At 38.8% G+C, this 143,552-nt stretch overlaps 3 protein-coding genes across 4 annotated transcripts in view; all 3 read right to left on the reverse strand.

Moving 5' to 3' along the window:
• Positions 1-60,343: 60,343 nt before the first annotated feature.
• On the reverse strand, positions 60,344-97,331 carry GRK7 (G protein-coupled receptor kinase 7). Its single transcript, XM_001364762.4, has 4 exons — positions 96,010-97,331; positions 94,693-95,130; positions 68,977-69,251; positions 60,344-61,502 (listed from the first exon to the last, which is right to left on the reverse strand). The coding sequence occupies exons 1-4, from the start codon at positions 96,616-96,618 to the stop codon at positions 61,163-61,165; spliced, it is 1,662 nt and encodes a 553-aa protein (XP_001364799.1). The 5' UTR covers positions 96,619-97,331; the 3' UTR covers positions 60,344-61,162.
• Positions 97,332-110,504: 13,173 nt separating this feature from the next.
• On the reverse strand, positions 110,505-121,474 carry RNF7 (ring finger protein 7). Of its 2 annotated transcripts, none has more exons than XM_007502109.3 (3): positions 120,710-121,096; positions 114,888-114,935; positions 110,505-111,988 (listed from the first exon to the last, which is right to left on the reverse strand). In XM_007502109.3, exons 1-3 carry the CDS (start codon positions 120,875-120,877, stop codon positions 111,932-111,934), a joined length of 273 nt encoding a protein of 90 aa, XP_007502171.1. In that variant the 5' UTR covers positions 120,878-121,096; the 3' UTR covers positions 110,505-111,931. The 2 variants fall into 2 exon arrangements, with proteins under 2 accessions (XP_007502171.1, XP_001364870.1); XM_001364833.5 differs by having other exon boundaries at positions 110,959-111,988; positions 120,703-121,474.
• A 12,044-nt stretch (positions 121,475-133,518) lies between these two features.
• LINC02618 (long intergenic non-protein coding RNA 2618) overlaps positions 133,519-143,552 on the reverse strand; it is a 42,724-nt gene continuing 32,690 nt past the window's right edge. The window contains exons 7-8 of the mRNA XM_056808485.1: positions 142,946-143,052; positions 133,519-133,640 (exon numbers count right to left, since the gene is read on the reverse strand). Coding sequence (XP_056664463.1) covers positions 133,519-133,640; positions 142,946-143,052 — 229 coding nt within the window. The remainder of the gene's footprint in view (positions 133,641-142,945; positions 143,053-143,552) is intronic.

Genomic DNA, 143,552 nt, shown 5'->3' on the forward strand with positions numbered 1-143,552 from the left:
ATCAAGATAATATTCATCTAGGGAAGGAAACAGAAACCAGAGACTGAGGGGATTTCCTTTTATCTTTCAACTCTGGACATTGATCCAACTTCACTTTCTCTGGGGCAGCTCTGCCTGGGAGAGGAAGTGGTGCTCCTATTTATCTGTTCCCTCCCTCTCTTAGACCTGTCAAGCTTTGGTTACTGATCCCCCACTAGTACAATGCTCTGTCAGTGTGGGGGTACTGTGGATAGATGCTAGATCTGGAGAATAAAGTCAGCTGGGAAACAAACACTTATTGAGCACCTACGTACCTGTATTGTGCTAAGAACTTTACAAATATCATCTCATTTAATCCTTGAACATGTCTGAGATTTTTCAGCAGAGGAAATGGAAACATGTGAAGCTGAAGTGTGAGGCAGTATTTGAACTCAGTTCTTTCTGACTCCAGATCTATCTGCTCTGCCACTTGACTACCTGAATTGAAATCTTATCTCAGACACTCATCATGTGACCTGGGAAAGTCACATAACCTCTCTCTCAGCTTCAGTTTCCTCATCCATAAAATGAGGATGTTTGTAAAGTACTTTGCAAACTGGGTAGCACCGTATAAATGCACATTATTGTTATTGTTCTTATTATTATTGTATCTTATTATTATTATCATTATTATTATTATTACTCTTTAGTAGTGAGAAAAAGAACATGAACATATTTAGCAAAATAAACATAGCAAAATATAGCTGTGATATAGGAAGAGGGAGATAGACTCAAGGGAAAGGTCTGACCAAAAAAATCATGAGAAATTTAAGGGTCGTGTTTATCTTAAGAAGTCAACTTTCCCGGGGATAGCACCTGAGTTGGTCCAGGGAAGAAAGAAAGAGACTTCAACAAAGGTGAATTTGTGTGTATGTAGAATGGAGTCCATTTCAGACACAATGGCCTCAGCAAAGTCATGAAAATGGGAAATGATGAACCAAAAATATGACATAATTCTGTTTGTCCAGATCATATGCTATTAATGAAGGAGAGCAGTACAGAATAAGGAAGGAGGAATAATTAGAAGCGAAGAGCCTTAGATGCCAAGAGCATAGTCAACAGACACTGGGAAGTCATTAAGGATTTTGTAAAGTAAAGGAGTGATGAGACCGGAAGGACAATACTTGAGGAAGATGGTGCCACAGGAAGAAGGATGAATTGATGAGACACCAGCAGTAGGAAGATGAATTTGAAAATTATTACACTAGTCTGAGGAAAACCTGATCATGAACAGTTTGAGTGGAAGTTGAGAAGGGGATACAGATGTGCAGCTGCTATGAAGGTAGGATCCGCAGGACTCAGCAAATGATTGGAGGAAGAGGAAAGATTTAAAACGATTTCTGAGGTCTTCAGCCTATTTGAAGCATGATAATAATAGCCAGTTATTTAAACAGGCTTTTCTGGTTTACAAAGTACTTCTTAGACATTGTCATCCTTGATCCTCACAATGACCCTTTAGATAAGTACTACAGGTATGAGTATTTTCATTCTGAAGATGAAGAAACTGAATCTCAGAGAGGAGAAGCCCGTGGTCACATTGCTAGGAGCAGAGGCAGTATTCAAAGTGATTCCCCACCTAGCACTGGAGGGATAGAGGGGCTGTGGTGCCATCAGCAGAATGGGAGGGGCGTTTGGAAGTAGAAGATGAATAATTCTGTTTTGGACATGTATGTCATAATGGGAGTTGTGGGTTTGGAACTTGGGGGAGAGAGGTTAACTCTTGAGTCTGATCATTACATTTATGAATTATTAAATAGCCAGAGAATATAATCAAGACCTTGATGGAGAATTCCAGGACTGCTTCACTGGAAAGAACACATTCTGAATGAGAAAATTTATTTAGGATAAAAGAACAACTGAGATGCTTTTGAAGTGTGTGTGTGTGTGTGTGTGTGTGTGTGTGTGTGTGTGTGTGTGTGTGTGTGATAGCATTGTTTATAATGCAATCTGAAAGTCTCAGTTGAAATTGCTGGGTATTACTATTTTTTGAATGGAGTGTTTCTGATAAGACTTTTGCATCATATTAAAAACAAAACTTATTTTGTTTAATAATTATTTCAATTTTTGTTTTTCCTTTTCTAGGGAAAAAGAAATTATCTGAAATTCAGTTAATTTACAATTATAGGATATTCTCTCTGTCTCTTACAGTATTAACTTTGGACATCAATAATGTTTCCTAATTATAGGTACAAATAAAGTAAAGATGAAGGGTGGATCAGAAATAATAATAACAATTCACATTTTTATATTACTTTAAGATTTAACAGATTATTTCCCTCCCAACAATCCTGGAAGGCAGGGAGAAAATGAGAAGGGAGTCAATTTAAAAGGAATTTGTTGACAAGCCTGTCTGTGGAAAAGAGATGATAAAACACATCTCCTTCCCTTCTTTTCAGAGGTAGGGGGGCCAGTGGGACAGAATATTGCATAGTATCAGACTTGTTAAAGAGATTCTTTTCCTTTAAAAAAATTCTTTGTTACAGGAGAGCAGCAGAAGGAAGAGGGATGTATTTAGAAATAAAATGGATGTAAAAACAATGGGTATCAATAGAAATTATAAAGAAGAAGAGATAAAAATAAGTTTTTGTTGAATAAATGTTAAATGAAAATGGAGAAAGGAAAAATCATTCCCACTAGACTGTAAGCCCTATGAACTGAGGGATCGTGTCTTTTTTCCTTTGTAACTCCCAACTCTCTGTTTATAGTAGGTTCTAATAAATATTTGTTGAATGAGCAAATTGAGTGAATAAATGCCACCAGACCAAAAATTTCCAAGACTCTGCAAAAGTAAAAGAAATTTATATAGTCTTTATTTTTAAAAAAAATTAGAAAGTCTGTTCCTATTAGCTTTAAGGTGGCTAGAATACATATCCAGAGCTAAGGAAAGCTGAATACAATCTGACAATATGGCGCACTACTGAATTGGAATCTCTCTATAAGTGAAATGTCCTTTGACATGGAGGAAATCCAATCAAGGCTTTGTGTCCCCATTTTGGCAGACTGCCCTAATTCCTCAGGCCATATTTCAAGGGGCATGCCTGCAACAGCTGCACCAGCCAGTGGGTAGGAGGGGTTCTCTTTTGAAGCTCAATACCAGAGGAGTAATCTCCTATTTCAGTTTCCAAGTTTAGTAATCACATTTCTAATTTCCAGAAGACTTCTTGGGATAAAATATTGGAGAAAAGACAGTTGAGAACCAAAGGAAAGATCTGTTGATTCTAACCTGAATTTGAAGTACACACTCTGTCCCCTGCCTCTGATGGATATGTTATAGGAGGATTAATTAGCTGATGGCCTTCCATTAGGGACTTGAAACAACTTGGAGACAGGCCAATATTTAAATGAAAGGTCTTTTGAATGATAAAATTAATCAAATTAGTGGGACAGAAAATCAAAGATAAACCTTGACCACTTCACAGTAGCATATAGAGGCTAGCTTGACCTCGTGTTGGCTTCCCTATTTACTCCATAAAGGTTTTATTGGAGTAAGTCTGTCAGATTGAGAGAGATTCCATTTATTTTTTGTTAAGGAGCTTTTTGGTGCTCTGCCTCTAAATCCCACTACCTCTCCTAGGCTCAGCCCCATCCTAGACTCAGGGATTTGGACTGGCCCTAGATCCTGGACAAAAGGGATGTTGAGCGACTCAGCCCTGAATTCCACGTGTTACTGCTGGTGAGCACTCTTATCTTTTTCCATTTTCCAGTCATTGGATTTACGCTTCTTCTACCAAGTTTTCCTGAGTGAGGTTATCATTCCCAGCCTCGTGAACCTGCCCCCCAGGACAGAAGCCGCGCAATCCTAGAACATTTCAGTCATGTTTCCCATGAATGTGAGGCTCTGACGATAAAGAATAAAGCAACACCAGTCCAGCCCTCAATGGACTTCCATTCTACTGGAGGTGGTGGTGAGGCATACCTCGTGTGCATAAGTAAGCCTTTCAGAGTAATTTCAAGAAGGAGAAAGTGTTGATTACTACAGTGATCAGGAGTTAGGACCTGTGGTCTAGGGGAACAGGACTCCTCCTACACATGAGGGGACCATTTGTTCAGAGACAGAACGGTGGGACCTTCCTGGTGCTTGCCGGGTTGGCCCTCTGCCGATGACCTGCCTCAGCTCCATTTGAAGGTACAGCCCAGGTTCTAAATGAAGGTGGAGCCTTTAGCAAACGATACCGTCCTCCCACTCTTCTTGAACACCCAGGAATAATCTTCAAGTGCAAGTCGTGCCCTCGGCCCATGTTCCCCCATGCCTGTGACCAGTCCCCTGGCCCTTGTCCAAACTCTGTCTGCCCACACTCCAAGTCATGGCTTTCCCCAGTATGGTCTTTCCTCCTGTCGTCCGAGTCTCGATGGGGACATGGGGTGAGGGCAGATTAGGTTTCCCAGTTGAGTTTAAAAATAAAAAAGTGCTATGTGCCAGGCCAACTCGTGTACCTCCACATGTTCTAGTATTTAGGTTGTGAAACGACATCAGGAGGGGATCTGTGTGCCGTCCTTCAAACATGGTACCAATCTGTAGTATCTGCACCGAGACATGTTCATCTGTTTCCTCTTATCTGAGAGTGCTTCTTTCTTCCCTGGGTTGCTGATCGGTAGTGCTAAAGAAGCCCTTAAAATTGGCTTTTCTCATGGGGCTGGTCAAAATGGCGGGTCCCTCCACCATGTGGCTTGACTGATAGGCTGGAAGCATCTAGGAAATGGAAAGTTTCTGCTCTTGCAGAAAGTCCAGGGAAATGGCTCTTGTGAAGAAGGGACCTGCCATTTGCATGTCTCTTGGCATCAACCCCTTGGGCCTATCTTGCCACTAGCCTGGCTTCATAATTATAATGATCAAACTTGCCCACTGAAATAATGTACCTCCCTCCTTTTCTTATAGAGTTTTGATAAAAAGGGTCTGAAATGGGGCAGCTGGGTAGCTCAGTGGATTGAGAGCCGGGTCTAGAAACAGGAGGTCCTGGGTTCAAATCTGACCTCAGACACTTCCCAGCTGTGTGACCCGGGGCAAGTCATTTAACCCCCATTGTCTATCCCTTACCACTCTTCTGCCTTGGAGCCAATATACAATATTGATTCTAAGACAGAAGTTAAGGGTTTTTTAAAAAAAGGGTGGGAAACATGATATATGCTCTTAGACTACCATGTCCTAATTTTTTACTAAACAGTGTTCTTTCTCTTTCTTTTAAAACCTTTGGTAATAGGGTGGTTTGCTGGATTGGAGAGGACCAGGAGATAGGTTTGGAAATGAAAGTGATGCAAAAACAAAACATGCTCAATAAAAAAAAAATAACCCTTAAAAAAGAACTATTTTCTCAAACCAGTTAACTTTGCTAAATCTATTCAACCTTGGGAGAGGGGATATGGGTCAATGTTAGCTCTTATGTGTTGTGTCTTATAAACCTCATTCAATAGCCTGGGTTTTTGGTAGAACAATAGCCTGGCTAGTAACGACTTGCTCTTGCCTTGACCTCTTTGCCTTGTATTCTCCCCAATTCCTGTCAGACTCAGTCTGGCTTATGGTTGTCCTTCTATTATCTCCCATGATTTCCATTATCCAAACTCCTCTAGTCTCACTGGCTGCTTTCCACAGTGAACATGAATTTGGTTTATCCTAGAATTCCTTCCTTTGATTTCTGATACAGAAGTTCCATTGGACCCTTGCATGTTGCCAGGTGATTCCCTATCCCCAGAGTAACTCCAGATCATCCCTCCACACTATATATTCTCCAGGATTCCTCCTAAAAACTTACGGCACGACTGTTGGACCCCCAGCTGTATTAGGGTTATTTCTGACTCTTGGTCAAGAAGGTTGCCAAGTTTCATCAACAAGTGACTATCACTTATAATCTGACTAATGTGAACTCTCTGCTTTTCTCCTATTAACCAAAGATCAACACAGACCAAAAGGGAATCGTTTTGTCTAGGAACACAGAGATGGGTTCATACAGTGCAACAAAGAACGGAATCATAGTGATATGGCCAAAACACTCTCTGGTTTACCTGGTCCTTCCAGTGTATCAACTGTGGAACTCAATAAAAAATTTGGCCACTTAAGTAGAAGCAAGTGGTCAGAGCATATCCTCAATAATTGGGGGTACCTGTCATTGGACACAAATAATTAATATTTCTCCAATTATATAAATGTGACTTTATTTGTATAAAAAGTGACTTATAAGTATGTTCATTTAGTTCCTGAGTTTCTTTTGGCAGAATTTCTTTGTCAATTGTTCTAAATAATTCATTTAATATTGGAATTAGATGATCTTTAAATGTTTGGTAGAATTCACTTATAAATCCATTTAATCCTGATGCTTTTTTCTTAGGAAGTTCACTGATGGCCTGTTCAATTTCTTTTTCTAAAATACATTTACTTAGATATTCTATTTTTTCCTCTGTTAGTCTAGATGATTTATGTTCTTGTAAGTATTCTTCCACTTCACTTAAATTGTTAAATTTGTTGATATATAATTGGGTAAAATAACTGCTAATAATTACTTTGATTTCATCATCATTTGTGGTAAATTCACCTTTTCATTTTTAATGTTTTTTATTTTGAAATCATATTATCCAATGGGTTATCTATTTTGATTTTTTCATAATGCTAAACTCTTAATATTATTTACTAAATCAGTGGTTTTCTTACACTTAGTTTTGTTAATCTCATTTTCAGTTTTTAGGATTTACAATTCAGTATTTAATCGGGGATTTAATTTTTTTTCTAGTTTTTTAAATTGCATACCCAATTCATTGATTTATTCTTTATCTTATTGACTTAGGCATTTAGAGATATAAATTTTCCTTCAAAAACTGTTTTAAATATAGCATAGGTTTTGGTATGTCATCTCATTTTTATTTTCTTTAACAACATTATTTATTATTTCTATAATTTGTTCTTTAACTTATGTATTATTTAAGATTAAGTTATATAGTATCCAATTAATTTTTATTCTATGTTTCCATAGTCCCTTATTAAGTAGAATTTTTATTGCATCATTATCTGGTAATAATATATTTAATATTTCTGCTTTTCTTCATTTAACTATAAAGTTTTTTGTGTCTTAATATGTGGTCAGTTTTTGCAAAGGTACCATGTACCACTGAGAAAAGTGTATATTCCTTGCTATTCCTGTTCAGTACTTTCCAGATATACTATCCACATTTCAATCATATTTAGCTTATCTAAGATTTTATCTCCTTCCCTTGTCTCCTCCCCTTACCTTCCTAGTTTTTAATCTATTCACTTTTCTAAGGGCCCTTCCCTTATCTCTTGTCTTATCTTCTTATTTATTAAAATGCTTTGAAAGTTACAGTCAGGATAACACAAGACTTGGTAACTTCTATGTTATAAAAAAACCCCAAGGGGCACAAAATACAGTATTTCAAAGAACAAAGGAGCTAGGTTTACAATCAAGTCACTAAGTCTTGTGTTATGGTGATTATAGCTCCAAAATATTTAAGTTGTTTCTTTCTAGTTGCTTGTTGTATTTCCTCCTTAACCTGGGAGTGACAAAACTTAGCTATAATGTTCCTGGGAGTTTTCCTGTGGGGTTTCCTACAAGTGGTGATCAATGAATTGCTTTAAATTCTACCTTATATTTTAGTACTAAAACCTCAGGACAATTTTCTTTAACAATTTCTTGAAGTATTGTGACTAAACTATTTTTTTAAATGATAAATTTCAGGTAGCTCTTATATTATCTCTCCTTGATATGTTTCCCAGGTCAGTTGCTTTTGTAATAGTATCTTTCATATTCTTTTCTATTTTTTCATTTTTCATTTAGTTTTACTATTTCTTGTGATCTTGAAAAGTTGTCAGCTTCCCCTTACCCAATTCTTAGTTTTAAAGAATTATTTTCTTCATTTAGTTTTTGGATATCTTCTCCCAACCCCCTCCTTCCCCAACTTTTTTCTTGTTTCTTTTCTTGCATTGTTTTTATTTCTTTCTAATTTTTCTTCAACTTTTCTCATTTGGTTATAAAAGTATTTTCAGAGCTCTTCCAATAAGTTTTTTTGGTCTTGTTTCCATTTTTCTTTGAAGCTTTAGAAGTGAGTGTTTTAATTTCACCATCTTCTGAATTTGAACCTTGATCATCTCTATTTCAAAAGTAGCTATCTATGGTTGGGTTCTTTCTCATTTTTATTTTTATTTTTTATTTTTAGTGGTGTATTTCTTAATTGTTAACTTTATGCTAGTATTTGATTCTTCTCCCTCTATGTTAAGAGGAGAGAACAGTCTCTGAGAGAGACTAGCTGAAGAGAGAGTGGGGGAGAGGCAAGAAGAAAAACTGAGAATTCTAGGAGAGAATCAGAAGTTTGAAGATCCAACTGGCAACTTCACTTCTAGCTGGGAGCCAGAGGAGGGAGGTAGATTCCCTGAAGCTGGGAAGGAGCCTATTTCTTTGGAGATCTACTGTCCCTTCTGAACCCCTGAATAGCTCCAATAAAACTCTTGCTAACAGCAGTCTAAAGTCCTCAGTGGGATTGTGGATTGGGACTTTTGAAAGGAGCCATCCACCAACCCTTTCCCTAGTATTTCTCTCTGTCTCTCTTTCTCTGTCCCTGGACTTACATTTTCAAATTTTAGTTAGCTTGAGAGTAGGGACTAAAAGGCAGTTGGCAAGAAAGAGGGGTCAAGGCTGAGAAGTCTTGAACCCCCAGACTTTGGAGGCCAACCCATTAGAGGGGACAATCTATAGGGCTTCTCTGTTTACCCACTTTCCTACCTGACATCCTTGCTATCCCCTTCCTGCTTAAACCCCAATAAATTATCTAACATTTAAGATTTAGGTTTGGGCCAGTCTCTAAACAACATAGTTAAGGGGACTGAGGATTTGGGGAGGTTCACACCTCTCTCCAAAAGATGGTTGACTTCTAGATCTCAGTGATTTAAAATTATCTGAACAAAGAAACTGACATCTTTTCTTGGCAGTTGAGTAGTCCTAAGACCCTGAAAGGGGCTGACAGTTAATGTCCCTGTGGGGGAAGCAGAGGCATAAGAAATCATCTTGCCTCTCAAGGATAGACTGGACCTCAGGAGCCCTGGGCTCCTCTGAGGGAGGCATCTTGCCATCTCACTGAGGCATTCCCTCTCTAGTTTCCTGTCCTCCGTCTCCCAGAAAACATCTCTGGGGAGACCTACTCCTTTTTCAAGGGGACAGGACCTGCCTTATCTCCCCCGAGAAGGAAGGGAGGAGAAGAACAAATACAATCCTTTCATTCTCTCTCACCCCTATTCCCTCTTTCTTCCTATCATCACCATCTCTGCTCCAAATCCCTATATTACACCCTGTATGTGGGATAATGTCTCAGGGTTCATTGTATTTGCTGTGATTGTTATCTGCTGAGCTCTTTGGGGTGTCTTTGACTTCTTGGTTCTCCTAATTTCTATATTACAGAGTCCCCAGCAATGCTATCACCTTCAATGCTATTATTCCTTGTAGTCTCTCCAGAGGTTGCAAGGTTTGTCTTCTGCTTCTGAGTTGCCACCATGAACTCTGCTCTCCAATTTGGAATTCGTGCCCAGAGTTATATAACTATGTATATCCTTAGACACAGCAAGGTCTGTTTTCCCCAAGGAGACTAGGGAAAAAAGAAAAAGACCCTATATGTTCCAAAATATTTATAGCAGCTCTTTGGGATGGCACAGAATTGGAAACTGAGGGGATGCCCACCAGTTGGGGAATGGCCAAATTGTGGTACTGAGCCATAAGAAGTGATGAGCAGGCCAATTAAAACAAACTTGGAAAGACCTACACAGCATAATGAACAATGAAATGAGTAGAACTAAGAGAACATTAGATGTCACTAACCAATTAATCCTGGAAGAATAAACCAGATTGTGAACTGAAAGGTGAAAATATGTTCATCTGATCCGCTCCATGATATGGAGATGGTAGGGAGGGACTAGGACATATGGATGGGACTTATTATGTAGATGAGAAGAAAAATGTCAAACCTATAAGAGATTTATTATTTCATTTATATGCAATCTTCTTTTCCTTCCTACATGAAAATGCTTATTGTATATGGAATAAAAAAGTTAAATTAAGAATGAAAAAAGGAACTCCGCTTCTCATGGTTCTTGTCTCTTATCAACTTCACTCACTCATGTGTGTGTTCTCTTCTGCAGCCAAAGCTTGCAATGGTGTTTGGTCAATGCTTAGTGGCCCTGCAATCCTCTCCCAGACAGCTGCTCAACTCCAATAGAGTCATTTGGTTGAAGATTCTAAAACTCCAGGCTCCGCCATCTAGTTAGGTGGTTGTCAGATGACTGTCTGTAGCCTTCCCAGCTTCTTCGCAAGTTGCCCTACCTTGGATAATTGTTTCTCCCAATTCTTAACTCATCTGGCCACTTTGAACCTCATTAAGAGGCACTATTTTCATTATCTGTGGACAGATTTGGAGAATGATGTCATTTTCTGTCCTATTCCACCATCTTCCCAAGTTATACCATCTTTCCAATCTTCTTGCCATTGGGTCCCCTCCAAGCACTAGACAATGCAGCCTTGCTGTCCTTGCTCTTCTCCCAATATGGTGCTCAAAATACCATGGAGGTGACTTTGGATGGCCTTCTCCCATCTTTGGAACTGGTTTCCTTGATTCTGCCTCTTAGCTTCTTTGGCTTTCTTCAAGGCTCGGCTCGCTTGCCTCTTTCTACAAAAGGCCTTTCCTGGTCCACCGAGACTCTAAAGCTCTCCTTTCTAAGATTATTTTTCACCAAATCTATATGTAAACCTAATTATTTACACCTGATATTCCCTGACTAGGATGTAAGCTCCTTGGGAAAGGGCTAGTATTTGCTTTTCTTTGTAGGGGTACCTGGGTGATGCAATGGCTGTGCAGCAAAGAAGACCTGAGTTCAAATGTAGCCCCAGACACTAGTTGTGTGAACTTGAGTAAGTCACTTAACCACTATCTGCCTCAGTTTCTTCATTTGCAAAATGGGGATAATAGCAGCACCTACCTCCCAGGGGTTGTTGTAAGTATCAAATGAAGTCATCCATGTAAAGCAGTTAGCACAGCCCCTGGCACATAGGAGGTGTTATTAACTATTATTATCATTATTATATTATTATTATTATTTCCCTGGCACATATTAAGTGCTTGTCGATTAATTGATCAGTTAACGATCACATGAGATAATATATGTAAAGTCTTTATATATATTAAAGTTCTTTAAATGCCAGCTATTATTATTATTGTTACCTCATGGGAGCTGTATGAACCTGATCTTCTTCCCATTCCTGAATGGGTAGGTGGGAGAAGTAGAGTGTCTGAGGGATGGGGGAGTAAGCAAGCCTTGTTAGATAGAACACAATGATTCCAGTGGGGTGACATGCTTAGATGCTCCAGTAAGGTTATTGCTTTGTTCAAAATATAGAGCATTTGTAAATTGCAGACTATTAAAGTGTTTATGTGTGTATTTTATTAAGACTTGTGATTCAGCTTTGTCTTAAAGAAATTTTGTCTTTGTATACCCAGAACCTAAATTTCCCAAATTTATTTACTTATTCGGTGCCATACCAATCAAAGTACCAAAAATTATTTCATAGAGCTAGGAAAAATAATAACAAAATTCATCTGAAAGCACAAACCGTTAAGCATATGAAGGAAATCAATGAAAACAAAATGAAAGAAGGAGACCTTGGCCAGCCATACCAGATCTCAAACTGTAATATAATGCAACAATCATCAAAATAATCTGGTACTAGCTAAGAAATAGAATAGTGAATCAATGGAATAGGTTAAGAAGTCAACACACAGTAGTAAATGACCTAAACATCCTAGTATTTGGTGAACCCAAACACCCAAGCTTTTGGGAGAAGAACTCATTATTTGACAAAAACTGCTAAGAAAAATGGAAAATAGTATGGCAGGAGCTAGGAATAGATCAACATCTCGCACCATACAACCAAGATAAATTCAAAATAGATATAAATGATCAAGAAATAAAGGGTGATACCATAAACAAATTAGGGGAACACAGTATAGTTTACCTGTCAGACTTATGAATAAGGGAAGAATTTATGGCCAAAGAAAACGCAGAGAACAATACAAGAAATAACTTGGATAACATTAAATTTGAAAAGTTTTGTACAAACAAAAGCAATGTAACTAAGAGAAAAAACAAACTGGGAAAATGTTTTTATAACAAGCTGCTCTGACAAAGGCTTCATTTCTCAAATATATAGATAACTGAGTGAAATGTATAAGAATATAAAGTATTCAATGGTCAAAAGATGTGAACAGGGAGTTCTCAGATGAATAAATAAAAACTATCTATAGTCATTTGAAAAAATGCTCCAAATAACTCTTGGATAGTGAAATGCGAATTTAGACAATTCTAAGGTATTATCTCATACCTGTCAGATTAGCTAATGTGCCAAAAAAAACCGACAAATGTTGGAGGGAATGTAGGACAATTGGGACGCTAATCCACTGTTGGTGGAGTTGTGAACTGATACCACCATTCTGGAGAGCAATTTGTAACAGCACCCAAATGGCCATAAAAGTGTGTTTTATCCTTTGACCCAGCAATGCCACTACTGGATTGTATTCCAAAGAAATCATAGAAAAAGGAAAAGGACCTATTTGCACAAAAATATTTGCAGCAGCTCTTTTTTGTAGTGGAAGAGTTGGAAACTGAGGGGGTGTCCACCAATTAGGGGATGGATGAACAAACTGTGGTATATGGTTGTAAAAGAAAATGATTGTGCCATAGGCAAAGATAAACAGAATGAGTTCAGGAAAAACCTGGAAAGACATATCAATGAATACAGAAAGTAGAACCAAATGAACATTGAATATGGTAACAGAAATAGGGAACCATGATCAACTACAAAGGACTAAACGATTATCAGCAATGCAAGGATCCAAGACAACCCCAACAGACTCAGGATGAAAAATACTATCCACAGCCATAGGAGGAATTGTCAAGGGTCTGAATGCAAATCGAAAAATCATTTTTCAATTTATTTCCTTCATTAGTATTTTCTTGTATATGCGATATAGGTCTTCTTTCATGATATGGAGAATATGGAAACATGTAATTCCTCAGTATAACCTCTATCAGATTATTTATCCTGTGGAGGAGGGGGAAGGAGAGGAAAGGAGGGAGAGAATTTGGATCACAAAATGCTAACAAAAAGAGTGCTGAAAATTATTTCTCCATGTAATTGAAAAAAAGAAAATAAAAAAAAGAAAACAAAAGGGACTACGTACCACAGTCCAAGCAAAGAAGGATGGATTGACACTTGGTATGTCTGAACCTGTGGCACAGGGAATTCTGCAGATGGAACCTTCCTCTTCTCCATCTCTTTCTATAGAAACTCTTCAAGATTTGGCTCCCATGCTTCCTTCTCCATAAAGTCTTCACTTATTCCCCATAAGGAAATAATCTTAATGTGAGATATCAGTTATTATAAGGATCTTTGGGGGCAGCATGGTAGACAGTGTGTGGGATGCAGAGATCAGAGTTTGATTCTTATCTCAGATTCTTACCAGCTATGTATGTGGGACCTGGGTAAGTCTTGTAACATTCCATGCCTCAGTTTCCCTATTTGTAAAATATGAAAAATGAGGATAATAATAGCACCTATTTCACGAGATTGTTGGGTGGATCAAATTAAACAGCATGTAAGGGGTTTTACAAATATTTTATGTGAACTACTTTCTATTTCATTGCAATGAGAACTCCTTCCAGCAAGTCCTGGGAAATGCCTTTGCCAATGCCAGATCATGTTCATAATTCTAGTAAAGAGTTGTCTGAGTCTACTAGCATTTAAAAACTCATTTAAATGAGCAGGATGCTTTTAGAAAAATCTAGAAAGCCTTACATGAACTGATGCAAAGTGAATTGAGCAGAACCAGGACATTGTGTATAGTAACAGCAATAATGCAGAATGATCAGCTATAAATGCCTTAGCCCTACTCAAGAATACAAAAAAGGCCTTATGATGAAAAATGCTATCCTTTGCCAGAGAATGGACTGATAGAGTCTGAATGCAGATAGAAGCTTACTATTTTTTCATCGGTTTTCTCTCACAACATGATTAATATGGAAATATTTCACATGACTATACATACATAACCTATATCAAACTGTCTGGCTTCTAAAAAGGGGAGGAAAGAAGGGAGAGAATTTGGAAGTTAAAATGTTAAAAAACAAATGTGTAAATTTATTTTTACATGTAACTGAAAAAATAAAATATTTAATGAAAAAAAAGTTCATTTATAATCACAGAGTATCAGAGGCAAGACTTGAGCCAAGATCTCCTTGACTCAAATTCTAGAATTCTCTCCAGTCTGCCATAACACTATTATATTTTATCTTTTTTTCCCCTGACCTCACATAACACTTTTTTCTAATCACTCTTTAAAAAAAAAATCCTTATCTTCTGTCTTAGTATCATTTCTAAGACAGAAGAGGGGCAAGGGCCAGGCAATCAGGGTTAACTGATTTGCTCAGGGTCACATAGCTAGAAGTGTCTCAGGCCACATTTGAACCCAGGACCTCCCTTCTCCAGGCTTGGCTCTCTGTCCACTGTGTTTCCTAGCTACTCTTGCTATAATCATTTTATGAATTTATTTTCTATTAGAGTCAGGTGAAGTCCATGGACCCTTTTTAAAACTTATTTATTTTTAATTTTTTTCTTTTTTCTTTTCTTGTAGAACACACCTCCCTATTGTAAGTCAGAGCATGCACCTAATCCAAACCCCAAAATAAAACCAAAGATACACTGATATGAAAGATGACTCCAGCAGTTCTTTCTCTGGACATGGAGAGCATTCCCGATCATAAGTCCTTTAGAATGGTCCCAGATTATTGCACTGTAAAAATTGCACGGAACTTTTTTTAAACACAAACTAAGGACCCCAATTACATTGAGGAATGGAAATGTTTTTTTAAAAATCAAGCTCACCTTTTTGTCCTTTTTTTGTGCTTCATTATAAGGATTGACTCTTTGGGGGGAGAAGAAAAGAAACTATTGGGAAACGCAGATCATCTTAAAATAAAACATACACCTAAAAACTTTAAAAAACAAACAAAGCAAAAAAAAAAACTGTTCCGACTCCTCAGCTCAGGGAGGGGGGAGGGAAAGAACATGAATCATGGAACCATGGGAAAATATTCTAAATCAATGATTTAAAAAAAAAAGAATACAATTTATATACAACTAAAAAACAAACTCCTGTATTAAAGAACTGTCTAGAAAACGGAGGCGTTCCATGGATGTACGCAGGGTTACGTAGGCACCAGGCAGGATTTGAAGCTGCGCTCCAAGACCAGCTCGATCTCAGACATTGTCTATTTATTTCTTTGTTCAGCTCTGCCTTTTCTAGAGTGCTGACGGAGACACGGAGCGGATCTGGGGGAGCCCCTGCTGCGCTGAAGCTCTATTTCAGCATGGCTAAGCCCTGCTTTTGCCCTATCTTCTCCACGGTGGGAGGGTGAGAGGCTGGGCTGGGTAGGACATCATAACACGTAAAGAGCGGCTTCTGAAAGCGTCTGCAGTGAAGAGGTATTAGGGCAACGCAAAGTGGATCTCGGTGACCGCAAGGAAGCTGCCCAGAGCCCACTCCACAATCATTATGGCCATCTATGCGGGAGAAAAAGCAAAAAGCCTTTTTCTTACCCCACTGTATGGGGCTCTTTATTCCCTGGGCACTTCTCGGGAAAGATAACGGGAAGTCCGAGGGTCACGTGGAGTCACTTTTCTTTTTCCATGAGCGTTCAAGTCCCTATTAGGACAACAGGGGAAAACCATCGACTTCCGTTTCGCAATTCGGTCGAATGCAAAGTGCCGGAGGGAGACCACACCCTCCTGCGGGACTTCCTCTTTCTCTGGCTAAGGATAAATAAACTCTGTGTGGGAGCGGAGCACTCCGTCTCCGGGGCAGTCCTCCAGCCAGCCCTTCCCTGGCTGCCAGTGCCTTGGGTGAAGGGTCTGTTTCCTAACACAATGGCCGAGTTCATGCCTTGCTTCCCTCCCGTGTGAGACCTGATTTGGTTTCAGTTCCTTCAAAGGGAGGGAGTTCAACACATCAGCGCCCCGAGATGCCAAATTTTGTTTTGGTTTATTTATCAAAAGGCTTAAAAAAAAAATAATAAAATAAGGGGCAGAGCTAGGTGGCTCTGGAGACTGAGAGACAAGCCTAGAGATGGGAGGTCCTGGGTTCAAATTTGACCTCAGACTCTGCCTGGCTGTGTGACCCTGGACAAATCACTTTACCCCATTGCCTAGCCCTTACTGCTATTTCGTCCTAGATGTGATACTTAGTATTGATTCTAAGACAAGGTAAGGTGGTTGGTTTTTGTTTTTTAAGAGCTAAGTGTTGAGTATTAAAAGAAAGGCAATGACAGTTCCGGTCCTAAGGAGCTCACAAGCTAATGGGAGAGACAACAGGAAAACAACCGTCTACAATAATATACGTAGGGTAAAATGGAAGTAATATTGGAGGGAAGGCACTGACATTGAGATACTGGAAAAGGCTTCTTTAGGAGCGGGATTCTAGCGGAGACTTCAAGGACGTCAGAGAAGCCGGGAAATTGAGATGAGGAGGTGGAGAATCCCGGATGAGAGATGACCCATGAAAATGCACTACTGGAAGATTGGGGGTGGGATGAGGTGGGGGTGGGGGAAGAGCCAAGATGGTGGCGTAGCAGCCTGGAAAGCTGGAACCACTCCGAGAATCCTCTCAAACCAAGCTTAAAATGGTACCTCAAGAGTCCCAGAACCAACAAGGCATCCGAATTAAGTCATTCTCTGATAGAAAACGACTTGAAATAGAGGCAGAGAGCAAGAACCGAGGAAATGGAAACCCCAAGTGTAGACGGTCATCTCAAGGAGGAAAGGGAGGAGAAACGAGGGAATGGATTCAATGAGTGTTGTTCCAGGAAGGAGGTTGTCCTGTGAATCCTTCTGCTGTACACCGCAGTTTCCTCCTTAGTCGTTTTTTTTCACTAAGACTATTCGATTGAAAGAATTTTAAGCCTGAAAGGGACCTCGGGGATCCCCTCATCTATGGTGGAATGCCTAATTGTCTTACTTGAGATGGCATTTCAGGACCCGTTTTTGCTAGATGCTTGTGTCCTAGCTCATGTTAATTCAACTAAATGGGAATAAAAACAGCTGGCTTTATATGACAATTTAAGGCTTACTTTACAGCCATTATCTCATTTTTTTCCTCATTCAGCCACTACAGGTTTAAGAGTTTAAAATGTTGTTGTTGTTCTGTCTCTTCATGTAATCACCCACCATATTTGTCACGTCAGAGGGTGTCATATTCTACTACTCACATAAAAGCTTGCATGGCCCTTGGTCTCAAGGCACCTGAACAGCCCTTTGTCAATCTTAAAACACAATTAAATGAGTTATTGTTATTCATTACTAGAGATGAGGAAACAGAGGTCCAGGGAAGTGGAGGAACTTGCCTCAAGCTCAAGCCTTCTACTTCTACTCTACATTTTCCCATCAGAAGAGAGACTTTTGTAAAAAGGGGAAGAACTAAGCCCTTTGTGAAATGACAGTATTTTCCCTTTGAAGTTATACGTTAGTTTGCCCATCGGTGTACTTTTTGGGAAATGATTTCACATTGTACAATAAAGTCACCTGAACTATGGAGGTAGGACAACTTAGTGGAGACAGACAGAGCCAACCCTGGAGTCAGAAAGACTTACATTCAGATCCCACTTCAGACACTTACCGGCTGTGTGACTCTGAAAAAGTCACTTTGCCTCCATTTCCTCATCTGTAAAATGGGAACAACAATAGCACCAACTAATGAGGTTGCTAAGTGAGAGAACATCCGTGAGAAGTGGAACCCCAATGAAGAAGGAGGGCTTTCCAAGTGTGGAATTTGTAAACCTTGAAATATTATCATTTATTCAATCAATCAACCAAAAGGTATTTATTGTGAGTTTACTACGTGCCAGAAAAAGTGAAAACATTCTTGGTCCTCAAGAAGTCTACATTTTAATGAGGGAGACAACATTTATAAGTCAGAACATACAAAGGAAATATAGAATAGATGGAAAGTAACCTTTGAACAAGTGTTCTTAACTTTTTTGTGAGTCCCAAACCCTTTTAGCAATCTGATGGAGGTCCAAGATTAACCCTTCAGCCCTGGCTCTGATGGCCTCATATCCCAACTCAGCCCCAGAGGCTCCTTATACCTCTAGGATCAAACATAAAGTCCCCTGGCATTCAAGTCTCTTTATAGCCTGGTCCCTTCCGACCGTCCCAGTCTTCTTACAATCTTCTGCCTTAACCCATTTTATGACCTAGTCATGCTGTCCTGCTTGTTGTTCCTTACACATAATTCCCTAATTCTCTTCCTTTGGCTTCTGCCCTGGCCATTCTCCATGCCCAAAGCGCTCTCCCTTCTATCTTTCAACTCTTAGAATCCCTGGTTTCCTTTAAGATCCAGCTTTGCCAACTTTCCAATTGGCCCAAGACCAATCTTATGGTTTGTGGTTACATTAATCAAATATTTATTGAGGGTCTACTCTAATAATAGCTCGGATTCATGCAATCTTTCCGTTTCGTACAACTCTTTCATTACCACCACCTGTGGGAGTTGCAAATATGATTATTTCCATGTTTAGAGATAAAGAAACTAAAATTCAGAGACAATTACCCAGAGTTGAGCTTGAAGAACTGCATTTGTCTTCTGAGTTAGAATGCAGCACTTTTCCACAGTGCCGTGCCTATCCAACTAAGTTGGCTCCTTCTCAAATTCTCCACTCATCAAAGGTTTTCACAATTAAGTATAAAATAATCCGAGCCTTCATTTGGGGCAAAATCATTTTGACTGGGGTGAGGGGAGTGGCGCAGAAGACTACTACTAACTAACTAACTACTCTAATTTTTTTTTTTTTTGCAAAATGTTGTGATGGTTTCTTCATGATATTTCAAATAAAATTGGATCTGAAGATCCTCCAGCATAAAGATTCCATTGAAATCCCTTTTGATTAAATTTCTGAAGTCTTCTATTTCTTAAAATTCAGGGTAATAACTTGAAGAAATTGGTTATGCTTGTACCATGACAGTCCTTAAAAGGTTTGGGATATGGAGGAATGCAGAGATGTGATGGCCATGAAGTCATGAAGCTCATAGGTTGGCATTGTGCCTAGCATGCCCCCTCGCTCTTCCTCTTATTCTCAGGCTCCATGTATGCCCATGTCTAAGACTCTGAGGACTGCTCTTCTAACATCCTAACTTCCGTGGCAACCTAAGCATCCTTGCAAAGCCCAAGCCCTGTCATATTCTGATGATGCTAAGAGCACAGAGGAGAAAAAGCAAGGGTTGAGTTATTTTCCTGTTGGATACTGGTGCATTAGATAATTTAGGGTGTCCTCGTATGTAGAATACACGGAGAAGCCTTTGCTTTGCTTATTTATATCTCTTCCTTATTTATATTTTATTATTATATCTTATTTATAGCTCTTCCTCAGGATTCGAGTGGTATACCCGAGGGGCCAGTGGAAGCTCTTCTCTATTGCTATTGGCTCAAGCCCCCATTCAGTCATCTTCTTTATAAAATCAGTTATTTGTATCCAGTGTCATTTAGCAGTTATCATCAGTTAATTTCTACAAAGGGATATTTACTGAAAAGGCATTCTTTCAAATCAGGATTCCACATTATCTTTCTTATGTCACCTCAGTCCATAGGGAGAGTGGATTCAGCCTTAAAAAATTTCCCATGAAGCATTTGCCCCATCAATTTCACTTTGGAAAAAGGCATAGCAGATGAATGAAGTTGCTTCCTGGCTTACAGAAGAAACCAGTCATCCACTGTTAAGTCTAGCAAGTCACTCTGGGTTTCTTTGTTCTTCACCAGGCTTGGTTGCCTGAAACTTTTGATATGGATCCCAATTCCTGGATCCTTGTTTTCTTGATCCTTAGATGCTCCCAGGTCACAGTCTGGTATGTTCCCTCTCCAGTACTCCTTCACCTAAAGCATGAAAAAATAGATGTGGGGAGCAGCTAGGTGACTCAGTAGATTGAGAGCCAGATCTAGAGACAGGAAGTTCTGGGTTCAAATCAGACCTCAGACAATTCTTAGCTATGTGACCTGGGCAAGTCACTTAACCCTCATTGCCTAGCCCTTACCACTCTTCTGCCTTGGGATCAATACACAATATTGATTCTAAGGTGGAAGATGAGGATTAAAAAACATAAAAAAAGATGGAAAGAGATGGAAGTATCGCCAGGCGCTCATGGCTTCATGCCAGTTGGACTAAGAGTAGGGGGGAAAGGATGGGAGAAAGCATAGGCTGCTGGTCTGTGCCCCACTTGGAAGCTTACAGCAGTTACTGTCTTCTCATTTCAATGTAGTCCCCAAGGAGAAAGATGAAGTTGCCTTCATGGGTATCTTCTCTTGGCCCTCTCAGTTCCCACTCAGTAGCCAACCAAAAGGAACAGAGTATATGGACCCAAAAAAGGATGCTCAGAAGGGCTGGGCTCCCACTGCTCAGCCCCCTGTTCCCAAATATATACCAAATAAAGTTATAGCTATGCAAATTTAGAATATATAAAGTATTATGGGGAAGAGTGTAAACTATATCCATATAAGCTATTATACAGGATATCCCAACACTTTTTGGGATGCCCTTAGGGGAAAGGAGAAGGAAGAAGGACAGAGACAGAGACAGAAAGAGACAGGGTCAGGCATCAAAGTTTCTAATAATACCAGATGCAGGAATGTGTTAAATTTAGTGTGCACTTATATTCTGACCTAGCATTTCCTCAGTGGAGGCAACTCCTAGCTTAAAACCTTCTTTCTCTGAGACAGATCAACAATTTGTGTAGAATTTATAGTTTCAGGGAGCAGGCTAAGACATTGCAAAGCCATGACTTACTTAAGTCATTCAGTCAGGATGTCAGAGGCAGAAACCAAAGCCAAGATTTCCTATTTCAGGTGAGTCCTCCTATCCATTTAGTCCTACTACTTTTCCAATTGAAAATATTAACATCACTTAAAATAAAATACCAAAGAAGCCTGGTTGTTTAGAGGGTCCTTTTTTGTAATGTGACCCCTTCAAAAACCTTGTTGCTGTGTTTGAGGACCCCTTTTTAGTGGCAATCAATGTCTCAGATTGAGTAAAAGTAAAACTAGCATCTCAGATGTTTCATGCTGTTGGAATTAATAATATTACCAGTATTTATTCAGTTCTTTACACATACAACCATATTTCACCCTCTGTGAGACAGGAAGCACAAGGGTGATCAACCCCATTTTAAAGATGGTAAAAGTAGGACCTAGAAAGGATAAATACCTTATTCAAGGTCACACGACTATTAGTGTTTCAGTGAGAATCTGAACCAAGGTCTTTGGGCTCTTAATCCAGGGCATTTTCCACTAAAATTCCCCAAACTACCACTTTAAGGACCTTAAGATCCTGTGCCCAAGTGACTCTTCACTTTGGTTTATCTGGGCAAGCTTCTCATCTCCATTAACAAAGACAATTGGAAATTCACTTCATTGTTGTTGTTTTTTTAATTTGGGGTTACATTTTGAGTTTCAGGTTGTCTCTCTTCCTCCCAACCCCATTAGAGATGGCCAACATTTGCTATGTGGAATCATACAATACATAATTGCACATATCAGTTCTTTCTCTGGAGATGGAGAGGACTTCATAAGTCCTTCATTGTTGGTTTTTTCTTCATGGCTCCATGGACCATAGTAATCCAGGGGGTTTTCTTAGCAAGGATACTGGAGTGGTTTGCCATTTCCTTCTCCAGGGGATCCTTTTGTCAGGCAATCAGAAGTTAAATAACTTGCCCAATGTCATACAGCTAAGAAGTGTCTGAGACTGGATTCAAACTCAAGAGGAGTTCTAAAAATTAAGGATTTGATTAAATGTATGTTGAATGAATTGTCATTTATGTAAAAAAATGGAAAATTATAATTTCCCTTGGAATTCTTTTCAAGATGTCTAAATAGCAGCAGGATAATTCACATCCTAGAAGAAGAAAGACAAATAGAGAATCTATATCCCTCTAAAGAAAAACATTTCATAAGGTTATGGCTCCTTCATAAGTCCTTTGCAGTGGAGAATAATGATCATATTCAGAATAGTTTAATCACTTGCAGTTACTCTTTTAATATGACTGTTGCTGTATACAACATTCTCTTGGTTCTGCTTGTTTCACTCTATATTATTTCATGCAAGTCTTTCCATGTTTTTCTAGAACCATCCTGCTCATCATTTCTTATAGAACAGTAGTATCCCATCACAATCATATGCCACAAATTACTCAGCCAATTGATGAACATCCCCTCAATTTCCAGTTTTTTTTTGCCACTACAGAGATGCTAAACGCATTTTAGTATATATACATATGTATATATTTTGTATGTACATATATATTCTTTCCCTTTTTCTCTGATCATCTTGGGAAGCAAATATATAGTTTTATAACTCTTTGGGCATAATTCCAGATTGCTTGTCAGAAGAGTCAGATCAGTTCACAATTCCACCAACAGTGTATTAGTATCCCAGTTTTTCCACATCTCTTCCAGCATTTATTTTCCCCTTCTCTCATTTTAGTAAATCTGATTTAGTGTGCATTTCTCTAATCAGAGCATTTTTTTCATATGACTATATATAGCTTTGATTTCTTCCTCTAAAACTTTCTGTTCATATCCTTTGACCATTCATCATTTGGAGAATTACTCCATTATTTTTAACCTCAGTAAACTTTAATGGGAAAGAAACCAATCTGTGTTAGTTTATAACACAGTTAAGTTTAAAATATGAAGTTAAATCTCTTAATGTATGCTGATTTTCCATTTGTGATTGTTTCTATTACAATGGAATTTCCTGCATAAACTATTCTTTGTTGTAGCAAAGTTCTTTCAAAAGAACAAGTTGTGTTTCCTTCTGTGCAGAATTATGTGATTGTTTCCTTCATGATAGTTCAAACGGCATTAGAATAGATTGAGAAATGTATCGCCATTAAAGCCTATTTGTTTTGTAGATTACAGACAAGGCCAGGTCTAATCTTTTGCCTTCAGGAATTTGAGGGCCACCAGGAAGGATCTTTGTCAGAGTGGCCATTGCCTGAAAATTCACCATTACTTATTCATAGGATTATAACTGGAAGGGTCCTCAGGGGCCATCACATCCGCCATTTTACAGAGGAGGGAAATGAAACCTAAGGAGTTAAGTGATTTGCATCTCTGGCAAGTGCTAGAGGTAGGATTTTAACCCTGATCCTTTGACTCTAGAAACAAGACTCCTTCCACAGTATTAAATTCTTTTGGAGTGAGCATTGCTTATAGGGTCTGTATGGCTGAGTCTCCTCAACCAATCTCAATATACTTCCTATGGGACATTATTTCATTTCATCCAATGGCTGGAAGCATCCAACTCCTTTCCCAGTTTACCAGGATGTAAAAGGGAACAAGCATTTATTTATTTTTAAATTTTTACTTAAAAAATATTATTCCATGTTTACATGATTCATTTTCTTTCCCTCCCCTCTCCTAGAGCCAATAAGCAATTCTACTGGGATGCACAAATGTTATCCCTTGATACTGTAGAGCTGAAAGAAAACTATCTCACTCTGATTTCTCAAAAACTGTATTAGAAAAAAACACCAATTTCCCTAGCCTGAAATTGACTACCCCACCGAAACCCCAAATTTTGTTAAAGTCAAAGGTCCCTCCTTGGCGAGGGATTGGTCCTTATATACCAATCCTGTACCCAGGAGAAAGGGGAAGGGACCCCTGGGGCATGCTGGGGGATACAGTCCACCCCCCCCCACACACACAATATTTGAAAACCCACAATACCCATTACCATATTATTCATTTTTGCTATAGAGCGAGCTTTTAAAGCCTAAACCCCAAATCTTATACCCATATATAGGAACAAGAATTTATTAAGTGCCTGCTATGTTAGTCACCGTGCTAAGCACTTTACAAAATTATCTCACTGGACCTTCCCAACAGCCCTGTAAAGTAGATGTTATTATTACCTTATTTTACAGTTGAGGAAACTGAGGCAGATAAAGGTTAAGTTACTTTCCCAGGGCCACACGGGAAATATCTGAAGCAGGATTGGTGCTCAGACCCAGAACTTAATTCACTGCACCACAGTGATGGCTTCTTGAAGGTGGGCTTTGACATGAGTTTTCAAGGAGGCTACAAAAATCAGAGAGGAGAAGAGAGAGCAAACAAGGTGTGGGAGACAACCAGTGACAAGTCATGGAGTTGGAAATTAAATGTGGTGTTCAAGAAATAGCCAGGAAGCCAGAGTCACTGTAGCATAAAATATATAGAAGGGAGTCAGGTTTAAGAGGAAAGGAAAGGTAGGAAGGGGCAATTATAAAGAGCTTAAAACAATACCAGGAGATTCTTTATTTTATCCTGGAGGCACTAGGGACCCAGTGTACTTCCCTGAAAGGAGGCTAGAATATAGAAAGTCACTTTATTGGCAGAATGGAGATTGGAGTGGGGAGAGACCTGAGGCAGGCAGACCCCTTGGAGTTCACCAAATGAGACCACTTTATTTCCAAAGACCTCAATATAGAATTCAACTTACTCCCAAAGTCTGTGAGATTCTCTAGTGGTTTTTTTTTTCCTCCATTGTCATCCCACCCCTGATAAAAAAGGGTACCCTGAGCCAGACTTGCCATCTGTTCAGTCTCAACACAGAGATGCTAGAAGTGGCTGGTTCCAGAGTTCTCTGGCTCTTTTCAAATAGTCATTTTTATTGAGTAGAACACAGACTTAGATGAAAGTGGCATTAAATTATAAAGATTCTGTCTGACAACATATCCTGACTTTGAAATCAAATGATGAAGATAGAAAGGAATTAAAGTATAAGGACTTTTCTCTTTCATGAATATAGATCACTTGCAAATGTGGAATATTGGCTGGACATTAATTTTTTAATATATAAATAGCAATTCTACTGGAAAGCATCAGTTAGAACGGATAACAGGAATCTAGGGTAATAAGAAAAACAAGGTTCTTTCCCCTCTCCTGGTTTTTAGGGAAGACCTTTGCTGGAAACAAAAAGATTGGTTCTATTTATTTAGAATATACATTCCTCCAGATACTACAAATCCATCACAAAACATTTATCTTCTGGGCTCAGGCAAATGTGCTATGCACAGAGGGAGATCAGAGCCTTCAGAAAAGACAAAGTTTCAGCCCTTATTTATGAAGCTTAAATTCTGGAATGAAAATGTGATACAGAAATGGATAACTAGACTACAAAATCATCCATAAGTGAGTTAAAGATAGTTTAAGTCAACAAACAGATTTAAATGCCTACTGAGTGCCAAGCGTCCTGCCAGGCACTGGAAATACAAAGACAAAAATGAAACAATTCCTGCTTTCCAGGAAGTTATAATCTATTAGTTTGGGGGGGCAGCGATGGTAGAAGGGGATACCCATATATATATACACAGGCTCTTAAATATAAAGCACTACCTGGAGGGGGAAAATACTAGGTAGGTAGGGAAAAGTCTAGTGAATGACTTGAAGGTTTACTTTACTTTTCTACCTTAGAGGCAGTTAGGTGGTGGATGGAAAACTTCACCTGGAGTCAGGAAAATGTGAGTTCAAATCTTGCCCCAGACGTTTACTTGCTGGGTTGCTCTAGGCAAGTCACTTAACCTCTATTTGCTTCCATTTCCTCGTCTGTAAAATGGAGATAATAATGGCACTGCTTCCCAGGATGGTCATGAGGATCAAATGAAAATGAAAAAATAATTGTGAAACACTTAGCACACCTAAGGAATGATGAACGGGATGCCTTCAGAAAGAGCCGGAAAGACCTTCATGAACTGATGCAGAGTGAAATCTGCAGAACCAGGAAAACATTGTACACAGGAACTGAAATACTGTTAATCGATCAAATGATCCAGGACAGTTCTGAGGGACTTATGGCAAAGAAGGCTCTCCACCTCCAGAGAAAGAACTATTGAAGTCAGGATGCAAAAAAATGCACACAATTTTTCAATTATTTATTTGGATTTATGTTTGGGGTTTTGGTTTTATAAGATTACTCACAAAAATAAACAATATGGACACGTGTTTTGCATAATATATGCATAACCCAGATCAGATCTCGGGCCAGCACCAGGATAGGGAAAGGAAGGAAGGGAGAGAGATAAGCTGGATCATATAACTTAGGAATACTTGGGTGGATGTTTTTAGCATGTAATTGCTAAAAATATAGAAATATAAATAAAAACAAATAAATAAATAAATGAAATATATAAAGGGAACCCCTCCCTCCCCAGGTTGTGAATTTCCTGCTCGTCTGAACCAGTCCATTAGCTTGACTGGAATGCTCCAAACAGAGAGACTTTGATTGGTTCCTGAGAAGGAACCTGAGAAGTGACATGGAGAAAAAGGACTATAAAAAATGAGACTGGAGAGGAGGAGGGGGCTTCTCTGGAGATCTTTGGCTGGAGGTCTTTCTGGGATTCGGCATTGGTGGCTCCAGCAGAAGACACTCTTGTGGGCTGGTAAGATTAGGGTGTAGGTTAGGAAATATTTTTTTTTATTATTTAAAAAAATTTTAACATTATTTTATTTGGTCATTTCCAAACATTATTCATTGGAGACAAAGATCATTTTCTTTTCCTTCCTCCCCCCCCCCCACCTCTCCCATAGCCGACACGCCATTCCACTGGGTATCACATGTGTTCTTGATTCAAACCCATTTCCATGTTGTTGGTATTTGCATTAGAGTGTTCACTTAGAGGAAAATATTTTTTTATTTCTTTCCCTCCTTATTTCTTTCTTAGACTATATTTATATTAAAATTATATTGTTAAAAGCTACTATCATCCTTGTTACTTAAGGGTTAATTATTTTATAAATGGCAAGCACAATAATCTCATTTTTAAACTAATATATTTCTAAATCAATTTCTAAATATTACATATGGCATATTAATTTTCAATATTACATATAAAAACAAATAGTACAGTACCTAGCATAGAGTCAGAACTATATAACTGTTAGCTGTCATGACTGACAATGGCACAAAATAGCATAATTATGAAAAAGGTTATTCTTGTTCAGTTCTTTTGGGGGTAGGGCGGGGAGGGTCCAGAGAGGACTGGATTTAGGATTTTATTTTTTAACCTTTACCTTCTATCTGAGAATCAGTACTAAGTATTGATTCCAAGGCAGAAGAGTGGTAAAGGCTAGGCAATGGGGGTTAAGTGACTTGTCTAGGGCCACAGATGGGAAGAATTTGAAACCAGTTTTGAACCCAGGACTAAGTCTCCAGGCGTGGCACTGTCCACTGAGCGACCTCACTCTCTCTGGACTTGGAATTTAGTGGCATTAAGGAACCCTGCGTAGAAATCCTCTTCATAGAATCAAACAGTAATTATCCATAACTTAGTCAATAAGCATTTATTAAGTGCACAATAATGATGTATATAATTTAATAAAGAAATACTAATCTAACTTCATCAATTAAACCAGTTATGAAATTAGTATAATGAATAAATTTAGATTTGTATTTGTTTAGGTTAGCAAATTAATAAAGTATGCATATATCTATATCTATATCTTTCCACATTGAGACTTTCTTCATCATGATCAGGAAGATCTGAGTTCAAATCACATCTCAGATACTTACTAGCTCTGGATGAATCTGGGCAAGTCACTCAACTCTGTCTCAGTTTTCTCATCTGCAAAATGAGTTGGAAAAGGAAATGGCAAATCATTGTACTCTCTTGGACAAGAAAACTCCAAATGAGATCACGAAGACTTGGATGTGACTGAATATAATGAACCATAACACACACAAGCAAAAATAAAAGTAGCCCCTGCCCTCAAGGAGCTTACCTTCTAATGGGGGAAGAGAACCCCTAGAGGGGAGCCGAACAGGAAGGTGGGGGGAAGGTGACCGAGGCCCTGAAAAGAACCGGCTCATTTGAGGGACATGCAAAAGCCCAGTGTGGGAAGTCTCCAAGAAGCACCAGGGAACGTGATGCAAGTAAATTTCAGGTAAAAATAGCTCTTGAATCTATAGCATTTGAAAGATAATATATATCTGCCTACCTCAACCCCACTCCTAAGACTCTGGAATCATACCAATTGGGGGGGGGGGCTCCTAGAGGCTGACCCCAGAAGGGTCCTCTTTTTTGCCCCTCTTTGCCAAAGTCCACCTGGAATTTCTCCAGGAAAATAATTTCTATCAATTCTTTTAGGAGTGGAGAGCTAGGAAGAGAGAAATTCTCCTTCTCTTGGAACCAGAGGGAGAAGTAGCTGGTTCTCCGACAGGCAATCATCAAGAGGAAACACCTCTCTGAAGTGTAATCGGTGTGGCGCCAATGGTCACTCCATGGAGCGCTGATGCTTCTTAGATGCCTCCAGACAAAGGGTAATTCCTTGAAATCTCAAATTGATTGTGGAACTCATTAAATTGATCAGGCACTCGCCTGTACGACCCTTCCCTTAAAATAACCAAACGGCTCACATTTATAGAGCACTTTCCTCACAATACTTTAAGGTATAAATAATGTAAATATCATTTGTATTTTATGAATGATGAAATAAAAAAGGTTCAGCCAGAGAATTTTAAATGATTCACCCTGAATCCTGTGGTTAGTAAATGTCAGAGCGTGGAAGAGGCATGAAGAGAGAGAGGACTTGTAAGTCAGGTCATGCAAGAAACAAGGCTGGGGACCTGTCTGTCAATCAAGACGAAGATTCCAAAGGGAATGTTCCCAGGAGCAGGCAGTTGAAGCTGGCCAGGGGGAGGAACAGATTCACTCTCTCTCTGGGGTTGACTGATCAAGAAAGGAGAGAGAAACCTCTGCTCTGGGTTTTTACTGACCAAGGGAGGCAAGCCTGGCTGGAAGGGGAAGAAGCTGAACTGATCCTATTAGCTTCTGTTCCAGGCTGAAGGAACCTTGAGGGGGGACTTCTGAAATTAGGCTGAGAGACCTTGGTGGCTTTATGAATTGAAAGAAGAAAAGAAGACTTAACAGTTATCTTCCACCTCTCTCTGTGACTTCCCAAACCCTCATAATCCTCATTTTAGATGAGGAAAACCCTCATCCCTCTCACCTCAGTTTCCTTTTCCTGTTATCCCAATAAACTCCTTATCTAAAAAAAGAAAGGAAGGAGTTTTTCCTCATAAATATCATAATCCACTCAGGGGGGAGGGGGGAAGCTACAAGCTTCAGAAGATACTGGGAGGGAGAGGTGGAAGAAGGGAGGGAGTGAAGGGAGGAGGAGGTTAGGAAATATATTGATCCATTAGCCATCAGTAGAGATCAGTAGGCAAACCCCAGAGCATTCCCCTGTGGCAGTATCTCTCTATCTCTCAGTATCTCTCAAAGTACATCTATCTCCATTTTAAATAGGTAACCCTCAGGTGTCCCATACTAGTAGCACTCTAGCTGCCAGAGTATCCAGTCACCATCAGTAATAGTCACACAGATTATCCATTCTATTACAAGAGGCAGTATTTGAACTCAAGTCTTTCCTTTTGTTTTGAAATTTTTAATATTTGGTTTCAAATTCTCTCTCCTCTCTCCCATCCACTGAGAAAGCAAGAAAAACAAAGCCCATTTCAAATACATATATTCATGCAAAACAAATTTCTACCCAATTCCACCTTCCTTCCTCCCCCCCCCCCAAAAAAAAAGAAAGTAAAGAACAAAGGCTTGAATCTGTACTCTGAGTTGATCATTTCTCTCTCTGGAGGTAGATAGGCTGTTTTATCACGAGTCCTCTGGTATTATGGTTGATCATTGTATCAATCAGAGTCCCCCAAATTGTCAGAGTTAATTATCCTAACAACATTATTATTGTATAAATTATTCTCTTGGCTCTGCTCATTTCATTCTTCATCAGTTCATGCAAATCTTCTCAGGCTTTTCTAAAACCATCCCCTTCATCATTTCTTATAGCACAATAGTATTCCAGCACATTCATGCACCTTAACTTGTTTGGCCATTCTCCTCATTTCCTCCTCATTTCCAATTCTTTGCTACAAAGGAAAGAGCTACTATGAATCTTTTTTTTTTTTGTATCTGAAGAACCTCAGATACAGATACAGAAACAGAATAAATCTTTCTTATTCTGTCTAGCACTCTTTTCACCACATGGAATGATCCTGGATTTTAGGTGTCTAGAATCCTGGAGATCCAAAATACTGCAATTGGCTTCAAAGGTTTTACCATTTTAGCAAAGTCATATACTTATTTATAGCCTATTAATGTGTCTGGTTTGGCCCAAACCCAGGATTATGAAGGCCACTATCTTAGCTTGGGTTACACATCTGGTATGTTCATTTTTCTTTTGCATGGAAGGTATGGTATCCCTAGAACTTAGCACAGTGCCAGGTTAAGCACATAATAAATACTGGCTGACTGACTGACTGATAACTTTCCATCTGCCTATCCTTAGGGGATTTACTGATGACTGGGGATCTTCTATATCCCAGGAGGAGAGACCAGAAGCTCTTAGAAGACACTGGCCAGGTGATTAAAACTATGCCTTCCAGATCTAGCTCTTCCCTGAATCTAGGCCCAGGGAGGGAGAAAGGAGAAAAAGTCATTTTAAATTGGCAACCATTCAGGAACTTTATTTCCATCCTCTGTTCCTTCAAATGGGATGCTATTTGAAGGGAAAGAATTCATTGGGCAATTTTCTCTTTTTTAAAAATTTATTTTTTATCTAGCTTTAACAGACATTAAATTCAATGGGCATTTCCATTCATATTCATAGGAGAACAAAACAAGAGCACTATACATGAAATAACAAATCTCTATTATGTATAGCTTGCATCTCTTTTTAAATATATAATAAATCAAAACTGTCACTTTCAAAGCTGACCTGCTTCTTTCTGTTTCCTTCTGGCCTTCCTTCTGTTCTACTCTCTGCATTTTTAAAGATGCTCCAGTGAGTCTCAGTGGGCAACTTCCTTTTTTCTTTTTCTTAAAAAATTAAACATAATAAGGATGCTGCTTCAGCTTGGCCTCTTTCTTCATTCTCACCATACACACTACCATTACAACCTCCTTCCTTCCTTCCTTCCTTCCTTCCTTCCTTCCTTCCTTCCTTCCTTCCTTCCTTCCTTCCTTCCTTCCTTCCTTCCTTCCTTCCTTTCTCTCTCTCTCTGAAGGAAAAACATAAATAATGCCTAATTTCACAATTGTATGATAGACTATCCTCTGAGGTCAGGAACCAGCTATTGTAGAAAGCTGGCTCAAGAAGATGTTTAAGGATGCCTTTGGGGAGTGAGACCCAAAAGGATGACTTCCTTTAAGAGAATTTACTCCTGTTCTTTTTATTCTTCTCTATTATAGATTCCCCATCAAATAATATTTGTAAAGGACTAAGGCTGGTGCCTGACACATAGTAGGTGCTTAATAAATGCTTATTCCCTTCTCTGCTCTTTCCTTCACCCACATTTCACCAGAATGTTTCATCAGTCTGCTGTCTAGAGCTGGAACAAATCCTTTCAGTTTCTCTTTCCATTTAACATAGAATGCTCCTTGCCATGAGAAACCATCTGTGATAACACTTTGGTACCACATGGACAGACAAGAGTTGAGGAGGAGGAGTTCCGTAGAGTTGCAGAACCAATAAATGGAGTAATATGCTTCCTAGCAACCACGGCCACCACCACCACAAAGAGCAAAGAGAGCCCTTGAGATAATTAATGGTGAGTCATAGAAAGCCTTTTGGTTTAAAAGGAAAAGATAAGATGTGAGTGAAAAGGTGCGGCGACCTTTATGTTTTCTACATTGCAACAACTGTGATGGACCCTTCAGGAATGGGTACCATCTAACTCACTTCCAGGAACAGTCAGTCCTTCCTTGAAACAAAGCTTGAGGGAACATTTATTACAAAGATGATGTCTAGATTTCCATTTCAACTGAAAATTACATCCTGTTCACTCTTTATTATGGCAGAGCAGCTCTTTTCTCTATCTCTGCTTTCTGAATATAATTTAAGCAATTCTGCTCTCTCTGAAACATCAAGTCTGTTTCCCCTTGGATTTCAGGCTTAAAAAAAAGCCTGACCTTTTCCTTGGAGGCAGGAAGAGAAGGGAAGCTCCATCAGTGGGGATGAGGACCTTCTAAGAAAAGATAATGGACAGTCCTCATAAATGAAGAAAAGAAAGGTTTGTAAATGACAAAGTAACAAGAAGTCCCATATCCGATTTTCTGATCTTTCTCCAAGAGATAACATTGAAAGGGGCAGGCTGTGTTCTCTGGTTCTTTGTGGCTAGTTAAAAGAAGCAGAACCCCACTCCCATAATGGGAATCTTTGCTTTTTACCATCAGTCTTGTATTTGGTTTGTATCCTTAAAATGGAATCATTTGGGTCCTTAAACAATTATAAATGCATCTATGAGAATATTTGCCATCTGAGCTTGTTTTCCTTTGAAGCCTGGACCAAGGACATCACCAATAGGGGCTGTCCCAATGGGTACTTTTATCATGGCTGCTTACAGAGATTCATATTTTTAATGCCCCGTACTAGTTTTTTTTTCCAAACACATTAGTATTGATTTGTGTCATTAAGTTATAAGTGTTGTAGGTAAGGCTCTGGTGGATAGTAATATACAGGGGGGAATTTTCAAATCTCAAAAAATGACAAATCTTGGAAATATCAAAAATTGGGGGCAGCTGGGTAACTCAGTGCAGAGAGAACCAGGCCTAGAGATGGGAGGTCCTGGGTTCAAATATGGCCATAGATACTTCCTAACTGTATGACCCTGGACAAGTCACTTGACCCCCATTGCCTAGCCCTTACCACTCTTCAGCCTTGGAACCAATACACAGTACTGATTCAAAGACAAAAGGTAAGAGTTAAAAAAAAATCTTGCCTTATATATACAAGTGCCTTATCTCAGCACCCTCTACAATGATTTATTTTTCTTGTGAGTTGAAAAATAACTTGCTTCCATTTTCCCCTTTGATAAACAGAGCCTTAGGGGCCCAGGATTTTTCTTTGCAATGGTCCCATACATTAGATTGGGAATTTCAAATTGTAGGATGTCTGTCTTACACAAGCCTGCAACTCTGGCTATGTGAGTTCATAGTCTCTGGATGATGCGTCCATGCATTTTAACCTCCGTCCAACCTCTTCTCCTCCTCAGGATGTCCCTCTCCTCCTGTCTGTGATAAAATCCCACCATTCTCTTAAGGCCCAGCTTAATTCCCACTTTCTTGGTTAATCTATTGCTGGCCACTTTCACCCTTTGGAGCACTTTATTTCCCCTGAACACCTTAAAATTCATCGTCCCACAAATTTTACAGTGATCTTATTCTACCTAACAATATTTGTTGACTTTTTATGTCTCTAATGATTATAACCTCTATTAGGCTTAAGGAGTGGGTATTAAACCTTCTCACTCTCCACTAAGTGGCTGGTCTCATTAGACCCAAGCACCTGGGGACAAGGTTCAGTCCTAGGAGAGCCCAACCCCAGTCTCCTTTTCTAATGAAGTCTTGTCTCTCCAACTAGATGGTAGGTGCCAGCTTGAGGAAAGGGCATATATCTCATTCTTATTATCCCCTTCCCTCTGCCAACCCTGCCTTCACTACCAGAAGAAACATGGCGCACTGAAAAGAGAATTAACTTTGGAATCAGAGGATGGGGATTCCAGTCCTCCTTCTGGCACCCCGACTTGGCTGTGTGACCCTGGACAAGTTACTTAACCTCCATGACTCCATTTCCTTGGCTGTAAAGTTAAGGAATAAGACTATGGATTGCTTCTCTGACCTTTTTAGCTCTGGATATCTCATCCAAGTGCACTCATCCTGTTTTTCTGGAGTGAATGGTTACCAAGAGCTGCTCTATATTTTAAAGAAGGGGTTTGGGGGATGAATGAGATCTGGGAAGAGATGTGTTTGGAGACCCTCACCATCCACAAAGAACCCTTCTTTTGCTTGATCTCGGTACAGGGCATATTCCACAACAGACGTGAGGGCTCCCTGATTTACATTTTGCTTTGATTTCTTGCCCTGCTCACTGCCTTCTGACATTTCCAAGTTGGCCAGGCAAGTGAAAAGAAAAGAAAAGTAATCTCTGATATTCATAATGGCTTAAAAGGATATGGTTGGTTGGTTTTTATGTAAATAACCATCCAAGCTGAAGAGCCAGTCATGAATACAGGAGGCAAAATTTCTGAAAAGCAAATCCACACTGGCACTGATGAGTCAGGTGCCCAGAGGGCAGCAAGTTTTTAACCTCCCTTTAGGGTTCTAGGGTTAACTCGAAGGGATTGAGGGTTTTTTCCTAAGGCTTCCTCCCTCCCTCCCTCCCTCTCTCCTTCCCTTTCTCTTTCTTTCTTTCTTTCTTTCTTTCTTTCTTTCTTTCTTTCTTTCTTTCTTTCTTTCTTTCTTTCTTTCTTTCTTTCTTTCTTTCTTTCTTTCTTTCTTTCTTTCTTTCTTTCTTTCTTCCTTCCTTCCTTCCTTCCTTCCTTCCTTCCTTCCTTCCTTCCTTCCTTCCTTCCTTCCTTCCTTCCTTCCTTTCTTTCTTCTTTCTTTCTTTCTTTCTTTCTTTCTTTCTTTCTTTCTTTCTTTCTTTCTTTCTTTCTTTCTTTCTTTCTTTCTTTCTTTCTTTCTTTCTTTCTTTCTTTCTTTCTTTCTTTCTTTCTTTCTTTCTTTCTTTCTTTCTTTCTTTCTTTCTTTCTTTCTTTCTTTCTTTCTTTCTTTCTTTCTTTCTTTCTTTCTTTCTTTCTTTCCCTTACTTTCTAGCTTACTTACTAAGTATCATTATCCAGGTTAGGCAATTGGGGTAAAGTGATTTGCTCATGGTCACACCAGTAGGAAGTGTTCAGGCAGGTCCTCTTGACTCCAAGTCTGGCTCTCTAGTCAATGATTTACCTAGCTGCCACTTTCTAAGGCTTTCTAAAGCTATAAGTTGAAGGTAGTTTGATGGCACAGGGAATAGAGATTCCAGAAACTGGAATTAGGAAGATGAAAGTCTAGCTTTGTGAACTTGGGTAAGTCACTTGACCTCTGTCTGCCTTAGTTTGTTTGTTTTTTAATCACAAAAATGAGGATAATAATAGCACTTACCTTGCAGAGTTGTTGTGAAGATAAAATGAGAATATTTTTAAACTGATTTGTAAACCCTTAATCACTGTATATATAGTGTTTTCTCCCCCAAATTAATTTCCAGGTAATATCTCCTGGATATCATCAAATATAACCCATTGAACCAGCTACCATCAATTAGGTTTCCCAAAGTGAAATCTATTAAGAAGACATGGCCAGAAGAGATCTTACAAAGCATTTCTCCCAACATCAGGGGCACACTCCGCCCTCTCCCCCACCCCCCTTCCACCACCAGCCTAGTCTTTTGGGAGAGTTAGTTCAAACTCAGAGCAGCAGCTACAAAGAATTAGCTCACCATGCTCACTTATGAGTGTGGAATAGTCAATGGATAGGACCATTGTTCCCTTGCCAGCAAGATTTGGTATCTGGACTGGTAGGTCAATTTGAGATAGGGAAAATAGGTAGAATAGAAAGAAATGAAGGAAAGAAAGAAAAAAGGAAGGAAGGAAGGAAGGGAGGGAGGGAGGGAGGGAGGGAGGAAGGAAGGAAGGAAGGAAGGAAAGAAAGAAAGAAAGAGAGGGAGGAAGGGAGGGAGGGAGGAAGGAAGGAAGGAAGGAAGGAAGGAAGGAAGGAAGGAAGGAAGGAAGGAAGGAAGGAAGGAAGATAAAAGAGAGAGGGGGAAATGGAGGAAGGAAAGAAAGAGAGAAAAGGGGGGAAGGGAGGAAGGAAAGGAAAGAAAGAAGGAAAGGAGGAAGGAAGAAAAGAAAGAAAGAAAGAAAGAAGGAAAGAAAGAAAAAGAAAGAAAGAAAAAGAAAGAAAGAAAGAAAGAAAGAAAGAAAGGAAGGAAGGAAGGAAGGAAAGAAGGAAGGAAGGAAGGAAGGAAGGAAGGAAGGAAGGAAGGAAGGAAGGAAGGAAGGAAGGAAGGAAGGAAGAAAGAGAATAATGCTCCTTCCTTTGTGACAGAGAGGTGAGAGTCTCCTGGGACAGACTATTGCCTACGTGGTTCCACTGTTTAATTTTAATTTTGTGACAAAACTAGGTGGCTCACTGATGGAGTCTTACTTCCCTATCATTCCTGGAAGGAGGAATACTTCCTTGGTCTTGCTGGTAGAGTACATTTTCTCCTGCAACATATACTGACTGGTGACCCTCTCTTGTGTTCTCAGGAGGAACCAATCTTCCTCTGCCCTGAATTTGAGAAGGGAATAACCTGAACCTGAACCTGATTTGCATTTTCCTTATTATTTTTTTCCTTTTAAACATTATTTTATTTGGTCATTTTCAAACTTTATTCCTTGGAAACAAAGATCATTTTCTTCCCCCCCTCCCCCCACCTCTCCCATAGCCAACATGTGATTCCACTGGGTATCACATGTGTCCTTGATTCAAACCCATTTCCATATTGTTGGTATTTGCATTAGGGTGTTCATTTAGTCTCTCCTCAATCATGTCCCCTCAACCCCTGTAGTCAAGCAGTTGCTTTTCATTGGTGTTTTTACTCCCACAATTTGTCCTCTGCTTGTGGAAAGTGTTTTTTCTCCTAGATCCTGCAGAATGTTCAGGGACATTGTATTGACCCTAATAGAGAAGTCCATTATGTTCGATTGTACCACAGTGTATCAGTCTCTATGTACAATGTTTTCCTGGTTCTGCTCCTTTCGCTCTGCATCACTTCCTGGAGGTTGTTCCAGACTCCATGGAATTCCTCCACTTTATTATTCCTTTTAGCACAATAGTATTCCATCACCAACATATACCACAATTTGTTCAGCCATTCTCCAAATGAAGGGCATCCCCTCATTTTCCAATTTTTGGCCACCACAAAGAGTGCAGCTATGAATATTCTTGTACAAGTCTTTTTTCCTTATTATCTCTTTGGGGCACAAACCCAGCAGTGCTATGGCTGGATCAAAGGGCAAACAGTCTTTTAGTGCCCTTTGGGCATAGTTCCAAATTGCCCTCCAGAATGGTTGGATCAATTCACAACTCCACCAGCAATGAATTAGTGTCTCTACTTTGCCACATCCCCTCCAGCATTCATTTTGCTGTCATGTTAGCCAATCTGCTAGGTGTGAGGTGATACCTCAGAGTTGTTTTGATTTGCATCTCTCTGCTTATAAGAGATTTAGAACACTTTTTCATGTGCTTATTAATAGTTTTGATTTCTTTGGCTGAAAACTGCCTGTTCATGTCACTTGCCCATTTATCAATTGGAGAATGGCTTGATTTTTTGTACAATTGATTTAGCTCTTTATTAATTGGAGTAATTAGACCTTTGTCAGAGGTTTTTGTTATGAAAATTGTTTCCCAAGTTGTTGCTTCCCTTCTCATTTTGGTTACATTGGTTTTGTTTGTACAAAACCTTTTTAATTTGATGTAATCAAAATTATTTATTTTACACTTTGTGACTCTTTCTTAGTCTTGCTTGGTTTTAACGTCTTTCCCTTCCCACAGGTCTGACATGTATACTATTTTGTGTTCACCTAATTTATAGATTCCTTCTTTATGTTCAAGTCATTTACCCATTCTGAGTTTATCTTGGTGTAGGGTGTGAGGTGTTGATCCAAACCTAATCTCTCCCACACTGTCTTCCAGTTTTCCCAGCAGTTTTTGTCAAATAGTGGCTTTTTGTCCCCAAAGCTGGGGTCTTTGGGTTTGTCATATACTGTCTTGTTGAGGTCACTTACCCCAAGTCTATTCCACTGATCCTCCTTTCTGTCTCTTAGCCAGTACCAAATTGTTTTGATGACTGCTGCTTTATAATAGAGTTTGAGATCTGGGACTGCAAGGCCCCCATCATTTGTGTTTTTTTTTTCATTATTTCCCTGGATATCCTTGATCTTTGTTCTTCCAAATGAACTTTGTTATGGTTTTTCCTAAATCAGTAAAAAAATTTTTTTGGAACTTCAATGGGTATAGCACTAAATAGATAAATAAGTTTGGGTAGGATGGTCATTTTTATTATATTGGCTCGTCCTATCCATGAGCAGTTAATGTTTTTCCAATTGCTCAAGTCTAGTTTTAGTTGTGTGGAGTGTTTTATAATTGTGTTCATATAGTTCCTGTGTTTGTCTCAGGAGATAGATTCCTAAGTATTTTATTTTGTCTAAGGTAATTTTGAATGGGATTTCTCTTTCTAGTTCTTGCTGCTGAGCTGTGTTGAAAATATATAGACATGCTGATGATTTATGTGGGTTTATTTTGTATCCTGCAACTTTGCTAAAGTTGTTGATTATTTCAATTAGCTTTTTGTTTGAATCTCTAGGATTCTTTAAGTAGACCATCATATCATCCGCAAAGAGCAATAACTTGGTCTCCTCCTTGCCTATTTTGATGCCTTCAATTTCTTTTTCTTCTCTAATTGCTACTGCTAGTGTTTCTAGTACAATGTTAAATAATAGAGGTGATAATGGGCATCCTTGTTTCACTCCTGATCTTATTGGGAATGCATTTAGTTTATCCCCATTGCAGATGATGTTTGCTGATGGTTTTAGATATGTACTGTTTATTATTTTTAGGAACGACCCTTCTATTCCTATGCTTTCTAGTGTTATTAATAAGAATGGGTGTTGTATTTTATCAAAGACTTTTCCTGCATCTATTGAGATAATCATGTGATTTTTGTTGGTTTGCTTGTTGATATGGTCAATTATGTGGATGGTTTTCCTAATATTGAACCAGTCCTGCATTCCTGGTATAAATCCTACTTGATCATAGTGAATGACCCTCCTGAACACTTGCTGGAGTCTTTTTGCTAGTATCCTATTTAAGATTTTTGCATCTATATTCATTAGGGAGATTGGCCTATAGTTTTCTTTCTCCGTTTTTGACCTGCCTGGCTTTGGAATCAGTACCATGTTTGTATCATAAAAGGAATTTTGTAGAACTCCCTCTTTGCTTAGTATGTCAGATAGTTTATATGGTATTGGAATTAGCTGTTCTTTGAATGTTTGATAGAATTCACTTGTGAATCCATCTGGACCTGGGGATTTTTTTCTTAGGCAGTTCTTTGATGGCCTGTTGGATTTCTTGTTCTGATATGGGATTATTTAAGAATTCTATTTCTTCTTCTGTTAGTCTAGGTAATTTATATTTTTGTAAATATTCATCCATATTGCCTAGATTGGTATACTTATTGCCATATAATTGGGCAAAGTAGTTTTTAATGATTGCCTTAATTTTCTCTTCATTGGAGGTGAGGTCCCCCTTTTCATCTTTGATGCTGTTAATTTGCTTTTCTTCTTTACTTTTTTAAATTAGATTGACCAGTACTTTGTCTATTTTGTTTGTTTTTTCAAAGTACCAGCTTCTTGTCTTATTTATTAGTTCGATAGTTCTATCACTTTCAATTTTATTAATTTCTCCCTTAATTTTTAGGATCTCTAGTTTGAATTTCTTCTGGGGGTTTTTAATTTGTTTGCTTTCAAGTTTTTTTATTTGCATTTCCAATTCATTGATCTCTGCCCTCCCTAGTTTGTTAATATATGCACTCAGGGATATGAATTTTCCTCTGATTACTGCTTTGGCTGCATCCCATAAGGTTTGAAAGGATTCTCACCATTGTCATTTTCCTCAATGAAATTATTAATTGTTTCTATGATTTGTTCTCTAACTAACCGATTTTGGAGTATATTATTTAATTTCCAATTGATTTTTGATTTGGTTCTCCATGTACCCTTACTTATCATTATTTTTATTGTCTTGTTATCTGAAAAGGCTGCATTTATTATTTCTGCTTTTCTGCATTTGTATGCCATGTTTCTGTGACCTAATGTATGGTCAATCTTTGTGAATGTGCCATGTGGTGCTGAGAAGAAGGTGTATTCCTTTGTCCCTACTTATTTTTCTCCATATGTCTATTAACTCTAATTTTTCTAAGATTTCATTCATATCTTTTACCTCTTTCTTATTTTTTTTATTTGATTTATCTAAATTTGATAGTGGTTGGTTCAGGTCTCCCACTAGTATGGTTTTACTGTCTATTTCTTCCTTCAATTCTCCTAATTTCTCCATTAGAAATTTGGGTGCTATATCATTTTGTGCATACATGCTGATTAGTGATATTTCATTGTTGTCTATCAGGTCTATTTTTGCTTTGGCTTTGTCAGAATTTTTGCTTTGGCTTTGTCAGATATCATGATTGCAACTGTTGCCTTCTTTCTGTCAGTTGAGGCCCAAAAGGTCTTACTCCATCCTTTAATTCTGACCTTGTGAGTATCTATCCGCCTCATGTGTGTTTCTTGAAAACAGCATATGGTAGGGTTTTGGATTCTAAACCATTCTGCTATTCATCTATGTTTTATGAGTGAGTTCATCCCATTCACATTCAAAGTTATGATTGTCACTTGTGGATTCCCTGGCATTTTGATATCCTCCCCACTTCTGACCTTTCTTCTTTAGCTATAACCTTTTAAACCAGTGATTTACTTTAGATCAGTCCCCCTAGTCCCCTCCCTTGATATGCTTCCTTTTCTAGCCCCTGCCTTTTTGTTCCCTTCCCCTTCCCCCTCTTCTTCCTTCCATTTTTATACTCCCTCCCCTCTCCCCCTCATTAATTTCCCCTTCTCTCTTACCCTGTTGGATAAGATAGAATTCAAGATCCCAATGGATCTAGGTGTTCTTCCCTCTCAGAGTTGATTTCACTGAGAGTAAAGTTTAAGTAATACCAATTCGCACTCTCTTCCTCTCCTTCTTATAGGAGAATTCTTCCCCCCCCCCCTCCCATGTGTATCTTTGTGTGAGAAAGATTATTCTATTTAGTTTTTCTCTATTTCTTGAAGAACATCTTAGTACCATCAATGATTCCCCCCTCCCCTTTTCTTTCTCCCCCCCTTTCTCCATATCATCTTGATGCCCCAATCTTTCCCTAAGCATATTTCTTCTAACTACTCTAATGATGTATATAATTTTTGAGAGTTACACATTACATTTTCCCCACATGTTAATATATATAATTTGATATAAATGTAGTCCTTATAGAAGAGAGTTTGAATAAAAGAAAAAGATAACATTTTTCTCCTTTTCCCTTTCCTTCATATTTACCTTTTCATGTTTCTCTTGCTCTTTGTGTTTGGATGTTAAACTTTCCACAGAGCTCTGGTCTTTTCTTTATAAATACTTGGAAATATTCTATTTTGTTGAATGCCCATACTTTCCCCTGGAAGTATATGATCAGTTTTGATGGATAGCTGATTCGTGGTTGAAGACCAGATCTCTTGCCTTTCTGAATAACATGTTCCAGGACTTACGGTCATTCAGTGTAGAAATTGCTAGGTTTTGTGTGACCCTGATTGCCGTTCCTTTATATCTAAATTGTCCTTTTCTGGCTTCTTGCAAGATTTTTTCTTTTGCTTGAAAGCTTTAGAATTTGGCAGTTACATTCCTTGGAGTTGTTTTTTGGGGATTTGGTGTAGAGGGTGTTCTGTGAACTCTTTCAATGCCTATTTTGCCCCATTGTTCTAGAATCTCCGGGCAGTTTTCTTTGATGATATCATATATTATGATACCCAGATTACTGTTTATTTCTGGCTTTTCTGGTAGACCAATGATTCTCAGATTGTCTCTCCTTCCTCTGTTTTCCATGTCTGTCACCTTGTCAGTGAGATATTTTATGTTCTCTTCTAATTTCTTGGTATTTTGGCTTTGCTTTATTAATTCTTGCTCTTTTGCAAGATCATTGTCTTCCAGTTGCCTGATTCTGACCTTTAAAGACTGGTTTTCCTTTTCAGTTTGGTCTGTCCTGCTTGTTGAGGCTTTAAGCTGCTTCTGCAATTGCGTGTTTTTGTCCTTCAGATCACTGAGTTCCTTTTGCATTATTTCCCATTTTTCCTACCAGATGGCTTCCATCTTCTTGATAACTTCCAATTTAAATTCTTCAAGAGATTGTGGACAATTTCCATTTCTTTTGGAAGGTTTTGTAGCATTTGTTTATGTTTCCTCTTCTATTTTCTCTGTATTCTGTATTTTCCCTCCATAAAATGTATCCAAAGTCACACCCTTCTTCTTGCTTTTCTTGGTGTTGGGAGACTGTTGTTCCTGAGCACTGTTTGCCATCTCTATGTTTTTTCCTCCCCTTTCCAGTCAGAAGTATGAGTGAGATGGGCTTGCTCTCAGTGTAAGGGTCTAATGATCAAGGCTTTAGGCTTGGGCTAATTCTCGGTTCTCTGCAGCTGAGCTGTCTTCCCAGGGGAGCCCAAGGTCTTCCCTCCCCTGCCTGCTGGTGTTTTGGGTGTTACTGCTCTCAGGTATAGGTCTTTGGTGGTCTTAGTTAACTCCCAAGACATGTGGGTGCCCCTTCCTCACTTCAGGGGATCCCTTTGCGCACTCGTTGATTATAGCGTGCTAGTTCTGGGTGCCCGAGATCTGAGTTCCCCTTGCCCGCCTGCCTGGGTTTTGGGTGTTACTACTCACAGGAGTAGGTCCTTGGTGGTCTTAGTCAGGTCACCAGGCCTGGGGCTGCCCGTTGTTCAGTCCTGGGGTGCCCCTCCCTCACTTGTTGATTCTGGCCAGTGCTGACTTAAACTCTGGCTCCTGTCGGTGTGGTGGGTGGGGGAGGGTAGGTCAGCTTTTCATTCCCTTATATTGTGGAAATGTGCTGCACTCTAGTGTGGCGTCTCTCCATTCTTATGAGGATGGTTGTTTTTTTTGGGGGGTCTTTTGAGGTCATCTGTGTCGTTGGGTCTGAGGAGAGGAAGCGAGCCGCATCTACTCTGCAGCCATGCTTTCCCAGAAGTCCTTATTGTTTTCTACACAATGAATGAATCCTCTTGCCTTGTGTATGTTGTTGGCTTGATTTGCACCCCCAAAATATACTGTGTATGGATTTTTTTTTTTAGATTGGTATGCACTTTGGACACACAGTGTCCTCGGGCATTAAAGAAAGATTAATGTGGTTATTTTGGTTGGGCTATAGTTTACTTTTTCCCCACTTATTACCCTTTCCAGTTCCATCCCAAATGTGGAAGGCTTGGCAGTCTTCATATGCATAATAAATGACTGATTCCATCAATGTGGCCTTAGGCAGGCAACAGAAAGAAGGGTGTATGGGTGAAAGATTTTGCATCAAGGAGGACTTCCTGGAGTGAAGAATTATTCTCTCAACCTAGACTTTAATGGCTTTTTAGATAAATCCTAAGGATTATCTGTGATGAAGTGTCAGAATCACAAATCTGGTGAATGCCAAAGGTGAGATTGGAACCTGGGTCTTTCTGTCTTTGGTCAAACATCAAGCATTCTCCATTGCCTTCTTCATGGCATCTAAAACTGAAAACTAACTCAGATGTCATCTAATCCAGCTTTCCCTAAGACAGAAATTTCCTCTACAATGGCAGTCCTTAATTTGGGGGTCTTTGAACTTGGGTTTTTAAAAATTAAAATATTTATTCATACCTACTCTAAGAGACTAAGTTCAGAACATACAAAAGCTGCTAGCATTTGAACTTGTTTTTTAAACTATTTTTCTGCTATTTCAGTGCAATGGGTTTCTTTTGTACTCCTCTGTATTTTACTTTATGCATTTAAAACTTTACCTAAATGGTCCATGGCACAGAAAAGATGAAGTGCTCCTGATCCCCAGAACCCCTGATAAGTAATCACTCATCTGTTTCTTGATAGAGGGAGCTGAGGGCAGCTCAGTGGCTCAGTAGATAGAGTCAGGACCAGAGATGGGAGATCCTGAGTTCAAATATGACCTCAGATACTTCCTAGCTGGGCGATCCTAGGCAATTGCCTAACCCATACCTTCTGCCTTGGAACTGATTCTTGGCGTAAATTCTAAGACAAAAAGGGTAAGGGTTAAAAAAAAAAGATAGAGGGAACCCATTCTCTCTCTCTCTCTCTCTCTCTCTCTCTCTCCTCTCTCTCTCTCTCTCTCTCTCTCTCTCTCTCTCTCTCTCTCTCTCTCTCAGGATATCCCACTCTATTGAGGGAAAACTCTAATTTTAAAAAAGCTTTTTCCTCCTATTGAGCTAAAATTTGGCTCCTCTAGCTTTCTTCCTTTGGTCTCTGGTCATTGATTCTGTTTTCCAGCTCTTAAATTTGGGCTTGGCTCGACATTTCTAGTACCGATCCTGTGGGCTTCTTGTGATTAGGAAAGCCCTCTCCCCCAAGCAGGTGCTTGGCACTCACTGCCATTATGAGTACCAGAATCAACTGGAAATGAGTTTTGTCTCTGAACAACAGCAGCCAAAGCAAGAGCCTGGCAGTTGTTAGAACTCAGGAAATGAGCAAGAAAAAAAGGCCACACAGCCTAGCAGCAGCTGAATGAATCACAAGGTGGGGTGTGCTTTTCTGAAAGAGAAAAAGTATTATTGCAAGATTGTTATCTATTGGTGGTTGACTCAGGCTTTAATGAATAGGTTAGCTTTCCGCATTGGAGGAGGAAAACTAAGGCCATGTGCTGAAGGATTTTTGACTTGGGCTGGTTCAATGGGTCTAGCTCCGCTCTAGCCTCCTGATGTCTCTAGATGACACTCTGCCGCTGGCACTGCGGCATTCTAGGAGAGGAGCACCAGCATCATGCTCAGAAGCGAAGGCATTTGTAGAGGTTCCTCCCCAAGTGGAGCTTAAAGAGAAAAGAGCTTTGCAGGGGTCGGCCACAAAGACAGCTGGGAATTATCTGCAAGTTTTCATGTTTCTGGCCTTGGGAACGTTTCCTCTTTGCTATTGTGAAGGAATTACATTGTTTCCTTCAAATAATAGCATATGGACATGGATGACTGTTTTCTTCTGACAGGAAAGTCCTGGGAAGAATGAGACAATTAACCAGGCAGACGGTAAACTGGCTCCTGCCCCTTTCTGATCATACGAAGAGTTCCAAATTAGGGACTGCTGCCGGTAACCCGAAGGAGGATCAGAAATTACAGGCATTGCCCATCAGGCTGTTCCAGGAGACAGCATGCTTGGGGAAAGTCATATCGACTCTCCACCGCATGGAAAATTACCTGGGTACCCTAAAACAAATGAAGGAGAAAAAAGAGCCCTTCCATATAGTGGTTTGGAAGACAGGACAACATCAGATACGTTAATGACACAATTTGTAGCTTCAGATGGCAAAAATATCAGTAGTCTGAAAATTTACCAAGCTACCCTTCTTCTCCTCTTATTCTTTCCTTCCTTCCTTTCTTCTTTCCTCCCTCTTTCCCTCACTTCTTCCTTCCTTCTCTCCCTCCCTCCTTCCTTCTTCCCCTCCCTCCTTGCTTTCATTCTTCCTTCCTCCCTCCCTCCCTCCCTCCTTTCTTTTTCTTTCTTCCTCCCTCCCTCCCTCCCTCCCTCCCTTCTTTCTTTCTTTCTTTCTTTCTTTCTTTCTTTCTTTCTTTCTTTCTTTCTTTCTTTCTTTCTTTCTTTCTTTCTTTCTTTCTTTCTTTCTTTCTTTCTTTCTTTCTTTCTTTCTTTCTTTCTTTCTTTCTTTCTTTCTTTCTTTCTTTCTTTCTTTCTTTCTTCCTTTCTCTCTTTCTTTCTTCCTTTCTCTCTTTCTCTCTTTCTTTCCTTTTTTCTTCCTTTCTTTGTTTCTTCTTTCATTCCTTCCTCCCTCTCTCCTTCCCTCCCTACTCTCTCTCTTTCCCTCTGTCCCTGAGTAGCCATCCCTTGTAACAGAGAATAAAACAAAAAGGCAGTTCAGCAACATTGACTAACACATGAACAAGGTCTGATAGGACTTTGGATTCCACATTTGAGAAAGGAACTTGATCGCCTCGAAATCATTCAGGAATGACAACCAGGATAATGACCTCTAAGATCGTGAAGATGAGCTAACAAGGAATAGCTAACCCAAAGGATGGAAGGGGAAGGTTAAAACCTTCTTCAACTATTTGACAGGCTGTCATGTGGAAGAGAGAATAGACTTGTGCTGCTGCGGAGTTCTGGCAAATGTTTACAATTATTCTAGAAGTTAAGCAATGAAGGTGAAGGTAAATATTTGAAGCCAAATAGGAAAGGGTAAAAAGTTTTTAACAATTTTTGTTTGTTTTTAGCCTATTGAAGACCTTGGGATATTTTTAGGTAGCATAGAAGGGACCAACAGAGAAGGAAAGGTTGAGGATGAAAGGAGTGAGACGATTGAGGGAATAAGTCCTGCAAGAAAGCAAAAGGATTCTGATCCAAGACACAAAGGGAAGGCTTTAGCCTGGGAAAGCGGGAGAGTCACTTCATTGCCTGAGACTCAGTTAAGGTTGAGAGGATGGAAGATGGCTCAGAAAGAAGAAGGGAGCTCACATTCTACGGTGTTAATGTGACGAAATAGGATGTGATGTCATCTGCTCAAGAGGATTTGTGTATGGTCTATTGCACTCAGAGTTCATCTAGAAACATAAATTATCTTTGATATCTAATAGAAGGACCTAAGGAGGCAAGGAAAAATTCATTCAATTTACTTACATCTGATTTATTTTAGTCCAGAAGCAAGTCAGTAAATGCTAATTTGTGGGGCTGGTTGTACTGAAAACGAAAATGTAGTTTCCATTTCTAGTTGTCTTAGCATGGTAAGAGGAAAACTGAACAATGAATTGACTATGCCCTGATATAAATTAATAGATTAAACTTTGTCTTTCCCTGTTATTTTAAAAGTCAGAATAAGATTTCTGTAATACATGTTATAAAATGCTTTCAATATCTCAGGGCTCAAATTTACTCATCTCTAAAAACACGGTATTGGGTTAGAGAATCCCTGAGGCCCCTTCTAGCTTTAATAATCTATAATAATATAATCATAATCTAAATAATGTATAGTTCTAATAACTGAATTTATTCTGATGGAGATCCTAGAATCATAGATTCTGAGCTAGAAGGGACCTCTGAAGCCATCTAATTCAAATCCTCTCTCTCTCTCTCTCTCTTTCTCTCTCTCTCTCTCTCTCTCTCTCTCTCTCTCTCTCTCTCTCTCTCTCTCTCTCTCTCTCCTAAATCTTTATCTTCCATCTTAGAATCAATACTGCATATTGGTTCCAAGGCAGAAGAGTGGTAAGGGCTAGGCAAGGGGGTTAAGTGACTTGTCCAGGGTCACACAGCTAGGAAGTGTCTAAGGCCACATTTGAACTCAGAACCTCCCATCTCCAGGTCCTAGCTCTCTATCTACTAAGCCACTTTGCTTCCCTCTCAGTTTTCTCATTTTATATTTGAGTTAATGGAGCCTTTCTAAAGAGTCTTCACTAATAATAGCTACTTTCCAGTGTTGTGAAGAAAAAAAGAAACTTGTAAAGGACTTTGCAAAAGCTTAAGGTGCTCTCTATATGCTAGATTTATTATTTATTATTATATTATGATATTTCCTTGCTGTAAGAGTCAGAGAGCAATATGGCAATCGATGGACTTGGGAGTCACGAAGACCTGGGTTCTGTGTTCCAATCTCACCTCTGAGGCTTATTAGCTGGATTACTATGGGCAATAGATGTAGCATCTCTGAACCTCAGTTTCCTCCTCTGTAGAATAAGGATAATAATAACTGGAGGCATCTAGCGACTCATTTATTGTGAGAATAAAATGAGATTATGCTCCTAAAGAACTCTGCGAACTTTAAAGTTCTCTCTATGTGCCAATGAATGTTATTACGATCTATCTTTTGTCGGATGCCAAGCAGTTGCCTGGCCGGCCATCCCCAGGCAGTTTTCATATCTGAAGAGCAAATCATCCTGTCTTTTCAGAGTCCCCTTCACTGGCTTCCTTCTGAGATGCTCAGGGATGCTCTTCCTGTCCCTCTGCCCTTCCTGCTTCTTCCTTCCTCTCTCCTCACTTCTTGCCTCCAGGGTAGGAGTCTGGAAGGAGTAAATCCTCTTTATTGCTTCCCCACAACCTCAAGGCTTTGGCTTAAGCACAGAAGGGCATCGTTCTGCCAGATGCCAAGAAACTGGAAGCTTGTGAAGAGTATGCAAGCATACAGCGTGGCAGGACGGGGCTTGGAGCGAGGACGCGACGCTCATCACCAGCAGGCTGTCAGTGGCCGTGCATGACGTGTGTAAAGGCTGTGGTCTGGGCTGGCAACAGAATGTCTCTGTAAAGAGGAAAGAATCGTGACCAGCTGACCCTCCACGGTGATGGCAGAGGGGGTGAGGCAGCGAGAAAATGAAGTTTAAGCCTCCTTTTCCTTAGGAAGAAAGCCATAGTACTCACTGTGGTGTATAAGACACTAAAGTGGGGCTGCCATTGTTGGGAGAGAAGGGGACTAACTGCCATTTGAGACGTCTATGAAAAGCGCATCTAGGTAGGACAATGGAGAGAGCGCCAGGTACTTGCTGTGTGACCCTAGGCAGGTCACTTAACCCTGTTTGCCTCAGTTTCTTCATTTGTAGAGTGAGATGGAGAAAGAAATGGCAAACCACTCCAGAATCTTTGCCAAGAAAACCCCCAGTGGGGTCACAAAGAGTAGGACAAGCATGAGCACAATAAAAAAAATGACCTTTAAAAAAAATCTATGAGAAGACCTCAAGACTTAACGGTATCTCCTAAGAGAACCTGAAATGTGGTTTTGAAAGGATTTCCTTAGAGACTTGAATGACCATCCTGAAGGAACTGTTTCCAGAGCTCCGTGAGAGAGAGGTTGTAAGGGTTGGTGAGAAGCTTCCGTTCTATATCTCTTTGCTGGGCTTTTTAAAAAAACCAGACTTTATTTAACACTTTCTCAAATAAAATGAAATCCCTAATTTTAAAGCTAGCATCGTCTGGACATTCTGCCCTTTCCACGGACTCTTGGGTCAACAGATGAATAGAGGCTTCGTTATTAAATTTACATCTTAAACTGATGCTCAGGCTCCAGAAAGTTACCTGCCACAAAAATGTAGGATTCTTCTGTTTAATTGAACTAGGAAGGAAAATAGCAAGAACATTTGCTTTCCGAGTACCTGGAAGCAGGCCAGCATCTTCCCTTTTCCCCCTTTATCCTTTAATTCTCAGATACGTACTCTATATTTACCTGGCCTATAAACAAAGCAGCTTTTGAGTTGAAAAGTCCATTACCAAAAGCAAACCTAGAACATTCAGGCAAGACCAGACAAGCAACTGCCCATTCCAGGTGGCCTAAACGCCAAATCACTGGACTTCAAACCCCAGACTTCCTGTCTTCCTCTCACCAGCCGGAGCTGACTTACTCCCACGCCTCTTGCTGATGGACTGAAGTAACCAGGATGTTCTACGCTGGACAGCTAATTAGGGAGTAAAAGCCTTCTCAAACAATTGCTGGCTTGAATGCCATCCATTCCCCTTTCTAGGACAGGCGTCAGCTTCCTCGGAGCTGGATTCCACGGCACGGCGTAAAAGGAACTCACATGTCTTCATCGACATCTTTTGGGTTGGGATGTACAGTGGAAGCGATATCTTAACCTTAACTTGCGAAATCAGAACTCCAACTGTGAAAAATTCGACTAATTTTTACTTTAAAGGTAGCGAGATGGTCTTTGACATCAAATCGGCTCAAGGGACTAACGTTGTGCTGTTGACATCATTTCTGGTTACTTGATTAAAAAAAAAAATATTCCAGGAGAAGCTCGACCATCTTGAGAGGCTTTTGGCTGAGGGACCACGATAGGCAATTTGGAAGCAGGGGATCAACTTGTGGTCCCTCAGCGAGCAACGTATATCCTTCTTGAAAATATTTCAGTGCTTTGTCTAGGAAAATCTCCTCTCGTTAACTGTTGATGTGTGTTTCATTTCACTCCAAATCCATTCTAAACCGTAAGCACACTGGTCTGAGTCTGGACTATCCCAGAACAGAGAAAATAGTTCTTTATCCAATAAAAAATTAGACTTATTCTTGGGTCTAGTGATAGAGTTGAATAGGTCTTGCTTCTGCTCTCTCTTTTACAATAGCTACTCTCCTTCTTTACAGAGTTGCTCTTACTAAGTCTGGGAGAAGAAAGGTGGATGTGGGATGAGATTATCCAGGGAGTTTTCGGTTTGGAGTTCACTATGGGGCTGGTGATGGATACGTTGCTAGGTTGGGCTAGACCAGAGGATGATTTTGTGAATTTTAAAAAGGCAGAGAATTTGATCTTCCCACAGGGCTGTATCCTGGGACCTCCTCTCTCTCTCTCTCTCTCTCTCTCTCTCTCTCTCTCTCTCTCTCTCTCTCTCTCTCTCTCTCTCTCTCTCTGTGTCTTGTCTATCTCTCTGCCTCAGTATCTTTTTTGGATTCTCTCTGTCTCTGCGTCTTCCTCTGTTTTTCTCTGCCTCTCTCTTTCTCTCTGTGTATCTCTCTCTGCCTCTCTGTATCTCTCTTTCCTTGTCTCTATCTCTGTCTCTCTGTCTCTCTGTCTCTGTCTCTGTCTGTCTCTGTCTCTCTCTCATTTGAAAATTTTTATTTAATTAACTTAGAATATTTTCCCATGGTTCCATGATTCATGTTCTTTCCCTCCCCTCCTCCCACCTCACTCCTGCAGTCAACACCCAACTCCACTGGGTTTTACATCTGTCATTGATCAAGACCTATTTCTATATTATTGATATTTGCACTAGGGTGATCATTTAGAGTCTATAACCCTAATCATATCCCCATCAACACATGTGATCAAGGAGTTCTTTTTCTTCTGTGTTTCTGCTCCCACAATTCTTTCTCTGAATGTGGAAAGTGTTCTTTCTCATAAGTTCCTCCAAATTGGGACCTCCTCTCTTCTCTATACTATAGGTGACCTCATCAGCTCCCCTAGATTCAACTGTTATCTCTGCGTTGATGTTTCTCAAATTTACTTCCCCAACTCTAAACTCTCTGCTAGTGACTAGTCTCACGTCTCCAAGTGCCTGCTGGACATCTTGATCCAGTAGACATCTTAAACTCAACATGTCAAAAACTAAACTAATTTTTCTTCCCCATGCCTCCCTGCTTCCTAACTTCCTTATTACTGTGAAGGGCAATACTAGTCTCCAGGATCACCCAGACTCACAACCCAACTGTCTGTCACTTTTGATTTCTCGCCATCTCTTCCTCCTCTTCCTACCTTCTATTTCGAATCTGTTGCCAAGACTTTTGGATTTTACCTTTGTGACATCTATCTTAGTTAGCGCCCTCTCTCCTCTGACACTGCCACCACCAGGCTTCATTGCCTCGTGCCTTGGCTATTTTGTTAGAACTATTGTATCTCAGGATTATGTGTTTTTACTGGCTGTCCCTCAGGCCTGGAATGTCTTCTTTTCTCATCTCTACCTCATACTTCCTTTGAATCCTATCTTCTATAAGAAGCCTTTCCAATCCCTCTTAACTCGGGTGCTTTCCTTATGTTGATTATTTCCTATTTGTCATATCTATATTTCACACATGGATGTACATAGACACAGAGAGATCATATATATGTAGCACATGGCACGCATGCATCTATTTTTGTTTGTATAAGTTTATTTGCATGTTGTCTTCCTCATTGGACTGTGAGCTCCTTTATTGCCTTTTACCTTTCTTTATATACTCAGCATTTAGCCTCATGGCTGGCACATAATGGAAGCTTAATAAATGTTTATACAATGAGCCTGAAATAGTTGTCCTCTGTGGCAGTGTCTGAATTGGCATTCAAGGACAAATCAGACAGTGAGGGACAAGAAGCCTCAAGACTAGAGCCAGGCAGGTATAGATACAAAGGGGGACTTTGTGAGGATTCTATGCAGGGAGACTTCCAGTTACCAGGAGCTATGAGTTACCCTTTGGCTAGGTGTGCTTTCTTAGTTTGAACCCACTTTTCCCTGGTCTTTATATCTACTTGTCATACATACATACAAACATTTAAGGGGACATTTTCATCTCTACTATTTTTAACTCTATACTATCTCAGTAAACATCCTTTCCTAAAAATGGAATTCTATTTCTCTAGGTGATAATCAATGTCCGGGAGCACACTGGATGGGGGCTCATGAACAACAATATTAGATAACCCAACTCTCCAGAGTCCTCAGAATTGTCTCTAAGATCTTAAACTGAGAAATAGTCATTCACCAGAGACCCAACCTGCCATTGCAAAGGGGATTAGGAGATTGAGAGATTTTAAGCTACTTAAAACAAAGATTAGAATACCAAAGTCAACAAGTACATCAACTGTGTCCAACAGTATATACAATATTCCATCCTTCTAAAATCCCACGTCTTAGTCTCCTATGTGCAAGGAATTGTGTTAAGTACAAAGAAAAGAAATCAAAATAGCAACTGATCTGACTGTAGGTGTTTATGTTCTATTGTAAGGACACAATATAGACCCAAATAAAGAAATATAAGGAAAGAGAGAGCCTGGACAACTTCAGAATTCGAGGAGATTTCACAGAGATGGTAAGATCTAAGCAGAACCTTTAAGATCTAACAGGGAACCTGAGAGACAAAAGAGGATATATATATATATATATATATATACATATATATATATATATATATACACACACACACATATATATGTAAATATTTATTGCTCTCTCAAAGTTTGTTTGCCTTTGCTCATGCTTTTTTTCCCCTTAACTGTTTACAGGAATTTGCTTGTTTGTACCTTGTGTTTGTTTATATTTGCCTCTTGTGTTCAAATGAAAAAGGAAACAAAACAAAAATTATCCTATTCCTCTTCAAGACAGGGGATTGTGGGTCAGTATTCTTTCAAAATTGTGGTTTATGAGCCCCTCTGCTCTGTCTCCATTCCTCTCTCATGTTGCTTCTTGCTGGTGGCCCACCAAGCCACTGCTCTCAGCTGCCAACCTGAAAACACCCAAAGCCTCTGCAAACTCTCTTTGCTCTGGCAAACTCGCCTGGTCTATTGGCCCTGCTGTCCTGCAGTCGGCTGGTGTTTCTGTTGAGCTGCTGCTCTCTGTCACTGAAACCCACTTCTGGGTCCAATGAGCTGCTCTCTGGGATTTTTTGCTGCTGCCACCTGCCGGTTCTCCCACTAAACATTTTTTTCCTAGAGGGAAAGAAATGTCAACTTTTTTAGATCACAGTCTTGGGGGTTGATCATGATTTTTAATGATTCAGATCCCAGCTAGCCAACCAGTCAGAGAAGCTCTTGGGTATTGAGCCTGTCTTTGAAGAGTCTTTGTCTTCTGCCTTAGCCATTCATTCTATTCTTGGTGTCTTTTACTTTATTCATTCATTTATTTATTCATCCATTTATTTTTTACTTATCCACTTATTCATTCATTAACTTATTTATTTTTTTATTCATTCATTCATTCATTCATTCATTCATTCACTTGTTTGTTTACCTATTTATCTATTTATTTATATGTTCATTCATTCATTTATTTGTTTGTTTGTTTATTTATTTCACCTTAATTTCTTTGAGTCCAGACTGATAATTTCATCTGTGTTTGGAATTCCAATGTGAAAACTTCAGACATTGATGCAAATGAACTATTGTCTGCAACTTATAGAGAGTTTCCCTGGGTACCACACACATAAATACATCCACACACAGGCAAATGTGTTTGTGTGTGTTTAGATATAGGTTTATATATATATATATATATATATATATATATATATATATATGGCTATATGTGTACTTATAGATGTGCATAAATACACACACACATATGCAATTTATGACTGACAGAAGCAAAGTCTTCAAATATGCATACTGGTTCCTGCCCAAGCTGCCACGTGGAAACTTTCTGGGAATCTATTCCAGGACGTGTATGATGGAGATGCTAAGACTCAACCATGATGGGAAGTTTCTACCTGGCCTGGGAGGTCTGAACCCAGGGCTCAAGGATCATGGAGTGCAGAGGAGGCAGCACCTCTTGGAGCCAGTCCTGAGACTAGGGCTGGGGTCCTTGGCAGCCTTCATAGCTTCCTTTCTTGGTCTTAGTCAAGTTACTATTCTCAGATGGAATATTCCCATTGAAGAGTCCACCAATGGAGAAAGGTCTTACGAAAGCAGTAGCTATGAGTAACCCCTTTTACCACAGACTAAGGGGAAGGGGATGTCAGTCCGCCTTCTTCAAAGAGGTGTCTTCAGAACAGATTCAGTGGCAGACAGGATGATAGGGATGACGAGTATCTTGGACCATTCCCAGATGGACTTCTTATGGTTCCTCTGGAAGGCTTGGTTGGAGATGATGAATATTTGATAAGAACACGGTCCCTCTATTTTGTGAATCGATGTTACACCTGAGTGATTGTGGGAAATAACTTTTCTTCCTGTAATAAAGCTCCAGTTTCAGTACAGTTTCAAAGCGATCTCAAGATCTCTATCTATAGGAAGGGATTTGTTAAATACATGAAAGATGGTTCAGTTTCTGATGTATAATTTTCGCCACCAGGTGGTGTCTTGCTAGGAATTCTGTAGGTGTTAAATTTTTGCAGCCTTCCATAAAATATGGCATCCTTTCAGCCATTTCCTTGAATTATTTTCCTCATTATTCTCTTTGACTGACACATCCTTTAGCTCTCAAAGATTTTCCAAACTCAACTCCAGGGCAGGTTCAAGAGACTCTTTTACTTCTCACATTTCAATTAAAAAATAATTGGGATTGCTTAGGCCATCATTTCCACCTTTGTTGACATGACTCATAGAAAGACTTGATTTCTGCTCATCCAAATGGGGCTGAAATTTCTGGGAGCTCAATATCCGCACTCACCTCCATCCCCTTTTGCCCACAGCAAACTCATGAAGACCATTTACCAAGACACTGGGGAGGGTGGTGGGGCAGCTGGGTAGCTCAGTGGATTGAGAGCCAGGCCTAGAGACGGGGGTCCTAGGTTCAAATCTGGCCTCAGCCACTTCCTAGCTGTGTGACCCTGGGCAAGTCACTTGACCCCCATTGCCTAGCCCTTACCACTCTTCTGCCTTGGAGCCAATACACAGTATTGATTCCAAGACGGAAGGTAAGGGTTAAAAAAAAAAAAGACACTGAGAGGGCTGTAATCCGACTTGGTGGATAGAACCCTCCTAACAATGAAACTACAGAACCTCGAAGTCTTTACATCAAGGTCTAAAACCAAGTGGGACTGATGCTGTTACTTCAGTCATTTCCAGTGGAGCAACTTGGAATGGAACGGTAGGATCTGGGCACCCAGGTACCATGTAAATGGATGGATCCCTCTTGAAGATGGTTTTGAATAAAGACATTTGCCAAAGTCTACTCTTTTTTATAATATATAATAATATGTTAAATATAATAAAAATATAAAATAACAGGTAACATATAATAAATATATCAATTATAAAATAAAATGATATAATAAATATATTAAATATTAAATAGAATCAATCCAAAATATATAACAATATATTAAATATCACTATAAATAATTATAAATATTATAAAAACCACAAATTATAGATATTAAATATAATAATGCAATAAATATATTAAATATTAAATAGAAAAATAGAAAACAATATAATTAATATATCAAATATAATAAAAATATAAAATAATGTAATGAATATAGAAAACATATCAAAATATAAAATAATATGATATATTAAATATAACCAAACATGAAATAATATAATAAATATATTAAATATGAGATATAGTAAAAATACAAAATAATATATTAAATATAATAAAAATAATATATATAATAAATAAACAAAATAAACCATTTCCATTCAGAGAAAATGAAGGGAGAAGAACACTGCCTTGGGAATCAGATAACTCTTGTTGAAGCCCGGCTCTGTCACTTATTATCTGTGTGGTAAATCCTTTCACCTCTCCAAGCCTTGATGTAAAATCATTTGTAAAATAAGGAGATTGGAATAGCTGATCTCCGAGGTCTCTTCCAGGTCTAAAGCTATGATCTTGTGATACTGCACGAAATCCTTTTTCAAGAAGAATGTTCCTCCTCCCCCTCCACAAATATCCATAAAGATGCTAAATCTTGAGGGGCCTGTCAGTGCCTCTCCCCCCTTTCACCTTGGTTTAATATCCACACGAAAGAGCTTTTTCTTACACATTCTATGTACGGTGTTTGCTCCCGAATCCCATTTCCCGCAGGTCTAGCTGCCCTGTCTCTTCTCCTCCCTATGAGTAGCTCTTGCTGATAATCCTAAAGGTACACGTGAGACAAGACAGTGGAATTTTGGCCATCCAGACCCCCTTTTGGCTACTAAACCATAAAACGCACCACGAAAGCCGTCCATTTTGCACCCTTTGTACCCACTCTCATTTATTGGGGGCAGAGTTAGCCCAGAGACCTCATTTCGGTCAGGAGTGTTCGTGACATCCTTTGAGGCTGAAGCCATATTACTAACATGCTCTCCATCACTTTCTTGAGTCTAGCCAATAAACAAAATAATAAATCAATGTTTCAGCCCCTGCGAAGTGTAGCATTTGCCAATTTCCTAGAGCAGGTTGGAGCTGGCCTTAGTAGAGCTCTGTGACTCCCAACCCAAATGCCCAATTTGAGTTTTCTGACCTAAATGCTGAGCAAAGGTAGAGGCAAAGTGAGCCACGATAGGCCCAAAGTTGACAGCTTGCCAAAGGAGGGACCCACACTGGACCGTCAGACCCTGAATCATTGGGAAGTTCCAGAATCTGGGACTTAGAATATTGATGATGGCGCACCCGAGCGGGAATATTCTTCAAACCTAAAAAACTTTGTATCAAAAGCCTTTTCCTCAATGATATTTCCCAAACGGCATTCTCTGGAATTCCGCTGTCTTGGGCGGGCGCTCATTAGGGTATCTGCGAGAAAATGTCAACGCAGTCCTACTTTTGCCTCTCAAATTTTCAAATGTATGATGGTGTATGATGGAGAACAGCAGCGTGGAAAGATCTGGATTTGGGGTCAGAAGAAACCTGGGCTTCAGAGCTGTATGAATGGGAAGTCCCTTTTTTCTTAGAATCTCTGTAAAATAAGGATGATACCAAGTGAACTACCTCTAGTATAGAATTGCTGTGGGGCACTAAGAATGTGTGCTTGGGGGGCAGTTGGTTTAGTGGACTCACTGAAAACCAGGACTAGAGATGGGTTCAAATCTGCCCTCAGATACTTCCTAGCTGCAAGTCACAACCTCCATTGTCTAGCTTTTAAGAATGTATGCTTATATCAGAAATACTTGTTTTATTCAGCAATTTTTTAATGGAAAATAGGATTTGTTTCCTATTTATAGGAAATATATAAATGTGATATAAATAATACAAAGAAATGAAATATAAATCACAAATAAATGAAATATAAATAATATAAATAATGAAATAAATAATATAAATAATGAAATAAATGAAATATAAATGATATAAATAATGAAATAAATAATTTAAAGTAAAAGTGAATAATATAAACAAATAAAATAGAAACCTATGAATAATAAAATAAATAATATAAATGAAATATAAGTAAAATAAATACGTAAAATATAAATAATAGAAACAAATGAAATATAAACAATGAAATAAATAGTATAAATAAATGAAATATAAATAATATAAATAATGAAACAAATAATATAAATATAAAATGAATACTATAAGTAGCTGAAATAGAAATAATATAAACAAATGAAATATAAATAATATAAATAATGAAATATAACTAATGACATAAGTAATATAAATAATGAAATGAATATTATAAATGAGAAATGAATAATATAAATAACTGAAATATAAATAATATAAACAAGTGAAATAATGAAATATAAATAATATAAATAAATTAGATATAAATAATGTAAATAAGTTAAATATAAACAATATGAGTAATATAAATAAATGTAGGAAATAAATAAATACATTCTCCCCTCCAGGGCTAGCCTTCCCTCCCTTGGAGGTATTCCATATTCCCAAGCCTCTCAGCTCAGCATCGATGGGTTCTGTCAACATATTCAAACCCGACAATGTTCTGTTGCCAAGTTAGATTGAGAAACACAGCCCTGGAACACACAATTGGGCTCTAGGTGGGTCAGGTCAAGCCTGATGAATGGATTTCAGTCAGTCCCACAAGAAATGCAGGAGGACAATTGCTTCCTAATTCTTGTTTTCTCAAACTGTTGCTTCACCATTGTTCACTGGCTTACAGGTTATGACAAGTGAAAAATCAATATTCCCTCCTCCTTCCCTCTGTTGGTATTCGCTGTAATGACATTCCTAAAGAGCTCGTCTGGAGCCCATAATTCAGCACTGCGGTAACTTTCCACCGACTGGCAAAGGTGATTAAGGAAGCGGAAAGCCCCCAATGTTCCCGCGCGGTAAGGCAGGGAGAGATTCTCTCAGAGGGAAGGAATGCATGAAGTTGATTGCTGAAGCACCAAGCAGTTGCCCATCACTGTCCTGTGTGCCGACGGACCCTTGCGATGCTCCAGAGGGTTTTGTGACGGTGACCCAAAGATGCCAGTGAGGAAAGAGAAGATTCAGACACACCTGATGTGCATTTCCAACCCTGTGGGGAACAGGGGAGTAGCGAGGGGAACCTCCGTTGTGTAAATGATTTGCAAAGTGCCAAGCAGCAAGGAAATAGTGTTTTAAAATCCATTTTTCTCCCCCTCCACCTCCCTCCATTGGCCCATTGTTCCCCTCCTCCTCTTGCCTCTTCCTCTGGGCTTTCCTTCCTCCTGAGGCAGAGCTCCCTATCAGATCAGATGCCACGGGGAGATGGGAAGAGCTAGGGAGACCATGTTCTGGTCCCTGGGAAGCCAGGGGGTGTGTGTCTGCCAACACCTCCCTCCCTCTGCCCCCAGGCAAGAAGATAGCACAAATAAACACACATGATGGGGATACAAAACAGAGGCGGAAAAATGCTTTGGGGAAGTAGAGAAAAGCTAGAGGTAGGACTCAGGAGAAAGGAGTTCTAGATGCGGGGCTTTACTGATCTGAGCTCTGTTTTCCCGATTTGTCCATCGAGGAGGCTGGATTGGGGGGACATGTAAAGGCCCTTCCAGGCGGCGGGAAAACAGGCACATTATTAGTAGATCTGGAAATTGGTCTGGTCGTTCTGAAAAATAATTGAGATGATGCCCTCAGAGTTACTAAATTGTAAGCCCACTGACCGGCCGCTATCATTACTAGACCAAGGAGGGAGGGAAAGGAGCTGTATTTACAGCAATACTTACAGGAATTCTTTTCATAAGAGCCCCAACTGAAAACTAAGAAGAGTCTCATCTTTGGGGGAAATAACCAATGGACGAATATACATGTACCACGAGAACTGGTGAAATGGATCATTTGGGAGGAAACTGGGAAGATTTCTATGAACTGATTCAGAGTGAAAAGAAAGAACCAGGAAAGAAATTCATTCAATGACAAGAACTTCTGAGTGAAAAACACCGGTGAAAGATATTTCAGAGCCCTGATCATATCAATGCAAGGATAAATCGCAAGTGCAAAGGACTAAAGAGAAAACAGACCATTCAACAACTCTGAGGGACTAGACAAAGAATGCAAACCCACCTCCAGAAAGAGAACTGTTGGACTTGGAATGCATACTTCTTATGTGACTGTGGGCAAGTCATTCGACCTCCATTACCTAGCTCTTACCACTTGTCTGCCTTGACACAACCAAGACACAATATTGAATCTAAGACAGAAGGTAAGAGTAAAAAAAAGAAAGAAAGGAAAGAAAAAAAGCCTTTGAAACTTATAGGGCCAAATTTTCTTTAAAAATAAAAGTTTTCCATTTATTCTCATAATTCTGGGATTTCTAGAAAAATCTATGTTTGTGTGCATGTGGACATATTTTCTAGAACTTCTCTGATCTTAATTTGAGTCCAAAAGTATTTAAGGCATGGAAGTTGAAGACCTTCACACAATGCTATGAGTGTATATATAATATTGGTAAGACTGTAATTTACCCTTTGAAATTCACTCTCTTATTTGGTCAGTTTATGAATTCCTCCATTTTTCTTTTACCCCCCCTTGAAGTCACAGAGATCGCTACACTGAGAAAATGTTCAAGGAACAGAGATTCTACCACATACATATCAATTATGTTCATTTTCACTTAGCCTATAATTATTTTAAAACAAAACTCTTTTAGAGAAAGGGAGAATTCATTGTCTACATTCCAGCCAGAAGATTTAATTAAGTAACTAAAACAATGAATTACATGCCTCACCTCCCAGAGTTGTTGTGAGGATCACATGAGATAATATTTGTATAAAATATATGTAAATGTTAGCTGATATTATTATTTTTATTATTATATGCTATGAGATCGGAATTTGCTTTTGTTGAAAAATTTAAGCCTGCCATTTCAAGGAAATCTATCTTATTATTTGCTCAATCCAAAGACCTACTGGATAAAAACATTTTTGCTTTCAAGAGAGTTTTCCAAATGAATTCTTTAAAGGATTACAAAGAGGCCTGCCCATGCAATTGAATGATCTATAATCTTATGAAAAAAAAAAAAAGCTGAAATTTTTCTTTTTAAAAGGCAAAGCCAGAAAATTTTCTTCTTTTAAAGTCTTTTATTTAAACTACACAGAATAAACTTACAGAATAAGAAAAACCTGAGAGATGAAGAGGGGAAACAAAACAAAACAAAACTGAGTGTTTACCAAGAATTGCAAATGGTCATTTTCAGAACACACCACAAAGTTCCATTCTCTGTTCCAGGGACTTGGCGTAATTCATTGGGACATGATGGCAGAGCACTCATACTTTTCTAGTTTATCAAAATAAACCTAAATGTTCCTTTTCCAAGCTTTCCCTAAAAATGGGCATCTCTTCTGACTTTGTGAACCCCAAACCAAAACGCATATATTCTATCTAGTAGTGGAAAGGAAAAAGCAATTATCTAGTGCCTCCCAGGTGCCAAGTATTTTGCTAAGTGCTTTTCAAATGTGTTCTCCCTTTCAATGGGCTGACATGATCTTCTTCTAGAGAAGCATAGCCAAGTGCTGGCCTGGGAGTCAGGGGATGTGGGTTCAAATTCATAGCCTGCCACTGGCTCCCTCTTCTAACTTGGGCTCAGCCTCCTTTCCTTCAGAGATGCTGTAAGTGCTAGACTTTGATTCAGAAGACCTGGGTGTGATTCAGACCTCAGAAAACTATTGGTTCTATCCGCCATAGACAAATTGTTGAACTTGGGAGATATTTGTAAAAAACAAAAAACAAAATGGCCCTTGTAGCTCTTCTACCCACTTCCTAGGGTTGCTAGCAGGTGATTTGTAGACTTCAAAGTCATTTCCAAATGGGACCTCACAGGCAGGCTAGTTGCACCATCCGTGAAACACTCCTCATGGATCAGACCCTACCAAAGAGCTTTTCCCAGCATCGGAAGCCTCCCAGCATTGGGTCAAAGCTTACAGTAACACACACACCCCAGACTTGGAGCTTTGGCTGCCATTTGGACAGCCTGACAATCGATGGGGGTCGTTGAGTTCTTCAAACAGTCCTGTCTCTATAATTTCTTCTTGCCAAGCTATGGGAACAGCTCCTGTTGCAAATTTTTTAAAGAACTTTCTGTCTCTGTCATCGAATTCTACCCCCTTGATCTCAGAGAAGTCTTCAATGTCGGCGATGTCTTTGGCATACACCACCGAGGGGTCCGGCACAAAAGGAGGCTCGACGAGGCCAGCCTCCAATCGGGGGAAATTGATGGTTTGGAAGAAAGCGTGTTTCCTTGGATCATCCCCTTCTTGTCTGTAAAGACAGGAGACAGAGAGTCTGAAATGTCAGAAACTAACAAAATCTTTTTGCTTTGAGAAATCTTCCATCAATGTGGATTGGGAGACCCCGGAGGGTGAAGGGCGACCTTCCATCCTCCTTCTTCCTGGAAGGGAATAGAAGAAGCTGAGGATGGGAGCTTGGAGGCACAAACTCCCAAGTGAAGGAAGAGTTAAAAGAGGATGAGTCAAAACAACAACTGCTGCTTGGATGGCTATCTCCCCCCTAAACAGTAATTCTGGGTTGTTGTTTGGGTACCTCTAATGCCCTGCCACAGAAGCAGTGAGTCACGGAGGGCGATTATCATACCTGAGGGTTCCAAGAAAGACTGTACAGTGCTTTGTCCCAGATCCCATTCCCAGCCTCTGCCGGCTTAGACGTTGCAAAATTGTGAGTAAACAGGATTATTTTCTGCTTTCTCATCAGTTCAGGATGGCACCAGACCATGCAACAAATTATATGCTTTAGAAGATTTGGGGTATTTAATAACATAATGGAGACTTGTCTAAAATCTTTTAGATTTAAAAAAAAAAAACTTTTAGATGCCATTTCCCCTGGAAATGGTCTTTGAATGTCACATTCATCTTGGTTACTTGCTTTTTTTTAATTTTTGAAAATTTAATTTAATTAATAAATTGAGAATCTTTTTTCTATGGTTTCAAGATTCATATGCTTTCCCTGCCCTCTCCCAACCCCCCCCCAGCTGATGCATAATTCTTCTGGGGTTTTACATGTGTCATGGATCAAGATCCATTTCCATACCATTGATATTTGCACCAGGGGGCCACTTGGTTCTGAGTCATGTTATTTATTTAACTTTTATTGAATGTAATGAATCAAAATATTATTATTACTGTTAACATCATCATTATTTTGGCCTGGATTTGTGACTTTAATGGTGCAAAGAATTCCTCTTATGGAAATTCCCTCCACTGTTGCATGTGCATATCTTAGAAGGGCCCGGACCCAGAAGGTACTCCATATATTTCAGAGGCAGGATTTGACTCTTAAAGTCTTTCTGATTTCATGGCTGGCCTTTTACTCACTCTGCCACTTTTCCTCTTCCTGAAAAATTGATTATCTATTGATTGTCGATAATCGAAGTGATTATCTATCACTTATGACTTGTATGACTTTTAGCAAGGGCTTTCTCTCTGCTCCTTATTTCCTTACCTGTAAAACAAGGAGGTTGTAGTAGATGGTCTTGTCCAACCCTAAATGTCTCCCAAGTGTCAGAAATAGGATTTAAATAAAGCTGGGTCTTCCTGACCACAAGCCTAATATCCCCACCTTGCCTGGAGGAGTCTGAAGTTGCATTCCTTTGGCACTCAGAAAAATAGCCAGGAGATGAGAATAGCCTTGACCACTGCCTACAGCACTTATTCACCCACACGGGAAGTGGGTAAAGAGAGCTGACCTAGTCCAGGAGGCCTAGCATGGCCCACATGGTATAAACTCTTGATGTTCCGCTCAGCAGTGTTCTTATAGGAAATACTCTGGGCTCTGGGATGTGGAATCAGACTCTTTCAAAGCACATTCCATCTTTTAAAGGATGAGCTTCCTAGTCTGTCCAAGTTAAAAAGAAGAAAAAAGGAGCCTGTTTGTGATTAATCCAATCCTAATGAAAAGCGAAGATATATCCTGATGGTATTTTATTTCACTCTTTTTGCCACAAAACAACAAATAAATTGGGCCAACATCTTATACCATGCATCAAAACAAGCACCAGATGTAAAAGTGATCTTGATGTAAAAAAAGACATCATTGAAACAACTGGAGGTGAATGGAAGGAAATACATTCCAGGCTTGTGGTTTTTGAGGTAAATAAAGTCATGACTGAACAAGGGATGAAGGAGATAAGAAATATATAAAACAGAACTTTATATAATTTTTAAAAATGTACACCAGCAAAACTAATGGAATTAGAATAAAAATAGAAACTGTGTATTAGGGAAAATCTTTGAATCAGAAATATTTGTGATGTCCAAGGTGTATTGAAAGTTGACTTAAATATATAAGACTGAGAGCCTTTCCCCAAGAGATCAGTGATTCAATGACATGAACAGTTTTGGAAGACTTATAAATGACTGACAACCATTATTTCCCAATGACTAATATAAAAGAAATAAAGGTCAAAAGAACTAAGTTTTCATTTCATATCCAGCAAATTGGAAAAAATGATAAAATACAAAGTCAGTGCTGGAGAGGCTGTGGTAAGGCAGGTACAATGTCACTGGTGGTAAGTCTACGAAAGGATCCAACTGTTTTGGAAAACAATTTGGAACTTCATGAGGAGAGTGACTAAACTATTTATGCCTCTTTGACCCAACACAACCACCACTGGACATTCAAGGAACTTAGTGACAGAGGGGAAAGTCTCATGTGTCCAAATCTTTACAGTAGTAGATAGGTAGCATGGAGTCAGCTAGGACTAATCTTAGAGTCAGGATAATGGGTTCAAATACTATCCCCCCCTTCCCCCATGCTAGCTGGGCAAGTATCTTAGGTTGGTTTAACAGCTAGATGGCCCTGTGGATAAAGTCAGGAAGCTCTGAGCTCAAATCCAACCTTTGACACTTACTAGCTATGTGGGCAAGTCAATTAACTTCTGTTTGCCTCAGTTTCCTAAGTTTTAAAATGGGAGGATAATAATAGCACCTACCTTTCAAGGATGTTATGAGAGAATACTTGTAAAGCACTTAACATAGTGCCTGGTACATAATAAATGCTTATTTCCTTCCTTCCTTCCTTCCTTCCTTCCTTCCTTCCTTCCTTCCTTCCTTCCTTCCTTCCTTCCTTCCTTCCTTCCTTCCTTCCTTCCTTCCTTCCTTCCTTCCTTCCTTCCTTCCTTCCTTCCTTCCTTGTTCCCTCTTTTCCTCCATCTCTCCCTTCCTCCCTTTCTCAGTGCCCCAGGCAATACACTATGACATAAACTGAGGATGAACCCCCAATCCACCTCAGTGGAAGGAATTTTTACTTCAAGAGTCACTAATGAAACCTCAGTCCCCAGCCAAATACCCAAACACACCCACTTTGAAGGGAAGAGTATAACTGGATATTATTTTTTAAAAAAAGAAAAGAGGCTCAAAGACATGAAACATTTACTATTCTTGTGATCACTCTTTGGGCTCTTTCCATTTGAGTTTTTTGCTTAGGGCTACCCCAAAGGGCTCTTTTCATATTTATTCAAACACTTCTACTGTGGATTAGGATATCTAGAATGCAATACTTTTACATTTTGCATATTTTCTTCTAAATCCATCCCTGTTAGGATGGACTGAACCAAGAGAGCCGCAGGGTTGCCATCTACTGGAACTACTAATATAAAGTTTCCACCCTGGAGCTTGGGCTCCTATCCTTAGATCTTCCTTCTGTGGCTCAGAGTGGGTCTCTCAGCTGATTTTTGCTTTGATATAATGAAAGTGGAAGGCCTTAAGTCCCATGGAAGCCAAGTCATGTTATGGACGGCAAGGGAGTAATTAATTCTCCTGGGGATGGTAGGTCGTCTGGACTCTGGCCAGAAAAGGTCAGCCCTGCCATTCTAGAGGAGCCAGAGACCCCCACTGCCTCCTGACTGCAGGAAGAAGCACATTCTTTCAGAGGTCAAAAATACACATGAAAACTAGCTCTGAGGAGCTTTAACAGATACAGCTAGAGATAGCTGAGAGGCTTAGTGTCCTCAGGGAACATTACAAGACTAATCTTTACATCAGGCTTAGCCAGTCTTTAATAGTGGCTCTGGCAAATACTCTGGCAAAACAAGGCACAGATGGACCAGCCTTACCCTTCTGATAGGGCTGATCACTCCTAAATCCATATTCCCACCAAAACCAGGGGAAACCACAAGCTGCTTTGGGGTTCTAGAACCTTTCCAAGAATGATCAACCAGACTTTAAGCCTCTTGAGAGTAGAATCTCTGTTTCTATCCCTCCCTCCCTTTAGCAGCTAAGCCAGGGACCTAAATGCTTGCTGAGGATAAGGAAGGGGCCAGAGAACTACCCTCCCCATCTCCTCCTTCTCCATCTCCTCCATCACATGTCCAGGACATTTCCAAGCTGGGAACACTGGGGTTCTGCCTCAGAGATGCCCACCACAGTTCTGTTATTAGGTAGCACTCAGGGATTTTGTTATTCTTGGACCAGTCCCTGGCAGCTCTGCAGTGTGTGTTTTTTTTTACCCATCACTCTGAAGTTTGGTTTGGCATGAATCAAAGAAGCTATCAAGAGAGGCAGTTTCTTGATTATTATCAAGGGAGCCAAAGAGAAGATTTCTCAGGCTCATTAATCCAGTAGAATAGGTTTCAGAGAACAGACAGGCACTCTTTCCCCATTTTGGGGAAATCATGCCGAGATTAGAATGGGTCCATTTATATTAACAGGGGCTGGAAAGCACCTGCTTATGTGTGAAGTCTCTGCTTGAGTATAATGTGTGGCCAGTGAAGCCCAGCCCAGATGTCAGGATCATTTGGGAGGCTGTGTCTCTTGGAAGCACTTCTATCAGAAACCTCAGAGGTTATTGTTGCCCTTATCCTGCTGCATTTTATGAGCCACGTGATAGAAAGATACACACGAATGCTGGAGTAAGCCTGGCTTCAAGCCTAAAAGCTTGCCATCTTTTCTTTCATTAGAACACATCTATTTATCCTCATGAGGTAGCTGAGTAAGGTGTTAGGAAATATTCCTTTGTTATCTGAAGAATAACAGCAGGTCACAAAGTAGGACCAGCTTTACAGAAAGCCTCTCCCAAAGACCTGGGTTTTTATCCTTTAAAAAAAAATGTCCAAAGGCAGCCCAGAGAAGGTCACTTGGATCCCTGGCACTTTGCAGTCTTGGAACATGCTCAGGTTTTAGGAAAACACTTGCTTATGCTTTGTTATTTGAATGAAACTTTTTTTAAAAAAGAATCAACGAGGATCTGGCCTGAAAATGTTGGAGGATATGTTATTGAGCAGCTGTTATTTATTCATGGGGCTCCCTAACTTCACAAACAGTTTTTCAAAAGAGCTACGGCAACAGATGCTTTGTAGCATAAAACTCTAAGATCAAGCTTGAGACAAGAATCATACTTTAGGATAGCATTTTCCTTGATTATTTTTACCCATTTTCTAAACTAAGGAGACCAACAAAATGTATAGTTCCCAATGAAAATTATAAATTTTTTTCAGTTGAAAGGGGCTTTGGTGATCCTCTAACCCAGGTCCCTCATTAGTGAGGTTTTGAGAAAAGTAAGTCTTAGAAAGAAGAATCAATCATTATCTTCCCCAAAGGCATCTTCTTAGTAATCTCTAGCTTTGGAACTACTCCTTTGGAATTGCTTTCAGAACCAAGTTAGGCTGAGGAAACAAAGCTAATTGCATCCTGTTTTTTGACCTAAACCAGTATAACCCAGCCTTATCACCCAGTCTATTCCTTAGATTTGCCTCAAGATAATTTTCTTATTTCAAAACTCAAAGGGCAAAGAATTGTTACTAAGGCTATAGAGAAGAATGTACTAAAGCCTAGGGAGGTAATTCTAAATGAGGAGTTCTGAGCATTCTGAGCAACAGCAGTATGGGTAGAATAAGTATACAGCCCCCCAAGAGGAATACTTCAAAGAGAACCACACTAAATTGGGGGTGAAAGCATTGTTATGATTGTTAAAAAAATCAGACACGACTTTAATGAAATAAGTACATGAAAGCAGTAAAAGAACACAAAAAGATAAACAAAAACCCTGAAAGATTATAAAATGGGGGGGGGGGAGTTTAATGAAGCAGTAGATTGATCGAGGAATAGAATGGGCTGGATGGAGTACAAAAATGCAGTTGGTAGAAAAAAATAATACAATAACAACAACCCAACAAAACTTTGAAGGGATAGGGTATAAAGGGCATTAAAATTGTAAACACAGGCTCTAGATTTGAATCCTGGCTCAGGCATTAATTTTCTGTGTTATATTGGCCAAGTCACCGAATCTTTTTGGGTCTTTGTTTCTTCATCTGTAATTTGAAGAGGTTGGATGAGATGACCTTCAGGAACCCTTCCAGTTTTAAATCTATTCTAGTATATATTTTCAGAATCTCAAAACCAGTCTCAACAGTAGAAAGAAAAAAAATTAATCAAACTATCCTTTTGTAGAAGATTATCTAAAACATACCACCAATTTTGTACCTTTTTTTTTCTTTTGGAATATATCTGGAGTTTGTTTTTTATCTTAAGGAACAATACAATTCACTCATTCTCTACACATTGTACAATCCAGTAACATATATATATGTTATATATATAACAAAATAAGTAACAAAATATATAGAGAAGGTGGTTTGATCAACAAGCACCAATCACCCAACCAAAAGGCATTTACTACTATGGGTCAGGCATTGTGCTAAGTACTGGGGATAGAAAACAAAAACAAACACAATGCCTACCCTTAAGAAACTTACATTCTAATGAGGGAGACAACATGTAGTGTCATGGCCCCCTGAGGGAGGTAGAGGAGGCAGCCCATGCCTCAGAAGTTCAACTCCCATCATCATTTTAACTATCATCTCTCCTCGAACCCTGAAGAAGACAGCCCAGCATTCTGAGACCAAGAACCTTGGGTAGAGCAATATGTCCAGTCCACTGTCCATAGCTATCACTCTGGGTAGCTTTGAATTTGCAGTCTGGTGACTATTCCAGCAGGGGCTATGACTATCTTTAGGTGCTGAACATCTAGAAAAGAAGGTTCTTGTCACCAAATTCACTGGCACTGTAAATGGTTCAACATCAGAAACTGATACAATTTTATCAGTGGAAATCACATGAACGAAGAGGCATTATTCTCTGCTTTACTGTTGTACTGTAAGAACCATGGGAACCTTTCCATTTGATGGTAGCTGAAACCTCCTATATGGATTGTCTTCTCTATTAGAAAATGATCTCCTTGAGAGGAGGGACTAACATATTTCTATTTTTTATCCCTGGGATTAAAACAGTGCTTGGCACATACTAAGTCTTAAATGATTTAATTATTAATCCATTCATGTACCTAAATAGATATATGCCTCTATAAGATATACAGAGACTAGATATAAGGTAACCTTAGAGGGGAAGGCATAGAGATTGGAGTGTGAGCTGGAAGGGACCAAGATTCTGCTAGCACTGACCGCCCAAGGCAATACTTCTAAAGATTTTGGTTTCATCAAGGTAGATATTCCTTCTGTCAATGCAGAAAGCTACCCTTCTATGACTCTCGTCAAACGTTGCCATAGTGGAAAAGGTCATCATCATTTAGCCAGTCTCTTTCACACTGACCCAGGTTGGTCCTTGGACCAAAGATACGACCTAAATAAAATGCATCACTGCTTACTGACAAGGTGTTTTCATCAATCCAAAGTAGCCTCAATAATAATTAATTTATATTATAATATAATAATAATAATAACAATAATGATAAACTAGTTAACACGAGTTACACAGCTCATGTTTACCTGCTTCCTAAGCGCTGCTCTGCTTTTTTGGCCAGGAAGAGACGGCAAATGTCTTTGGCTTCTTCTGTGAAGCCTTCGTGTTGGAATTTGACCTCCTGTTCCAAGGTTCTCTGCTTTAAATCTTCTTTGCTGACCTTTTCCTTGTAATCTTTGAACGGCGTTCGCCCAGCCACCATTTCGTAAATACTACATCCCATTGCAAACCAGTCCACAGGATAGGAATAACTCTCCTCTTCCTTCAGGATTTCTGGAGCCATGTAACCATGGGTTCCAGCCTATAATGAAAGGGGAGGGGAAAGTTTTAGTTTGATTAATTTTTGACAATTATAATAAACTCTTGATTATTCAAGGACTACTCATCCAATTAGGCAACTAGGTGGTTCAGGGGAAAGAGCACCATGTCTGAAGTCAGGAATACCAGAGATCAAATGCAACCTTGGACTTTTACTAGTGCTATGAACCTGGAGAAGTCACTTAACCCTGTTTGTCTGAGTTTCCTTATCTGTAAAATAAACTGGCGAAGGAAATGGCAAACCACTCCAGGATCTTTGCTGAGAAAACCCCAAATGGTTCACAAAGAAAAATGACTAAAAACAAAAATCAACCAATCTGTGAACTTTTCTGCTACTCAAAACCTTATACCTTTTTGTTGCCCAAAATTAAGGCAGTTCCATATTAATTATATTCCAGAAGAAGAGATAAAAACTGAAATCAGTCAATTTTACTCCCTTTGGTGGTTCTCCAGGAAAATCCTTGCTTGATATCTCATGGTGGCTTGGGAGTGTTCCTAGTTTCTTGAATTCTATTCACAAGAATAACTCAGGCATACAGTTCTGTTGACTTCTGCCAAGTATAAGACTTCTAATATGGACTTGGAAAAGGACCACATGTCTGTTGTCCAAAGACCAAACCTAGCTAAGATGGGAGAAGCTCATCACTTGTCACAAAGCTAGTTTGAGTATCCATTGGTGTTCAGATAATGGCAGCTCCCTCTTATGGGGTGTTTTAAGTTTGTAATGAGGGAATATTTACAAAACAGAGCAACACCTAGAGCCTAATAAGGGCTTAATAAAGTCTTGTTCTCCTTCCATCAATCAAAGGGGAATAGGGGCGAGGGTAAGAGACTGTGAACTGGAAGAGTTCTCCAGCCATCTAGTCCAATTCTCTCTTTTCCCAGTACCATGAGGCCTCTCCAGAGAAGTCTTGTCCAATGCCCTCAGGAGCATCTTTGGGGGATTTTAATATTTTGCATATAGTGGGGAAGTAGGAAGAGCTGCTCATCTGCTATCCCTTGATCTCACTACATGGGATCTTAGGTTTAGAGCTGGAACACTATCTAATTAAACTCCTTCATTTTAGAGAGAAGGAAATATAAGGTTAGACCATCCTGTAGCTAGCAGTTACTGGCAAAGCCAATCCTGATAACTTTAAATCTGGGGCTTCTTCTCACCAAATCCCATTTCCCCCTTTTTAATACTCTTATACATGTCATAGGTTATATCTTCTATATACTTCATGTGAACAAATCATCTTCAGTAATATGCTGTAGCCTACTTACGTCCATTTGACTTTCCATTTTCTTTGTTTGTTTTTAAACCCTTACTTTCCATCTTAGAATCAATACTGTTTGTGGGTTCCAAAGCAGAAGGGTGGTAAGGGCTAGGCAATGGGGGTTAAGTGAATTGCTCAGGTTGACACAGTTCGGAAGTTTCTGAGGCCAGGTTTGAACCCAGGACCTCCCATCTCTGGATCTGGTCCTCAATCCACTGAGCCACCCAGCTGCCCCCTTTTCCACTGTTCTTTTGGTAACCTTCACTCCAATTCTTTGGAGATCACCAGTGCTATGTTCTTTGTCACTATCTAACCTTAGGTATTTTAGCCAAATAGTGCTATGATAAATATATATAAAGAAATATATAAAAACAAACATATACAAATACAATAGTACTATAATAAATGTAGTTTGAATGCTTGCATAGAGACAGAAGACCCTTTTGTGAAGACCTAGACAAGTGCTCTACTTGAATTATATTCTAAGATTTTCCAGAGTTAAAAAAGCATGTTTTCAAATTTAATTTTTATTTTGTTTTGTTTTTCTCAATTATATGTAAACAAAATTTTGTAATATTCTTTTAAAAAGATTTTTTGAGATCCATAATCTTTTCCTCCTTCCCTTCTTTCCCCCCTCCTTGAGAAGGCAAGCTATTTGATATAAGTTATGCAAAAGATTTCCTGTATTAGCCACATTGCAAAAGAAAACAGAAAAAAAAGGCATGTTTTATTGGGCCTTCCCCTTAAGACTTACCTTGGTTCATGTAATTCTGATTCTTAAAGTACAGCCTGATGGGTTACATCTTGAGGTCTTGTCTGGGTGTATTTGATTTGTGTGTGTGTGTGTGTGTGTGTGTGTGTGTGTGTGTGTGTGTGTGTGTGTTTTAGCTAAACTATTTGTTCCAGGATAGCTCGTGGGATATCATCACATGTTTTAATTATGAAATATACTCAAATTATATTTTCACCAGTACCACATATAATCTTTGTATGGCATTCACCATTCTAGGAAAAATTTCTAGGAATTATTGGTGGGGGGGGAACCTCTGTGTCAACTTCTAGGTCTTAAAGAAAGCTATAAAAAATGGGGACAAAGTCAATCTGATGATACAGCTTTGCAGATCCTCAGACAACAGATTTAGAGTTTGCTTCTGATCTTTTTCTTAAAGCCTTTCCAGTTTGGTAGAGTTTTTGAAAACTTAGTCACTTCTGCACCAAAGTGAAGGATCAGAGTATAACTTTAGACATATATCATCTATCTATCTATCTATCTATCTATCTATCTATCTATCTATCTATCTATCCATCCATCCATCCATCCATCTATCCATTCATCCACCTATCCATCCATCCATTTATCCATCCATCCATCCATCTATCTAGCTATCTAGCTATCATCTATCTATCTAAAATTTCTTCTTCCTCATATATATACTTGATTTTTATAGATATTTATATATTATAGATATTATATATTTTTATAATTTATATGTATATATATTTGAAGTATATAATATACATATATATATTTGAGAAAAAAACACCAGGAAGAGAATATCCCTTCATTATTTTAAAAGGGTGGCATTTCACTGATATTTTATGGTCACTCCTATTTATTAGGAGAGAATTTGGAGAGAAGGGCACCAAGCAGGGGCACATAAAAGTAAATCTCTATGTGTAAATTCTCTGGAAATATGGAGATAAACTGAAAATGAGAAAAAGACTTTGGAAAGAACTTGAAATGTAAGTCTGAGAGGAGTATCCTCATGCTAATAAAAATAACTAGGATTTCACCTCATGCACAGCAAATTGGAAAAGATGATAAAATATGGAAAAAGTCAATGTTGGAGGGGCCGGGGAAAGACAGTCACCCTAACATATTATTGATGGTGGTTTGGATTGTCCAACCATTCTGGAACATAATTTGAAATTATGCTAAGATAGCGATTCAAGTATCTGAGTCAAAAGACTCAGAGATCCTATTGTTAGGAAATCAAAGATAGTCTTCTATAATAATTACCAAGCTCTTTGTGGGAGTAAAGAACTAGGAGGAAACAAAGTAGATGCCCATTGGTTGGGGAATTGGTAAATAAACTGGTGACTAAATGGAATAGAATATTACTGCACTGTAAGAAGTGATAAAAATGAAGAACTCAGTGAAGGAGAGGAAGACATTGATGAATTGATGCAAATAGAAGGCAGAGAACCAGTAGCATAGTAGCCATCATGACTCTAATAATGTTAATGAAAAGAACAAAGACATTAACTGTGATATAATATAATGACCAAGCTCAGAAATAAACCTCCCTCATGGCAGAGATGGGCATCTATGTGTATGGGATATTTCATATTCTCTTAGACATAGCTGGTTTGGTTATTCTGAGCTGCTTTGTTTCTCTTTCTTTATAAACCTTTTTTTCCTGGATCTTGCTGGAGAGGGAAGTGGAGAGGATATATTTAGAAATTAAAGTGATGTAAAAAACAAAAAAAAATCAATAAAATAAGATAAGGAAAATGACAGAGCATCCCTTAATTGTTTTTTCTGTAGCTGAAGACTGGTAAGGAATAATAGCCAGCACAAATAGAAATCAGGATTAACTAGCAAATACAGGAGAGAAAGATGTAGGGATGATAATGAGTATTGGATGAATAATAATTCAGAAAGATGAGGTCAAGAAACATTATATGACTCACCCAAAGTCACACAGGAGTAATCTTCAAGGTTGGGAATTGATCCTGGGTCCTCTGACTATCACTAAGGAATAGTTATTGAACTGCCATTGGTAGAGGAAGTTTTTTAACTGCAAGTTCCCTACAGTAACAAAATCATAGATCAGGATCAAAAGGAAAAAACCCCAACATCTTTCATCCCTTTGATCAAAACAAAACAAAAAATTCTTTTATCTCTCTGAAGCCTCTTCTTTAAACTTTTTAGATTTAGGATACTCTTAAAAACTGAAGCCTCCTGTGCACCTTAAAAAACTATTGATGGTCCCAATAGCTTTAGTTTATGTGAGTTACAGCTATAAATATATGCCATGTTAGAAATTAAAACAGATAAAATTTAAAATTTAAAAAAATTAAATTTTTAATTTTTAAAAATTTGAATTAATTTAATGTAATTAAATTAAAAATTAAATTAGATTAAATTATAAATAAAATTTAAATTTAAAATTAATTAAAATTTAAAAATTTGGAATGAAAAATTTTTAATTTAGTTAAATTTCCAAATGTGTAATATTTTCATAAAAATAACTTTTCTAGAACATAAAAAGGAGAAAAGTGGTTTGACATGTTTGACATAGTTTTTCAAATCTCTTTAATGTCTGGCTTAAGAGAAGACAGCTAAGTTCTCCTGTCTGTGGCATATGAAAAAAAAAATCCAGCCTCACAGAGATTGGTCATTGGAAAAGGGAGGATGATTTTAGAAAACAAATAACATCTTAGCATTATTGTGAAAATGGCTTTGACCTCATGGACCCCAAGAAAAGGTGTCAGGGACTCCCAAAGGTCCTGGACCACACTTTTGAGAACAGCTGCCTTTGATAAAGCACTTTTCTAAATGATGTCTTTGACAGCTGTGAAGGGAAGGAGGCAATAAGCATCTGGGGGCCAGAAATCTGATTGGAGGACACCTCCCTGGGCTCAGGCACTCCCCCCAACAAGGATGGAGTTTATCAGTGACTGGCAGTCAGCTGGCTCAGGCTGCTTGGCTTGGCTGCATGTCAGGCACCGTGTGGTGTCCAGTACACATAGGATACAGGATGTATTTCACAATTAAGTCGAATACAATGAAAGGTTCATTCTAAATGTGTAGCCTGACTTTTCATTCCATTTCCTGGCCATTAATAAATCTTCCTGTGTCCACTGGGTCCATTGCTCTCTCCTCACTAATTCCTGCAGCATGGCAGAATCCAAAGGGCTGGCAGAGCTTTAGAAATGATTTGATTTCCACTCACTTTTCTAGATGAACTAAGAGATGTGTCCTAGGTCATACATGTGGCCCAAGCTGGGTAGAATTAATGCTGGTTTTGGAGAGGGAGTACCTGGGTTCAAATCCCAGGAACAGCCAGCCACTGACTATATCTGGTCTTGGGCAAATAACTTCTTTGGGGGTCCATTTTTCTCATCCATGGGAGAAGGGAAGGGTTGAACTAAATGGCCTCAAGGACCCTTCTATTAGTCAATTTATGATTCTAGTAGAAGCAAAGGGTCAAATCTGAATCTGAAATCTAGTATATCTTTTTCCAAATGGCTCCTTTGAAAGGACTGGGAGAATGGAACCAACAAAATTACCTGGGTCAGAGTGATGCTACCTTCCCAGACTCCCCATGGAACCTACATTTTTACTGGTAGCCCTTTGGGTTCAGGAACAGCAGTTTAAACGAAAAAGAAAGACCTAACATTTCTACACACTTTAAGGTTTACAAAGCACTTTCCCCCATTATATTTGGGAGGCAGCAGTCACTAAAGAAAGCCCCAGATTTGGAGGGAGAGGACCTCCCTTAAGGCCTGCCTCACCTCTAATCACCCAACCTGGTAGAGCTTGTTTCTTCACGCATAAAATGAAGCTATTTAGATGAGATGATCTCTGAGGCCTCTTCCAATTCCAAATCTATGACCCAATATAATGATGGTTACTCCCTCTTTATGGATAAGAAAACTGAGGTTCAAATAAATTAAAGACACGTGTCCATGCTCACAGGAGATAGTAAACCTCTGGGCCAGAAATCAAGTCAGAGTCCCTCTATTCGATGCCCTTTACTCATTCTACTACTATACCCTACTAGCCCTCTATAACCAAACAACCTTCTCTTTGAAAAGAAAATGTTAATTTTCAAAACACAAATGCATTCCCTCACTTGATCCTCACATTAATAACCCTGTGGGGGTAGGCAGAGTACATGCTGTTGTCACCCCTATTTTTATAGATGAGGAAACTTCCATTCCAAGGGGTTTTGTGGCTAAATAAGGGGTTATTTGGCTAAGTAAATAGCCTTCTGGCTTTCAGCCTGTGTTTTCTCTCCCATCTCAGATGGTAGCCTTAACATCAACCTAAACACAAATAAAAATTCCCTTGCCACCCAGCAAATGGTCTTCCAGCCCTCAATAAGTGCTTTTAGGTATATGGGTTTTCAGTAATTGTTTGTTCATTGGCTGATGGGAGTGGTAAGCTTGTTACCAGAAATCATCTGCCATATTGACTTGAGCAAAGCATGATGTTTTTGTGGTTCTTCTATATCCCATTCCATTCTCACACTTGCTCCCAACTCATCCCCACCCACAGGCTCCCTATAATGTGCCCCACAGGCACATGATAAAAGATAGGTCCATGAGTTTGGCCAATGTGTCTTTTGGGGGTGCCTCAGAGACCACTCCAGAGCAAAGAGCCCAGAAAACAGTGGGGGAGACCAACATCAAATGGAGCTCCAAGAAGTAGGTCTGTCACTGCCATCTTTGGTGGGTTTGGCCATCAGAATCATCTCCAAGTTTTTCTGGATGTGTAAGTGGTACAATAAGAAAGGATCACCCATAAGTAGAGATCTGGATTATGGGCATCTGAACAAATGTGTCCACCACTGTAAAGCTCCACTGAGGGCGGCATATAGGACTATATAGTTAGATCTGGAAAAGACCCTAGAAGTCATTTAGCGCAAGGCCATCATTTTTCAGGTGAAGAAATTGATGCTTCAAGAATTTTAATGACTTGACCAAGATCACACAGATAATGCCAGAGGCAGGATTTGAACTAGTCTTCTGACTCCTAAGCCAGGATTTTTACCACACTACCTTCCTATGCTAAATAAACCTGTATTGATATGTATTATTATGTATTATTATGTACCTAGTTGTTCAGCCATGTCTGACTCTTCATGGTCCCATTTGGGATTTTCTTGGCAGAGATACTGGAGTGGTTTGCGATTTCCCTTTCTGGATTATTTTTATAGCTGAGGAAACTGAAGCAAACAGGGTTGTGACTTGCCCAAGGCCACACAGCTAGTATCTGAGCCCAGATTTTAACTCAGGGAGAAGAGTCTTCTCAACGCCAGCCCCAGTATTCTATCCACTGCCATGTAGGAGTGGGACTGGTGCTCTATCCAGTGAGTCACTCAGCTGCCCCCTATCTGTTGTGTTTTAATTTTTTCTTGTCTCATGGAGTCACTGATTTGTTTAATCCATTCTAGCTTTCAGGAAGTCTAATTCATAGAGTTTTTACCACCTTCTGTTCTAAACTACTAATTTTCCTTTCTAGCCTTTCCTCCCTAGGTCTCAATTCACTTAACAATACCTTTTGTATCTCCTGATTCACTTTTTCCAGGTTCTTGTCATCTTCTTGGACAGGTCCTTCTTTGCTCTGTTCACTTGGACTTGTGGAATTCTTTTCTCTTCCTCTAGTTTTACCTCTTTGGCTTCTTTCGGTCTGTAGTATTTTATTGCATCTGGTGTTTCTTCTGTTGACTCATATCTCCTGTCTCAATTTCTGAGTTGGGGATGTATGCTTGCATTAAGACAAGTCCAGCTTGGTTCTGGATGTGATGGCCAAACTCTCCCCAACACTTCCTAGGAATTCCTAGGTTTTGGCTTAGTCTTTTGGTGACTCGACTTTGGTTTTAGCCTTGATTCCTCTCCAAACCAGACCAGACCAGAGCTAGCTTCATCCCTCTCTATGACCCTAGTAGGGACAACCAGATGTTGTCCATTTGTGCTAGTTGAAGGCCTTCTGTATGACTGTAAGGATGTTGTGTCCCAGGCAGTGTCCTGGGCCCTTCTTGTTCTGGGATGTGGGCTGTCCTGGTGCTGGGATGCTTCATGCTGTGCCTTGGCTTTGGGTTGAGCATGGGCAGCCTAATGGATGCTCTGGTCCTTATCTCCTGCTGTTATTCAGGTCGAGGGCAGCCTGGGTACGGATCCCTGGCCCTGTCTCCTCCTGTGGGTCTGGGCTGCTCATACATTATCACCTTTCTTATCTTGACTCTTCTCACAGACTCCAGAAGTTTCTGGTAGTCTCACTGCAAAGTCATGGGTTGGGTCAAGAAGCGTATAACTGTTTCTCTTTTATTTTCTTTATCATCATTCCCCATAATGCATTTTTGGGCTTTATTGGGATGTGTGTGTGTGTGTGTGTGTGTGTGTGTGTGTGTGTGTGTGTGTGTGTGGTGGGATTGAAGCTTTGAGAGGTCCCACCACTATTTAGCCAGAAGTCCTAGCTATGCATCCACTCCCATAGACTTATCAGGCTTTTTTTTTTTTAATTAGCCCCATATCTATGCCTCCTTACTTCAGAAGAGAATTGAAGAAAGTGTTAAAATCTAATTGCTATAGAAATGTGAGTGCTGGTATTAATGTCATGGAGGTAGGTGACAGGGGCAAATCAGACTTTTGTTCTCCTGATATTCCTAATTTGAAATATGGATCTGGGCACAGCAAAGTAAAAATGAAGAGGAGGGAGACAGGCAATCCATAAAAACACCTTAATAGTGCACATGATGCTCATGGAAAAGCTTGTTGTTCATTGTCTCTGCCAAAAGTTCCTATCCTATCCTATCCATGGGGCCAAGACTTCAAGGCCCAGTGGACCCCCCAAATCTGGAATGGTTGTCCATTTCTAGTTTATTATTGAGTAAATACGAAGTCCCTTATGCTGTAGCACAGCTTTACTTTCCTACAGCAGTCCTTGGCCAGCAGGGATGAAATAACTAGAGGACGAACCCCTCCACCTTCTCCTTTAGTACCAATGGGCAAAGCTCTCTGTCTCTATCTTTCTCATCCTTCTATCTCTCCCTCCCTCTCTCTTTCCCCTGTCTCCTCTGTCTTTCTTCTTTCTCCCCCTCCTTCTCTGTCTCTGTCTACCTCCCTTGTTGTCTCACTCTATTTCTTCACTGCCTGTCTTTATTTCCTCCATTTCACTTTCTCCCTCTCTTCCCTCCATATTTCCCTTTCTTTCTCTCTTTGTCTCTCTCTTCCCCCCACCCCACATTTCCCTTTCTGTCTCCCTCTCTTCCCCCTATCTCTCTATCTACCCTCATCTTTCCCATTGTCTTTCTGTCTCTCGCTTACCCCCTCATATTTCTCTGGCTCCCTCTCTCTTCCCCCCATATTTCCCTTTCTGTCTCCCTTTCTCTGTCCTCCCTCTCTTCCCCACATATTTCCCTGTCTCCCTTTCTCTATCTCCTTCTCTTCCTTTCCCCATATTTCCCTTTGTTTCCTTTCTTCTCTTCTCCTCTTATCCCATATTTCCCTGTCTCCCTTTTTCTGTTTCCCTCTCTTCCCCCATATTTCCCTGTCTGTCTCCCTTTCTCTCTGTTTCCCTCTCTTCTCCCCCATATTCCCCCCTTTCTCTGTCTCCCTCTTCCCCACCTCATATTTCCTTGTCTCCCTCTCTTCCCTCCATATTTCCCTTTGTCTCCCTCTCTATCTCCCTTTCTTCTCCTCCATATTTCCCCCCTCTCCCTCTTCCCCCCATATTTCCGTTTCTGTCTTCCTTTATCTCTGTCTCCCTCTCTTCTTCCCTCTACTTCCCCCTCTCTCCCCTGCTTCCCCCTCTCATATTTTCTTGTCTCCCTCTCTCCTCCTCCATATTTTCCTTTCTTTCTCTCTCTCTTCTCCATATTTCCCCCTTCTCCCTCTTTCCCTTTTCATATTTTCTTGTCTCCCTCTCTTCTCCCCTCTCCCCTGCTTCCCCCTCTCATATTTCCTTGTCTCCCTCTCTCCTCCTCCATATTTTCCTTTCTTTCTCCCTCTCTTCTCCATATTTCCCCCTTCTCCCTCTTTCCCTTTTCATATTTTCTTGTCTCCCTCTCTTCTCCCCTCTCCCCTGCTTCCCCCTCTCATATTTCCTTGTCTCCCTCTCTCCTCCTCCATATTTTCCTTTCTGTCTCCCTCTCTTCTCCCCCATATTTCCCTGTCTGCCTCCCCCCCTCTGTCCCTCCCCCCTTTCTTCCCTCTCTCCCACAGATCATCCAACATCACAATCCAAACAGAGCAGGGAATCAGAGTGTACATCTTTTGTTTGCCGTGGCACAAGAACTGTTGAGCAGAGGAAAACGGCCTGCTGAGTTGAGCTCTATCAGCTGTTTCCTGGGGCTCCCTCCGTCCTTCCTCCTAGGGGTGCCACTGCCTGCTTTGTTCTCTTTCCCAGCTGTCCTTCTGCCCCTTTAAGCAGTGGCCTTTGCAGACCTCGGAGGAATGCTGCTATCAGACCCCAGGACCCTGGACCTTGCTTTAAGTGTTTTGGGTCCCCCCCCCATTTCTCTTGCGTGCGAGTTGCTGGGCTCTAGCCGAGGGGAGGGAGGGTTGAAAAGGCTGCCTGCCTCCTCTCTTTGTCTCGCCATTTTATTTTGTTTGGGTTGCTTGCTCATTGGCCCTTATGGGCCATGCTGTCTCTTCGTGTCTTGTGACCCCCTTGCAGGGGACCCCCCTCTCCCAGATCCCCCCCCTGTGATGTCACAGCGCCTGGGCTTCATCAGGATCTAACTGCATGGCGTGGGCTGGGGGGGACCCTTTAATTCCTCAAAGTTTTCCTTTTGCTGTGTTGATCTTGCAAACGGAGACAAATTTAGTGCGACTGTGGTTACTGCTCAGCTCTCCCCAGGCCCATGAGCCTTTCGGGTCAGTGGGTTTGTCTGATTGCTATGTGGTATGGCCAGCTGACAAAAACATGTTTTCTAGCTGCATCCCCCAGGATGTCCAGGACAAATCAGACTAAGCACAAAGCGGAGCTCAATTCAATAAACATTCATTAAGTACCCAGAATGTGCAGGGCGCCATGCTCCAATGCTGGGGCCTGGAAAAGCAAAACCCAACGACGAATGGGTCTCTGACATCGGGAAGCTGACATTCTACCCAAGGAGAGATGTGTCTAGACATTCCATGTGTAATATAGGCCTCTAATCTGTGTGTATAGACGCGTCCATGCACGTGGGAGCTAGAGAGAATGGGTCATTCATATGGCAGAATAAATGGAAAATATCTGCTATAAATTGTATTATATATAATGAATATAAAATAAACAAGAGGGAGTTGGGACATCCAGGGAGAGCTGTCTTGCAGGCAAGCTAGTGATGAGAGGTTAGAATTCAGAAGAGATTAAAGCTGGATCTGAAAAGAGAAGAAAATTGAATCCTGGGTGAGATGATGAAATGAGATCAACAAGAGCCAGAGGGTGAATAGAACAGAGAAGAGGGTACAGGCCAGACAGGGGGTACCAACAATGATGAGTAAGCAGGAGATCAATGGTGACCTAGCAAAGGAGACTAAGAAGGAGCGGTCAGAATGAGCAGGAGAATAACAGTGAGAGGGCAGGGTCATAAAAGCCAATGGAAGAGAAAATATTCAAGAAGAGTGATCCAAAATGGTGGTCCAAAGTATTGAAAGCTATAGAGCAGTCAGAGAGTTGGCCTTGTCAAAGAGAGGGACAACCTCTTCCAAGGAGACTAAATCAATAGAGGTAAGAATATAATCAGATGATGTCAAAGAGGTTTGAGTTGGGAAATAAAACAGAAGAGGGAGCTCATAAAATATGTGAAATAGGGAACTGGCATTCTTATAAAGTCTAGTTTTTATTTTTTAAAACTTTACCTTCCATTTTGGAGTCAATACTGTGTATTAGATCTAAGGCAGAAGAACATTAAGGACTGGGAAATGGGGGTTAAGTGACTTGCCCAGGGATCATACAGCTAGAAAGTACCTAAGGCTAGATTTGAACCCAGGACCTTCCACCCCCTGGTCTGGCCCTCAATCCACTAAGCCACCTATCTGCCCCCTATAGCTTAGTTTATAAGTGGTTGCTTATAAGAATTATGTGTCTGCATTTTGTTCAGTAGCTCCAATATGCTGCAACAAATTCACAGGAATCCATGTCTAGATAGAGAGGGATATAAGATCTATAAGCTATAGGGTTAGGATAGTGAGAAAATCTATGCTGCACATATTTTGTCATTATGAGGTTTTGGGCTAGTTCATAGTTCATCATCCTCTGCTAACATCTGTAGTAATTCGCAAGGATAGTTTTGCTTCTCTACTATTGTGCCATTTCTTTGGTTACAGTATAGACATCTCTTACTTAGACTCTGTGGCTTCCCTCAAAGCCCTGTTGACCCCTAAAAGGTTTACTGCCCTGAATTATTGGGTAATGGTCAAAAAGTGATGAATTATGGCCTCCCTTTCTGGCATTCCACCCAAACTTTCACAGTGTTTAAAGGCCTTTTAAAACTTTTTACTATTTCATGAGTTTCAATGCCCAACCCCTCCTCCACCCCCCCAACTCCAATTTTACTTGGTGGCCAACCTTCTCCTAATGAGAATCTCCATATTTAGCTAAGATGGTTCTTAAGCAAAAGGCTCAGGGGTTGTTTCTGGCTCATATATATTAATTAAAGTATTTCCAGCTTGGTAGAAACTGGGGGAGTTGGTGCTCTGCTGGCAAAGCCTTTGCTACCCCAGGATCGTCTCCACATGTCCATAACGGAGGCATCAGAGTGGGGCTTTAGTGGATGTACCCTGAAAAAAGGGTGGAACATTTGCATGAATGGAGTGATTACCCAAGTTGATTAAGCCATATATTTTTCAAACCATTGAAGCAAATCTTTTACAATGAGCCATTTATGCTACAAGAACATTATACAATGAGAATCAGTTCAGTGGACTGGACAGAGAGATTCAGGAAAAATCTAGATTTCAAGTCTTGCCTCTGACCCAAACTGGCTTGGTCAATCACCTAACTTTTCTGTGTCCCAGGAAATCCTCTAAGATGATGTTACAGAGCATATGTTGACCTACATTGGTAGAGTTCCTTATGGGAGTTTCCCATATCAATGATGATCTCATTGGATACCATACTGGCTTTTTCCCATTACTCTTCCAGCTTCAAAAAAAAATCTGAAAAACTGAAATAGTGGTAGCCCAGAACACATATCTGACCACTCTGCAAACCTTTAGGTATCTCTGTAATTGCTTAAGGACTCAGTGCTAACCTAACCTATAGGCAATTCTAGTTGACCAAAATGTATCAGTGAAAAGTGTTCAACATGGCGGAAGCCAATGTAGCTGACAATGCTCATGCCAGATCTCACTGGACAGCTCTATGATGTCCTTCCAGCACAAAGTTCACTCAGCCTACAAGGCAGGGACTGTTGTTAGAAACAGGAACTTTCTCTTGTTCAGATTCTTCAGTGATTTCCCATAAAGAACAAAACCCAGGCTCTCTCCCAGGATTTAAGTCACACATGGTAGGCACCAACGGATAGCTCTTTGGGGAGTGAACTCCGTGGCCATCTAGCCTCTAACTACTTCTACAAATATATTTCCCATTATTCTCTCATATTTGGAGATCACGGGATTTGGAACTGGAGAGGAACCTAAGAGATCATCTAAAAACCTCATTTTATAGAGAAGATAACAGAGACCTTGCCCAGGAATAGCAGAATGTTTGAGTCCATTCAACAGGTATTTATGGAACAGCTATGTGTATTGAGTTGACATTGGGGGAAAAGAGACATGAGAAAGGATCCCTGCCACCACCCATAAATGTTCCATGTTCTATGTCCATGAACTCTGAAATTCCTTTATCTGATCAGAATCTATTCCCATTCCATCCTTCCCTGTTAATGACCCCTGGCCTCGAATCTCAGAGGGGAGGTGCTAAGATGAAGGAGGACTGGGATGAACTTCTTACAGAAAGAGGAGATTTTATCTGAGTTTTTGAGGAAGCCAGGAAAGCCAGAAGGCAGAGATAAGGAGGAAAAGCATTGTAGATATGGGGGAAAGAGCCAGAGAAAATGCCTGGAGTCCTGGGAGGAAGTGAATTGTGTGAAGAACCACAAGGAGACAATATCCCTGGATCAGAGTACTTGGAGGGGAGTGAGATGTAAGAAATGGGGAAAAGGTTATGGAGGGCTTTAATGAAAAACAGGATTTTATATTTGGTCCTAGAGGAGCCCCTGCGGTTTATTGAAGGGGGTTGGATGGGGTGTAAACATGATCAGCCCTGCTTTTAAAGAAAATTAATTACGCATTGAAATCAAGGATGGACCAGCCTGGGGAGAGACTTGAGCCAGAGGAGATTATTTTGCAGACTATTGCAATAGTTCAGAGGTAAAGTGATATTTATTACCAGTGTAACCATGGACAAAGCCCTAAGCTCCTAGCCTCAGTTTCCTCACTGATAAAACAGGGGTTATAATACTGCCATTCCTGCTCCCAGATGCCAGAATTGAACTTTCCCCTATAACAAAGAAAACCCCCAAAGCATAATGGAGAATTCATCTATGATGGCAACATGGTAGGTGACACAAGGTAGGTAAAACACTCTTAGGAACTTTAAAATTATATATATATATATAATATAAAATTATCTATAAATATCAATTATTTTTAGTGGAAAGACCACAAGATCTGGAGTCATGTGACCTGGATCTGAGTGTGGAATTAACTACTTTCTAGGCAAATCCCAAAGGCAGCCTTTACTTCACTGTTGCTGACCCAATGCCAGGCATCCTATGTGATTAGTTAGGTGAGATGGGGCCGAAGGTTTCTCATCTATAAAATGAGAAGCTTAAACTAGAAGATTATTTCCAGGGTTTCTAAGCTCTAAATCCTATGATCTGTTTTTAGGCTGTTTTTTTTTTAATTGGTGCATTTTTTTTAACATCACTGTCATGCCTGAATGAATCCCTTTCTGGTCCCCTGATCTCAGAACTGAACTACCCCCTATAACAAAGAAAAAACTCCTAAGCATAATGGAGAGCTCATCTATATTGGACTTTTTGTCGGAAACACTGTATAGTTTGCTGAAGAGAGAAGAAACAAAAGAACACTGATTTAGGACTCAGAGGATCTGGGTTCAAACCCAATGTTTAATAATTATTACCTTTCTGATCCTGGGCAAGACCCTTTGCCTCCCTGGCCTCAGAATTTACTTCTAGATCTCTGCTCTGAAATCCTTGTATTCAGAAACTCGTACCTTACTTGCACTCATTTAGGGATTTATCGTGTTGGCCAACACACATTTATGAAGTGCCTTCTCTGGCCCTCTGGTTTACCCATCAGAATGTACATATTCAAATGAGTGCTGGCCATTTATTTCCACGAGGCAGCCCTGCTCAATACTATTCTCCAATTTTACCAATGTTACCATTTTTGAACTCTTTTGAAAGTGCCTTTGGAGTCTAGAGCACATTTTTGGAACATACCCAATGCTTGCAAACCTATCTCTACCAGGACCATTTTACTATAGAATGCAAGTGGTACACACACACACAAGCACACGCATGTGCGCACGTGCATGCTAAATTGTATATATAATACATAATATTACATAGATAACATATTTATAGATCATATATTATTGTATGTTCTATATTTTATGTATAACATGTATATATGTGTCATATAATATTATTGCATAATATTGTTTTATGTATAATCTATGCACATGTATAATATATGTATCATTATATTATCAGTCATTGTAGATCGTATTATTTATGCATGTATGTATATGCATATTATTATTGCATTATTAACATATTACACAAGTTGTTTTATGTATACTGTATATATGTATTATTATCTAATCATTAATATATTATTGCATATATATCTAATAACATCATATATAATATACTGTATATGTGATTTATATTAAAAATAATACATTATATAATACCACATTAATATATAATATATAACATATCAACATATTATTGTGTATATATAACGTGTACTGATATATTATTAATAAATTATAATATATATCTTGATATATTGCCATATTACTGTATAGAATATATAATGACATATATTATTGCATATATTATTGTATATAATAGATAATAATGTTATATATTATTGCATATAATAGATATTATTATGTATAATATGTTATATATTACTGCATATGATATATATCATTATGTATAATATATAATATACCTACATTATATAATTCTTTATTGTCTATAACATATAACAATATATTAGATACTGTTACATTAATATATAATTCCTTATCTATTATTGCATGTAATATATAATATAATTATTATATATAAAATATAACACCATGTTAGTATATATTATTGCACACAATAAAATAGTATATCACTTATATATTATATATGATATCTATTATTATATGCATATATATGTATATACTATATGATAACATATAATACATAGTCCTTAAAGCTGACCCAGCATGTTGTAGGGAATCATGATGTACGGAAGGATCACAGAAGCTGGGGATATGAAGAGGAAAGAGAGAATAAAAGTTATGATCAGGCATATATAAAAGAAGGATCATTCTATAGTTTTTTTAAAAAGTATTAAGCTAATTTAGGTCCTAACCTATAGCTGCCATGGGAAAAGCCATTAGTTTCCACCATATTCTAAAGACAAAAGTCTAGATCCTGTTTTATTGAGCTTAAAAATCAACATAAACAGTGGCTCAGACCCTTTTGAATCACTGTGCGTGTACCTGCATATAGGGTGGGTGGGAGACATTGAGTCACAGACCCCAGCACGTGGATTACGTTCCACGCAGGAGGGAATTTCCCCTTATTTTCCCCCTCCTATGATGGGCGGGTTGGACAACGCAACGTCTCAGGTCCCTTTCAGCTTGGAATCGGCGTGAGGACAATGTCTACAAGCCCCTGCACACACACTCAGCGGAGTGGCGAAGCTGGTGGTTTGGGACAAAGACGTCTCAGCTACCTGCTTCAAAATGTGGCAGATCTTCACTGTGGAGCCGAGAGCCTGACCGACCAAACTGAGCTCCCAGAGCTGCCGGAATGACTCCCTGGGCTAATAGCAGCTAACTCATTGCTATTATTCCAGGTCGTCGGGTTTGAGTAGTATCTTTCCTCTGAACACCTTCCCAAAGACTGTCTCACTCATCCCACCCAACAACCCCAACAGTGGGCGAGTAAAAGACAAATGTATTTGAGATCGAATTCCCAGCTTTACTCTCTGGGCTGAAATCAAGTTCTAAGCAAGACCGTTATTTTCCTCTCATTTCTCTTCTTTATGAACCGTTGTTGTTTGTGTTAGTAAGAGAGTGAGCAGAATTCCCTAATATTTATCCCTCTGTTCCATGGACGCTGTGAAGATAAACAGATGCAACCACCTGCTCGACTGTATTAACAGAAGAGACAGGCAGTTTCCAAAGCCCCAGGAGTCTCACAGAATGCTGGAAGGATTCAGCAGAGGACAGGATTTAAATGTGTCATTTTTTTCCTCCTTACATTTTCCAGCTGTGTATTGTAATTATTTATAGGCCATACAATTAGATATTTTGATATTTTAAAGGAGTTCTGTTAATTCTGTATATCATTTTCCATCTATTTATGAATAAAATGATCATGGTAAAAATCCAAAGGATGGGAGCTGTCGGTGTGTAGCATTCTTTTTTAAACAATTTTTTTTTAATCAATTACATGCAACAAATTTCCACGCAAGTTTTCCTAAGTTATACGATTGAACTTATCTCCCTCTTTCCCTTCTCTCCCCTTTCCCAGTGCTGGCAGGTGATTTAATCTTAGAGCATTCTTTAAAAACATTTTTCTTTTTGTTATTATAAACTTGGCAAACATTCTCTACCCCCAAACAAAGAAAACAACTTGACACTGAAAAAGAGGGCTGTACATGAAACTGAATCTGTTAGGTATATTGTGTGTGTGTGTGTTTCAACTTTAACATGGCAATTCCAATACTGTCCTACTTGTCTGTGTCCCTTCTGGACTTCTTTCTGCTCTTATTTACTGATTAATTGACTGAGATTGGGCCTTCCTATCTTGCCCAGAATGAATGGGCCCTCACCAACTCATCCCACTGCTGACTGGCATAAGAATTTTGAGCTGAGCACAGTATTTTCAATGTCCAGAGAAAGCAAGCTTTCTTTTTCAGGATGTTGGGTAAATCTCCTGTGACGAATTCACTGGAGGATATGGATAAAAGTCACCCAGGATGGAAAGGCATGGGTGAACCAAGCACAGGACTGGAGTCTTTGGAGAAGCATATACATAGATGAGGAAGAAGGCTGGTTCAGTTGTGTATTTTGAATGAGATCCTGATAATAAAAGGCTTTCCCCCCTCTTTTTTCCCCAGAGGGTTTTCGTGGAGGTTACCAAACACCTGAGAAGATGGACAAATCTTTCAACAAGATGATTGACCTCAAAAAAGTAAAAAAGGAGCTAAGTAACAGCTTAGAAAGAACAAATTTACGTGAAATAGCTAATGTTTTGTCTTCTCAGCCCCATGGAAATGTTTATACTCATCATCCCCACCTCTTGGTCTCTCCCTGAGAGATCTTTCCCCTCAACATCTCATGTCCACAAAAGGTTCAGAATATTCATCAGGAAAAACTTCTAGAGTCCAGACATCACAGAACTTTTTTCAAATCTTAAAATAATAAATATCATTTCCATTATAATATGCTTCCATTAAGTGACATTGTTATTCCTCTGATAAAGTCCTCTAATAGCTAAAACATACCAATGATTAGAGGATTTTAAATAGAGAATAAAAAGTTAAAAACAATAGCAGCAGCAGCACAAATAAAGGGCAAAAGTCCAATCCAGTCTATTAATAAAGAACCCAGAGAAAATTCTTAATTATTCAAACTCAGAACCCCCCAAATTTCATATACTGAATATTCAATGATCATCTCCACCTAGATAACTCCCCAAGATATAGAAATATACAGTTCTGAATTTTCTCTTGAGCTCCAGTCCAGCATAGTTGCTGGTTGCCACCAACTCACCCCTGTAACTATAGTTCAATACCTCCAAAATGTAATGTGTCCTCTTTCTCCCTAAATTTACTATTCCACCCAGACTTTTCTATTTCTGTTCAAGGTAGCACTACTGCATTAAATAAATATTCAAATAAAATGTCAATACATAAATATATATTTCAATATATTATATTTCAATCTATAAAACAAATAAAAATTCCAATAAAACTAGGAACTTTGTTTTGGCAGGGGGGAGAAATCAATCACTCAAACCACTGGCTAATCTGATGTTTAAGACAAGGAGAAAAAAACTTGATAGGGGTTGATCATGGTCAACTGCAAATAACATCACAAAAAATAAAACTGATAGGAACTGACGCATGACTGATATCATCTTTTCTGAATCAGTCATCTGTGTTTTGTAAGATTGATTAATCAATTAGAAAAATGTATTAAGCACTTACTACTTGCCAGTCATATGGGCATACAAAGAAAGGTAAAAAGAGTTCCCCTCCTCAAGCAGCTCATCTTCTAAAGGAGGAAACAGCATGAAAATAAAATATGAAAATAAAATACAAGAAGTAGACATCATTAGAGTGGGAAAGGCTAGGGGCACTGCAACAGGCCACTCAAAGAAGGCAGAATTTGTGCTAACACTTGTAGAAATGGAGGAAAAAAATATAAAATTTTAAAGAAAAAAATTTTAATTAAATGAAAAAAGAAAAGAAAAAAGGAAAAAATTAAAAGAAAAAAATTTTAATTTAAAGATTTTTTTTTAAATTAAAAGAAGAAAAAAAGGAAAATTGGGAGGTGGAGGAGTATTCCAGGCATAGGAAATGACAAGGGCAACAACATGGGAAAAGGACTCTCTCCTGAGAGGAACACTAAGTAGAGTAGAAACACAGTATCATTGAGTGTGGGATGGGTAGTAAAGTGTAACAATATATGGAAGATGGAAATCAGCCAAGTTTTAAAGAGTTTGAAATGGCAGCGAGCCTTCTATTTGTCACTGGAGGGAAATAGAAAGGGTCTAGAGCAGAGGTTCTCAGCCTGGAATCTAAAATTAAAAAACAAACAAACATATTTTTGTTTCAATATAATTGATTTTCTTTATAATACTGTGTGTATTTTACTTTATGAATTTAAAAACGTTATTCTAAGGGGTCCGTAGGTTTCACCAGACTGCCACAAGGGGTCCATGGCATAATTTGCAGATGAGAAACAAATTTTTGGATATGGACAATATGGGGATTTGTTTTGCTTGACTATGTTTATATAAAGGGTTTTACTTCCCCCTTCTCCCCCATCAGGGAAGGAAGAAGAAAAATGCTTGATAATTAAGAGAGAGAAAAAAGTTAAGAATTCCTGCATTCCAGTTTACTGAGCAGTGGGTTGACATTTTTAAAAAAATCCCTTTGACAACAGAGTAGAAAAATGGACTGGAGTGTGGAGATACTTGAGGCAGGAAGACCAAGTAGAAGGCTATTGAAATAATCTGAGGAGGACAGGACTAGGGTTGTGGATGTTGTGAAGGGAGAAATGACAAGACTGGAGAATGGATTAATTAAGGGGAGTGAGGAGGGGAGAACAATAAGCCTGGGTGTCTAAAAGAATATCAGTGTCCTCGGTAATAGTAACAAGGAAATTCAGAAAAAGCGTGGGTTTTGGGGGGGAGAGAAGATAATGAGTTCTATTTTGGACTTGTTGAATTTGAGACAAGGGATGTGAAGGAAGCAAAACTCCAAACTGATATAAAATTGAAATAAAAATGAATCAAGTTATTTCTTGGGATTGTCTTGCATATGTTGTGGTGGACTTGGAAGGGAGGGTGCCATTGACAAAGGTCAGCAGGATGCTCTTGACTAGAATAAATAGAATCTGTTTCCAACTTTCTTATAGAACTGGTGAAAAATAAAGGCATTCCTCGCTTCAGTTCATTTTGTGGGCATTTTTGGTGCTAGTGGGCACTCTTTACGTGGAAGCACGTCCAGTGGGAGTACCATTTGCTCCGTTACTCTCCATGGCTGGCTACTCATCTTGAGGGATGTGAGTTGGTCCAGTCTACAGCTCTGTGCCATTCTATTTCAGATGACCAGAGTGCTTCCCCAATCAGCAACATTGCCAGGACCAAGTCAATGCTGTGTATTGCCCTGGCTGGCTTTCTCCTACTTTTTTTTTAAAATAATATTTTATTTGATCATTTCCACGCATTTTCTCCTACTTTTAATGCTAATGGAGGGTTGATAAGGGAAGGGGTTATTTTTAACTTGCATTGCTATTGTTATTCTGCCTCTTGCCCTGAGAATGGAAGTCCAACTTCAATTAACAAATTGAATTAACACTACCATTGGCTCTAGAAAGAACATGCTAAATGGCTTCTCTATTGTTCTACTCTTGGGCTTTTGAACTTCCCACACTTTAATTTAATTTCTTGACCACCACTCCCCTCAACTTCAAACTTGAGGGAAGGTTTCCTCTCACTTGCGTATTTGCTAGACAGCCAATGATTAATTAATGCTTCCCACCCATCATTTAATCATCGTCTTGACTCATAGTACAAAATAAGATGCCAAGAGTGGCACTGAAAAACCATAGTTTTAGAGTAAGCAAGCACACAAAATTCACTTTGTGCCAGGCACTGTTTGCCTGCTGAATTAAAAAAGGAAGGATACCATTGATAGCCACAATCTGTAGTTAAGCTTATGGAAATTAACAGGAAAAGTGTAATTATGCTCTAAAATGCAATCATAATGGACAACTTCCTCTCCATTTTAGAAATGGCCCCATGACACCAGGTGATACATTAGACTTCTTTTATCTCCCTCAAAGCATTAGAAATAGCCTGTGGTCTGGAATTAAATCTCTCCTGACCTAAAAATGACAAATCTTGCCTCAGATAAGTAAATGAATGTTGTATATTATTGTTCTTAAAAGAAAATAATTCATTTCAATGCCCTGGAACACACAAACAATTAAACATTTAGATGAATGTGTGAAAACTTAAATGCATTAGAAAAATTAAAACCACATTCAATTATAGCAGTATGTGAACTTTGAGATAAAGTCATGCTTGCTAGCAAGCTGCCTCACTTGACACAGGTCCATCTGTCAGTCAGTTAATCAACAAGTATTTAATGGGTGTCCACAGGTGCACAGCTCTGTATGAAGTCCTGTGGTGTACATATTTGTTCGGGGAAAGGCATGTCCTGCTGTGTGCAGTGAATAGGTTTTAATTGCTTTTGACTTATTTCTTAATCAATTTGGTTCAAATTTCACTAAGTGTTTGCCACCCACTAACAGCCAAAGTGCTCTGCTTGTGATTTTAAAATCAATTTAAATGAGCTATAAGGAAATAACTTTTTAACAGAAGGAAATTATTTTCTTGTACAGCATAGAAGGCAGTTTCTCAAGTTACAAATTCAATGGATGCAACTAATATTTTGTACGCTTAAAAAAAAAAGATGAATTTGGGCAAATTTCAGTTAGAAGCACAATTTTTCCAAATTATAAGGTCTCTGAATCATCTCTTTTACATTACAGGAACAATAATCTAATGGGATTTAATAAAAGATTTCAAATGACCATTTGTGTAGTCAAGGAAAAACTGAAGTGAATTGGGAACAGACCATAAAAATCCCAGTTTTCTCACAGAAGGAGCTTTGAACTAGAGATCCAGTTTCACCCTAGCCAGCATCAGTTGTATGACTGCGAGTAAATCATTCATTCTCTGGATTTTAGTTTTATGATCTGTAAAAGGAGTCTGGAATGGGTGATTTCTCAGTTCTTCCACGATTTAACACTTTTGGGGTTTTAGTTCATAACTACACAAATGAATAGGTAAGAGATAGAGGTCTTTGGAAGAGGTCTCCAGTGGAATGCCCTCAGGTTTCGGTTCTTGGTCCTATTCTTTTCAACATTTTTTTAATATCAATTAGAATAAAAGTGTATATGGCATGCTTATCAAATCTTCCAAAGCTTAGATGGGTAGCTTATCCAATGAATTGAATTAAGATCCAAAAATATCTTAACAGGCTGAATAGTGGAAACTAAAAAGTTGAAATTAAATAGGGATAAAGTTTTGCATTTGGGTTCAGAAATCAGAAATCTGGGTAGGACGATGGAGATGTCAAGATCACAGCCGGTAGGAAAAAAGCTTGAGATTTTTTGGGGGGAACTACAAGCCTCAAAAGAACCAATAGTTTGCCAGTGGTACCTAGTAATAGGAACCTCATCCACAACACCACCACCTCTAATAATAAAAGTATAACATCCAGAATGAAGGATAGAAAAGTCCTCAAGGATCCTGCCCTCCTCAGACCATGTCTCATTCTTGTTTTCAGCTGCAGATGCCACAAGGAAGATGACCAGCTATGAAAATTAAATTAGTCTCTAGTAATAAAAAATATTATATTTTATGAGGTTTATTAAGGATTATTAGAATCAAGGATACAAAATAATAACCACGTTTGTGCCCAGGGCTGATTAGCCCATTCAAAGCTTACTTACTACATCATTGTAATGGCCAAGCAGAGAACATTGAAGAGAAAGAAGAGCTAGGTGTGACTGTCAGTTAAAATACGAATTGTGATCTCGCCCAGGCTGAGACTCGGGTGAGATTATAGGGAATTCTGGGAAATACCAAGGACTTCTGGGGATTGAAGTTTAGGGTTCAAATCTCCATTTTTGACACAGGATAGTGATAAGACTTAAGAGCATGCCAAAAGAGAACTAGTTGAAGGAAGTGGGGCCATTTAGCCCGAAAACATGCTGGGGACATTAATGATCTTCCAGTATCTGAAGGGGATGCTAGGAAGTTAGATCTATTCAGGGGCAGAAACAATAGAGAGGCTGGATTCTGGCTCAATGTTAGGAAAAACTGCCAAGGAGTAATGGTAGGCTGCCTGGGGTTCTCATGATTGTAGACGCTCATGAAAGTCCTGAGGACAACTCGTTGGGGATCTTGTAAAGGATATCCCCATTCTCCCTTATCTTTCTGGAGTCTCTCTACTACCAACTAGTATGTTAGTGGGAATAAAACTTTTTTTAAAGTTCTGTCTTTGTTCTCCAAATTCTTATTCAGGAAAAATGGTGGAGGCAACACTAAGACTCTAAATTGCAGAGCAGTTGCCAACCTGCATCAGAAGATGGAATTTTGTGATCTGAGAATTCCCTTTACCAAAGAAATCCTGGGCCCCGTCCACGTCCCGGTGAGTGGATGTTTCCCCCATTATGGAAGTCTCTATCTTAGTAGAACAGAAAACTCCAGAGCTAGAAGAGATCTTGGAAAGATCATCCAGCTCTCCGTCCAGGATTTAAACATCGCCACAAACTGAATACAGGAGTGAGAGAACCAACCAGGAGACAGAGTGAAACAAGTTTCAAGAGAAGGAAAGATCATCCAACCCCTCCGTATCTGGGTGAGTAAACGGAGGCTGGCCAGGGTTCAATGGCCACAGATAAATAATAGCAGAGCCAGGTCTCTGGGCTCCTACAGTTCAGCATTCTTGGAGAAAAAGCGCTTTGTTTTCTTCTAGAACTGCCACTTCCCAATGACTCCCCCTCATCTCCATAAAGCTCTCCCTTGTGACAAACAAACAGTTTGGCAAAAGAAATAAATACGTTGTTCACGGCTAAAAATGTATGACTCACTCCGCATCTATGGGTGACCTCTCTGCCAAGAAGAAAGAGGCATGTTTCGCCATCTGTTCTTGGAAGTCAGGATTGGCCTCAATGATCAGTTCACTGTATACTCTCTTGTTGGGAGCTCCTTAATTTAAAGCTCATGGAGAACAAACCAAAGAGACACACGCACGCACACACACACACACACACACACACACACACACACACACTCATACACACTCACGCACACACTCATACTCTCACATGCGTGCACACGTTCACACACTCAGACTCGCACACATTCACACATACTTGCGCGCACACACGCTCACACCCACTCACATGCACACTCGCACATGCACACAATGCGCACACACTAACACACACTCATACACACTCACGCACACACTCACACTCTCACATGTGTGCACACGTTCACACACTGAGACTCGCACACACACATACTCCCGCGCACACACGCTCACACTCACTCACACACACTCACACACACACTCACATGCACACTCGCACATGCACACTATGCACACACACACACACACACACACACACACACCCCTTGCTTTCTGAGAGGTCAGTGCAATGTAATCAATCAAAGGAGTTAATGAACCCAATCCTCTTACTGGCCCTGGTCACTTGGGATGACATGACCGCCTAAGAAGGCTTGAGCAAATTGGAGGAATTAAGACTTGGGCTCAGCCTGCAGTGGAAACAGAACAGCTCTGTTGTTGCTGTCTCTGCCGCCTTCCTCCCACTTTTCCCCAGGCCACCCCTGCGCAGGGAGCCGGACTCACCCTCTGGGTGATGGGCTTGCCCTCTTTGATCTGCACAGCCAGTCCCAGGTCAGACAGCCGACAGTTTCCGTGGTCGTCCAGAAGGACGTTCTCGGGCTTCATGTCCCGGTAGACGATGCCAATAGAGTGGAGGTGCAAGATTCCACAGGTGATCTGCGCCGAGTAGAAGATGGTCCTGTTGATGGCCAGGCCCCGCTCCCCCACGTTGTAGATATGGAACTTGAGGTCCCCCCCGTTCATCAGGCTCATGACCAGGCACAGGTGGGACTTGCTCTCAAAGGCATAGGCCAGGGTCACGATGAAAGGGCTATTGACTTTCTCCAGGATTTCCTTTTCTAAAAGAGCCATCTGCTCCCCCTTTTTTTTCTTCAGCCGCTTCTTGTCCAACTTCTTACAAGCATACATCTTGCCAGTATTTTTCACTTGGACGGCACACACCTTAAAAAGAATGAGACACAGAGAATGCTCATCAGTGTAATTGTGTCTGTATGTATGGGGCAGGGAGAGGAAGAGGCAGACATCTGAGTAGATTTTATTTATTTATTTTTTAAGCCCTTACCTTCCGTCTTGGAATCAATACTGTGTTCCAAGGCAGAAGAGTGGTAAGGGCGAGGCAATGGGGGTCAAGTGACTTGCCCAGGGTCACACAGCTGGGAGGTGTCTGAGGCCAAATTTGAACCCAGGACTTCCCATCTCTAGACCTGGCTCTCAATCCACTGAGCTACCCAGCTGCCCCCAGATTTTATTTTTACTGATAAATTATTGTCTATTAATCTTTTAAAAATAAATTTATATATGTAGTTTTTATACTTTATAGTAATATGATATATAATGGTATAAAAGGATATAAAATGATTATAAATGATATAAAGAGATTAAATGAGATGAAAAATTAATGGAGAAATGGAGGGGCTAACAGGAATAAGCTCAATATAACAATACTTTAGGATTAATTTCTCCTCTTTCCTCTGAAACATTTTTCTATACTTATTTCGGAGTCCCACTCCTTCTCCAAGTAGGGGGAAAAGCTCTGACATATAAGCTACAAAGCCTCCTTTCCCAAACCGTACAGATATAAGGTGAGGTCAGGGAATAGATTGCATGATGAGGACTGTGGCCCAGTGATCTAGTCTCATTTAGTCTTCCTATGCCATTCCTTTGCCAAGGTTGCTAGCCAGATGGATGGGCTGTGGCATGACATTCTCCAGGTCAGGCATGGACTTTAGTCCTCCTTCTTGCTCATAGTAAATTCCTTTGGTAGCAAAAACCTTCATACTCTGCAAAAGCCCATCATGATGACCCTTCTGAAACACTTACCTCCCCAAAGCCCCCCTTCCCCAGCACTCGGAACTCATAGAAGTATTTTTCTGTTATTGGCTGCTGTTCAAAGGCTTTCCACTGCAAAAACTTGTCAAAGAAGGGGCTAGCTTGGAAGTCCTGGAAGGGCTGATTCTGAAGGAAGGCCATCGTCTCTGCCTTGGCCAGCCCCACCAAGGATGCGTGCTCCTTCTCAGAGGCCACCTGGCACCTGGTGGCCAGGGCAGGGCTGAGGAAGGGGAGCTGCCCCGTTGGGGCGCTGGCCTGCGCACAAGCATTCACCAGCTTCTTCAGAGTGCTGTCCTTGGTACCATCCTCTTCAGCCAGTTCCCAGGTAGACACCTCACCCAGGAAGTCCACAGCCTCTTTGTAGCTGGGCACCGTGGCCAGAAAGTCATGGAAGAGACGGCGGCCGATGGGCTGCTGCTCACACAAAGTCTCAAAGTGAGGGGGCAAGACCTGACGCAGTTCCGTACAATTCTCGGGGGTTGGCAGTGCCAGGCTGCGTCGCCGCTTCTGCATCTCCTTGGTGTCTCCATCTCCTGTGTTGCGGGCTTGGAGATAGGCTGTATTGGCAATAAGGTTGTCCAGACCACCCATGTCAACCATGGCTCTGGGACAGTGGGATGCTCCCCGAGGAAAATAAGAAGGTGTAGAAGGATGGGCAGAGGGCCGGTACGGTTATGCCTGATGGTCAGTTGGCAGGCTTTGCAGGGGGATGTTGCTAAACAGGGCTAGTGTTAAATAACCTCTCAGGGGGATTTGCACTAAATCTCTGGAGAGGAGGGGGGAGGGAGAAGTCTATCCTTTATGGAAAGTATGCAGTTTCTCAATTAAGGAGCTTTGGTCTGGCTATCTATAGCTTAAAGGAAAGATGGCATCCAAACAACTTCCTTATTCTCTCCCTTGGAGCAGAAATTGCATTCCCTATAAATCTCAAATTATGAACAATCCTAAATATAATAGTTGTGGGTTTAAAAGGAAGCAGAGGAAGGAGAAAAGGCTTTTTCTTTGTCTCTGATATCCTAGCATCCCAAGACATTGTAGACATCCTACTTCACATTCTCTTGCCTCTGTATATTTGCATGGACCAAACTCTATTCCTATAAAGCATTATCTCTTTATCCCTATCTTCAAAGCCCAGTTTAGATGCTTCTCCCTTCATGAAGCCTTCCTTCTTCTCTCAGCTGAAAGTGACCTTTCCAAAAGTCTTCCCTCTTAGTCAACCTAAGCACCTGAACCCTTAGGGTACTGTCTGACTCCTCCTCATCTCCCAGGGCACAGGGGAGCTTGGCATGGTTGCAAGAGTGAAGAATTTAGCAGTCAAGAGACCTGGGTTGGCATTCTGCCTCAGACACATTAATTATATAAAACCCTTACCCAAGTTCTTTAACCTCTTAGCATTGTTATTCCCCTGATAAAATTCTCTAAAAGCTAAAATGTGCCAATGATCAAAAAAAAGGATACATTTCTAAATAATTCTAAATTCTAAAAATCTAAATGACAAATTCTAAATAAAATTTCTAAATAAATAAATGTTTCTGGAAGATTTGTGCCTAAAATGGCAAGTATTAATATATTTTCTTTAAAATTTATCTTCTTGTTGAACTTCGATTATCTCCAAATCCTAATCTTTCTTCTTTTTCTACAGTTTCCTTTGCATATATTCTTTCCTATAGCTTTAAAGAACAATTCAAACACATGATTTCTTGATCTAGATATCTACTCTCAATCTCTTCCTTAAAGAAGTCCTCTCCAGTCCTGAAAGTTTCCTCCTAGATGTCCCATGCATAAGAACCTCAAATTTCAACATATCCAAAAATGAATTTAACATTTCCCTTTCCAAGCCTTTTTCTAAACCTCTTTCCCTATTTCTGCTGCTCAAGTCATCTTCCTCCCAGTCAGCTAAGCCTGGGATCTTGGTTTCATCTTCAGCCTCTCCTCATACGTCCAATTGGTTACTAAAGTCAGTAAATCTCCACAATCTCTCTCGTATGTCTATCTCCTCTGCTTCCCACACTTAGTTCAAACTTCCCACACTTAGTTGCTTTACCAACTTAGTTCAAATCTTCATCATCCTATTGTAAGAATCATCCTGATTCATACTCCTGTTTCCAGCCTGCTCCAATCACAAATCTTTTCTCTCAGCTGACAAAATAGATTTAGAATGTATAGGTTGAGCAGTATCACTCTCCTGTTAGAAAACTTTCAGTGATTCCCTATTGCTTACAGGAGAAAATACAAGTTACAGGGCCTCACATTTCAGACATTCCACAATTTTACTCCAACCTACCTTTCTCAATAAGTCCCACTCTCTACAAGAGGTCTTTCCCAGTCCATAATCTTAGGGACATCTCTCCATCCCCAATTGATTCCTGTCTATAACTAAACTATCTCCAATTTATCCCATCTATAACTAAACTATCTCCAATTTATCCCATCTTGCCATGGGCAAGGTCCAGCCTCACTCAGGACTCCAGGGGTTCCTGATAGGTGGCAAACGGTCAGTCAAGAAAATAACAAACGGAAGACAGCTATTTGTCACTCAGCCATGGGCATGCTTTGCACCTGATGGGTGCTCCACCATCCCCAGGCCTGGTGTTTATTTTTATACCTATTTTTTGGGCACACAGATACATTACCTAACACACATGTCTAAATATAGATAATTGGAAAAGTGATACATTAACTTTTAACGAATCACTTGATTAACATTCTAAGATCATTCCATATTCTTGTATTGTAATTATTGATCTGACAAATCGTACAAAGGTTCTACACAAGATTTGATTTCATCACAAGTGGCTTAATTTTTTCATTAACCTATGAGGAGTCTAAGCTTACAGTCAAGGAAACTTACTTATTATTATTATTATTATTAATAAAAAGAAATGATCAACCAGAATTTCTTAAAGACAAGTCAACAATTACTGAAGCCTGAAGGATCAGAGGAGCATATGATTCAGATTAATTGTTGGGCAGGTCATTTTTCAGGGTTATCAGGGAGTTTCTAACTGGTGAGTGACTGGTTTGTGAAATCGAGTCACAGAGGCATGTTGAAGCTTGGTGTATCTGCACGTTTTTTATGGGTCTTTATGATTGATTTAGATGCTGGTTTCATGAGAATAAGTTTCTGTGAGTGGAAAAGTCCTGGGCTTGGCTCATAGCTATGGTTTTAAGGGGAATTATGTACCTAAGTAAAAGTTAACCCATGGCAGTCTTTTGGGATTGGGTTTGAGGGTCTGATCTTTTGGTGATGTTTTGGGGAAACAGAGTGCAGGTATTTTGCTCTTGTATTATTCCTTCTGAGGTTAGGGGGAATAGCAATCGTGTCAATTCCATAGGTAAGGGATGTTAATGAGAGAGGAAATGCAAAGGGGACTGAGTGGGCAGTCACATCTTGCCAAAGGGCCACTCTGTGGCCTCTTTAGGGACCAAGAGTGACTTTGTCAAGGTGTTGTGGCCTGATGGCTCCCAGCACCGTCTATAACTAAACTATCCCCAATTCATCCTATCTATAGCTAAACTATCCCCAATTTATCTGTCTATAACTTAAAAGATCCATCTGACTGTGAGCTCCTTGAGAAGAAGGGATGCATTTCCCCTGCCTGACCTCTATGTTCCACACCAATTAAAACTATGGCTTTTCCCCAATTTCACTTCACATTCTCCTGCCTCAATCCATTTAAATGAACCAGCTTTTATCCTGTAAAGGAATGACCTCCTCATCTCTGCCATCAAAGGCCAATTTAGGTCCTTCCTCCTCCATGAAACCTTTCTCATGGCTTCAGCTTAAGGGGATCTCTCTCTTCTTATATTTTTCTAAAGAATTTTGTCTGCATCTCCCTATCTTGTACCATAATTTGTTTGTGTAAATGTTGTATTTCCACACAATGACCCCCTCCTCCCTCATTTAGATTTTAAGTTCCTTTAAGTCAGGATCTAGCTTTCATCTTTGTACTTTCAGTGCCTGGCATCATACCTTGCATACAGAAAATGCTTGATGTCTTTTGAATTGAATAAAAAATATACCAATTAATAAAACCTCTGGAACTAAGAAAGAAAAACAAATGAAGAAACAAATTCAAAAGTTTAAAAATAAAGGAACTTTGTACTAGGTACTTTGAATACAATGGAACCCCAATGAAACTCAGTTGCCTCAGCTCAATTTTTTAGCCTATGTTATTTCATGTTACAGTCTCACTTGGGTTCAAATATTAGAGTTAAGGGGACCTTAGGAGCCATCTCTAGTGACTGAACTCCTACCTCTTAGTCTTCAGCTTACAGATGAGGAAGCTGAAGCTGGGGAAAATGGCTTGTCCAAGGTCACGCAAGGTAACCACCATCACAAGGGTGATAGCTGATGCCATAATGTTTCTAGGAATGAGATTTTAGTAATAGCATATAAATCGAAATATGAGTTATAAGGAACCACTGGTAACTTTTTTTAAGCCTTTACCTTCCATCTTAGAATCAGTACTGCGTACTGGGTGAGTTGTCATGGGTCACACAGCTAGGAAGGGTCTGAGGCCAGATTTGAACCCCAGACCTCCCATCTCTGAGCCTGGCTCTCTATCTACTGAGCCACCCAGCTGCCCTGAAGATGGTAACATTTTAAGTTATGATCCAGCTGCATTTCATTATCAGATACTATGTATGGCACCCACAGAGGACATTGAAAATAACCCCAATGGTCATTTCACATTCTCCATCCTTTTGTCTGACTAAAAGGTTCCTCTGAGGAGCACACTAGTCGCCGCTGTCACAGACCGCTACCATTTAGGGAACAGAAATAAGTTTAGACAGAGATCAGGATAAACACTGTCATTCCAAGAATAACAATCTTCATTTTACAAGGAAATGGTCCTTGTTTGTTTCCCCCACTTTCCAAAGGAGGCAATAATAGTTGAAACACGAAAGTACTCAATATCATGCTGTTTTGGCATTTCTTTTAAAAAAGCTTGTTCGACTTTTCCAAAACAAAAGTGTATGTTCTGCCAAAACGTCACAATTCTTGGCTTGGCTACAGACCATCAGACCCTTCAAAACAGGTGCAGTGCTTGACTTCACTCTATCAAATGCAACCTGTTCCAATGAAATCATGGTTGCTTCTTGCCCTTTCAGCAAGAGAGGCAAATCCTTCCTACTTCAGGGATGAGATAGCTCCAGTAGAGCTTCAAGAATTTCCTTTTGCTTTTGGAACAGACAGACTGCATCTTTGCTTTCTCTTCTTTGTGTATTTTGCCGAGGGTTGCAGGTCCCAGAGGAGGGCAGCTAAGATGGACAGTCCTGAAAAAACATCTTTCTGGGAAGTGAAGGTGCTGAATTAACCTCGCTGTCCATTCCCTGACAATAAGTGTCTTCCTCTCCAGTTGAAATGGACAAATGTTACAGAAACAAAGCAAAATCCTACATTGCACTGTTGCAAATGTTGTTGTGCCAGAAATGCCTGAATTCCAGTCCCAGCTAGTCTTACATTAATCACCCCAAACCTTTTTATGTAATTTTCCTGTACACAAAAAGACAAGCCCTTAGGGGAAAAGACTTGGGATCAGACTTTAGTGAGCTGAAAAGAATCTTCTTGTAGTCCTAAACTACCTGCTGAGAACTTAGTATTTGAGCAAAAAAAAAATGTAGGGATAACAAAATATCAAGTAATGCATAGAGTAAATGGGACTTCTTTGGGTGGTTAAATGTCTACATTGTCTTTAAGGCTATGAATATGTTAACTAAATAAACTGGTTAATGTAGAAGAACAGCACTTTATAGACTTCTGTCTACGACATCTGGGGAGTGCTCTTTTAAAAGTATAGATTTTTAAAGTATATCTCAGCTCTTTAAAAAATTACAGTTAAATGACTTCACTTCAAAGACATAGTGAAACGGCTATGCAATGAAGAACCACATCATTAAATACTGGAGATGGATGACATTTAGAATTCCTGCTTTCCAGAGTCATGCTTTTCAGTAATGTTCTAAAAAGGAGAACTAACATGATTCAAACGATTCCTTCTGATCCTGTGACCTGAGACTGTAGGCAAGGGTGATGTTGGTGGGGGTGAGAAAGTATGGCCCTCCCTGTCCTTCCTCACTACCAAGAGGAGTTGCAAGACGGCAGGTGATTTATAGGCGGCACTCAGTGGAATTCATTCGAGTTTATAGATTTTACATTTGAACCCAGTGCCACAAATGAGAGAAATTTAAATTACTCTCTTAAAGAAATAGCTGAAATTCACGGGTGCCATTTCATTATAAAACCCATTTCTAGATCATTAGTTTTAATTGGTAGCAATCAAATTGGTACATTCCATACTAATAAGGCAGCATGGCAGAGCATAAGGAACCCCAGTTCTGGAGCTAGAAGCCAGACCTTTGGATTCCTGTTGCTGGCCAGGTTACAAATCTCTCGGAGCCTCGGTTTTCTCATCTGTAAAATGAGAGGGCTGGACAAGATAACCTGTAAGGCCCCGTCTGGCTCTAAAGAAGACAACTTGGTCTTATGTCATAATATTGTGTATATAACTCCCAAACCTATTGTTTCAGCTGTCAATAGGAAACGATTGCTATCTAGGAGAACAATTCATTCAACAGGAAATCTGACCTGCCACAAAAGCTAAATGATGAATAGGAGGCAAGAATTCAGAATGTGACTCTATTTTCGATGTAAAAAGTTACAACTTGAAGTAATGACATTATGACAATTAATGAAGTCATGATCACAATGAAAAAAAATCTTTATAGTTTCTCATAGTTAAAAAAATCATTAATTATTGACCACCAAGACCAAAGGATATTGCATAAACATCCTTCATTCCAAGGCAACTTTCAAAGTTGCTTTAATCATCATTAGCAAAAGTAAATAACCATAGTGGATGCTATTTATGAATAAGGAGTAAGGCTGATGAGAAAGCTGAGTAATCAGGATGTGTAAAAAAAGAAGAAACTTATTTGCAAATAGTTACAAAACACAAAGAAATTTGATGTTTATACAATGAGCCTTGACAACAAAAATGAATCACTCTCAAAAAGTTGTTTAAAGAAACACAACCAAAAAAAGAAAAAGAAACCCAACAAAGTTAGGGAAAAGTCTAATAAAATTCCATGAAATATTTAATAGGTGAGACTATCTGGGACCTTATTTTCCAAAATAAGACCTTGGGTTAATTATGAAAAGCACAATTGGTTGAGGGGGTTGGGCAGTTGGGAAGAGGGAAGGGAATCTTGGTTTGCTTTTTTGGATATAACACAAGATTTTCTATCATGGAATGGGGAAATAATAGGTCCTTGCTACAGAATTTTGGCAAAGCTTCCTCTGGAAAACTATTTACAATTTTCACATTCAATGAAGAATAAAAATAATTAGGAGACTGAAGAAGTTTGTTCATAAGGATTAAGAGCATTAAGCTCGGAGAATCTAGCCAAATGACCTTCAGGGGGTTGGGCGGGTTCAATTTGAAAATATTTTAAAGTAAACACTGAAGGTAAGAATTTAAAAGAGAGCAGAACCACTTAGACCATTTCTACAATGGCAAATGAGGCAAGGAATCCACACACCAACCACAGACCATGCCAGGGAATTTGAGATCATTCATTTTGCAAAGGGACCACCTAGGATGCTGGACACTTGCAGAAAGGACCTCGAACCTTGGGAAGACCTGCCTTTCAGTGAGAGGGAGGTTTCTTCTCTGGATAGCTCGGGAGGCCATCTTTTGGGGAGTTTAGCTCACAAGGCCTGCCATTTCTAATTACCCTGACTTCTGAAAGAAATGGAAGCTGGGGGCACAGCAAGTGGTCAGATTCCATTGCTGGCAGTTGATTGCAGAAGTGACCACTTTTCATTCTGTTGCTGAAGAGGTCATGTGCAAAGTGTGAATGTGAAGCTGGTGGAAGAGGTCGTCGCAATCCCAAACTTTACCAAGGGCTAGCCTCCCTTTCATGTAGAAGTTTTGATTTCTGGGCTGTTTAGGTAACAACACAAGAAAGGGGCTCACAAGGGAAAAAAAAGGCAAGATCCAAGCATGATAGGAAATGTAAATGTATACTAGAAACCTGAGCGAAAATGTCATCATGGAAAATAATCAGCTACATGAACGGATGCTGAGAGAAGTAAGCAGAACCGGGAGAACACGGTACACGGGAACAGCAATATCGTGGGAGGACCAACCGTGAAAGACTTAGCTCCTCTCAGCGATACAATGATCTGGGAAAATAGAACATAGTTATCCACCTCCAGAGAAAGAGCTTTCATAGTATTTATTTGTGGTTTTATTTGGGGGTTTGGGTTTTCTATGAGTATTCTTTTACAACAATGACCAATATGTCTTGCATAATAACACTTGTATGACCCAGATCAAATTATTTATGCTCTCTGAGCTGGGGGGGGGGGGGGAGGAAGGGAGGGAGGGAGTAAGGGAAGGTAGACAATTTGGATCTGGTAATTTCAGAAAATCTATGTTGAAAATGATTACTATATGTAATTGAGAAAATAAAATTATCTTTAAATACAAAAAAGGAATAATTGGGTTAAGCAATTGCCTTCATTTGCAAATGGTAGCAAATTCAAGACGTTGCACATTCAAGACTTGAAATGGTCTAGAAGTGGTCTAGCACTGGCAGTATTGATCTGAAAAGAGCCTTCATCTTTCCAACTCAATTCCATTAACATTTTTTATTGCTCTTCTCCATCCTTTTTTAATCTTAATTCTTTACTGCATTGAAAATGTAGAACGCAGAGCTATTTGAAATTTTCTGACTGAAACCACCCGAGAAATCAACTAGTGAAGATGGTTTGTTTTTTGATACGTTCAGTAAGACAAATGAAGAAATCATGGCTATGTTTAATGTCCAATGTAGACGGCAGAGTTGACAAAATACAATTTAAAAATCTCACTTTCTGCAAAGTACGATATAAACCACCAGCCGGAGGAAGTGCTTGCGAATGAGGCACGTCCAGGTGGTTTCAGGCCGGCTCAATGGCCGTATCTAGGGCTCTGGAGCTTTTCTGCATGGAGCACTCGGGCTGTCCTTGGCTCCTGGAAGCAGCAAGGCCATCATGATAATCCATCAAGTGATAAGCACACCGAGTTGTGCCCATCAGATGAGATGACGTATGTTGATGTGCCTTCCCAACATTAAAGTCCTCCATAAATGCAATAATCTGCTGATGAAGGAACAGAATGAGGGAGCTGCTTCCCCGAATCATTTCAGACTATAGAATGCCTAATGAAGACAGCACAGCAGTGGAAGAATCACAACAGAAGATCTAATGTTGAGAATGAGCTGGGGTCAAAAGGGAAAGCGAAGAAGAACCAAGAGGTTTTTTTTTTTTTGGTTCGACATTAGGCAAAAGCACATCAGAGAAGAGGCAGTACCATTGCTGAGGGGTGGGGAACAACAATCCGAAGGAACGGAAGAACTGTCTTTCCCTGTATCCTCCAGGGCTAAGCATGGGGCCTGGACAAAGGGAGAAAGACTCCGAGTGGCTGCTTTAGGCAAGTTTAGGCGGCTTCATTCTTAGAACGGATGAATGTGTAACACTATTATCTGGTGTTTGTGTATCCTGGGGACCATGCTAATAAACGCCCCACAAATAGTATCTCAATGGATCCTCACAATCACTTTGGGAAGTAGGTACTATGATGATCCCTATGTTACAGCTGAAGAAACTGAGGCCAACAGGTAGAATGAATTGTTCAAGAATCACAAGTGTCTGAGGACAGATCTGGACGTCCGTCTTCCTGACACCAGGTCCAGTGTTCATTACATACTGTGCCACCCAGCTGCTTTTTGGTGACATGGCATGAAGAACAGAAGAGGTACCAGATGATTAGAGAGGGCATGTCTTATTTTTATTTATTTATTTTTTTAGGAGAGAGGTGTAGGGGAAAATGGATTTTGTAACTACAAGCCAATGTTAAATACAAATTCTTTGCTATGAAACTTTGGCTCCCTACAAGGCTCAGCACAGGTGTCAGGTCCTCCAGAAAAATTCCTGGCCCAAGTTTCTTCAGCTTTAAAATGAAGAAGCTGAATAAGATGTCAAGTTGTGTCCCTTCTAGCTCCCAATCTATAATCCTAATTTTTTTTCTGCAGAATTTGGGACTTGTGAGCTGACCCATGTGTGTATAAATATCCAGTTGTCCATAAAAATCCGTCTGTTAGAAATGAATTCTACTCAAGTTACTTTGAAAAACCACTGAAAAGCACAAACAATGCAGGAGAGTCAAGATCTATAAAATCTCTTTGAGCTCTAAAATCATGACCAACATATACATGCAAACACACCTAAGGCCAATGAAACTTAAAAGACTATTTCTGCGAACTTATTAGGTAAAAATTAGTGGCTTGAAGTGATGCTATAAAGAATACTTTAACAGCAGTTAGTATATGAATATATTGACTTAGCTAGCTAGCACCTCTTTAGTTCTTTAAGGTTTGTTTTTTTTTCCAAAGCATTTTACAAATATCTCATTTTTATCTTACAATCCCGGAGGTAGGGGCTATTACCTCCATTTTATAGATGAGGAAACTGAGGCCAAAAAAGGTTAAGTGACCCTTTAAGGGTCCCACAGCTAGTGTCTGTGGCTGGATGTGAATCCAGATCTTCCTGGCTTCAGGTTCACCATTCTATCCACTGCGCCACCCAGCTGACCACTTCAGCTATCTGTAGCTTCGAGATACATACCATTATCTCTTGACTAAAGTCAGTTTTGTCCAAGGCATAATTTATCTTCTAAAAACAGGTACCCTTAGAGTTACAATTATATTTTTATATGAAAAGAGTAAATATAGTATTTCTACCTTTCTTGCTCTAAATTTTTTAAAAGCCAATTTTAAAAATTCTCACTTTCAATGAACTATTCTAAAGCTATCTAAAATATCTTACATATTAAAAAATATGACACCTTATAAAAAGATATAATTTTTTCTTATAAAACAAATATGAACTTACCATCTATTTCTATATTATGCATCTGGGCTTATAGCTCCTGGTAAAATATTAAGATGTAGATAAACTCAATTTATAATAAACCCTATCAAATAGCATTTTAAAAAACAACCAAAATTTTACATTTTAGAAGGTATGTATATTCTAGGTAAGGTAAAAATTTTGATTAGATGTACACAGCCAAATACAAGTTAACTTTTAAGTTTGTTAGTAAAAAAATACTAACCCCCCCCAGCCCCCCAAATGAGGAGATGCTGATCAGTCTCAGGAGTTTCCATACCAGGAATTCCCCCAAGTTGTAGCACATGATTGTGATGGAACACTACTGTGCCATAAGAAACAAAAAGTGGGCTAATAAAACAAACAAACAAACTTGCAACTAACAACATGGGATAATGAACACCTATAGATTTAATCCCTGAAGAATAAAGTCACCTAGAGAGAATGAACTGAAAAATGGAAACAAAAAAGACATCTATATATATATATATACATATTTGTTTCCTGGATAATGCATAAATATGATGCAGGGAGGGTAGATAGGGACTGCAATACTAGCAAATGAATTCTATTAATAAAAATTAAATTTAAAAATCTCATCTCTAATGAAGTGATTCCACAAAATGATGGGAAACTAAAATGATTTCAAATACTGATAGTGCCCAGGAATTATTCTTCTAGTAAGATAATTTTTTGCATAAATGTAGTGACAATCAAAAAATAAACATATTTGGAATAGCCAAAAATGATCGAAGAACCTGGTCCAGAGAATTTAAGAGACTTGCCCGAGGCCATACTGCTAGAATTCAAACCCTGGTCTTTTGAGAAGAAACTCAATATCCTTTCCACTACACCTAGATGCCTCCATCATGAAGAAGAGTACTGTGCCAGACAGTCAAGAGAGAACCGAGTTTAAATTTTACCTCTGATGGTAGCTGGGTGACCATGAGCAAATCATTTAACTTTTGAGCCTTTATTTTCTCTCTATAAAATAATAATGTCTACTTCCTTGCACTGTTAGGAAGACCAAGTGAGATATGTATGAAAAGATTTTCAAGGAAGTCTTCAAAAGAAGACATCTAAGTTATCAGCAATTATGTCAGAAAATGCTTTCAACCACTAAGAACTAGGGAAATACAGATTAAAAGCAACCTTGAGGTTTTACCTCATACTATGACACCAGCAAAAGATGACAAAAAGAAAAATGACAAATGTTGGCGGGACTATGGGAAGCAAGAATACTAGAGCACAAGTGGTGAAGCTGTGAATCAGTCTAGCCATTGTGGAAAACAATTTGGAAGAATGCCCAGAATGTTCTCAAACTGTGCATACCCTCTGACCCAGCTGTCCTGTCCTGTGACTAGGTTTATACCCTACCCCAGAGAAATCAAAGGGGAAGAAGATCTTTGTACAAAAAGATCCATAGCAGCTCTCTTGATGGGAGGAAAAAATGGGAAACTAAGGGACTATCCTCCTTTTGGGAAATAGCCGAACACATTTTGGTCTAGGAATGTAATGGAACACCACTGTACCACAAGCAACGATGAAATGGCTAATTTCAGGGGCCACTGGGAAGACCTTTATGAACTGATGGAAAGCAGAGTCACCAGAACAACAATAATTTCTACGATAACATTACAGGGAAAGGCAACTTTGAAAGATTTAAAACTCTGAACAATGCAATGATCTACCCAAAGTCCAAAACAATGACAAAGACACACATCTCTTTATATAATGAACTTATAAAATGCAAAGAGATATTCATTTTTAGGTATGGCTCATGGAGAATTTTTTTTTTTTGCTAGACTATAAGAATGTATTGAAGGATTTACTGTTTTGAATTTGCTTAAAAGGATGAGGTAGTGAGAATGACAGATTAATGAAAAAAAACAACCCTGTTACTTTAAAGTATTACATCAGTCATTACTGCATCACTTGCATATGAAATGACAAAGGGATTAAAATTTTAATTTAATTTTACATTCATTTTAATTTTCCAAATTTGACAAACATAAAGGTTAAACCTTTACATAAAGATTTGCAAAAACCTTTCATTTCAGAGGGTACAGAACATAATTTTTTAATGATTATGAAACACCCCAAAAAACTTTGAATAATATATCAAAAGCACTTCAATATTTCTTACATATTTCACTTTCTTACAATTGTACATCCTTTGAACTAGTAGAACAATACATCTGAACCCATTTTCTCAGTTATATAACTGGTATATTAGGGTCCTGATAATACATGAACCTGGAGCTTCACATTTTTCAGTTCTAAGAACTCTTTTTCAAATAAATACTTATGAAATGACTATATACTTAGCAGAATGGCCTAAATTTTCAAGTCAATGGTAGTTATTTGCACAATTAAAAAAAAATCTAGTTTTTCCCAAGCACTCAAATGATAAAATACATTTAAGTGCTTTGGAGCAGTTTTGAACAAATTATTCATTTGGTGTGCTCTAGGGAATTAAAACCTAGAGTTAAGCAATTCAAAGTGCTTAATTTAAACAAGAGACACTAGCTTGCTCACTGGTTTTGTGAGTTATGTCAGAATAGTGACTTTTAAATGAGAATTCCTTTATGAAGACACTAACAGTAATTAATGTAAAACCAATCTTTGTTAGAAAAATGTGTTATATGGATACACACACTTAAGTTATAGACCACAGCTATATGATGAAAAAGAATTAATTTTTAAAAAATTAGTTGCCCATTATGAATTGACTCAAAATAAAATTTCAACATATGTATAATAAAATTTAACATTATTTAGCCTTTCTTTGGTGAGATGGGTGACAACATATTCGTTGCTTACTTTTTGTGTGAGCCTCTCACATTAACTCTCACACTGTGCACTTTATTTTCAGATGACTATGTAGATTGGTTAGTATCAGCTCAGGATGGGTATGCTCAGTCTTGCTTTGTCTGACTCTCTCCTCCTCCTCTACCCTCAGATGCTCATATATAAATAGTGCATTGTTAGGTGGTTGGACTGTATTATCTTTTGCTATGGGATTGCCATAGCAGCGGTCAGCCAATTATCATCCTCCTCCACGATACATCTACATACTGTCACCCCTTTGACTAAAGTAACTTAAAATTCTTACTATTCTCTCTCCTCATTGCAATGCCAACCACTTAGGTCTCATTTTAAGGACACTCAACCCTTTAGAAAATCTGAAAATGCTCCAAGAAGTTTATGTGTGCAGAGGTTAAAAACACTCACCTATTAATTATTTCCAAAGGACAGACTTGCTGCATTTGGAGCTGGAGAGGACCGCTACAAGGTTCATCCAGATCATATTCCTCACTTTGCAAAGAGATTAAAAACCTTGTTTGGGGTCTCAAAAGAATATAGGTAATAGCTGGGCCATGACACCAACACAGGTTCTCTGCCTTTAATTCAAACCATTTCTACCATACTGTGATGTATCATGAAAAGCAACTTTCCACTATGGCAGCCTGTTTACAGAGAAACCTGATAAACTCTTGATTGATAAAATAAAGTCAGCATATTAAAAAAAAAAAACCCAGAGTAGTTAATTTTAAAAATTTTTATTAGATTACTCAAATTCTTTAGTTTTCTAATCTTTTTTAGACTGTTGAAATAAAGCTTAGGACTACTAATTTCTAAAAACAGGAAAGTAAATAGTTGTTTTCTTCTTTGAATTTGTTGAGATAAATATTTCTCTTTACATTTTTTTTCAATCACTCACAAATAGTTTACATTTTGGTATTCAGAGGCAAGTTAGTAACTTCCATTTGGAGAATTCTCTGCTCTGAAACAAATGCTTTACATTCCAATTTTCTCCAGGCTGACTATCCAGTTCCAAAAAACATCTTCTCCAAATGTAAACAGATTTGGTTAAGCTATCAGCAGTACCTACTTTAATGCTAATAAACATTCGAATAAGAGATGTCAAAATTTTAATCTCAAATAAAATAATTATCATATGCAAATTTTTCTAAAAGAAGACATTCACAAGACAGAAATCAGATTATTTTAATATTTATTATCTCACAGCTCAAATTAAACAATTTAATAGAATCCTTAATCATTTATCAAACAAGTGTGTTATGAGATCGTAATGTTCTCATCTAAGGTCTAAGAAGTAAATAAAACACTTTTTTCTTATGTTATTCATTCAATATAAATGACCAATAAAGCAATATAATATGGTAAGAATAAAAGTCTGATCTAGAAATACTTATGTGCTCATAACTCAATGACTTTATAAAATTCTGGGTATAGTTTTCACTAAAGAATCAATATACAGCTTAATAAGACAATTAAAATTCAGTTTCTCAGAGAAAGAGAATTCTGATTTTTGCTTGCCCTGGTTACAGATAGTTAGCCATAAAATTTGTCTTTTTTTTTTTTTAAAGAAAGTCCAAATCCTAGCTAACTGAAAAGAATGATGCATAAATTATTTATTTTGTGGGGTGGGGGTGGAGGGGAGGTACCATTAGTACCTAACCATCCCTATACATGGATTAGATTTAAATACTCTTTTATTCATGGTAATAACTTTTAATGATTAACTACAAACATGCAAAAGTTCTCCTGTCTGAATGGCATTCACTCTCCTTATTTCCTTTTATCTAAGACTTTAATAAGATTAGGAAAGTTATTCACATTGAAGCTATTCTCTCTAATATGGCATTTCTAAGCAGTATCTACAATTCACACCAAAGAAAGAGAAAACAATGTCATCTGTTAACGCACTGTTACATGTAGAGAAGTTCTAAAAAGAAAGGAGACCAAATTTTGCACCCTAAATTCAGCAAGTGTCCAACTCATTCTTTTAACCAAGCAAAGACAAGTGAAGTGATGCCATCTTTGGAGTGCTCTATCTCTTACACTCAGGTCCTCAGACCCCAGCACTCAACGAAGCCCTGGACTTTCATTTGCCTATTCTCTGGACAACCCAGTCCTGTTGGCACAATGGGCAGCGATTGTTCTGTTTCACCCACAGGGACATGCAGCAATTATGGAAGGAATGGTTGCACTCTCCCCAGACCACTGAAAGAAAAACAAAAATATACTTAAAACATATTTCAACATGAATTACCGAACTCAAAATCAAAGCCACATTATCTAGCCACTGATACTGCATATGACTTGAAATGATTTACTATGATTTGAAAAGGAAATAAGAAATTTAAAATTTCTCTCAAAATGTTAAGAAAAAAGGAAAGGATTAAAATGATATTAGGAGTCATGTGGAAACCTCCAGTAGATTATCATCTATCCATGCAGATAGATAATAATCTAAAACAAACAAATTTGTGTCTAAATCTAGGCACAAATGTCTAATGCCATAGTTAGATTACTGGTGTCCAAAATATGCTAAATATGCATAGGCAAGTAATGCTTTAAAAATGATATGGCCTATGTACTGGGAGTTCTTATAATTTTACTTAATATATAGTAATATTGTATCTGCTAATGCTTAATTTTAATTATATTGCTTACAAATTTTTCAGCTTTTAGGAATCATAATTATAAAAAACATCTTATAAAATGGGGTTTCTCAATGTGTGTTGAAAAACACTTTAAGAGCTGGCCCTATTGAAAAAGGATGAACTGATTTTTTCCCCCCAAGAAAATTTATTTAAATATAGTTTTAAAATCAATATATAATTGTCAAGATTGGAGCTTTGATCTCTTAGCGAAAGAGCAACTTTGTTAAAGCATTAGTTTTCCTGACTATTCTCAGGCTCTTTTCTTATGCCTTTTGAGTTTTGGAGATGTTTTAGATTATAATCTGCTAGAAGTTTCTACATGACTCCTAAAATTATTTTAATCCTTTCCTTTTTTGGTGTTGTGTCTAATAACTGAAGGATGATCTTGGTGACCTACCACTAGTAGAGGATGCACTTTCCAATAGTGATGGGCTATGCCAGTCATCCAAAATCTCATTCAGTGTGTGAAAATGGCATTTATTAATTCAATAAAAATGTAGTAAACATCTACAACACACAAAGTATGTTGCCAGATCCTAAGTTCCCAGGATGTTTTCAGTATCAGCTTGCTTATTTATGTATTTTTGTTTAGGGGGAAGTATATTTTAGTATGGTTCCTCTTTTCATTACAGTAATATAAAGGATAAAGAGGGAAAGTTGAAGAGGATGGAGATAATCAGGGAAGATTTTCTGGAGGAGCCATCATTGGAGCTGCAATTTAAAGGACAATAGGAATACTAAACATAGGGGATATGAAGGGCATTCATTCAATAAACATTAACTAAAAGTTGAATAAATATCATAATGGGAATAAGAAGCAACATGCCAAAAGTATATTGGTAGGAAAGCAGTTCTTCAAGCAGCAAAGTAAATTAAGTATGGTAGGGGCACAGAGTGTATAAGATAGGAGAAAAAGCTGAAAAAAAGATAGGTGTTTCTGGACTGTGCCAGCATGCAGTTAAACAAAGGTAAAAAGGAAAGACTCCCAGAAATGAAATGTGGGGGACTGAGAAAGAATAGAAAAATCATGGCTTTTAGAGTTAAGGATACCATTTAGAAGTGATTTGTAGAAAAGCCAACCTTTTGCATTTTAAAATATTTTTGCATAATAAATGCACTAAAAGAGCATTTTCAAAACTAAGGTAGAGAAAATGTTTAAAAATGCTTAAGTATTTCAGTTAAGATGCTTATACTAGCATTATTTCATTGCTCATATTTAAGAGTTATTCCATAAAGAATATCTAGTTTTATCTCTTTTAGGCTAAGATCAAATGAGTCACATATGCACAAATACTACTAAAACAAAATGTGATCAAATAATAAAACTATAAAATATTCTTTAAAAAATCTAATTAAAAATTAGTTAAAAGTCTAACAAAGTTAAATGTTTTGATAATTTTCTTTTTTTGCAACTTTCTTGGTAGAAGACATAGCTAGTTTCTATTTATGCTATGAAAATGAATTTTAATACTGCTACTCTCCTACCTAGCAGAATTCCTGTTTTAAGAAGAATACCTACACTGATCAATCACGGGCCTGAATCTTCAAGGATCAATGTTTTTCCTCTTGCCTGCTTCCTACCATTGCTTAAGTCAAGATTCTTTGTTTCTGAACGTAGTTCAAAATTCAGGTGATCTATAATGGGTTAAGTAAAAAAAAATCCAGCTCTCCTGCCTCAAAGAATTTTGCTAACCGCAAAGATTTTGTGGAAAAGTTTTCTTTAGCCACCAAAACTATCCTATAAGGTTGTCTGGTTTGCTGTCAAAGTTTGGACCATTATCTTGCACCTGAACTCCAAACAATGAGCTTTTATCAATTTCTGTGGGAAAGAGGGGGCTCACTGCTAGCTCCTAATCATCAAACTTCTAACCAATCATGTTGTTTCAATCATTTTGTACTTAATCCCATGGTGTCATTTACCCTCCTTTGTGCTTCTCTCTCTCCTCTTTAGTTTTTAGTTTAAAAATCTCTATGTTGTAAGTGGGGGACGGGACAGGGGTGGTTAGGCACTCTGGTACAATAGTACCTGTCATTTAGTGTCATGACTGGGCCCTGTCCAATTAAAGAGGCAATTTGGAGACTTTGACTCCTCTGGATTATTTATACTGAGTTAGAGATCTGCCTTAATTAGACCCTGACTCCTCTGGTTTGAGTCAGGAGTCCTAACTCCTCTAGTTTATTTATTCTGAGTCAGGGGTTCTGGCTCCTCTATTCTGGATCAGAGGTCAACAATACCAAGTGTCAACAATTTCCACTTCTCATACATTAACTTTTTATAACTGTAACAAGACAGTTGCAAATTATGTTAAGTACTTTTGAATAGTTTTGCAATATTACATCAATAACAGATCATTGCTTTACTGTTGTATATTGGTAAATTTCATCTTAATTGCAAACATTCCCACTGAGAAAAAAAAGCCTTCAGTTGAAAAACTAAGAACAAAATTACAACATACCAACACAATCTTCTTGTTTGTTTTCAGCTTGACATCTAAGACAGGCATCTAAAAGTAAACAAATAGGAATTCTCAATCTGATGCTCAGAATGAAAATTTAAAAACCCTTATACTTCAAAGCCAAATAAAAGCCCTACAGCTTAATAATGAAGTTAAAACATTAATGCCCAATTTTTCATTTGGATTTAAACATTTTAAGGTGAATATTTAAAGTACAAGCATAATATGTATTAGTTACAACCAGGAACCGTTCCAGAAAGTGTACTAACTTCCCCCTCACCCAAAACCCACACACGCCTTTACAAACTCAAATTTAAAAGATAACCTTGACTGGATAGATAACCCATGGGGAAAGCCTGTCCAATATATTCCATACTAAATAACATCTATATGAACAATGAGATATGACAGCACATCCACAAACACCAACATAAGGAGTAATTTATTTCTGAAACATAATCCTTTAAAAAAAAAAAAACCATTGGGGGCAGCTGGGTAGCTCATTGGATTGACAGCTAGCCCTAGAGACAGGAGGTCCTAGGTTCAAATCTGGCCTCAGACACTTCCCAGCTGTGTGACCCTGGGTAAGTCACTTGACCCCATTGCCTAGCCCTTGCCACTCTTCTGCCTTGGAGCCAAAACACAGTATAGACAGAAGGTAAGGGTTAAAAAAAAAAAACATCGACAATCTGTTCACTTCTCCAAAACCTTCTGATTTTTCAAACAAGCACACTTGCTAGTTATTCATTCTTTGGTGTAGGAGTGTCCCCTTACTAAGTAGCTATTCTTAGTCACTTCTAGTTTTTCCCATATGGTGATTCAGAACATACTTAAAATACTTATTTCAATGTTGCTAGTCTTCATTACTATTTCATTCAGGATATTCAAAAAGATTTTTCTTTCTTTAAAAAAAAAATCTCCTTACTAGATTTAGCAGCAGAGCTGTAGGGACTGAAATGGATCTTAGTGGTCTTTTGAGTCCAATTCCTTCATTACTCAGGTCCATGGAAATCCAAGATAATCTTCTGACTCCAAATCTAACACTCTTTCCACTAAACTATTGCCATATTGTGATCCTTTCATGGCTTTTCTATTTGAAATTTAATTATTTACTGAACTATGAATGAATACCACAGTTATCCTTCAGAGTAGAAAACATCATAAACAGGAAACTAAAGAGAGGGAGGTTTTAAGCATAATTTGAGTACTATGGAAATAAACTGGCTTACTGGTTGTGGGAGATTTCCTGGTATGATTCATTTAAAGAGAGTCTGACGGGTATAAAGATTCAAACTTAAAAATAAACTGAAGGATGATTATTCACTATGAAAAAAGATTCACTGCAGCTCCCCTAGCTCATTTAAGATGATTTCAACTTATCAAATTAAAATTTATGCATAACTCTTCAGGGATACCATATTATATAGAATAGGCTATGAAGTACCCACACACTACGATGATGACATTAGGTTCCTTTGAGTAAATGGCTGCTAATAATAATATTGCTACAATTTATATAGTGATTACAGGATTGAAAAGAGCTTTACAAAGATTATCCCATTTCCCCCCTCATACCTATTATTGTTATTATTCCCATTTTATAGATGGGGAAACTGAGGCAGATAGGGTTTGCTATCTTGCCCAGGGTCACATAGTAAGTTTCTGGGGCTGCATTTGAACTCAGATCTTCCTGACTTCAGGTCTACCTCTCTATTCACTAAGTCAATTGGCTTCCTTTGTTAGAAAGATTAATGACAAGTCACCAAGAGGAAAACACACTGGATTGACTTGTCAGAAAAACTGAGCTCCCATTCTGGCTGTCCTTGAACTACAGCAACATTACCTTTGACCTTTAACCTTTCTGGGCATCAGTGTCAGGCTGTGTAAGAGGAGGTGGATTAGTTCTCTCACCAACCCACTCTCTTAACAGTTCCCAACAAAACTCCTACTGATCTCCCCTGACTAGAGGGTTGCTCCTCATGGGGCTCCTGGTCCTGGTCCTGGTTCTGCACACTACTGCATCACATCTGTCAGGAAGCTTTGTCAGAAAAGAAGGGCTCAAATACTCTCTCTTCTCACTTGCCATAAAAATTGGCTCTTGAGCCATGAGGGAAGCTAAGGATTCCAAGGGATAGAGGGGAAAAGCACTAAAAGCAGAGGTGGGATGAGACTGAGATAACCTCTGTGAAGCAATAGAAATGAGATGAAATGTTGAATTCATGGAACAGAAAGTAGGTCAATATGGCTGGACCTTGGAGTATGGAAGTCTTGAAAGGTACAATTAGGAAAAGTTAGATTAGGAAAGACTTTACTCATTAGTCATCCAGCATCTTGTCTCTTCTTTCTCAAATCTAACCTTCCCATTGTTGCCAAGATTACCTTTACAATGCATGAATGAAGTGCCACTGTGAAATAAAAATCTAGAAAGGCCCATTAAAAAGAAAGAGATATGTATGTACTACCATTTAAAATTTAAAACAAAGTGAGACTACACTTATTGTAGCAAAAATGGACCCTTTGATTTCTCCACTGAACTTCATCTAAAACGAAAATTTTACTACCCCAAAATAAGATGAGATACCTAATAAGCTAAAAGGAAGACAAAAGTAGCAGAGAAGATCTTTTAATGCTGAAAGTGGAAAACATTTCTTCTATAAAAACAAATATACTATAATTCATATTCTTATTTCTTTTCAATGCTTTTAATAATTGTTCTGTAAAGAGTAATGACACTCCCCAAATCTCTCCCCCTTAAAAGATACATGCACAGAGCTAAATAAGGCCATTTACTGTGCCTTTGGAGAGAAAAGTAAATTTAAATCATTTGACCTATTATAGGTAGACAAGAAGTCATTAAATTCAACAGAAATGAAACAAATTAACTTGTTTCTTCCTGCCTAGCCCACTTTCAAATCTGCATGATGAAACTAAGAATAAGGAGGTAAAGTGATGGGCACATGTTGGGTCACAGAACTGCTGTTCCAGCTGTTCTGACTCAATGTCATCCTTTCCTAGGCAACATCTAAAACTCCATAGTCCGAGGCACCTACCAGATCCACTTTGATAGTTCTTATTACCTTTCTCATCCCCTTGACTGTGTGTGTAGTACACTACCTCTACTAAACTCAGCTGAGGCTCCCCATACATCATCACTTTGTACAGAAATCCTAAAAAGAACCTTGGGAGCCCTCCTCTGCTGGTTCATCCTTGTAAGGCACTAGCAAAGACAGCTACCTCCTTTGTAACTGCGTAACCTTCATAATTAGCAGAAAAAGGGAGTTAAGTGGAAACCAATAAGGAGAAACAGACAGATCTCTGAGCAAGGTGATACCACAAGAAATTATTGAGGACTGGAATAAATTAACTCAGTGCACATTTTATTCAATATTGAACTTGAACAAAAACTTTCTTCATTAAAGCCACAATCACCTGGACTTTGCTCCTAAAGACTTGGTTTAGATTTAATATCAAAACTTTGAATGATATCTAATATTTGACAAATGTATAAAATCCTATTTTTTTTTTTAACCATAATACCAGTTCAGGGTTTCCTGATGCTCATGCATACATTTAAATAGAATAATTATGTACTTCTTTATACTTGGTCTGGAGTAATGAAGATTAATTAATCATTTAGAACAGAATTGGTTTAAGAAATGAACCTCTCAATACTTAGCACTCCATAAACAAAATATAAGTATGTAAGTACTATGCATTCCAGAATACTTCTAGAATAAAAAAATGTAACTGCTCTAAATCTCTATCATTAACATGGCAATTGTGAAATAAATGTTATAACTAAGATAACAGAATTACAGCCATTCGAATTCTTGTATATACTTATATGGTTTATAATATCATTTATCACTATAGCTTTCTGTATTTCTATTACTGTCTAAAGTAATTAACTTGGTAAAAAAAGAAAATGACTTTTTAAACATTAACTCTTCAAAATAAAAATGGAAGTTGGAAATTTTTTTTAAAACAAAAGGTAACTTTGGGGATGAAATTTTTAGTGTGGTCTGTTATTTTAATAAATAAATATACATATATTAGCTATAGATGAAAATAAACTTTTAACCTACATAATGAAATGTTCATTTTAAAAATCAACCTTTTTGTTCATTCACAGAGTTCTTTTATAGCTCTATGTAAGGAAGATCAAAGACTTGCAAATAAGATAAATTGAGGCTTTTTCCTTTGTACTTAAAACAGCACCTAAATTTAAAATTTGGATTATATTCCTCATTCAAAAAGGAAAATTGAACTATATTCCTAACATTCAAAGTAATGGGATCAACATTAAGTTCTAATGGAATTCTACAAACTAAAAAAAATTTAAGTGTATTTTATCCTAAAAATTAAAGAATAAAAAAGATATAGGATATTGAAGAGAAGATAATTAGATAAGCTTAAAAATTGTACCCCTTAAGGATTAGGCAATTTTGTTTAAAATTTGCTTCCTCTCAACTTTAAAATTATTTTAGTTTCCTAACTATGGAAAGTTTATTTCTTCTTCTGAAATTTGAACCCTTTTAGAACCAATATTGTGTATTGGTTCTAAGGCAAAAGAGAGATTAGAGCTAGGCAATGGGGGTTAAGTGATTTGCTCAAGATCAGGCAGTCAGGAAGTGTCTGAGGTGAGATTTGAATCCAGGACTGTCTATCTCAATCCACCTCCCTGGGCCTGAAAGTTTCTTAACAAGAATTGTCCTTTACCTTAAAAGAAAAAATTAAGACGACAAGAAAACAATCAACTGCCCCATTTTTTATCGTAATTTGTATTTAAGCAGTATTCTTACAAGGAGGTTTGAGAGCAACTAACTTGATCTGCCTGGATCTCAGTTTTCTGATCAATAAAAAGTGGAATTAAATCATCTTTCCCTTTCTACTTCTAAATTCTAACAGACAAACTAAGATGCACCTGTATATATGAACTCTAATAAACTGCTTATTAATCATATAAATTAGGTTTTATTCTTTTATTCTAAGTATGGTTAACCATAATTCATATTTCAACCCCCCCCAATTTCCAGCAGAACCAATAAACCTAGACTTTACTAGTATAATTTGTCCTGAAAAAGGTACCTACCAACACATTAAGTACCACAGAACTAATTGGGATAACAAAATAAATATGAAAAAAATATTATGACATAATAGAAAAAATAACAAATTTATTTAGGTCAGAAACAATGAACCTCAGTCTCTACTTTGTTGAACTCCCAGGAAAATTTTGGATTCTCTGATTGTCTACTAAAGGAAAGTTCTCATACTATATGGCCTCAAAGTCTTTCATGGTGTCACCAAGTCCTTGTCTGTGAATACTTTGTTGGGGGTCACACTACAGTCAGCAGGGCTGAGCGGATGGAGAGGGGGTCTTTGGCTGGCCATGATCCTGGGCTGCATGCATCCCGGTAGAGGAGGATGCGTGTAGGTCGGCCTACACGGGGTAAAGGCTGGCTCCGTGACCCTCATAAAAAAAGGTTGGGCCGAGGTCACGCCCAGGTATTGCCTTCCACATCCCACTCCCCGAGGGTTGCCCTTGGTTCACCCCGTCTCCCCCCACGGCCGTTCCGGGGGGTCTTTCCCCGTAGAACAGGGCCCTTCGAGGCGCTGGGGAGGGAACTCCGGGATCACGCGGCCCGAGGTCATTCGCGTGTGCTTGCGTGCGCGTTTCTCACTCGGAAATGCCCCGCAAAGACGCAGGAAGAGGGAGGGCGCCGCGTATATGTGTGCGTGACGTGGGGGGCCGGCACCCTGTGCGGGCCTCGGAGGCCGCGCGGCAGCCCCGGGCTCGCTTGGCAGCGCTTACCCATCACCTGGACCCGGCAGATGGCGCACGTGTCGCACTCCACGTCCCAGCTCCACATGGCCACCGCGTTCCACTTCTTAAGGGAGAACATCTTGTCGCCGGAGGCCTTGGAGCCCGAGCCGCCAGAGTGTGAGGCCGGCGCGCCGGGCTCCTCTCCGTCCTCCACGTCGGCCATGGCGGCACGGGCGGGCCCGGCCGGCCGGCGGGGGAGAGGCTTGGGGCGAGCGCGGCGGGGAGCTATGGCGGCGGGGCCGAGCCTCCTCGGGAGAGGCTGCAGCTCCCTCCAGAGGCGGCTGCGGGGAAGAGCCGGCCGGCCGTTAGCTACCGAGCCCGCCGCCGACGTCTCTTACGCCGTCGAAGACGCCGACGTCCCTCTTGCCTCCCTGCCCCCGCCGGCGCTACTCAGCTGTCTGGGGTTGGCGAGCTCTGCGTGACGTCGGCAGGATGCGCCACACCTTGCTCCTCTCCTTTCTTTGTAGAGCGTCCGCGCGCGCGCGCCTTCTATGGCTTATCTGGCAAAACGTGAAATTGGGATTCTCTTCCCCATAAAAAACGTTGGCTCTGGTTCGGCCACCGGCAGTTAGGATCGTGAGCGCATAAGTTGTGTTCAAGTCTAGCTCATCTGAGCCCCCAGGGCCATAAATCAGCCATAAAAGCTGTCAGACATTCCCAGACAACTTGCCTTGTCTGTGCGGCCACGCGCATTGGTGCACGGCCACGGGCTGGGGACCAGAATACATCCTGTGGCATAGTAGGGGTAACTGAGCCGCGCAAGGATTCCTAGCGGCAGCTCCTCCAACACTTTCTAGCTGTGTAACCTCCTGGGCAAGTCACACTTCTGCCTCACTTTTCTCATTTGTAAAATGAGGGTCTTTATAGCCCCTATCTTCCAGGGCTGCTTTAGGTATCAAACGAGATCATATTTGTAAAGCGATAAGCCCAGTGCCTGACCCATCCTAGGTGCTTAATAAATATAAGCCTCCGTTTCCTTATCTGTGAAGAGGAGAGAGTACCACTATGGAAAGTGGTAGTGAGGATCCCGAGAGAGAAAACATTTAAAACTTTTCAGTGCTGTATAAATACTAGCTATTATTCCTTTCTCTTCTTTACATTCTATCACGCTTGTTTGCATGGCCAGCCCTCAGTCTGTTCCTATTTTCTTCGGTCACCAGTAGGCATAGTGGCTGGGGGAGAGAAAGGAACGTTCCCCGCAAAGCTCTCTATGGAGAAATATCGTTTATACTTACTTATGGGGTCTCTGTCAATGCTAGATAGCAGAGGCAGTGTTGAAGATGATGGTCACACTGGGATTACTTCTTAGAGGATTTGGAATCAAACTAGACAAGTCTAAAAAAAGCCAGTTGGCTATCAGTGAACAAAAAATGATTGAAGGAAGGGAGAAAGCTACTCAAGGCTGAAGGAATAGCACGGAGTACCACAGTTGGGAAGTTGGAGAAATATTCTTGGAAATTTAAAATTTGTAGTGGAAACAGAAGGATCTTTGAGGCTTCTTTATACATTAAAAGTTAAAGGAAGCAGTTGAGTGTAAAGAGAGATTGGGAAAAAATATGAATGCTATTCATTTGGCATCAGGGGTTTTGGGGAAGAAAATAAGGAATACAGAATTAGATCACTTTTGAGAGGTCAGTATTAAAAATATAGATTGGGACTTATCATGACATAATTATTTGTGGTTGTGTGTTAAAGTGAGTCAGTAAATATTTACCAAGTACTCAGGGATGAGTACAGCTTCACTCTATTGGGAATTCATTCATGCAACCAGTATTTGTGGGCAGTAAGTATATTCATAGCAAAGTGGGAGGCACTAAGGGAAATTAAAAAAGAAAAAGAAATGTGGCACAGAGACTTCACGGAAAAGACATTGGGTAGGATGCCCACCTCTGCATTTGCTTCCATGTCAGAAGCTAAAAGGAGCTGAGTAACTTGTTTGTACATGTCAGACTTGGTGGGGACAAAGATCCCTTCCTTCTGCGCTCTTGATTGGCATTAGTGAAGTGGTGCCATTTTGCTGACCATGTCAGCAATCCATGCACCCTCCTCTCCCCAGAAAGAAGCAGTTGGTATCTGACAGAGTGCTAACCCAAAAGCCAAAGGCATGTGGAAGGAAGGGGTTAGACCAGGGAAACAGAACTGAGGAAGAATGAGGCACTGAGCCATCATTTGAACCAGCCATCTCAGACCTTACCCTTCAGTGGTAATGTGAGGCACATGAACTGTGCAGGTCTGGAAGGTTGACTTAGAAATCACGTACTGCATAGCTAGTACATTTGTCAGAAACACTGTGACTGTGGGCTTGGGGATGTGATCTACCTTATATAAGAAAATATATATGTTTTTAACTTTAATAATTTGGGGGGCACTTTAAATAACAGCAAAAACAACATAGATAAGAAAAATTTCTACATCTAATATTTTCTTTAAATGATACTTTCAACAAATCTGAAGATCCTTTTCAGAAAGCTAAATAGATGCTGAAGTTTACTTGAGTTAAGAGTACCCCTAAAGTGGTTCCTCAGTACCTGTATCAAGATACTGACTCATGCCACTTTCAAGAGAGCCCTGGAAACATCAGGATTATGCCTCATTTTATTCTCATTCAGCCCTTCTGCAAGCATGTGGGCTTACAAGACACTGAATATAGAATAAGCTTTGTTGAACTGTCCCCTCAAAATGAAGAAACGCTTCAGCTGTCAGGAAAACCCCTTTCTTGATAAAAAGCAAATCTTCTCTCTGGTGAATCTCATCTTCCCTGGATACCTATATAGATAGAGATAGATAGAGAGATGGATGGATGGATGGATGTATGTATGTATGGATGGATGTATGGATGGATGGATGGAAAAAGCGAGATAAGATAGACAAACAGAAAGACAGATAGATAGGTAGATAGATAGATAGACACTCCACTTAACTCATAGTATCACCAAAGTGGTAAATTTGGGACATTGTACATATAGCTTCTTAATGCAATGATCTCTATCATTAGCCAGGGCAAAGACAGTTTTTTCCTTCCCCATTATGGTATGGTTGCCATTTCAATATCTCTAGAGTTGACCTCTTAAGAGGATATAGTTCCCTTTAGGAATTACTCAAATGTGCAAGCCTTTCTTAAGGTCCATGTACAACTTGACTCTATCTCTTTTTTCCCACAGTCCATACATTCCTCTATATCCTTTTTTTTTTTTTGCATATATGCCCCCAGGAAGTCTCTCCTAAATGGAGAAAAAGGAATTTACCCAAGTAAGAGCAGAAGAATTTTATTGAATATTCACTACATTCTCCTCTCAGTTAAAGGTTTTCAAAATCTGAAACTTATATTGTTTGACATCTACCCCTAAATGCAAAAGCAAATCCTGGAAGACCCCATGAATTTCTTATCACCTGTAAGACATCTTTTATTAGCCTAGACACTGACAGGATAATGGATACTTTAACCTCAATGCTTTTATTCTCTGATTAAAAAAACAAGCCTTATCACACTTTCAACATGGGCTTTTGCAAACCTCTTTTCACATATGAACCCGAAGTTTATGCCAATCCCTTTCTGCAGATGGCTTAAGGGCCTATTTTATTGAAAAAAAAATGAGATCATCTTTTGGGAATTTTGTTATCTTTTATCTTCCATCTTCAGTGCCTTACTATGTCCACCCATCCTTTCCTCCTAGGAGAAAAAAAAAATTGAAGTATCCTCCAAGGCATTGCTCTCATGCCTTTTCATTGTCATGATTTCATTTATCATCCCTATGTAGATGCACCTTAAATCTCTATAATCATTGCTGATTGTTTTTAGTTGCTACCAGTCCAGTATTTCCTACCACCTCTTAATCTTTTTCTCCTTTATGTCAAGATAGTACTTCAAACTCAGTAAGTCCAAACTGAACTCATTGTCAGCACTCCAAAACTGGCTCCACTCAGTTTGTCACACTTATTATGTATGGGACCTTAGACAAAGGACCTAATTTCTTTGGATCTCAGTTTCCTCATCTGTAAAACAAAAGATGTGGATTAGTTAATCCCTAAAACCCAATCTATTTCTAAATCCTATGACCAAATTCCTTCCTTCTGGTAGCAGTACCACAATCCTTCCAATCAGTCATCAAGCACAAAATCTTCTTCCTATCTTTTGACCACTTTCCCTACATCTCACCAATTTACAAAATCTATACAGAAGAAAGGGCTTGTTTCAGAAGTTGAGATCTGAGCTCTACTGCCTTTGTAGTTGTATTGTGCGGGGAGCCAACAGATCCCCACTGACCAACAAGGTCACAGTTTGGGAGATGGGAACTGCAAGGCAGCACCCTGAGAACAAAGCCCCCCCCATTGACTCCCTTCTGTGACTTCTCTCTCTCCAACTTTCCTAACTAATGGTCTTGTTATGATTATTATTCTCTCCCCAATACAGGAGAAATAATATGAGAACAAATACTTATAGGTTCAATACATATATATCCCACTTTAATCCCCTTAGGTTATTACCCCCAAAAGATTGCATTTGCAGAATTAAGGCCCAAAGATTATTGCCCATTACCCCTCCTTTCTCTTACTCAAGCCCCCAGATACACTTCAAGGCCCCACAATAAACACTGGCCAAATGCTTGAGCACTATAATAAATCTTTCCTTACAGTTACCACACTCCAATGAATTTGTTGATGGACAGAAACCAGGCAACATTGCCAGGTGCTTTAAAGTAACACAAGAAAAATAGAACTTGTAAATTGAGGAAAACCCCAAATCTGGTCTGTCATTAAATTGCCCTTTAACCTAGGAAATGTTTTGTTATCCATCTCTTAAGTAATTGTGATTGATTGTGAAAGCTGACCAAAAGTAACAATGATTCTCCTAGGTCAGGGAGAACTAACCTCTAGATCACCCTGTTTATGTCATTCATCTATAGCAACAATGTTTCATTCACTATCTCCTTGCTAAGTGTCTTATTGTTAAGTTCCATGGAAACATATATGTAGAAAATTGATTGTGTGCCAAAGAAGTATGTAATCACCAGCCAATATAATAAACAAACCTCCGTGCTATGGCAGAACACTGTGTGATGCCTATGCATGTGGGCCTGAGTACACAGTGTCTCTCATCTCCATTACTTGTCAGACCCTCACATCTAGATGGAGCATGCCCTCACCCTCAGAGAGACCACTGGACAGCTCCCAAAGGTATTGTAGTAACTGTTCTTGGGCAGAAGACAATATTCTACTGTGGTGATTTCCCTGTTGTATCAAGCAAAGTACTTTCATCACTTCAAAAACTCCTTTCACAAGGCTTTCCAGGGAAGTAAGTATAACCATTTTTGTTCATCTTTTTTTTTTCACTTGAGCCAGTCCTCATTCTTGTTCCTTTTTCATCATCTCTATAAAAAATACTTTTATGGGTAGAAAAAAGCTTTCTGAAATCTCTTTTCTTTAGAAGACTGATGGCTTTTTAAAAGAAAAAAATATTAAGACAAAATTTTAAGTGAGTCTAAAATAAATGAATCCAAATAACATTGTAACTTTAGGAAGGACAGGGACAGCTGATGTGGGTTTTAATACCTTCAGTGTTCTTCTTTTTTGCCTCCATAAGCATAGGCAGTAATGTTTGCTCTTTGATCCTGTGCGCTTTTTATCTTTAGGTCGACCTGTTGGCACCTGGACCCTAATTTATCCTAAATCCTTCTCCCAGGTATTTTGCTATTTAGTAAACAGACTGCTGTGCACACAGAGTAGCCATCCTTCCATCTTAAAGATGGTCGCTTCCTGGTTGTTTTGACCTATGACAATGTACTTAGCATTTTTGTCTCTTACTTCTTTGCATTAGCTAATAAGTTCCCTTTATCCTCTTCCTCTTCCTCTAACCTCCCTCTCAGGCTCATTCCACTCATCCTCTTAACCCCTTGATCACTCTTCTTGTACCTGGCCCAGGTAGGTGGAGTATGCTAGGTATCCACCAAAACAATTCTTAGTCCTTGACCTTTTAAAATTTATAATCAAAGAACCAGATTTAGACGTGGGAAGGGACATTAGAGCTCATCTAATTCAACTCCCTCATTTTATAGAGGAGACTGAGGCCCAGTGAGGTTAAATGTCTAGCTCAAGGCCACACTGGGGCTAAATAACAAATTTTATGGATCCCAGTTTCCTTAACTGTAAAACAAAAGACTAAGAGTCAGTAAGGCTTCATCAAGAACAGATCATGGCAGACTAACCCCATTTCCTTTTTTGACAGGATGAGGGGAATGCTGTGGACATAGTTTGCCTAGTAAAGTTTTGGATAAAGTGTCTCATACTATTCTTGGTAAGAAGATATACATACATGGATTAGACAATCATATAATCAATGGGTTCAGAGAAGGCTGATAGAAAATCAGTATGGTAGAAGGTTGCCAGTGGTATGCCTCAGGATTGTGCTTGGTTTCTGTTTGGTTAGCTTTGTTAGTATCAATCTGGATGAAGACTCATAAGGAATGTTCATTCAATATGCAAATAACACCAAGCAGAGAGGGCAGAAGGAGAGGTGCAGACTAGAGAATTTGATTGAATTTAATAATGTAGATTTAATAGGGCCTTATGTAAATGTAAAGTCTAATCATCAGATATTGGAAAAAATCCCCAAAAGTACAAGATGGGAGAGGCAAGATTTTGAAGATGTTTTGGTGGTTTTAGTGGATTGTAATCTCAATATGAGTCAGTAGTATGAAGTAGCAGCCAAAAAGCTAGTTCTATTTTAATTTATTAATTAAATTACTGATTAATTGCTTTAAAACTAATGCTAACTAAAAACTAAATTGTGAGGCATAGCTTCCAAAAATAAGGAGGTAAAATAAAGAGATCATAATCCCATTATACTCTACCCTCATCAGATTTCATCTGGAGTGTTGTGTTCTATGTGCCACAGATAAAGAAGGATATAGATTAACTGGAGAATGTCTAGAAGAGTGCAACCAGGATGGGGAAGAGCCTTGAGTCCATGATAGTTTATCCTGGTGAATAGAAGTCTCAGAGTAGTTTAATAGCTGTAATCAAGTATTTGAAGAGCTGTCATAATGAAAAGGGATTAGATATGGTCCACTTGGCCCTAGAAGGCAAAACCAGGAGCCATGGGTAAAAGTTGCAAAGAGGCCAATTTAGATTTGATATCAAGAAGATTTTCTTTCTGTTTAAAAGTAGAATGAGAGGTGGTAAAATTCTCCTTAAAGGTCTTCAAACAAAGATGGAAGAACCACTTTTTGAGTATATTCTAGTAGGGATTCCTTTCTGGTATGTGTTAGACTAGATGGCTACTGAGGTTCTATCCAAGCCACAAATTCTGTAATTATCAGTAAAACTAGTTTTCCTCCTGGCTTCTCTATGCTTATAAGTAATATAATCTTTCTCATAATTATTCACTCTTTTTATAATCCCATATATCTAATTAGTCATCAAATCCTGTTCACTTTTCATTCATAATGTCTCTCAATTCTTTTCCTTCATCTTTCTACTTTCTGCCAGTTGGCCAGGAAAGTCCTTCACATCTGGGTTATAAAAATAAAGTCCTATTGATTTCCTCTCCTTCAAGCCCTTTCCTTTATAATCTATTCTACCCATCCCTGCCATATTCATTTTCTTGAAACATTATCTTGAGTATTGCATTCTCCTGACAAAAATGTTCAGTGATTTTTCTTTTTTTATTTTTTTCAATTATAGAATTTTTAACAATTGTTACCTGACATTTTGAGATCCAGATTCTCCCTTCCTTCACCCCTCCTCAAGGCAGTAAACACATTGATATACCAGTGCTGTAATACAATACATATTTCCATATTCCTCATGCTATGAAGGAAGACACATATAGCACATATAAGAAAAAATTCAAGAAGGAAATAAAGTGAAAACTGGAATGCTTTGATCTGCAATGAGACTTCAACAGGTCCTTCTTTGATTTTGGATAGCTTTTTTTTTTTCCATGAGCTCCTTGGAGTTATCTTTGAAACTTGCATTGTTGATAATAATTTAATCCTTCATAGTTGATCATCTTACAATATTTCTATTACCATACACAGTGTCCTCCTGGACCTGCTCATTTCACTTTGCATCAGTTCATATAAGTCTTTCTGGTTTTTTTTAAATGCCTATTGATCATTTTTTTTTATGGCACAAAAGTATTTCATTACAGTCATATATCATACTTTGTTTAACCATTTCCCAATTGATGGACATTCCACAGCCTCCAATTCTTTGCCACTACAAAAAGAGCTGCTATAAATATTTCTATATAAGTAGGTCCTTTTTCCTTTTAAAAAAAATCAACTTGGTGTACAGACCTATTAATGGAGTTACTGGATCATAGGGTATGCAGCGTTTTATATCCCTTCAGGAATATTTCCAAAATGTCCTCCAGAATGGTTGGATCAATTCACAACTCTACCAACAATGCATTAGTCTCCCAGTTTTGCTTCAGCCCCTTCAACAGTTATCATTTTTCTTTACTGTCATATTCTTATAATTTTGACTTGGTTTTCTAAATATATTTGAGAAATAAGGCCTTTATCAGAGAAACTTGCTATAAAAATTTCCCCCAGTTTCCTGCTTTCCTTCTAATCAGTTCTCTATATATTTGAGAAATGAGGCTTTTATTAGAAAATTTATTGCCCCCCCCCTTGTTGTTCCCCTTCTCATCTTGGTTGCATCAGTTTTCTTTGTACAGAATTTAATAGAATAAAAATTATTCATTTTATATCTTATACTATGTATTCCCCTCCATCCTATTTCCCCCCTTTGTTCCTACTCTTTCTTTGTCCTTTCACTTTGTCTTTCCTCATGAGTTTTTACTTCTAAGTACTTCCATCCCAAATCACCCTTCTTTCTACTAGCTCTTGCCCCCATTTTCTTATTCCCCTCCTACTTCCCTATAGGGTAAGCTAGATATCTATATCCAGCTGAGTATGGATATTATTCCTTCTCTCTGCCAATTCTGATGAGAGTACAGTTTCAGCATTGCCCATCATCACCTTCATTCTCTCTTCTACTTTAATAACATTTTTTGTGCCTCTTCAGATGGGATAATTTACTCCATTCTACCTCCCTCTTCCCTCTTCTCTCAGTGTAGTTCTCATTTTCACCCTTCAATTTTTTATATCATATTATCTTTACCCTTTATATATACTTTTACTTGCTCTAATAATGATAAAATTCCTAAGAGTTACAAGTATCATCTTCTTATATGGCAATGAAAATAGTTTGACTTCAATGAATCTCTTAAGTTTTCTTTTTCCTATTAACTTTTTTTATGCTTCTCTTGAGTCCTGTATTTGAACATCAGATTTTCTGTTTAATGTGGGGTGATATTTTTTTTCCATCAGGAATGCTTGGAAATCCTCTATATCATTAAATAACTACTTTCCCCCAGATAGTGTATGTATATATATATATGCACTCAGTTTTGCTGGGTCGCTGATTCTTGGTTATAAACCTAGCTCCTTGGCCTTCTGGAATATATTCCAGGCCCTTAGATCACTTAATACCAAAGCTTCTAAGTCCTGTGTAATCCTGAATATGATTCCAAGATATTTTCATTGTTTCTTTCTGACTTCTTGCAGTATTTTCCCTTTGTCCTGGAAGTTCTGGAATTAGGCTATAATATTGTTTTGGAGTTTTCTTTTGGGTATCTCAGGAGGCAATTGGAAAATTCTTTCCAATTTCTGTTTTGCCCTCTGGTTCAAGAATATTGGGGCAGTTTCCTTTAATAATTTCTTATAATATCATATCTAGACTTTTTTTTTAAACCATGGCTTTCAGGTGGTCCAGGAATTATTTTTAAAAATAAAGATGCTTTATTTTTATCAATCACATGTAAATAACACATTTCCACTTTATCTGAAATTATATTATCTAAATTGTCTCCCTCCCATCCTTTCCTCCCACTTCTCAGAGCTGGAAAGCAATTTGATCTGGGTTATACATGCATTATCATACAAAATATATTTCCATTAATCCAACAATTGTTAAATGATTTCTTCTGGATTTATTTTCCAGGTTAGTTGCTTTTCCAATGAGATATTTCACATTTTTTTTTGATGTCTCATAAAGTCATTAGCTTTCACTTGTCCAATTCTAACTTTTAAGAAATTATTTTCTTCAGTGAACTTTTGAACTTCCTTTTCCATTTGGCCAATTCTACATTTTAGTATATTTTCTTCTTCATTGAATTTTTTGTAACTCTTTTTCCATTTGGTCAATTCTCCTGGTTCTTTGAATTTCAGCTTCCTAATTAGGACTTTGGATTCTGGTGAGACTCACTTTTGGATCCACATTCATGGTCTAGGATTTAGGGTATTTTTAGCTAGGTGATTTTTTTCCTACCTTTTCCTTACATTTTATATCTCTACCCAGTTGTAAATAAAAGCTACTTACAGTCTATTTTGACTAGAGAAGTTAATTATTTTTATAAATGGAGACCACAATAAAGTTATTTTAATTCATATATTTAGTCAAACCAATTCTAAATCTTATACTAGCTTCTTTATCCATGTAACTCCCAGATCTATCTATCTATCTATCTATCTATCTTTTCCTAGTCTCCTGAACTTTATTTCCATATCACTGTCTATTGAACATCTTTGACTGTATAAAAAACTTAAAACACTATGAGTGCTAGCTATTACCTTTCACTCAATATGTTTAAGCACTTATACTTCTTTCATGTTCCTTATTGTACCAAGCATTGTACTATGCACCTAGTGTTTATTAAGTACTTCATGATACATTTTTATCTTTCGAGAACTAGAAAATTTTTATTTTTCAACTAGATAGGACTTAAAAATTTCTCAAATTTCCTTTTCCTACTTTAGCTATACTCTACCCAGCACAAAACAACTCAAATTTAAAGTAGTGTATTATAAGAACAAAGATCTCAGCTTGCTCAATTCAGCCACCATTTTTTAGGAAATCACCTTCATTCCCAACTCTTTTCTTCATCTTCTCTGCCAGGACTGGTATTATAGCTGATTTTTTGGGTATTTTTCCACCCTAAGCGCAATACTCTGAACATAGTAGCCACCTAAGATGTATTTATTAAATACATTGTTGCTTTAATTTCATAAAGGAGTAGAATGACTAGAAGCTCTCTTCTTTGGGTAAAAAGCACTTTTCAAGGAAGTGGCTTCTAAGAAATAGCTCCTGTCCTCAAACATACTTAGGGAAATATATGACCTTGGAAATAAGATTGATTCTTACTCAGCCAAGTTAAGAAGAACATTATTACTTCTAACCTAATAATAAAAACCGTATTTGGTCAAGAGAAGGAGAATTCTCAGAATAAGATTTAATCTGTTTTACTGAGTTTCTGTTGGAAAAGCAACTTTTTAAATAAAAGTACCAAATGTACATGTTAAAGAAAATAATAAATATTGGAGGAGATGTGGAAAATTTGGGACACTAATGCATTATTGGTGAAATTGTGAACTGATCCAACAATTCTGTAGGGTAATTTGGATCTATCCTCAGGCTATAAAACTGTATACTGTATGTATGTATATATATATATATATGTATATATATATAAACTGTATATATAAAACTATATACCTTTTGATCTAGTATATCACAACTGGGTCTATATCCCAAAGTAATAAAAAAGTAATAAAAAAAGAGGGGAAAGGACCTACTTGTACAAACATTTATAGTGACCTTTTTGTGGTGGCAAAGAATTGGGAGTTGAGGGGATTTCCATCAATTGGGGAATGGCTGTGCAAATTGTGGTATATAATGATGATGGAACATTATTGTGCTGTAAGAAATGATGAATCAGGTAATTTCAGAAAGAGCTAGAAAGACCCAAATGAACTGATGCAGAGTGAAATAAGCAGAACCAGAAGAATATTGTATATAGTAACAGCAATATTGTGGGATGATCAACTATGAAAGACTCAGCTATTCTCAGCAATACAATGGTTCAGGAAGGACTTATGACAAAGAATGCTATCCACTTCCAGAGAAAGAACTGTTGGAATTGGAATGTACATCAAAGCATATGATTTTTCACTTTAATTTATTTGACTTTTTATTTTGGAGTTTTGGTTTTATATGAGTATTCTTTAAAACAATGAACAGTATGGAAATAGGTTTTACATGATGATACATACATAATCCAGATCAAGTTGATTACCATCTCCAGGAAGAAGAGGAGACAATTTGTATTTTATAACTTCAGAAACCTTATATGGAAACTTGTTAGTACATGTAATTGGTAAAATAAATTATCTTTTAAAAAAGTAAAAAATGTAATATAAGAATACTTTGCACATTAGTGAAATGACTATTTGACAATATTATTTCTCAGTGACATTGTCTTCATATCCAAACCATTTGTCCACAGGAATAAATGGAATATATATTCAGTTTTTGGCCTGTAAAACAATGAACAAGAAAATATGAACTTGATAAAAAAGAGTCTAACCTCCCATAATAGGCAATCAACTTGCAGAACTAATTACCATAATAATTCAATTCAAATTTCCAAATAAAAATTTTCCAAATGTCTAAGACCAAAAATGTTTAGATAAGCACATAGGTATTGATCTTTAATTGATTATTGTGAAACTGTGATATTCTGGGTATATTTCTAAACTTTGGGAGCCACTATGCCCTTCCAATTCAATGAAGGGGACTGCTAACTCCAGAGATGGTTTGTAAGACTGAATAGGTCTGACCAGGTGTTGTGATTCTTATAATTGTATATTGGCATCTCACCCCTGTTGTCTTTATCAGTTGCATTCCTTAACTCTCGTGTGACTTTCCTGGTGATATACACTCATCAAAACAGTTAGACTATTAATTGCTTACCTTCTTTTTCTTTTGGACAGAGCCAGAGTTTCTGTTGTTTTTCCAGATGGACCTGAAAGTATCTGAAGAGATCTGTGGGGTGACTATAATATGTAAGTTTGGCAGTTTGGCTGCAGAAAAAAAGAAGGATGTTTATTTTCATCCTGGCACAATGTCTAGTTTTTTCTCTTTGACAGGAAAGTGAAGTATACCCATTTCCCTCCTCTATTATTGCTAGCCATGTGTAAGAGAAGGATTGTGAGGGGAACAGGGAGAATGGAAGGAGAGCGAGGGAAATGGGGAGAGAGGGTGAAGAGATTCTTCTCCCTCCTCTCCTTTCTGGGAGAGAGAGAGCCAAGTCTTGTCTCTCTGATGGAGGGAATTTTACTCCTCAGAGGATAGTTCTGGGAGATGGAAGACAAGACCTGGAGAGATTAGCTTTGGTAAGATGACCCACTGCCTCCCCTTTCATCCCAGTTATCGTTGAGAGTCAGGATGGATTCTTCTACCTCTGGTCTCCTTAGGGATACCCACTGTCACTTCCCTTCATATACCTGGGGTCACTCCACTATCAAGGAGAGATGTTGTTCCTTGGGTTAGGCAGTTTGGATCACTGGGATCCTGAGCTAACCTCTCCCCTTTTTGGGGAGAGATGTGATTCTCCCCAAATATTCTGCCCACTTTCCTAGTATCAGAAACCAGCCAGACCTAATTCTAAAGTAGTAAACAATTATTTGGGTTCACGCAGGGAAGGAGAGGTTAGGGTGTCAGGCAAGGAAAGTGGGGAAGCAGGGAGCCCTAACACTTGTCCCCTCTGGCAGACTGGCCCCCCAACTTCTCAGGATTCAAGGCTGAGTGCCTTGAACCCTCTTCTAGCCAGCTGCTGGTTGATCCCTATTCCTCAGCTAATTAGCTTTTAATTCTGGAGTCCAGGAACAGGTCAGGGAGAGAGAGAAATCTCAGGGAAAGATCTGGATGGCTCTGGCTAGAGTAAGTCCAAATCCAAAACCCCCTTGAGAATTCAGGTAGCTGTTCTTGAAGAATCTTAGTGGAGGTATTTTTGGGTCCCAGAAGGAATAATAGGTCCCTCTTTCTCAGCTTCCAGGAAAACCACGTTCCTCCTTCACTTCCCAGGCTGGAAGATGGTTGACAGTTGGCTTCAGAGTTCTAACCCCTTTAGAACTCCCAGGCTTCTCTCTCTGCCCCTCCTCTGCTGCTCTTCAGCTCATCTTTCCTTCAACCTGGCTTCTCATTGCAACCCCCTGGATCTCTCTTTCTTACATTACATGTGTGTTCTTCCTCCCATTTGTAAGTTACAGAATCAGAATTTTGGTGTTAGAAATTCAAACCCCAAGCCACCTCATTTAATTTATGCCTCTGAGATTCCTCTCTATATCATACCTGATAAGTGGTTATCTATCCTTTCCTTAAAGACCTCCAGAAAGGTAGGAACCATCACCACTTATAAATGATCCTATTGTTATCAAATTTTTTCTAGACTTCTAACTTAAATCTGGCTCCTGCAACTTTGATCTATTGCTATTAGCTCTGTCCCCTGGGATCAAGAACAAATGTTGTCCTTTTTCCACATGGTAGCCCTTCAGATCCTTGAAGACAGAGGCATCATGATCATCTTGAGTGAAAGGGTCTCCCAGATCAATTTATATCTAAACTGAAATAAACTCTATGACCTCCTGAGTGTGTAGTCTTCTAGTCTCTATTCAAAAGCATGAAATAAGGGGGAATCCACACAGTGACTAGGTGATAGTGGACAAAGTCTTATATCTGACAGAAGACTTAAATTCAAATCCTGCCTCAAGCACTTACTAATTGTGTCATCCTGGTCAAGTCTCCATAACCTCCCTGGGTCTTCGTGTCCTTGTCAGTAAAACAGGGATAACAACAGCACCTACTTCCCAGCATTGTTGTGTGGATCTAATGAGATTATGTCTATAAACAATGCACTCTGCTAACCCCAAAGTTCTATATAAAAGCTAGCTTTTATAATGATTTATTTGTAAGATATCCAAGCTATTCTACCTTGGACAGCTCCAATTGTGAATTACATTGATTTGAAACCCCCACTTCTCTGTAGCCTTCAAGCTTGGTTCCTATTTCTGCCCTCTGGGGTCAATTAGAAGAATTTCCTCTCCTATATAATAACCCTTCTTTTCCTATAACTCTCCAGTTTCAAAGAACACAGCAATTTTTATTAAGATGAATGATTAGCACATTTTAAGATAAAAAAATAAAACTCAACTGTCCTCTTATTGGTTCAAATAACCAGCCAATCAGCATGTATGTACCAAAAGTTTCGTTTCTGGAACATGATTCAAGCTACATCATCTTTCCCCAAACACTTTCCCCTATCCAAACTTCTCTGTCTCTGTTGAAATACCCACCCTTTTTCTAAAGTCTGCCATGTTTGTTACCTTGACTGCTCACTCTCCTTAACTCTTCAATCCAATCAGCTAACTCTTGCCATTTCTACTTCTACATCTCTCAAATCTTCCCTTTCTTCTACCCACATAGTTCCTACCTTAGTTCAAGCCCCCATTCCCTGTTGCCTAGATGATCACATCAGCCTCCTGAGTAGACTCCCTACCTCAACTCTTTCACCACCAGAGTCCAGCCTCCATACTGATAGCAAATGGTTTTCCTTAAGCTCAGATTTAGTTTAAGATTTCCTTAATCTTTCCATTCTCCAGCCCAATAAACTCTGTTAAATTTACTGCTTCTAGGATAACACAGAAAATTCTCTGTTTAACTTTTTAAAGTCCTTTGTAACCTTTCCCCAGCCTATCTTTCCGTATTAACTGGACCTTTTCCCCTTCCCACATTCTGCAATCTAATTAAACTGGCCTTCTCTGAGATCCTAACCCACAACAACCTGTCTTCCATCTCTGTCCCTCTTACTTGGGATGCCATTTCCTCTTTGCCTCTATCGTAAAAAAGAATCACTGCTTCCCTTCAAGACTCAGTTCAAGAACCACCTTCTACATGAAGTCTGTCTCAAGCCCTATAGCTAATAGTTCCTTACATCTCAAACTACCTTGTATTTGATCATTTTGTGTTTATTCTGAAAACACACCCGTTTATGTCTATGTGTGTATCTTTCTTATCTTCCCTCATTTAGGGTAAGCTACTGCCTGATAGACATTATTTCATTCATTGTACTTCAAATCCTGGAGCCCTTGGGAATGCAGTAGATACTTAATACCTGTGATTGTCAAGGGTTTGATTATGTGCCAGGCAGGCGCTGTCCTAGGTTCTGGAGGTAGAAAGAAAAATGGAATATATCCCCCACTCTCAAGGAGCTTACATTCTAATGAAAAAGACAAGTCCATATATGAATATATAGAAGATACATTAAAAAGTGGATTCAGGATAACAAAGTGGAAGATATCAGCATTTGGGCATTAACCAGAAAAGGGTTTCTGAAGAGGTGGCGCTTGAACTGAGTGTTAAAGTAGGCTAAGAATTCTTGGAGGCATAGATATGAAGGGAGAATATTCTAGGCAAAAGAGGGGAGCTGTTGGGGGAGGAATAGTCAGTATAAAAGCAATGGAGCATTAGGAACAAGCAGACCAGTATGGTTGTACCATGGAATGCATAGACAGGAGTAGAACAGAAGAAAACTGGAAAGCTATTGAGAGCCAGTTTGTGAAAAACTTTAATTGACCAACAGGGGAATTTGTATTTGAGCCTATGGATAATAAGGATCCACTGGAACTGATTAAGTGTGGTGGAAATGGCATGGTCATACTTCCCTTCCACTTTAAGAAAATCTCTTTGGCAGCTGTGTGAAGGATGGATTATAGATGGAATAGGCTTGAGCCAGAGAGATCAATTAGGACATTAAAGTAATAATTCAGGTAAGAGTTGAGGAGTAGAAAGAAGAGGATGTAAAGAAGAGGAAGAGATAGAAATAATTTGAGAGATTTGGCAAGTGATTGGTTATGTGGAGTGAGTGATGATTCCCAAGTTCTGAACCTGGGTGGCTTGGTAGTAGAGCATTTGATGATAATGGGGAAGACCTGAAAGGAAGTGTATTTATATATTTTTGCTTAATTTAAATCTAAAAGCAACCTTTAAGATTGGAGGTTAGGGAGGCCCATCCTTTGTACAAGCTGTCTGTGCCACCACCTCTCCACCCCTATCTTTTCTTTTCTTTGGATCCTCTCATAACTAGAAACTTTGGAAAGCTTAAGTTAAACTAAGCTAAATCTAAGTAAGTTCCTGCCCTTCCTTATAAAAAACCAGGCTTTCTTCTTCATTTCCATGTATTTGTCCCATGTGGATCAGCAGGAGTGATGGAGAAATTGGCAGGAGGGCATCTCTTTTTTTTTAAAAATAATGTTTTTTTTCCCTAATAGGAAGAAACAATTTTTTAACATTCTTAAAGGTTTGAGTTCCAAATTCTCTCCCTTCTTCTGACCCTCCCTCACTTCCTCTCTGTCCTTCCCGCTCCCTGAAATAGATTTTACATGTGTAGTCAGGCAAAATATTTTCCCATATTAGTTATTTTTGTATCTCTTACATGGATCTCTGATACTTTCCCTCTTCCTGTCAGGCCTGGACCTTTTATCTCCCATCCTCTCTAGAAATCTTTGTTTTTCTGATGACAATGATGGTGATTTGTCTATGCTTTCCCTTCTCTTGTCTGCCTCCTAATGTTGCCCTCACCCCTTCAACTTTTTTCCCTTGAATGAAATCAAGGGCACTCAAATAAAAAGTCCCATTGTGTTTAGTAGGTTTGCTTTTTTTGGTGAAAATCTAAGGACCTTTGAAAGAGGCAGCAGGTCTAGGGCAAGAGGGTCTAATTCAATCCCCTATTTTTACTGGTGTGAAGACACTAAGCCCAGCAGAAAAGAAGCTTCTTCTTGCTCAAGGGGATACCAGTCTGGCATCTCGACTCTTGTCTTTTGACTTCACTATACTACACTACATGTTGTTAGTCCTAAAAGAATGCTGTAAACATTTTTAGTTTGCTCAAGTGCTCTGTATGACTTGAAACACTACATAAATGTGTGAGCCATTCCAACTCTCCTTAATGTCCTTTAATAAAGTAAAACCACTCAGCAATCTGAAGAAACAGCTATTTGGTATATTCTTTCATTAAAGGCAGGCTATTAAAGACTACTTAGTAGACAATTAAGTCATTTCATTCTATTAATTTAGACTTTATAATGCATTTTATATTTAGCTTGTTAATTGACAAATAAAACTTGATTTCCAATTGGAGAACCGACAACAGATTCTTTTTTGTGAGCCAAACCTCTATTTTCAAAGATGTCACTAATTATTTTGTATGAAAATGGTGCCATTAGGAAGAAGCAGTGTATTTTACCCACAAAAATTCATTTACTTAACATCATTTGAGAAGCCAATTCTTCATGTTTATGTGTATAGCTTCATTTGACTACTCAGGGTACTACCTGAAATGGTTTCAATGTAAGATGAGGTGTAGATGGAAGAAAGATACTCTTTTCACACAATCACTTATTTTGTTACTTGAATAATAAAGAAAACATTTCCCTTTGCCTTTTAAAATGTGTTTTACTTTTTGTGGTATCAAAAAAACCTAGAAAAAGAATGGGTGACTATCATCCAGGGAATAGCTAAACAAATTGTATTAAGTAAATGGAATGTTATTTCATCAGTTATTTTAAAAAAACAATTATATAAAACAACCACATTAAACCTCAGAAATCGAGGAAACATGGAAGGACTAATAAGAACATTTTATTCTTAAAATACTCCTGGTAGATTGATTATGGTATTACTCCCATTTTACATATGAGGAAACTGAAGCAGTCAGAGGCCAAGTAACTGACCCAGCACAGCTAGTAAAGTATCCAGGGTCAAATTTGAACTCAGGTCTTCCTGACTCCAAATTCTGCTCTCTAATCAATGTGCCTTTGACATAAAACAAAGAGCCAGGAGAGCAATATATACAGAGATATCAGAACTTAAAGAAAAACAACCCTAAAAGATGACTAAACAAAGATCAATTGCCAAGAACAATCGTGGCCCTGGAAAACATAATGAAAGACATTTCTCTTTTTTCAGTGAAGAAGAAGGGGATTATGATTGAGTATTATTGCCTATACTAAATTTTTTTCCTGTCTACTTTGTTGAATTGTTTTTCTTTGTTACAAGGGAGGATTTCGCAGGGTCCCTGACTTTAGAGTGTAACGAAGAACATCTATACAATTAAAAATATTTTAAATACTTTGAAATGGCCTTTCCAGTTTTTAGGTCGATAGTATTCAAACTTCCATTGCATAGATTAAAACATGGATACAAAAGTGCAACTTTGCCACCCCAAAGGCTCACATTACAGTTATTTTCTGTCAACACCAGTGAAAACTTACACAATTAGTTGATATTATAATGAGGTGTCTAATGAAAAAGATCCCTCAGGACTGGGGCAGAGTATAAGACTGTTTACTTATTTACTGAATTATTTACTTTCTTATGGCTGCTAGGTGATGCAATGGATAGAGAGGCTTTTTTTTTTTTCATAGCTTTCTTCACCTCAAATTCATGGCATATCACCTCAGCTGGGTCCTCCACAGTGCTTGATTCTCCAGTTCTACCCTTCTCTATCTTCTCTTTTGCCCTAAAGAATTCATTCCAGACCTTTATTCTCCTCTTACCTGCCATTATAGCCCACCTACCACATTTACTCCAGATGATCTAGCTTCCCACTGTGATAAGGAGTTGAGACCATCCTTAGCTGGCCACTACCTTAGTTCCCTTCCCCTAGTTCTCAAAAATTTGCAGCATTATCCCTCTCTTTGTTTTCCTTCTTTTCCTGCCCCAGGAAATATGGCATCCCCCCTTCCTTGTTAAGGATAATCCCTCTGCTTGAGCACTTTCCCATCCATTCCAACCCAAACCCAATGCCAAGTAAAATAAACTACAGGGGCAAGATGGCACAGTGGAAATCCTGCTGAAAAGGAGGCAGAGGACCTGGATTCACATTCCAGCTCTGTCCCTTAACTACTGAACAAGTCACATCACCTCTCCTTGCCTCAGTTTTCCCATCTGTAAAATAAAAGGATTAGAGTAGATGAACTCTGAGGTTCCTTTTATCTCTAAATCTATGATCTAAGAATACTATCTCTCCCTCCCCCTTACCCATCTCCCATCCCTGCTTCATATGCCCCCTTCTTGTCTTACCTAGTATTATAACAGAGATTCTTAGACTATATGCTCTCCAGAAGTATCACAGGAAAGGCAACTGAGCTTAGAGTATATAACCAATCGATAAGGTCATCTTTGGGAAAAAGAGACACACCAAAAGAGAGAGTGTGTGATTTTTATGAGAACATGAAGCAAGAAGATTGGAAAGAAATGGGGGAAAAGATAGACAGGCAGACGGCCACAGACAGATAGAAAGATAGATAGATAGACAGATAGACAAAGATAGATAGATAGATGAACTGATGAATAGATAGACAGACAGACAGATAGAATAAGTAGATGGGCAAACAGATATAGATAGATAGATACATATGTAGGTAGGTAGATAAGATAGACCAAAGTGGGATCTGAGGGTACGGACCTGAGGTGCAGGTGACAGGCATTTCTATCCATGCATTTGGGTTAATAAATTCTATCTGTAATTTTCAAAGCTCTTTGTGCTTCTTTTTTGTCCTTATATTTTCTTCTGAGAGCAAACAGTTTTTACATACAACTTTGGGAGCTAAACGTCATGGAATCAGGGTCTCAGATTTACAGTCTGATAGATTCTAAGCTCCGTGTCTTTCAAATGTGCCCCACAAATTGGAAGCCTCTCCAATCTTACCACAAATTATTTTGTAGTTATTCAGTTACTTTATATATCACTACATTCTTATGGAAAATATTTGCACCTCCCAAGCTGGACTGAACTCTCACTCCTTTACAAGCATGCCAAGAGGGAAGGTGGGAGGAATGTGGCACACCCCACTTTTGCACATAGTTAAAGTACTCATTTCAGAGACTGTGGGAGCAAATGCTCCCCTATGATCTTTGGTCACCTGAGTTTACTCTCCAATGGATCTCTTCTCTAAGACTGATGTGGGTCCCCTTCAGTCCAGATCTTCCCCTTCTTCATTCAAAGCTCCAGTCAGTTGTCAGTTTCTTTGTAAATTTTGACCCCTCCCTGGTTTCTATCCCAGTTGCTAATGTTTTCTACCTTCTATTTTGATACCTCAATATTTGTATTGTTCCCAGCAGAATATAAGCTACATGAGGGCAGGATCTTCTTTTCATTTTTGTTTTTATATTCTAGTGTCAAACATGTACATGTTTGTAATTTGGTGCATTTAATTTTTTTCAATAATAATCACCTATTTTTAAAGATCACAGATCATTGATTCAGAAGCTATTCAGTTCAATTTCCTCATTTTACAGATGAAGAAACTGAAATTAAGAGAGGTTAAGCACTTAAGGCTATAAAGCTAGTAAATAGCAGAGGCCAGATTTGAACCTTAGATCTTCCTAACTTCTAGGTTAGTCAGAGGTGAAATGATTTCCTGATTGACATATCTAGGAGGAAAACTCAGGTCTCATGACTCCCAGTTTCCACTACACCATGATTTTGTTCTAAAAGGCTTTTTTTTTGCTTTAATTTGATATAAAAAGTATTTTATATATACTATTACTTTAATCATATTTTATAGGAAAACAAGATGAATGGATTATTTTAATTTATTACTTTATCACACATAGTATATTTATGAGCCTAAGCTGTCATTCTATGATCCATTCTCTTTTTTTCTATAGAAATTGGCCTAAATGTAGACAGAATTCTTTAAAGAACTAAGTCTAGACTACATTTTTTCATCAAAGAGCTACAATGTCCAAAATTCGTAAGAGTACAGGCAGAGTTTTTTATAATTATAGTTATAAAACTTGCTATAGTTTTATATATGAGATATACACATACATAGAGATTGTAGTGTCATATATAACCCTCTTTTTCGATTCTACTATGTATATGAAAATTTACAATCTCTATGTAATATGTTCTGGTACCTTCTGAATCATCAAAGAATGGTAAAATTTCATTAAATATATTTTGAGGCCATAAGAAATGAATATTGGTCCTTAATTTACGTGTCATGAGAACACTATGGTCATTTGAGCTTCCTAGGTGTCTTTGTGTGTAAATAAACATGAATTTATTATGATTTTTAAGATATCTGTGAGGCTTGAGCACAGAATAGGTTGAAGGCTTTGAAAAATGAAAGAGAAATAAAACCAATAAGTTGTAGAACTCTTGGCAAATCACTATCAAGCAAAATGCAGCGAGCTCCTGGTAATCTTGAATCATCTCATGTTTCAATTCATTGTTTTGTAAGCAAAAACTACAAAACATTGAATAATATCTAGCCTTTAAAATAGAGGTATTTCGTAGTATAAGAAATTAGAAATACTCTACCTTTCTTTCGTTCCTTTAGTGCTTCCAGTATATTAGTAGCAGCAATTTCTCCCAGAACATTATTGCCAAGATCTATTTCTCTTAAGTGGCCAGAATATTTTATAAGACTGTATTAAGAATGAAAAATAAAACAATTATAGATCAAAACATGGTTATTTACAGAATATAATCCTTTTTAAGTGTTGTCTTTTCATATTCAAACAATGTCATCAAAGCAGACTCCTCCTATGATTCTTCCAATTGACAAATAGTTCTAAGTTGTTTCCTTTTTTATTTAAAAAAATTTTATTCCTAACAAACTAGATAAAATTAAAATTTATATTATATATAGTAGAATTGAAAAAGAGGGTTATACATGACACTAATCACTATTTACAACTTGCCTTCCTTTATTAATAAATTCTACAAATAACTTTCAAAGCTTTCCTGTTTGTCTTTGCCTCTCTCTTGTCTTTCCTTATATTTTCTTCTATGAACAATCAGTTTTCACGTACAATTTTTGGGAGGTAAATATCATGATGTTAAGCCTTGGGTTTTTCAAAACTGACCCACAAAATAGAAGCACCAATATTCTTACCCCAAATTACCTTGTAGTTATTAATGGCTG

The sequence above is a fragment of the Monodelphis domestica genome, chromosome 8 (assembly GCF_027887165.1).
Source record: "Monodelphis domestica isolate mMonDom1 chromosome 8, mMonDom1.pri, whole genome shotgun sequence".
Lineage (NCBI taxonomy): Eukaryota > Metazoa > Chordata > Mammalia > Didelphimorphia > Didelphidae > Monodelphis > Monodelphis domestica.

Bases quoted from the DNA above. Each gene is read 5' to 3' on its own strand.
- GRK7 (XM_001364762.4), bottom strand. From the start codon at position 96,618: ATGGTTGACATGGGTGGTCTGGACAACCTTATTGCCAATACAGCCTAT. The intron at 95,131-96,009 runs GTAAGTGTTTCA...ATTCTTTTTAAG, and splicing joins GGAAGGGGGGCTTTGGGGAG to GTGTGTGCCGTCCAAGTGAA. The intron at 69,252-94,692 runs GTGAGTCCGGCT...CTTTCATTATAG, and splicing joins GCAAGCCCATCACCCAGAGG to GCTGGAACCCATGGTTACAT.
- RNF7 (XM_001364833.5), bottom strand. From the start codon at position 120,877: ATGGCCGACGTGGAGGACGGAGAGGAGCCCGGCGCGCCGGCCTCACAC. The intron at 114,936-120,702 runs GTAAGCGCTGCC...GTTTACTTTTAG, and splicing joins CTGCCGGGTCCAGGTGATGG to ATGCCTGTCTTAGATGTCAA. The intron at 111,989-114,887 runs GTATGTTGTAAT...TTTTTCTTTCAG, and splicing joins CAAACAAGAAGATTGTGTTG to TGGTCTGGGGAGAGTGCAAC.